Source organism: Panicum virgatum, chromosome 9N (assembly GCF_016808335.1).
Source record: "Panicum virgatum strain AP13 chromosome 9N, P.virgatum_v5, whole genome shotgun sequence".
Classification (NCBI taxonomy): domain Eukaryota; kingdom Viridiplantae; phylum Streptophyta; class Magnoliopsida; order Poales; family Poaceae; genus Panicum; species Panicum virgatum.
This window is the reverse complement of record NC_053153.1, coordinates 20,253,178-20,387,224: the sequence shown is the minus strand read 5'-3', so window position 1 is coordinate 20,387,224 and position 134,047 is coordinate 20,253,178. Positions and strand designations below refer to the sequence as shown.

Genomic DNA, 134,047 nt, shown 5'->3' with positions numbered 1-134,047 from the left:
CTTGACGTCCAGTTCCGCAATCTCGTCCAAGGTGATCTATCCATCTCGGATTTTTGTAGGCACCTCAAGAGCATGGCACAGCAGCTTGCGGACCTTGGGGAACCCGTCACCGATCGCACGTTGACCCTCAACCTCATCCAAGGCCTCAACGAGCACTTCCGCGACGCCAGCCGCCACATCCGTCGCGGCAACCCCTTCCCCAAGTTCAAGGACGCCGTCAACGAGCTGATTCTAGAGGAGCTCACCATGGCGCATTAGCCCTCGGCTCCCTCTACAGCTCTCCTCGCCGTTGGAAAGGGTGCCCTATCCGGGGCGCTGCCGTCGTCCTCGTCCGGTGCTCGCCCCCCCCAGCAGCCCTCCCGCAACGGGGGCTCCAACTCCGAGGGTGGGAATCCCGGCAGCAAGTCCAAGGATCGGCGCCGACGGGGCGGGAAGTCTCGCTCCGGCGAGACACCGCCGTCCTCCAGCAGTGGGCAGTCCGAGGGCGCCAAGCCGGCCTCTACGCCCAGCACAGGTGGTGCTGGCGGCGCCCCCTGGCCGTCCTTCCTCCACCCGTGGGCCGGGGCCATCCAGATGTGGCCTGGCCCGCGGCCCCAACGGCGCAACAGCAGCAGCAAGTGCTACTGGTCCAGCAGGCCTAGGCGCAAGCCCTGCTGGCCCAGCAGGCACAAGCCCACGCCATCCAGGCTGCTCAAGCCCAGGCGATGCAGCAGGCGCAGGCCGCCCAGGCGCAAGCTGCACAGGGACAGATGGCATACCTTCCCTGGGCACTCGGCATCCAGACTTCAGCCGTCTCCCCGACCGGCTGGGATCAGCAGTCCCTGGCCTTCGCTTTCAGCACCGTCTCCCTGAATCAGCCCGCTACCAATGACTAGTTCTTCGACTCTTGTGCTACCTCCCACATGACCTCCGATTCCTCCACTCTTACTCATAATTTTCTCTCGCGGTATCCCTTGTCCATTGTTGTCGGTAACGGTTCCTTGCTTCCCGTCACCTCCACTGGCATAGTAACCCTCCCAGGTTCCTTTTCTCTTAATAATGTTCTAGTTTCGCCTAGTCTTATTAAGAACTTGATTTCTGTGCGCCAGTTTACTTCTGACAACAATTGTTCTGTCGAGTTTGATCCCGCTGGTTGTTCTGTGAAGTATCTGGAGTCTCGGAGAGTTCTCGCCAGGTGCAATAATGCTGGTCCACTATATCCCCTGCGCCTGCCCCCTGCCGCCGCCCTCGTCGCTGGCTCCTCTTCGCCCTGGCACCGTCGCCTTGGTCACCCCGGTCATGAAGTCATGACCAAGTTAGCATCTGTCATACCTTCATGTAATAAAGAACTTGGCACATCTTTATGTCATGCGTGTCAACTCGGTCGCCATGTTCGGTTACCGTTCACTACATCCACTTCGCGTGCGTCCAATAATTTCGACCTTATTCATTGTGACCTCTGGACATCACCAATTGTTAGTGTCTCGGGCTACAAGTATTATTTGGTCATTCTCGATGATTGTTCACACCACTTGTGGACTTTTCCTTTGCGCCTAAAGTCCGACACGTTCTCTACTTTGGCTAACTTCTTTGTTCATGTGACCACTCAGTACGGCGCCACCATTAAGGCAGTCCAGTGCGACAATGGCCGCGAGTTTGATAACTCCAGCGTCTGCACGTTCTTCCTGACTCATGGCGCTCATCTTCGGATGTCGTGCACCTACACCTCCTCCTAGAACGCTAAAGCTAAGCGCATCATTTGTTCCACTAACGATATTATCCGCTCACTTCTATTCCATGCTAGCATGCCGCCGTCTTACTGGGTTGAGGCTCTCGGCGTGGCCACCTACCTGCTCAACATCCTCCCAACCAAAACCCTAGGGTTCGCTACACCGCACTTCGCCCTTTACAGGGTTCCGCCTACGTACGATCACCTTCGGGTCTTTGGTTGTGCATGCTACCCAAACCTCGCTACCATAGCCGTTCGCAAGCTTACGCCGCGTTCTACACTCTGTGTTATTCTCGGCTACTCTGCTCACCACAAGGGATACTGCTGCCTTGACCGTTCCACCAATCGAGTCATCATCTATCGCCATGTGTCCTTTGACGAGGCCTCAATTCCCTTTGCTGAGCCATCTCGTCCTCCCCGCGAGGCAAACTTCGAGTTCCTGGATGATATTACTACTAACGTGTCGCCCCCCATTGGACCGTCACATCTTGTTTCCTATACAGGATCTCCCCCCGGCGCCCCCGCGTTACCACACGCGGTCCCCGGCGTCCCCGCGTTGCCACACGCAGCCTCAGGTGCTTCGATGACGCCACCAGCAGGCGCCCCGGCTCTCTCCAGCCGAGCTGGGCTGCCTCCTGGCTTCCCACCCCTCCCGGTGGAGACTCCGGCACCGGCCGTCGGCCACGGCCGGTCCCCTGCGTCGCCGGCCGCCCTGACTGGCTCACCGCCGCTTGGCCTGACTGGCTCACCGCCGGCCCCTGGCCGGTCATAGCCAGCGGCTCCGCCGTCCAGTCGGTTTTCGCAGCTGCTCTTCACCGACCGCTGTCCACCTTCCAGCAGGTCTACGTTCGATGACAGCACCCCCCTGCTAGTCCGCCTCCTCCCTTGCCCAAGGGAGCCGTGCCCACTACCCCCGTGGTGAACCGGCACGGCATGACCACCAGGGCGAAAGCTGGTTTCCACCAGCCGGTGCTCTACCACGCCACGCCCCTGTCGCCGATTCCGAAGACCTTCCGCAGCGCCCTTGCCGATCCAAATTGGCGGGCTGCTATGGAAGCTGAGCACAACGCCCTGCTGGCGAACAAGACTTGGGATCTTGTTCCTCGGCCGCCCCGCGCCAACGTCGTCACCGGCAAGAGAATCTTCAAGCACAAGTTCCATGCTGATGGTACCCTGGAGCGGTACAAGGTGTGCTGGGTCCTTCGCGGCTTCACCCAGCGCCCTAGCATGGACTTCGACGAGACTTTCAGTCTAGTTGTCAAGCCAGCTACAATCCGCACTGTGCTCTCCTTGGCACTCTCTCGCGGCTGGACTATTCATCAATTGGACGTGAAGAATGCCTTCCTTCACGGGACTCTCTCTGCGACAGTTTACTGTGCTCAGCCTGCTGGCTTCGAGGATACAACTCATCCTGACCACGTCTGCCGCCTGAATAAGTCTCTCTATGGACTTAAACAGGCGCCCCGTGCCTGGTACAGTCGATTTGCTGCATACCCCTTGTCCCTGGGATTTACGGAGGCCAAGTCGGACACCTCTCTGTTCATCTTCCGGCGCGGCGATGATATGATCTACCTGCTACTTTATGTCGATGACATAGTGCTCACAGCCTCTTCTACTGGACTCCTTCAGCGTACCATCACTTCACTGCAGTCTGAGTCCGCTATGAAGGATCTCGGTGAGCTCCATCGCTTTCTGGGGATGCATGTTCAGCGGCGTGGCACTGGTTTGTTCCTTTCCCAGCGTCAGTATATGGTGGAGCTTCTGGAGCGCGCAGGTATGGCTGAGTGCAAGCCGTGCACCACTCCTATTGATATCAATCTGAAGTTACCTACAGATGGGCCGCCCATCCAGAATCCTTCTGATTATCGCAGTCTTGCAGGAGCTCTTCAGTGGCTGACCTTCACCCGCCCGGATATCTCATATGCCATTCAGCAGGTCTGCCTCTTCATGCATGATCCTCGGGAGCCGCAACTTACTGCCCTCAAGCGCATCCTGCGCTATGTACGTGGCATGTTGCACATGGGTCTTCTGCTTCAGCCATTTCGGAGTTCTGACATGACGGTGTACTCTGACGTTGATTGGGCCAGCTGCCCCGACACCAGGCGTTCCACCTCTGGCTATGCGGTATTCCTCGGCGACAACCTGGTTTCTTGGCCATCCAAGCGTCAGAACACAGTCTCCCGCTCCAGTGCCGAAGCCGAGTACTGTGCTATGGCCAACGGCATGGCCGAGGCCACCTGGTTGCGCCAACTCCTGCAAGAGCTTCATGTGCCTTCACGCCGAGCCTCCCTGGTATATTGTGATAATATCAGCGCTGTCTACATGTCCTCCAACCTCGTTCTGCATCAGTGCACCAAGTACATCGAGATCGATCTCCACTTTGTTCGAGAGCGCGTTGCTATTGGTGCCGTCCACGTGATGCACGTCCCGACGTCTGCTCAGTACGCCGACATCTTCACCAAGGGGTTACTGTTGACACCTTTTTTTGGTACGTGTCAAAAGATTGGTGAAGGGAAGGAATACCAGGTTGGGAGATAGCAATATGCGTGGAAGGATCGGTCATGATTTGGTACCATTCCGGTGTGTTGGCGTTTATACACGAATTTGGTACAAGAAGGTCTCGGTTTGGAAGGTGTCATTTTGTTTATTAGGATAGTTTCTTGTTTCTTAAGATAGAATATGTTTTGCCGTAATCGGCTAGGATTGTGTTAGCGTGGGGTATAAATATGAGCCCCCCGGCTATTGTAAAGATTGATACGCATTCAACAAACACAAATTTACTCTATTCGCAATTTACTTTCTCGTCGGCGGCTTCGCCATCTTTTCCTTTTCCACAAGTTCTTTCAAACTGATCAAGTACGCCTCACATTCGAGCGATTTAATTTGCTGATAAATCTTCGTTTACCGAGTAAATCTGAGCCTTAGCTTTCGGGCACATTGTTGTGGCTTCGTTCAGATCTATTCAAAATTTATCGAATTTACCTAAGCTTTGATCTCGGGTGCATCGCTGTTTTCTCGTTTAGATTCATTCACAAACTACCCGGCTTAGTGATCTATTTAATCGGCTGTAAGCTCCTTGTTTATCATGATAAACCTTGTAAAGCCGATTAGATTTGATCATAAGCTTAGTTTTGTCCAGATCCATACATTCGTGGGTTTGTACACTGTTACCTGGCACGTGTCGGCTTTAGATCTAGCCGTCTAGTTGCTTATCGGCATCGACAGCTCATTGCCGATCCCTTGTAGATTGCTTTTATTACACGTTTATTATACCCGATCTATTGTCGTCTTCTGTATCGGCAGGGCCTTGCCGATACCCCGCGAAAGAGTGATTCAGAAATCCAGCCGATACACTCTTTAATTTGACGGTTTGCTGTTTCCTTATCAATTTACAGGTCAAATTGACTGGCACGCCTTAGTTCAAATCAAGTGCAGTCCGGGCTTGGCGTACGGGGCTCCTGGGCTTGGTGTGTGATCATCTCGTGTTAACACATCTTTTGGCACGCCCAGTGGGACAAAAAACATCAAGATGTCAACTGAAGAAAAAGCAGAGGTTTCCGAGCGGAACCAGATCCCGATCGACAAGGATAAGCTGAAGGAAGAATAAAAAGCAGAACTCCAGGCAGTTGTGGAAGGTTTTGAGCGACATTGCCTCTTATCCTACAGCACCAACAGGAGTGGGGAGGTAATTAAAAAGTATGATTTTCCTACAATGAGTCACAGAAGGAGGACAAGATGATACATCAGATGATTCAGGCGATCAAACACATTTTTGTGAATCATGCTCCGATCATGGCTAACTATGTCCACAATACTGTGCTCAAGACGCTGCAAGATAGGGGAACACCAGGCTTTGTAGGACTGGCCTACCAACAGGCCAGTCAGATGGTCTTTTCTCCTACCGGATCGGCTATTGGGACATCACAGATTCATCCTTAAGCTCAGGCAGATGAGGGTGTCATAGATGCACAGCCGATTAGTACTGTGGCGTCGACTCAGTTTCCTCCTGTGTACACCAATTCCACGCTAATGGCTACATATGCACAGGGAAGATTTATGTCAGGATACCCAGCTGGATGGGATCCTACTACTGGACTTGGTATGCCTCCAGAATACATGATTCCGTCTCCAATAGGGCAATCAAGTACATCGGCTTCTCAACCGATGAATCAGCAAGTCAATACGTCGGCTCCACAGCCGACCCAGCCTCAAGATACCGCACCAGCTTCACAACCAGCGGTTACACCTACGTCAGTACCTTCGCCAGCAAGCCCTAGCAACGTGTCGGCCCCATGGCCGACGCCACAGCAACAGAATCTGGCAATAACACTGCAGCCCAAGTCTCCTACGGAAGTCCTGGCAAATAGGATTCCCCGTGCCAACGGAGTCACCTGGGTTTTCCATGATCTTGCGACTGGTTTTGTGCGTCATGTGAATGTGCCTCCTATAGCACAATAATAGTCTAGTCAGAGGACAACGCAGAGTAGTCATGATAATGAGATGGTGCTCTATCAATCGCCATCCTGTCAATCCCCTCAGCAAGTCACACGGACCGCATCGGCTGCTCAGCCGATGACCACCCCGAATGTCCAGCCAACATCGGCAACTTTACCGATGACTCCACCAACACCACAGGAAGCATCAGCTGGTGGTCAACAGATTGACTGGGCATCCAAGATTGCTAAGGTGATGAGAGATCAGTTTGGTTTGAAGCCAAAGCAGTAGAAAATTATGTACAGAACTCCATATCCGGCTGCTTATGATCAACTACCATTGCCCCACAAGTACAAGCTTTCAGATTTCACCAAGTTTTCTAGACAGGGGAAGGTCTCCGCAGTTGAACACATCAACAGATTCATCATACAGTGTGGATAAGCGGCTCAGCAAGATGCATTAAAAGTGTGTTTGTTTTCTATGTCTTTGTCTGAATCGGCCTTCACATAGTTCACGACGTTACCAGCCAACTCCATTATATACTGGGCCGATCTGGAGAAACAGTTCCAACAGTTCTTCTACTCTGGTGTAGAAGAAATGAAACTGACCGATTTGACCAACTTAAGGCAAAGGAATGACGAATCGGTCGCTGCCTTCATTTAGAGGTTCAGAGATGTTAAGAACCAGTACTTTAGTCTGGTTCTATCTGATCAGCAGCTTGCAGAGGTTGCCTTCCAAGGACTCCTGCCACACATCAAGAAGAAGTATGCTTCCCAGGAGTTCTATAGCATCAGTCAGATGGCCAATAGGATGACAAGATAGGCAAGACCGTATGAGCAGAAGAGAAGCAACTTTCAGAAGAAAGTCAATTTCGTTGACTGCTCAGAAACTTCTAATTCAGATGATGACCAGATGGTGGGAACTGTTGAATGGGTTCAGAACAACAAAAAGCCGATCTCATGTCCTTTTGGTAACAAAGAACCCGAGAAGTATGGGTTTGATATTACCAAAGCTGACAAGATCTTCGACCTGTTGCTGTCAGAGGGGCAGATTAAGCTAAAGCCATATCACAAGATCCCGACAGATCAAGAGTTGAAGAATATTAAGTATTGCAAGTGGCACAATGCAACATCTCATGACACAAATGAGTGCAAAGTGTTTCGTCAGCAGATACAATCGGCTATAGAGTAAGGTAGGCTCAAGTTTGAGACACCCAAAAAGCCGATGAAGATTGATGGACATCCGTTTCCAGCAAACATGGTAGATGTTGGAAAGAAGGGAAACGCATTACAAACAAAGATGCTCACATCGCAATCGGCCAAGGAATCTGGGGCTGTTGATCCCAAAGCATAGATAACGGTCGATGAAGCCAAGGGTAAGGAGCCGCAACAGAAAGAAGATTCAGCGGCGCCAAAGGAGAAGGTAACGTCTCAGATGTTGCTAAACAAGTTCCAACGTGATCAAGAAAGGAGACAGTACAGAGAAGAGTCTGCACGACGACATGAAGGGCACTGGAGATGTCCTTTCTTTGTATACTGTTGGGAAGAAGGGTTGACTCTGCCGATAGTGGATAATTGTCCAGAGTGCAATGGTTTCTACCGTGAAGACCGATCGCACAAGAAGCCATGTTTCGACCAGAGGCCTCGAGGGCTGATCATCAGAGGGAGAGATGATCGCAGACGCATCTCTGTGCATGATTAGCTGGGGGGCAGGGTTTCAGTACATGATCGGCTGGGGGGCAGGACCATGCTACGTGATCCTGCAGGAGGGAGGATTTCTGACGATGAGCGAGTTGAGCGGGCTGCTGCTACTCAAGTTCCAGATGAATAACCACACCGTAGAGATCCGGAAAGAGAGCCAGTTCATGATAACATTGATCGGCCTCGATGGTGCCCGAGAGGTTTGACTAGATCGCAGAAGAGACGAGTTTCGAGGCTGCGTCAAACAGAGGCACTGGAGGAAGAGGAAAGAAGAAAGGCTCCCAGGAGAGGAGTCAGATATGAAGTTTGGCGTGTCAAGCTAAAGGCCGATGAAGGGCAACAATCAGGATCATCGGCTGCGCCTATCAACATGGTTTTCATGCTACCTAGTGAGTTCATGGCACCAGATGATGATGAGGAGGAGCAAGATTTGGAAGAGGCCATGGCTCAGCTAAATTTGGAACCTATACCGGCTACTTTTGAGAAACCAGAGGATGAAAAATGTAAACATCTCAAAGCTCTGTTCTTGAAAGGATTTGTTGATGGTAAGTCTGTTACAAAGATGCTAGTAGATGGAGGAGCAGCAGTGAACATAGTGCCATATGCCATGCTACGCAAGCTTGGAAAGGGTAGTGAAGACCTGACCAAAACGGATATGATACTCGAGGATTTTGAAGAAGTCATATTTCCGGTAGTTGGAGCATTGTGTGTTGATTTGACCATCGGCAGTAAGACACTCCCTACTACTTTCTTTGTCATTAATGGGAAGGGATCATATAGTTTGCTGTTGGGGAGAGATTGGATTCATGCCAATTGTTGCATATCATCTACTATGCATCAATGCCTTATACAATGGATCGGCGATGTTGTTGAAGTTGTTGCTACCGATTCATCGTTCAGTATTGCATCGGCAGAAGCCAGTGAGGAAAGCTATGAAAAAATGAAATGTTTTTCTGGTCAAGCATGGGAGACAGAGTTCTTGAAGGTCGCCGATTATGAGATGTCATCGAGCTCAGCAATTGGATTTGCAGATGAATCTTAAGTGGCATTGTAAAAGGTGATGATCTGAGCATCGGCTGAGTTTGGTCTAGCCGACATGATAGATGTCGCCTTTAGAGCAAAAAATATAAGAAAAAGCCAATAGTGTTTTGATAACATTGGCTACTGATGGCCAATATAATTTTGTATCGACCTTAGGGCAATAAAATCCGAAAGAAAAAAATGTATTGGCTAGACAAGGGTTGTAAGTTAAACATTGTTTACAATACATCAGATTGAAGTTTTTCTACCACGACAAGAACAAGTAGTAGTTTACAAGGATCCATGGGCATTCTGGATCACGGAAATCGCATGGAGGCGAATGTCATTAGCGTCTTGGATCTCTTTAACGTCAGCCTCGGTAGAACCTGGTACTATTTTGATGCTTTTGTGGAGTTGATAGGTGTGGCGAGCTTGTTCTTGTTTCTCTGCCTCAAGTTGCTGAAGAGCCGTTGGAAGCTGGAATAGTTTGTTGTCCACATCGGCGATTTCTTGATTTACTTGTTCTAGTTCTTTGATGAGGCGCTCCCGTTTGGCTTCCAAGTCTCTTAGATTGTTCCATATCTGCCTTGGACTGAGTCAGAGAGACAATCTTCCTGCGGGTTGTTTCCACAAGATTCTTTAGGTCATCTCTTTGTTTGATCGTTTGCTCTTGGTGAAGCCGATCAGAGAGACGCTTCTGGGCTTTGAGAACAGAGATCTGATGGCTCTCAATATAAGCAGCAGGATGTAGCGCTTCTTCAAGAGATTCAGAGAGAGTGCCCTTTAGAGACTTCAGGATAATGCGAATCGGCTCAGCATCTTGGACCAGTTGGCCAATATCTTGGTTCAACAACTGCAAAATTTCTTGAAGTTTGGCCTTGGTTTCTTCATATAATGGAGCCGATTTTGCTGACGATACGACCTCATCTTCTGCACCAATGGTCCCAAGTTGAAAAGAGAATAGACTGTTTGTCTGGACTGTCTTGTGCCTGGTTAAGAAGGAAGGGAATGTTAATTAAGTATTGTTCTTCTGGATTTCTGGGAAAAGTAAAAATGTCCTACTTGTATCGGAGAGACTTCATTAGTGAGTGGTGCATAGGAGGATGCAAGCAATAATGCTGAGACGCTAGAGTCAGGAAGGGCATCTTGTGGGATGATTGATGGCTCTTGCACAATGCTTGGTGTTTGCTGGATAAAGAAGTCAATGTCAGATGCAAAGATGAACCAGAAAGGGGAAGATGGTTGTGTTACCTGAATTGGTGAGTCAGTTGTTCTGGCCCTTTTGGAAGGCAGACGTTGAATCTAGTGTGGAAATACGAATGTCAGATGCATATCAGAAGGTGATGAGTGGACAAGTGAAATACCTGGACTATCGGAGATGTATGAGAGGCAATCTCTTTGGCGTCCTCTTCATCTGCATCTTCGGCGGCTATGTTTTGAAATGCCGAACGATATGGTTAGTAAAAAGTGTGCATTATAGTCAGGAAAAGGAATTGAAAGTTATCTTTTACCTTCTAACGGAGAAAAGACGACATCTGTTGGAGCATCGGTATTTGGTGCCGATGCAATGGTCAAGACTTGACTAGAAGAGCCTTGGGTCTTCTGAGCTGTTCTTTTAGTGCTGGTCATCTTACATTTTTTGCCAGCAGCAACGTCAGCAAGTGTTGGTGCATAATAGCCGATGAGAGGATAGTTTGTTGGTGGGGAATATTTGATCGGCTACCCGCTTCTGCTGACCGTTGGAGGTGGGGTACTGTCAACTTGTTGCGTGTATTTGTCAGAATATAAAGGGAGATGCAACGAAAGGAATTTTTATGTGTACCTCATCATCAGCACCTTGGTAATTTTCGTACAAGGCAATGCAATAGACATTTAGTGATCTACAGAAGAGGTGTTCTAGCCACTCTGACCACCATTGTGTGAAGGGTATGGTGGTAAGCGGTGCTACTTGCCAATCGGCTAGTTGTGTCGTATCTATGACAAGTTCCAAGCTTTTCAGCCGATTGTATGCAAGAGCTTTGCCGATTGGGTTCCTTCCTTGAACTTTATCGGCAAAGTAAGGGAGAGGCGGTATCTGGACAAATCCCAGTTGCCTGGCTACAACTGATGGGTAGCAGAACTCGTAACCGATCGCACTCTTTCCAGAAGTGAAGTTAGCAGGCAGAAATTCTTGGAGATATGACCTCTCTCATGATGTTTGTGGCTTCTTCATCATCCCTCCAGGAATCAAGATTGAACTTGAAGGGGTTTTCGTATTCCTTGTTATCATCATGATATGCAAACCAGATGGTGGAATTTTCGGTGAAGCCATTGTAGAAGCATTTGAAGAAGTCAGTTTTGCCAAAGACATTGGGATCATTGGCAATCATGATAGCAGCTTCGCCGAAAGAAGTGCAACGATGAGTAATAGGGTTTTCCTCTTCACCAAAGTCTTCTGATGGGAAGGACATTTCTGACAGTCTGATACCCATGATTTTATGCATATACATGTTCAGCCACAATTGTATGAACCACCATGGGCCCCCCAGATTAGAGATTGGTTGGTCGGCCCTAAGTTTGGCCGATACTTGGTGAAGCAGATGATAACCTGATCCAAGAAGATGTTTACCAAGCGGTACTGGGTTTCCACTAGCTAGAGTTTCAGCCATCTTCAAGGTGTTGTTTGTTGGACCCATTGTTTTGCCACAAAAGATGAATTTTTCTAGCCACATGTTGAGGAAAGCGGTGTGTTCTCTTAGGGATACAGAACCAGTTTTCATGTTTTTGGTAATGTATGCTTTCCACCCACCGATGGTCCTGGTCTCTATTTTGAAAGAAGCATTGTCATGGAAGTTAAAAGACTGGTCGGAAGCAGTGATATTTAGACCGGTCAGCATCATAACATCTAGCAAGGTTGGGGTCATTGGACTATGACCAAATAAGAAGGCATTGATGGCATCAGACCAAAAGAAGGAAGCCGATATGAGCATCGGCTCGTTCCTAACCATTTCAGACAAAGACAAATTGAGACATTGGGTAATATCATATTGCTCCCAAGTGGCTTGGTGACTGCCTGCTACTCTGCGAAACCAGTTTCTCCACCCTAGAGTGACGCTTGGCCAAGATCTGAAGGCGAGAGATCAGTCTGATGTCATATTTGAGGCCTTGAGGGGGATTCTGCCTGTCTCCAGATTAATTATGCTAGTCGGATCTGAGTTACCTATGGGACCTAGACAGACCATGCTAGGTTGCTCGGACAGAGGGATGAAGATTGAGTTCCTAAGGGCCTAGAAATAATGGCATAAAAGGGGGAAACCAAGAATAGTCGCGAATCACAGAATGAAATGGCAGCGCAAAAAAGAATGGGAGTTATTGTACCTGGGGAATCTCGGAGATGGAAGCCATTTGCAGAATTTGGAGGAGCCTCTTGTGATCGGAGAAGATGTGCTGAAGTTCGGAGGCGGCGGAGCGGATGAGTTCTTGAACAGAGAGAAGGATGGCCTGGATGCGAGGAGTTGTGGAGAAGAAAAGGGGAAAGTACACTGACGTATTTATAGGATGACCCACCTTAGGAGTCGGGATTCCGGATTGATGAGCCGTATGCATTACAACGGCATGGAGCGCTTTTGAGGCAACCGTTTGCAGGAAATAATTATGATTGAGAAATAATTTCGGAGCAAAAGGGTATTTCACTCCGAAACTGGGGGGCATGTGTTGACACCGTTTTTTGGTACGTGTTAAAAGATTGGTGAAGGGAAGGAATACCAGGTTGGGAGATAGCAATATGCGTGAAAGGATCGGTCATGATTTGGTACCGTTCCGGTGTGTTGGCGTTTATACACGAATTTGGTACGAGAAGGTCTCGGTTTGGAAGGTGTCATTTTGTTTATTAGGATAGTTTCTTGTTTCTTAAGATAGAATATGTTTTGCCGTAATCGGCTAGGATTGTGTTAGCGTGGGGTATAAATATGAGCCCCCGGCTATTGTAAAGATTGATTCACATCCAACAAACACAAATTTACTCTACTTGCAATTTACTTTCTCGTCGCCGGCTTCGCCATCTTTTTCTTTTTCGCGAGTTCTTTCAAGTTGATCAAGGACGCCTCACATTCGAGCGACTTGGTTTGCTGGTAAGTCTTCGTTTACCGAGTAAATCTGAGCCTTAGCTTCCGGGCGCATCGCTGTGGTTTCGTTCAGATCTATTCAAAATTTACCGAAATTATCTAAGTTTTGATCTCGGGCGCATCGCTGTTTTCTCGTTTAGATTCATTCACAAACTACTCGGCTTAGTGATCTGTTTAATCGGCTATAAGCTCCTTGTTTATCATGATAAACCTTATAAAGCCGATTAGATTTGATCATAAGTTTAGATTTGTCCAGATCCATACATTCGTGGGTTTGTACACTGTTACCTGGCACGTGTCGGCTTTAGATCTAGCCGTCTAGTTGCTTATCGACATCGGCAGCTCATTGCCGATCCCTTGTAGATCGCTTTTATTACATATTTATTATACCCGATCTATTGTCGTCTTCTGTATCGGCAGGGCCTTGCCGATACCCCGCGCAAGAGTGATTCGGAAATCCAACCGATACACTATTGAATTTGACGGTTTGTTGTTTTCTTATCAATTTATAGGTCAAATTGACTGGCACGCCTTGGTTCAAATCAAGTGCAGTCCGGGCTTGGCGTACGGGGCTCCTGGGCTTGGTGTGTGATCATCTCGCGTCAACAGTTACCTAATTCTTTGTTTCAGGAGTTCAGGTCCAGTCTTAACGTTCGCGGCTTCGGCGATCAGACTGTGGGGGCATATTAGCAAGGCGATTAGAGTTATGGTTAGCAGGTCCTGTTGGGCCTTGGGTGGCCGGCGCCCAGCCTTCCTGGCTAGGGACGCCGCCCACTCCTCTGGTTGGTAGATAGCGGCAGGGTCCCCTGGTGGTGGTGTTTTTAAAAATCATCTAGGGTTCTCTGCCTATATGTACACACATTGATACATCCTATCAATCAATCCAATCATTTCCTGTAATTCATATTGCTTACACAAAAATTTAGGTGGAGAACTTACTCGCTTTAGAAATATGTATATAGATATAGATAGGACCGAACATGTCGTCCGTACTCTGTTAGTTCAAGAATTTTAGCGCCGTTTAAACGATTTCATGCATTGTCCAATATTCTCCAAGAATCAACGCAAGGTAATGCTTGATGCTTTTCTTCATGTGTTTTGCTTCATTGTTTCAAGCCTTGAGGTATATTATATTTATAGGAAAATACATGTATCGGATTTGCTGGAATGGTGTTTATAGTAACTGTCCAATTGCGCGACTGTACTGTAGTAACAGGAGGCGTGGTGCTGTTGTTCGATGGTACTCCTCTCCGCCTTTACGTGCACCTCGGCAAGCACAGGTACCGTGGGTACGTGATTTTTTTTTCTTCTTCGACGAACATGAACACACGCAGACTCTCGCATGCATACACGTACGCTATTTGTATGAACAAGTCTATCAATCCGTCCTTCCGCAGGAACTAATTAGAACTAATCGGCCGCACTTGAATAACTAGCTGGAGGTACTGCAGCTATAGTAATTGTAGCTACAGTAACCGCGTATTATGACGTGCCGTGGGTCGTTGAGCGTTTTTACAGTAAGGCCAGTCACAGTGGAAATTTCATAAAGGGTTTCATAACATTAAATATTATCAATTTTGTTGACATTGTAAAAAGAGATAATAATAGAGTTTTATGGAATGTATGGAGAATTTCATCATCATGAAACTCATCTGGCACAACTGTGCCCATGAAACTTCCACTGAGACTGGTCTAAGCAGCCGCTATAATAACCATCTGCTACAGTATTAGCCGCTACAATATGGGTCATCTCTCAAAATCAGTCGCTATAGTGAATGAGCCAGCCAAAACCAGCCATCTGAACAGGATGAATGTAAGAATAAAGTCAATAATTATAATTATCTATCTCATGCTCTTTTTTATCTATTAAATATTTTAACACATATTTAATATATATGTTTATCATTATCTAATAATAATATATTTCATTTTGCATAACAACTCCATATGTATTCAATATATATTTAGTTGAACTATTTGTTTGTGAATTGATATTCTTATCTCTTCCATCATACAAAAATATATGGTGACATATATCATGAGTAGTATTTTATATAAATAATAATATAAAAAATATATTAATAATGATAGAAATAGTAATTTAAAATTTTATATTGGTGCACCGGTGGGTAATAATGATAGATTCAGATTTTTAATATATTAATAATGATATAATATATTATATTAATTATATAATTTAAATTCAAATTTAGAAGTAATTTAACTTGTAATAGTAATGACATAATTGGATAATTTATATGCAAATTTATGAGATTATTTGTATTATTTTTATAATGGCATAAATGGGTAATTTACACAAAGATTAGAGGGTTACTTTAGATTTTTTTATAATGGCAGAGGTGGGTATTTTAGATACATGTTTAGGAGGTTACTTTAGTTTATTTTCATAATGACCGAGATGAGTAATTTATTAGAAAAGATAACAGATCCGATGATTATTATAATTAGAGTTGTTGGATTGATGGCCGGATGTTTTTAATTTTTGTGAGAATTTATAGAATTTATCTATTTTTTCAGAGTGTCCACCTAGAACTTAACGTGGAGGCTCCAAAAAAGTCTCCAATTTGTAATAGTAAGATACATGCACATTTATTCTATCCCGATGAGCGCATTCAAACGTCGGCACATCTTGAGATGGACAAAATCACTACAAAAATCTCGTTCGTCAAGGTCGTCCATGTAGCACAATCGAATAATGTCTTGAGTTTAAAAATTAATTAATTAATGACAATATTATTTTAGTGGTAGATGATATTTTCGTCAACAACGAAACTTAAGTGGTGACTTAGTAAATTTTGAAATTTGCCGAGCCAGTCTCCACGAGGTATTCAGAGGAGATAATTGGGGGTGTATTATATTATTTATAAAGTTGAGCCTACGCGTGTATTGGCTGCCGAATTCGCCGAGCATGGCGAATAGGTTTGGCTAGCTTCAAATAGCTAGAGGTTTGGCAAAATTATCTCACACATCGGTACCGTGTGGCTGTAAACCATGATGCCCGCCGCGCCCTGCGTTCTCCTACCCGTGCCTTGTTTAGTTGCGTAAAAATTTAGGTGTAAAATATTGTAGCACTTTCGTTTTTATTTGATAATTATTGTCCCGTCATGGGTTAACTAGGCTCAAAAGATTCGTCTCGCAAATTACAATCTAACTATGTAATTAGTTATTTTATTTAACTACATTTAATACTTCATGCATGCATTGAAACATTCGATGTGATAGGAAATCTTGTAAAATTTTGGAATTTTGAAGCGAAACAGGGCCTTAGGCTACCCCACGTACGGCAGGAGCAGCAGCAGGCCGCAGGCGGAACGGACGGGCGCTCTGTTCCGTGCCTGGCGCTGCCGTCCTCGGTCGTCCTTGGCAGGGGCTGTGCTAGGCCGCTTGTCGATCGCTGTCGCGTCGGCGGCGGCGACTCCTCCCTCCGTGCGTAAACAAAGCGATCGACGACGCGTCACGGCGGGTTTGGGTTCGCGACGGAATGGCACGGTTTCGGACGCTGGTTTGCGTGCCAAGTTTTGCGCTGTGGGCGGGCAGTTAGTTTTACTTGTGCGCTTTTGGAGGGATTACGTGGCCTTGTTGGCTTCACTTCCTCCTCCTCCTCCGCGCACGGAGAACAAAACCTGCTTTCGCTTTCCACTACGAGCTGATAAAAGGGACCGTAAGAGCATCTCCAAGAGTTCCCTATTTATTCTTCCTAAATTTTGTTGTTTGTCAACTCCCCAAATAGGTTTGGGGAGATAAAAAGAAGATCATCTCCAATAGTACTCTATTTTAACTTGCTAAATATGAAAAATTGTGGCCCATAAATTCCAAACCAAACTTTTCTTCCTCCCGTGATTCTTCGACGCCGCCGTCTCACGGTCGCCCCTCTCCCCTCCAGCTCGATCATCGGCCAAGTAGCTCAATTCGTTCTTGTCTGAACTATGACGACGAACCAGCTTCGATTAATTGTATCCATCCAGACTCTGTACTACAACGGCGCCAAGAACTTCTGGGTCCATGGCACCGGGCCCCTAGCTAGGCTGCCTGCCCCAGAAGCTCGTCGCGCCCAGGCCCGACGACGGTGACCTCGACTACAGCGGCGGCCTCAAGACCCTCAACGACGGCGCCTACGAGTTCAACACCCAGCTCTGCGGCTAAGGCGGGCCGCCCTACAACTACAACGCGAACGTGAGCTGCCTCGACCTGGGCTTCCGGGTGTGCGAGGACGGCGCCAAGTTCGTCAGCTGGGACGCTCGCCGAGGCGGCCGACCTCGCCGGCCGGTGCCGGAGGCTGCCACCGGACGGGAAGCTGCGGACGCAGAGTGCCTGTGCCATCGACGCGCTCTCTGGGAAGCTGGACCTTAACCTCCGGTACTGCGTGCTGCTCGTGAGGACCAGCATGCTGTCCGAGTCCTCCGGCCCGTCGCCGCCGGCGCATGCGGATGTCCGAGAGATGCTCTCGAGGCTGCAGATCGGGCACAAGGCCGGCCAATTTGCTGCACGAACGAGACCTCTCCGCGGGAAGAAAACGCGCGACGAAGAAAGCGCGGGGAGTCGCGATGGGGAGCTACGGAGTAGCGCGCATATTTACGCACAAGCCAACCCAATTTACCAATTGTTAGGAGATGGGAAATCAAAATAGAGAACTATTGGAGAGTGTTTTTTTTCCTTTTTCCAAAAAATCAAAGATGGGAAAGAGAGATGAGGAACTGTTGGAGATGCCCTAAGCCCCCTCCAATAAGGAAAAGATAAAGTCTATTTTTACCTATCCAACTCTTGTCTCGATTTAGTTTTGGCCATTGAACTCTAAAACCAGGTATCTTCAACCACTCAACTATTAAAACCGTTCACATTTGGTCATTCGACGGTTTTGCAGGGCGGTTTCGCTGACGTGGACGCCACGTGGCAGTGGGGCCCACCTGTCAGCATTACCTCTCTATCTCCTCTCTATATCTCCCTCTTTCTCTCTCCTATTTTAGGGGATCCCGTCGGCGACCCACGGCGCGGTGGCAGCGCCCCAGCCGAGCGGTACGAGCCCGGAGCCCGAAGTCCGCGAAGTGAGGCTTGCCCTTGACCTCGACGGCGCGTACGGACGGGAACCGGTCGACGGCGTCCTGCGGGGATGCAGCGTAGCAGTTGGCCACGGCGAGGCGGCGGCGCGAGCTGTGCTCGGCGCGAAGCCAGGAGCGGCAGGCGGCCGCGGCGGCGCCCCGGTCCGAGTCCACGAGGAGGAAGGAGAAGGCATGCTCCGGCGGCGGGGACGGGCCAGGGGAGGAGCGCTGCGGGTGGCGGCGGTAGGGCTCTCACGGGGGAGCGCATCTAGTTGCCGGTCTCGCCGCCGCCGGTTCCTGCCATCGGTCAACGAGCCAGGATGACTGGCGGGGAAGCAATGCGGGGTCGTGCCGGAGCCTCCACCAAAGGAATCGATAGACAACGGCATCGTGGTGGCGAATTTGGCCGGAAGGCGACGCGTGACGGCGGAAGCAGAGTGGTGGCGTGGCTTTGTCTGGAGCAGAGCAGAAGGATCCCGGCCGGCGGGTAGCTGCAGCGCGTAGGCGGGCGCAAGGCTACGGCGGTGCGGTGCAAGCCGACGAGGGCAGCGGCGGCGCGGTTTCGCGGGCACTCGAGGGCACGCGGTGGCGCAGGGGCTTGCTGGGGGTAGGCGGCGGCGCGACGTGCTTGGGCGGCGAGGAACCCAAACCAATCCGGCTCCCACCCATCGACTCAGCCCGGTGTTGGGGGCAGAGGCCGCGGCGGCGCACGGGCCAGCGGTGTGCTGCACGAGGCGGAGGTCATGGCGGAGCGAGCGACGGCGACGACGGAAAGCATCGCGAGCGCGAGCCGCGTGGAGCCATGGCGAGATGAGACAGGAGAGAGAAAGAGGGAGATATAGAGAGGAGAGAGAGGGAGGTAACGCTGACAGGTGGGCCCCACTGCCACGTGGCGTCCACGTCAGCGAAACCGTCCTGCAAAACCGCCGGATGGCCAAATATGAACGGTTTTAATAGTTGAGTGGTCGAAGATACCCGGTTTTGGAGTTTAATGGTCAAAATCAAACCGATGCAAGAGTTGGATTGCCAAAAATAGACTTTATCCATAAGAAAATGGGGAGCACGCCGTATTGTTTAAGCGGATCCTAACGTTCATAGACAGAAACAATAGTGCCATTAATTGCCCCACGCACCACAACATGTATCTCTGTTGGAACTTGGGACGAGCCGGAAGAGGTCACACCGACCGAGCGATGCGAAACCTACGGCATGTGTGCAGAAAAAAGTTAGGCTGGGCGACACTACACACGACACGATCGACGGCGAAACATGATTGTTGGGGGAGAGTGTCCCCGGAACAGACGGACACTACAACAGTAATGAGCAAGCACACAATTCAAGTAGTGAATATTCTCTCTCTATTCAATGTCCCCCCTCAATGAATATTACATGGGGTATTTATAGGTGGCGTTATACCTCCCATATACAATTACTCTTCTACATCCTTACAATGGTCAGATTTCTGAAATATTCCAAGACGTACACGTAATTTCCCTAATACAAGTTGAGTGCGCCACAGCTCAGACGGGCCCACAACTCCAGATAGTCCTCTTCGGCCTTCTCGACGAGGACCACGTGGCCTGTCGCTTACTCCTCGCCGATTCTCGAATTGCCCGGTCTTCGCTCGTCTTCGGCTTTCGACCCGAAGACGAGCGAGGGCTACGTGGCTCGTTGCTTACTCCGCCGTGACACTCCCGTCGACCGGCCCTCGCGAGTCTTCGGGTTACGACCCGAAGACCAGTGAAGATGGCTTCATACGCCGTCTGGTCTTCGTGAACCTTCGGCGTCCAATCCGAAGGTGGTGTCCCCAACTGTAGCCCCTCAGAGCCTTGGCCCGATCTTCGGGAGGGGTGCGACTTCGACCCCGTGGGCGCCTTCAGCGCCACCCTTCGGGCTGGGCGCCGCGATGGTGTCCGGCGAAGCACAGTCCGTGTTCCCCTGTAAAAAATGTTATACTTTCGCCGAGGGAGCAAGATTTCAGAATTAAACCGTTAGTTTGCGCTCAAATTATCGAATTAAAAATGTTATGCTTTGAAAAGACAAAACTGCCCCTTGGTTCTCTAATCTTAGACGCGTAGCGCGGGGCGCTGCCGTCTTTCCACTTCGCGGTGCCGCGCGTGCTGGGTCTCGCGCTCGCCCCCCCTTTAAATAGCGGCGTCGCAACTGCGCAATGCTACTTCGGGTTGCCTTTGCTTTCCAGCCTCCTCGTTTGTCATCTCGCGGAGGTTCTATTGGAGCTCATTTTTGTTCGAACTCTTTTGGTAATACACTTCAAGAGTGGCAGCCTCGGAACAATCTGGATCTTCGGAGATGGGTCCGAAGAAGAATCAATCGGGAGGTCCGACAACCACCGTACTCGGCTTGTCGAAAATGACTCCGTCCCTCCTTGATGACTTGGCTCGTCGAGGCTTCGTCTCTGCTGACGATGTCCGCGCTCCTCCGACGGGTGAGACTGTTGCTCATCCCCGCACCGACGAAGTTATTGTCTTCCGTGACTTGTTCACCGCCGGCCTTCGGATGCCCTTGGACCCCGTGGTGGTGGACATCTTTCGTCTGTTCAAGGTGTACTTGCATCAGATGACACCTACTTCGATCGTGCGGCTGAATCTGTATATGTGGCTGGCGAAGACCTGCCGCCTTTCTCCAAGCGCATTATCAATCGAAGAAGATTTCTGTGCAATCAACCGGAGGTGCGGAGATATCAGCCATTCCCCAATATGGCTGTTATACCTTCGCCTTTCACAAGAACCTTCCGAGTCCAGTCCCCGCGAGCAAGAACAAGTGGGCCAATGATTGGTCATCCTACTGGTTCTATCACAAGGTGATATTGGACCCCGTCACGAAGACCCATCCCCTCATCGTCGACCGCATTGCTGCTCTTGGCGATGTGCCGAAAGCCGCCTGTCATGTCCAAGCCGAAGATGAGGCTCTTCTCACCCTGCTGCGGAAACTATCGAAGACCTTCAACACACGCGACATCATCAAAGAGTTCGTCGCGTGCGGCTGCTTTCCCGTCAAGGTCGGCTGGGACATCTCCAGCTGGTTGGCCGAGGACCGCTGGATCGAAGGTATTCCGGTACCTGATTTCTCGACCGTCTTCAGCCTTCAGACCGACCGTGAGTTTTCGTGCTTAAGCTCTTGTTATGGAGGTGTACGCTTCGCTATTTTGCTTACACTTTGTGCGTCTTCGGCGATGCAGGGGTGGACCCTGTTGTTATCGAGAGCCGGGCCGACGAGATGGTCGGGTCAGTCTCGAGGGATGAGTACAAAGCCCTTGTCGGGCATCTTAGCGGGGCTCGACGGAACCGGGTGTTCCACGCATTGGGCCTCTCCGCTCCTCAGCGGGCGGCCGAGTTGAAGCTTGCTGAGGGCCAGGGCGGCCCGGAGAAGGCGAAGGCTCTGGAAAAGGCAAAACGGAAACGGGCATCTTCATCCGCAGAGCCGAAGAAGAGAAGCCGGCTCATCGACGCCATCTTGCATCAGTCTCCCCTGTAAAGCAATGGGGACTCCGAAGATGATGGGAGCGAAGACAGCAATAGCGCGGCTGACGAGGCGCCACCCTTCGTTGTTCCTAAAGAGGCGCCACCCTTGAGGGCGGTCCCTCCGAACCTGGACCTTGAGTTCAGCACTGCTCCGGAGAGAGATGACGAGGAAGGCGACGAGGAGGTGAACATCGTCGTCGACTCCCCCCGTCGCTCGTCTGCGCCGCCCCAAGTCTCTGCCTCCGGTAAAGATGCCGAGAAGTTGCCTGAGCAGAATGCTGCGTCAAGCTCTGGGACGAAAGGGAGTGTTGGCGAAGAGTCAAGCAGCACGTCGGACAGCAACAGCTTCTTCGTCCGCAATGCTGACCCCGAAGCTGTTGCCACAGAGCTCGGAGCGAAGCCCACGGCCGTGCGACTTGGCGGCAAGATCGTCAAATCCCTTCGTTTTGAGAGCCGGGACTGTGAGCGTGAACTAATGGCGGAGGCGGGTGGCTCATTTTGCTTCCCTTTAATGGAAAAAGAATTGATGGCGAGTGGACTGACGAACATGCTGGAGAGTGTTCAAGATTTATTGCTGAAGGCCTTCGTGGCTGCGCGCTGTGCCGCTCGACAGTTGGTGGCCGAAGAGAGCTCAAGGGCTGCCGTCACAGATCTAGAGGCGAAGGTGGTTGCTCTGGAGGAAGAAAAAGAAGCACTGCAACGGCGCCTCGACAAATCTTCCGAAGAGAAGGCGACCCTCACCACGGAGCTGCTGGCGGCAGCTGACCGGGTGGTGAAGGCGGAGGATTCAGCGAAGGCCGCGAAGTTGCTCGCCGACGATGCCAAAAAACAGCGGGCTCTTATGCACAAATGTTTCCATTCCTTCAAGGAGTCGGTGAGGGCTGGGGCGACCAAGCTTCAGAAAGAGCTTCCGGACATCCTGAAGAAGTATGGGCTTGATGCTCCTGATGTATCTTCGGGGGACACCGTCGGGGTGGACGACTTCTTCAAGTGGCTTCGAGCATGCGTTGCTATGCTGGACGCTGGGGCTCATTTCAACGAGGATATAAGTGCTGTTGTCACCGTTCGCATGCTAAGTGCTGCGGTGTACAGCTTGTTCCCTTCCGAAGCTGCCAGCGCCAGCACTGTGACGAAAGCTCAGCTCCGTTGCCTCCGCGACGAAGGTTTTTCCTGGCCCGGAGAAGATGCAGTTCGCCCGGAGGCGCTGCCCGCTCTTGCGAAGAACATTGCCAAAAATTTGATGGACCACTTCTTCAGGGGCGAAGGCCGCGCGATCGTGCATTGCGAAGTTGAACGAATGAAGGCCCAGGTAATTTCGTCTTCTTTTTTATGCGCCTTTTCATCGCCCTGAAATGCATCTTAACATCTGTGAGAATTCGTGTTTTTTAGCTTCAAGCCAAAGCCGACGCTGTTGCGGAGCCCATCCTTGCTGAAGCTCCAATTGCTGATGCTGAAGGTGGTGGCGACCATGCCGGCGGAGGCGCTACGCCGCCTTCTGGCGATGATGGCGGCGAGGGAGCGGGCGGCGAGGGAGGAAATGCCGGTGGCGGTCGTGGGGCCACCGATCGAGCCCCGGCGGCTGAAGACCAAACCCCGGGGGGCTCTTCTCATCCTGCAGCTGGCAAGGTGTGAGGGCCGTGGTCGAGTGACAGTCCACTTTTGTGTTGTAATTATGATTTTTTGGAAACTAACACCTTCGGTGCCTGCGCAGGACCCTGCGTTGGCCCCTGCGCAGGTGACTGAAGGTGTGCTGCCTCGCCAGCTAAAGCGAGGGAATTTCTATGTCGCTGGTGCGTCCTGGGCGAAGTTCCATATTCGTTACCCTTCGGTTTCATTTGAAGAATTTTGGGCAGATAGGGTGCGCGTTTACGAGCTTCAGAACGCCGATACGAAGCATTTTTTTTTTGCTGAATTTCAGCGTGATCCAGAAAAACACGCGAAGATCCTTGCTGACCGCACGCTTCGTCGCGAAATAAAACGGATTCTCGATACCGATAGGCCGTATAGCGCTCCCGCCGGTCTCCGTGAACCGAAACCGGAGCCGGTGGATGAAGAGCCCCTGTCGCCACATGAATTCATGTATCGTCGCAAAGGCATCTTCGACGAGAGTTCTAGTTAATTTGCGTTGCCCTTGGTTTTAGGCGATGATTTCGAGGCGTTTCTTCGACGGACAGCCGAAGAAATAATGGATGCTGCGGTCCGCGAAGTTATATCTGAGGTGGACCGCATGGTCTTCGAGGAAGAAAACTCGGATGTAACAATGTAACTTATTGGTCTTCTCGCTTTTTCGTGAGGTGCCTTATTGTAACAATGTAACAGATGTAATCGAAGTTTCTTGTTTGTAATGGATGTATGCCGGTTTCCCGTTTGTCCTTCGGCTTTGCATGGATGTACTGTTGCGAAGCGCCACCCCCCCCTTTGCGCGGGCGAGGTCGCAAATGCGTTTTGGTTCGTTCATCGTCACTGGCGTCGTGTGTGTATCTGTTTTGCGAAGCGCCACCCCCCCTTCGCTCGACTGGCGGGGAGGATGACTGTGAGGGGGGTTTTAGCCCCTCCGGCCTCTTGTTTTAACTATGCACGCCTTGCCTGCGGCGTTGCTCGTAAGGACGTCCACAATGTTCTTCGACTCTTTAGTTGTAGAGGTCGCGCCGTGCCTTCAGCTTTCGCGCGACAGGACTTTCCGCCTTAGGTTTTCGCATGTAAGGACTTTGTTAGGGGACCTTCGGCTCTTTAGCCGGAGAGGTCACGCCCAGCCTTCAGCTTTCGCGCGACAGGACTTTCCGCTTTAGGCTTTCGCACGTAAGGACTTTGTTAGGGGACCTTCGGCTCTTTAGCCGGAGAGGTCGCGCCTAGCCTTCGGCTTTCGCGCGATAGGACTTTCCACCCTTCGCTTTCATGCGACGAGATTTTTGTTAATTTCTTTGGAAGCGAAGCCCCTGATCGGGATTGCGCCTCGTGCTTACTTCTTTCAAGCGTTATGGCTTGTACTTCGCGTCGATGACTCCCCTCTTCGCCTTGACGAAGAGGGATAGACGCTTCGGCGCCTTTGCAGCGTGCCTGTTCCTTCGAGACTCTTTTGTGGGGGCCTTGTTTATATTTCACAAGGGGTTACATTGGGTTCCGCCTTGTTAAAAACCTCACACCTTCGGCGCCCGAGTGGACACTCGAAAGCTTCCCCCCGTGAGGAAAAGAGTACGGGCCCTTCGGTACATTGTGCGGATTTACACATGAGAAAAAGGAAAGATGCAAAAAGAAAAAAATTGCCCTACAAGCCCCTTCGGTTATTTCCCTCCTGTGGCTTTTACACACTTTCTACACGTAGTACTTCTGTAGCATGTCCTTGTTCCATGAATAAGGGTCTTTGGTGCCTTCTAGCGTGCGGAGCCTGCAGGCCTCTGGCATTGCCATAGATGCGACGATAAATGGGCCTTCCCACTTGCTGTGCATCTTGCTCTTTTGCTTGGCCTTCGGTATTCTTCGAAGCACCAAGTCCCCCTCTTTGATGTCTCTGGGCTTCACTTTCTTATTCTTCCACCTTCGCATTTCTTCTTGGTATTTTCCCAAGTTGATTGCTGCTTGAATCTTGCCAGCTTCGATTGTGTCGATTGAGGGCTTGATGTCTTCTTCGGCGTTTTCTGCCCCTTCGGCTGTTCTCCATGATTTGAGTTTGATTTCCTCGGGTGTTACGGCTTCTTCGCCATATAGTAGCTTGAACGGGGTGAACTTCGTGGTCCTGGACTCTGTTGTGTTATGAGAACATATGACCCTCGGCAGCTCAGCCACCCATTTCCCCTTCGGCAGCTCAGTGATGTTTTTCTTGATGCCTGCGAAGATGATATTGTTGGCCCTTTCCACCGCGCCGTTGGACTGCGAGTGGTAGACCGACGCGAAGCATAAGTTGGTGCCAAGTTGAGTGGTGAACTCCCGGAAAGTTGCGCAGTCAAACTGCTTGTCATTGTCCACTATAACCTCCTTTGGGACCCTGAAGCGACAGACGATGTTCTGCCAAAAGAATTTTTGTAGGGCTCCTGCTGTGATGTCCCTGAGTGCTTTGGCCTCGACCCATTTGGAGAAGTACTCTACCGCCACAGTAGCGTACTTGTAGTTTCCTGGAGCTGTAGGCAATGGTCCAACAATATCAATGCCCCACCGTGCGAGGGGCCATACCGGAGGAAGTAGCTTCACCTCGTCGGGTGGGAATTTGCTGTATGGGGCATTCCTTTAGCAATTTGGACATGTGCGAACCACATCGTGAGCGTCCGCCAACGCCGAGGGCCAATAAAATCCTTCACGGAAAGCTTTGCCGACCAGGGCCCTCGTTGCGATGTGCGAAGAACACATCCCTGCATGTATCTTTTCAAGTAGCTATTTGCCTTCTTCTCATGAGATGCACTTTAGGAGTGGTGCGCAGACTCCCCCTCGGTATAACTCTTCGCCTATAATTCTGTAATTCCTGGCCCGGAGCGCCATTCTCTTTTCTTCCTTCTCATCCTCCGGGACGAAGTGTCCGCGAAGGTAGGCCATTATGGCGGCCCTCAAGTCTTCCCTGGTTATGGCGTTGACGAATTTGGCTGGTTCTTCGGCACAATTGACGGAGGCCTGCTTTAAAGTTTCGAAGAACACATCTGGCGGTAATGGATCGAACTGTGCTACTGCCTTCGCCAGTTGATCGGCTTGCTTATTCTTCGTTCTGGAGAAACTGTGGATACTAAACCCGAGGAAGTATTTCTCAATGCTTTGCACTGCTGCCAGGTACTTCGCCAATTCTGGCTTGAGAGCCCTGTTTGACTTGTTTATTTGGCCTGTGATCAACTCTGAATCAGACCTGATCGTTAATCTTCGCGCGCCCAGCGCTCTTGCTTTGCGAAGACCCAAGAGAAGGCCTTCGTACTCTGCGACATTGTTTGTGCACCCACTGAAATCAAGTCTTACTGCGTACTTCAGTTGTGTGCCCGAGGGTGCTGTCAATACAGCCGAAGCTCCTGCTCCATCTCTCTGGTAAGCCCCATCGCACTCAAGTTGCCATATTGCTTCTATCTTCGGCTGTTCTTGCGAAGGTGTGGCTGGAGTCCAATCTGCGATGAAATCTGCCAAGACCTGTGACTTGATAGCTGATCTGGAGACGAAGTCAATAGTGTGCTCGGCTAACTGCGTAGCCCATTTGCCTATCCTGCCGGAGGCTTCTCTGTTTTCAAACATGTCCCGGAGTGGGAAAGAGGTTGGAACCTTGATTTTTGTGGCTCTGGAAGTAGTAACGAAGTTTGCGAGCTCCATGACTACCGCGTATGCCATTTTCTCCATCTCTGAGTACAGCAATTTCGATTCGTTCAAGGCTTCGGAGACGAAGTATATGGGCACCTGGGTTAATGCCCCTTTGACCATGCGCTCTTCGACGAGAGCGGCACTGACGGCTGCGCCTGATGTGGAGATGTATAACATCAACTCCGCCTTCTCCGAAGGGCTGGACATGACTGCCAATTTCTCAATGTACTGCTTGAGGTCTTCGAAGGCCTTCGCCTGCTCTTCGCCCCATTCTAAGTTGCCTGAGCCTTTCAGCGCCTTGAAGAATGGAAGGCACTTCTCCGCAGATTTTGATATGAATCGGTTAAGCGAAGCCAACCTGCTTGTTAACTTTTGCACCCCCTTTCTTGTAGTTGACGGCTTCATCCGCCTGATGGCTTCTATCTTCTCCGGATTTGCCTCAATTCCCCTTTCGGTTATTATGCATCCCAATAATTTGTCTCTTCGGACTCCGAAGACGCATTTCTCCGAGTTCAGCTTCAAACCATGATGGCGAAGGTTCGCGAATGTTTTGCGAAGGTCTTGGATATGATCCTCCTTCCTCTTGCTTCGGACAACGACATTGTCGACATATGCGGAGATGTTCCTCCCCAGTTGATCTCCCAGTACCTTCTTGATCATTCTGTTAAAAGTGCATCCGGCATTGCGGAGACCCTACGGCATTCTCACGTAGCAATATGTCCCGAAGGTGGTGGTGAAACTGGTCTTCTCTTCTTCTGCCTTGTTCATGAATATCTGGTGATAACCTGAGAAACAATCCAACATACTGAGCATCTCCGAGCAATCTGCTGCATCGACCAGGGTGTCAATTTGTGGTAGTGGGTATTCGTCCTTTGGGCACGCCTTGTTCAAAATTGTGAAGTCAATGCACATTCGCCACTTCCCGTTCTTCTTTGGTACCATGACAACATTTGCTAGCCACTCCGGGTACTGGACCTCGCGGATGACGCCCGCGTCCAGCAATTTTTGTACCTCGGTCTGAGCCGCTTTCTGCCTTTCTTCAGACATTGTCCTTTGGCCCTGCTTTACTGGTTTTGCCTTCGGGTTCACCCTGAGCTCATGCTCGATGACCTCTCGACTGACCCCTCGCAGATCCGAAGAGCACCAAGCAAAAACATCTTGATTGTTGCGGAGAAACTGTATAAGCCTGGCCTCTTCGGCTTCTTCAAGCCCTTTTCCGATGATCACCATTCGGTCGGGCACATCTTCGCACAATGGCACCTTCTTCGTGTGTTCCGCCGGGGATACCCCCCTAACTTCTCTGGCTCTTCGCTGTTTGCAGCCTCATTGTCCTCATTTGGTGTTTCAATGACATGGACATTCTTGTTTGCAGTTGATGCGTTGTCTTCGCACCTTCTTCCTTCTTCCTGGTTGCCGAAGACTGTGACAATTCCTCCGGCCGTAGGCAGCTTCATGCATAGGTACGACTGATGGATTACTGCTGCGAATTTGACCAAGGTGTTGCGGCCTAAGATGGCGTTGTATGGGTAGTTAATGTCGACCACATCGAAGGTTATTGTTTCGGTTCTCTGCGCTGCACCTTCGCCGAACGTGACATTGAGCTCTATCTTTCCAAGAGCTTCGATTCTCTTGCCTCCGAATCCAATAAGCGGATACTGTGACTTCTTCAGTGCTGTTTCTGTGAACCCCATTTTGACGAAGCACTGCCACACGAGGATATCTGCAGAGCTCCCATTGTCCACCAAGATTCTCCCTACATCATTCCCTGTGAAGTGCACTGAATTCTTGCCGATGTTTGCCCTTATGACGAGGGGGTCATTATGTGGGTAGTGTTGCAGCCGAAGGTCTGCCTGTGTGAAAGATATTGGGACATGCGACCAAGTTGTTCGGAAGCATCTGCCCTCACTGACGTGGGAGACGGTTCTGAAGTATTCTTTGCGTTGCTTCTTCGTCTCATGTACTGGTTCGTTGGATTCTCCGGAGATGGCATTGATGATGTTAACCCTGCTGCCGGAGGGTCCCTCGCTTGCCCTTTCTGGTATCTGCCCCGGTTCGAGTTTCGGAGGTGGGGGTAAAGTTGTCGGGTTGTAAGACTGTTGCGTGGAGCTCCTCGACCATGTCTGACTATACTGCAGAGGTGGTAGCATAGGTACTGATTGTTGCGAAGGTGGCGCATATGGTAGCAGATTGTAGTTGAAGACCGGGTATGACACCGGCCAATTTGGCGTAGGAGCCCAAGTGGTTGCCGTCGTCGAAGACTGAAGTGGCAACTGTGAGGCATGATTGACTGGCTTCGCTGGCTGGGAATTCTGCCGATCAAACTCTTCTTTCCTTTCAATGGCGAAAGGGCATTCATTTGTCCAATGGCCTTTGTCCTTACCGTGGAAGAAACAGAATGGAATTTTCTCTCTTCGACCGCCGCTGTCTCTTCGGCCTTTGTTGTATCGTTCTTTGCGATGGTGATGATCATCGTGGTTGGATCTTTCTTCGTGGCGGTCCCTCTCGCCTTTGCCCCTGTGATAGTGTCTGTGCTCTCGGGGCTCCTCTTCGGACACGTTGTTCACTGTTCTTCTCTGCTTCAGCTCGTCAGCGTGCCACGATTTTGAATGGGACCTCTCGCTGCTTCGCGACTTCTTCTGCTCGTTCTTCTCCTCGAGTTTTCTCCTCTTCGCACGGTCGGATATGCAATATTCTTGCATTATCTCGAACAGCTTCGTGACTGTCTTCGGCTTGCGCCGTGATATGTATTCTCCGCATGGTCCCAGGTTGATCCCCTTCAACACCGAATCGATGATGCTCTAGTCGGCAACATTTGGTGCTCTTGCGCGAAGCTTCATGACACTCTTCATGACACTCTGAAGATATTCTTGCAAGGTCATGCTTCCTTGCCTTAGATCGTGAAAATCGCAAGATGTGACTTCGTCGGGCCTCACGGCGCAGAAACTTGCACATAACTCAAGGCGAAGCTGCTTCCAAGAGAGAATGGTTCCTGGTGGGATGTTTGCATACCAACGCTGCGCCAAGCCCTTCAATGCGAGGACGAGCGCCTTCGCTTTACACGCGGTGCCTCCTCCTGATGCTTCAATGGTGGCTTCGTATTTGAGGAGGAACTCTTTGGGGTCTGACTCCCCATCGAACTGCGGCAATATTGCTGGGTTGAGGCGATGAGGCCACTGCACCTCCTCCAGCTCTCCGGACAATGGTGATATTCTTTGATGCCTTCTTCGGTAGCGCTCTTCGCCGTCTGACTCAGAATGGTCAGAAATCTCTTCGACTGGCACGAACTTTGGGCGGAACCTTGGTGGTTCTTGTTGCCGCGGGTTGACCCCGATCATCTCCTTCTGCGGTGGTGGTTGTGGTGGTGCCTGCAATTTCTCGAGCTGCAGCCGCTGGGCACGGAGCTTCTCCTGCATCGCCTTGCAGCGAAGCTCTTCCTTCCTCAACTTGTTGTACTGCTCTTGACGCTCTGCTTCGGTGAGCATGGTCTGCTTCCCCTTCGCTCTTGTCGTCATCTGTGGCTCCGAAGGTTCTGCTTCCAAGGCCTACTGCTGAGCCCTTCGTGCCTCTTCGATGAGAGCGTCGATACGACGCATCGCTGCGATGTCTTCGGCTGAGACGCCGAGGTCCAGAAGGTTGACTTCAAGCTGGCCATCTGCAAGGGTGTCGACGGAGACGCCGTCGCTGCTAGTCCCGTTCACCTGTGTTGCTGCCACTTCGCCCTACGAGGGTGTCGTTGTCGTCGTCGTCGTGTCCACCGAAGTGGCTCCGGTGGTTCCTCTCTTCTTCGTCGCCGCCATGTTGTGTATCGAACCGACGGGTGGGCGCCAAACTGTTGGTGGAGAGTGTCTCCGGAACGGACGGACACTACAACAATAATGAGCAAGCACACAATTCAAGTAGTGAATATTCTCTCTCTACTCAATGTCCCCCCTCAATGAACATTACAGGGGGTATTTATAGGTGGCGTTACACCTCCCATGTACAATTACTCTTCTACACCCTTACAACGGTCATATTCCTAGAATATTCCTGGACGTACACGTAATTTCCCTAATACAAGTTGAGTGCGCCACAACTCAGACGGGCCCACAACTCCAGATAGTCCTCTTCGGCCTTCTCGACGAGGACCACGTGGCCTGTCGCTTACTCCTCGCCGATTCTCGCATCGCCCGGTCTTCGCTCGTCTTCGACTTTCGACCCGAAGACGAGCGTGGGCTACGTGGCTCGTTGCTTACTCCGCCGTGACGCTCCCGTCGACCGGCCCTCGCGAGTCTTCGGGTTACGACCCGAAGACCAGTGAAGATGGCTTCGTACGCCGTCTGGTCTTCACGAACCTTCGGCGTCCAATCCGAAGGTTGTGTCCCAACAATGATGTCGTGGCTGCAAGCCTGCAACGAAGGAGAAGGACCAGCAAAGAGGGTGGGCTGGACCGGAGCTCTCTGCCTGCCCGTCATGTGCGGAAGCGGAACACAAGACCGGACCCCACATCGCCCGCCGTGTTAGGTGTACTAACTGTGTAAGCACGGGCCCGCCCTCACCGCCACGTACCGCACGCGACGCGACGCGACGCAACTGCTCCGGCGTATCTCCGGCAACCGGCGGCGCTCCACTCCTTGGCCCGCCGCCGCGGCCCGGGCGCATGCGCACGCCCCCCACCCCACGCACGAGCCGACGCCCACGGCATCCATCGCCGCCCGCCCGCGTCCCGCAGGAACCGGAAACGGCCGCGGGAGCACGCCGGGAACCACGGTATAGTAACGCCGAGAAACCCGAGAAACCGCCCTGCCCTGTCCCGCACCACGCGCACAACACAGGGGTCAAAAAGTTGGCGCGCGCCCACGCCGCACACGGCCACCGCCTCGGACTCGCGCCCACCGCCCGCCCACCAATAACTGCAGCGACCAACCACGGCCGCCCGCCCGTCTTACGGCCACACGTCTCCCCGCCCCGCCCGATCGCCGCCGCGCCGGGGAGGGGGGACCGGCGCCGCGGCGGAAAAGGGCGCGGCCCCAGCCTTTTCCCTCTCACCGTCCGTGCGCCTGCCTCGCTCTTGCTCGCTCCTGTCGCGTCGCGTCGCCGGCGCCGCTGGCACGCACCGCGCCGCACCGACCCGGCGGAGCCAAAAACCCAAAAGGCCCCCACGCCGAAAACCACCCCACCCGGATCGCGGCCGATTTTTTTCACCGGGTGGGAAAACGGGAAAGCCCTCCACGTTTTTACGCCAGCGCGCCTGCCCACCCCCCGCCTTCCCGTTTCGAGCTTCCGCCGCGCCCCGTGTCCCTCTCTCTCTCGCTGGGCTCCTCACGCGCTCGCAGTCGTACACCAACCCGAGAGCCTCTCGCGCCTCACGGTCACGGGGGCGCCGCGGCGACGGCGAGGGCGGAGGCCGGGCTAGGGTTAGGGTTCCCAGTCTAGCGAGCCGCCCCGGCCCGATCCATGGACGGGGGCGCGGGCCCCGGCGCCGAGGTGCTCTCGCCCGGCGAGGCCGAGTGGCCCCCCGAGCTCCGCCTCCCGCCGCCACCGCCACCCGTGCCGGCCTCGCTGCGCGGCTACGCGGCTCCCGCTCCCCACCTGCACCTGCAGCCCCCGGCCGCGGCGGCGCCCAGGGAGGAGGAGGTTCGGCCGCCGCCTCGCCACGCGGAGGGGGGTTTTGACGACCAGCAGTTCCTCGGATCGATCATGGGGGACGTGGCCCCGCACCAGCAGCAGCATCAGCAACCGCAGCCCGCGGCCGCCGCCGCGCCGGTGAAGAGGAAGAGGGGGAGGCCGCCGAAGAACAGGGACGGCGCGCCGCCAACAGCCGCTCCCGCGCCGGTGAAGCCGGTGAAGAAGAAGGACGAGGAGGTCGTCTGCTTCATCTGTTTCGACGGGGGCGACCTCGTGGTCTGCGACCGGAGGTATGTGTCATGGTGGCCATTTGCTGCTGTATATCCCGGAACGGTAATGCAGGTTGAAGTTTGATTGCTCGTGCTGATAGGCGTCACTTGTGCCTTTAGGGGTTGCCCGAAGGTGTACCATCCTGCGTGCATCAAGCGTGACGAGTCCTTCTTCCGGGCTCGGGGCAAATGGGATTGTGGTGAGCTTATTCTCTTCGACCCTGTGGCTTCTCTCTTTTCAATGTTGACTCATTTCTAGTAGAATAGATAAACGACTAGTAGTACATAATTAATGCTCAAGTAGATGTTATTACTACTTTGTCATGCCATGACTTTTGAGATAATGCAAGCCAAGATTGCTGTTGGAAAAGTAGGAAATGTTTGCAAGAAATAAATGTACTTACATTCAAGCAAACGAATGGTAATTAATGTATATACTACCAAATTAAATAAATCAGCCAGTTATGGTAATCTTGCCACCTCAGTCACCTCCAGCATGCAAATGGAAGATGATTTTATGTTACTATGTAGATGGGTAGAAGAGGGAAAAATTAGCAGTATAGAATATTCCGGAATGATTCTTTGTTGGGGATTTTTAATAATCCGCTAAAGACCGGATTCAAATGGGATTTATTGTACTTAGATTGACAGAGGAGAGAAGAATGTGTTCTTTTGGCACTATATTTTATCTGGGTAGGAGCTCAGCTACAAAAGCATCTTGTTTTGATGATTTATCACATTTATGAATTGTGATTGTGTGAATCATTATAATTCATGAGGGATCAGTTTCATATGCACTTATATCTTGATGTCACACATGTCAGGGTGGCACATATGCAGCAGCTGTGAAAAGGCAGTACACTACATGTGCTATACCTGCACGTACTCCGTCTGCAAAGGGTGCATCAAACAAGGAAAATTCTTTGGTGTTAGAGGGAACAAGGGCTTCTGTGATACATGTTATGGCACAATATTGTTGATAGAATCCAAAGATGATGGTGCAAAGGTACCCTACTTTTTGTCCTATACTTTCCATTTCTTCAATAACGGTACGTTTTGTACACAAAGATATGTATAGGAAGAAAGTTATTCCTGCTCTCAGTGAAAAAGTAAATACAATCGAGTAATACCATTATTGGTCCCAACTTTATTTTATGCTTCATTTGGGTCCGTGTACTTTTAAGTTTTGGCGATTGAGCGTTCAAACTTAAACGCATGATTAATAGATACTTACAGCTAGCAAGCTGACATGGCATGCAAAAGTCATAAATTGGCACTGCAAGTGACTAAGACAGCCTGTCCATAAGTTGACATCACCTTCGAAGCTCAAAATGTCGTAATATATTGATTTTTTTAACCTGGGTGAACTAGATACTAAGTAATTTTTAGGAACTCATTCCTTAACTGAATGGACACTGATCCAGATAAATTCACTGCATTGCTAGTAAACTTGGTAAGTATTCTTCTGCTTTCAGCAGAGACCTTGCTTGAAACAAGCAGTACTACCTTTTTGACACTTTGGTCAATAATTTCATCCTAGGTTTAGTTGTGCACATCTTGAAATGATCTGTTGGTCATCCTCTGATGCCCTTTTCAGGTTGGAGTTGATTTTGATGATAAAAATAGCTGGGAGTATCTTTTCAAGTTATATTGGTTGGATCTGAAAGGGAAGCATTTATTGACATTGGAAGAGCTAGTCAGTGCCAAGAGCCATTGGAGTGTCCCTACTACTGCTGTTAGGAGAGAGAAAGAGGAGTCATCTGATGATTTATATGATGCAAATGATGACCAAGATGCTAGTTTTGACATCTCTTCGAGGAAGCGAAGACGGAATAATTTTTCAGGAAAAAGAGGACAAAAACGCAAAAAGGACAGTAGTATTACTGCTAGGCAGTGTGGAATCTCAATCAACAGTGCTGGAAGCTTACCAAATGGATCGAAAAGTGAAGGTATGTCCTTGCCAGGTGTTACAGAATGGGCTTCATCTGAGCTATTGGAGTTCATTGGACACATGAGAAATGGTGATAGTTCCTATATTTCCCAGTCTGATGTCCAGGTTCTTTTGCTTGAATATATAAAGCAAAATAACCTCCGTGATCCTCGCAGAAAAAGTCAAGTGATCTGTGATTCAAGGCTTAGCAATTTGTTTAGAAAACCACGTGTTAGTCATATTGAAATGTTGAAGCTTTTGGAGATGCATTATCTTGTGAAACAGACTCCAATATTAAATGCAGATAGTCAACAAGCAGTTGATTCAGATTCTGCTGAAGCAGATGCTGGAGGATATAATGAGTTGATGGCTAAATTAGGTTCTGATAAGAGGAGGAAGGCTCATAAGAAGATTGAAAGAGAACTGACAACTAATCTAGATGATTATGCAGCCATTGACATGCACAATATCAATTTAATTTACTTGCGTCGCAGCTTGCTGGAGGATCTTATTGACAATGATGCTGCATTCTCTGACAAAATTGCTGGTTCTTTTGTGAGGATAAGGATTTCTGGTCTTGGCAACAAGCAAGATATGTACCGTCTAGTGAAAGTTGTTGGTAAGAATACTGCTTCTACATAGTACAGATCTGAGCTACTAAGTTCTTACGTAACCAGCGTTTTATTATATATGCAGGTACACCTAAGGTTGCAGAACGATACACTATTGGTAAAAAGACAACGGATTATGCTCTCGAGATATCAAATTTAGATAAAAAAGAGGTTATCACAATGGATACGATCTCAAATCAGTATTTTACAGAGGTAAGAGTAAGAAGAATAATAAAACAAATCTGTGCTGATGCATGCAAGGAGATGCAATGAGGCATTTATTTTTCAATACCTGGCTAGTATTGTGAAATGAACCTAACTGATTTGAAAATTGTTATATATTAATATCTTTTTGTAGGCTAATTAATATATACTTTTAGCAAAAATAAATATTATTAGTTTATTACAAGAAGTATTATTGATAGCCCGCAGTTTGTTTGTTTAGGTACCGAAAATATCATAAATGGCTTTGCAATTTGTAATGGTTTTTAGCATAATCCGTATATTTAAAGTTTACTTGAGCCATGGAAATCATTACTTCAACCTAGAAATATATTGTTTATTTTTTTGGCTAGAATTGCTGGTGGAGCTGATTTGGATCTTAATTTAATAGCATAAAATAAAATTACCAGCGTTTGTTGTTGAGTATCATTGTAGTACTAAGTTCTTTTTTTTTTTGAACAGTCGTACAGTATCTTAACTCAGTTGTTCCATTCAATCTGATGAAGTACACACTACACAATGATGCTCATTTTCTTGAAGATTTAATCTGTTCTTGTTTTTGCTAAATGCCCTTATGATGTGGTATACTGTATTACTGTTTGCATTCCTTAGAAGTTGCTGGCAATTTAGAATTGCCCCATAATGAATCCATTGCTCTTTTATTATACACATGCTGGACTATTTTTTAAATTTTTTTTTTGCAAGTTGTAATTTTTCTAGCTATTAAAATGCAATATCTCTGATTCTCCTTATCTCTATAGCAGTGGAATATTTTCCTTGTGCTTTCTTCTCTCTAAACTGTAGGTTTGCATGTGCTTATGTAGGAGGAATGCAAGCGCTTACGTCAGAGTATGAAATTTGGTCTGACCACCCGGTTAAAAGTGGTACTGCTGTGATTCAATATATGATGGCGCATCTGATTCCCAAGTATATCAAATTTGCATAGTCTGATATATCCTTTCCTTTTTATCGATTCAGGGAGACGTCTATGAGAAAGCTAAAATCTTCCAATCTCTGCGATTTAAAGATGTAAGCAAAATCTATCAATGGACATTGGCTGCATGCTGAACCTTCAATATTTTAGAATAACCTGATGTTCTTTGTTAAATTATTTTCCAGTGGTTGGAAAATGAGAAACAGAGGCTGAGCCATCTTCGTGATCGTGCTAGTGAAACTGGACGTCGAAAGCAATATCCTTTTCTTGTAGTAATGTGCTACTGTTCCTTTTTTTTAAATTTTTTTTCTGCCCCTTTGTTCCTGGGGACCATTTGTTTTGGATATATCATCTAGCATGTTGAAGTGTAAGTGAATTGCCCACCTCTTCCCATCAGCTTAAGCTCTTGGGTTAAATTGGTTGGTGCATGCAACTCAATATGGTATCAGGGCCAGATGTCTCGAGTTCGAATTCTGGCAGGCGCGAAAATAAAAGAATTGCAGCCGACTCCTATTTCCACGTTTGAGGCCTGGCGTAGCCTGCATGTGGGGGGAGTGTTGAAGTATAAGTGAACTGCCCACCTCTTCCCATCAGCTTAAGCTTTTGGGTTGAATTGGTTGGTGCATGCAACTCAATCTAGCCTACCCCAACTTGCTTGGGAAAAAAGGCTATGTTGTTGTTGTTGTTGTATGCTGAGTTGCATATGCTTGATGGAGGAAACTGTTATTTGGCATTGGTATTTTGGTAAAAATATAGAAATTCAGTTTTCTTTATTGAAGTTTCAGCAAAACCTCTGAGAATATGCTTTTATGGATATGCTAAATTTTCAGAAAAGAATTTCTTGAAAATACGCTTTTATGGGTTTGCTAAGTACCTTGGGTTTCATACTAATCTGGAGATGTTCAGCTATAATTTTTCAGAAAAAGTTTTCTTGTGTCCATTAGGATATTCCTGAATTGGTCTGGTAGCTTTGTGTCTTGTCATTCTCTTTGAATTCTGACTGCTGAGATATTTGTAAAAGATCTGCTATCACTACAGCTTTTGACAAATACGATTAAAATTTTATTGCACTGAGATGATACATCTGATAAAAGCTCAAAGATTTTATGCTATGACGTTCTTTGATTATCATGGTTTTGATGTCAGAACCTTGTTAAAAGAATGTCTTAGAATTTATTTCGTAGCCTTAAGTGTCTTAAGGCTCCATCTTGCCTATGCCAATTATGATTGGCATAAAAAATGCTCTTAGTGATCATCATTTATGATCCTTAACTGTATCATACATTGAGAGAGTGTGTAGAAAAGTTGCAGCTTCTTGACACTCCTGAAGAAAAAGCCCGCATGATTAACGAAGTGCCAGAAGTACATGTTGATCCCCACATGGCTCCAAATTATGAATCTGCTGAAGAACAGGATTATAAGAAAGCCGGTACTAAATCTACCTGAACTGTTCCTATTCTAGAATGATGTGCTCTGGTTATATTGAACTTTTGCAAATTTGCTTGTTGATTTTGTATGCAGTTGATTGGACAATAAATAGGAATGGACCAGATCTAGGAAGAAAAGGAGAACAATCAAATTCTGGGGAGAATCATATGCAGAAGTGGCTGGATGGAAGCAGCTTCACGAGTAGTGCACCAACAGAGGATGTAGGCCATAAATCAGGAGCAGGAAGTAACATTAATTTAAACAAGACAGCAGAGCCTGCATTGCTTGGGGCTGTATCAAATAACACTGAGCCAGAACAAGTTTGGCACTACAAGGACCCTAAGGGAACTGTTCAGGGCCCGTTTACTCTTTCGCAGTTATCCAATTGGGTAAGTTACTTCCCACGCGACCTGAGAATATGGCTGACATTTGAGAGTGAAGAGAACTCGCTTCTGTTGACTGAAGTGCTCAAGAAACAGCAGACAGATTTCGTTCAGCCTTCAGCACTCTCTACCAGTGATAAATCAATATGGGCAGGCACTGGGCAAGATAGAATCAACTCAAATTTAGTTGCAAATAACTCTTCCTACCCTATTGGTTATAATGCCGTGTATTCTTATGCGCCATCTAGGCAGTTTGCTGAGGGTTCTCATACTACAAAAGAAGATCCAAAGCCTCTGGGTGCAACTTTACCATGGAGGTCACTGAATGATGCTCACACTTTGCATGGCCAGGTCCAGCATCAGGTTAGCTATTCATCAACCATTCTATCTTCAGCAGGTTCATCTGCACCACCTAGCTCTCATGATGAGAGGGTCCCAAGTGAACGGGTTGGTGAATGGAGCAGTTGTCAGGACAATGGTGGTATGTGGAATTCAACCATAGCGCCCATGAATGATAGTCGCAAGAGTAATGTGGAGCAGCATCCTGACAGTTGCTCTATGGAGGACCAATTACAAACTTCCTCTATGAGTAATCGGCATAAAGTCTCAGTTCTTACTGCAGAACAATCTGAGAGGGACCCTGCTACTTCTCATAGTACTACAAGTCTGCCAGAGTTCAAAGCCATGTGCCAGCAGGAACGCTGTTACTGGAGTTCAGCAACAAATGGTGGCACTCATGACCTGCAGTTATCTATTGCTTTAGCAAAGCCTGAGAGCTGTTCTCCAACAAATCCTGTCGAAGACAGAGATTCAAGTTCTGCTTCTGTTGTGTCTATTCAGTCAGGAGCTCCTGCCTGCCTTCCCCAACCAGGTCCATCTGCATCTACCGCAAATTCTAGTAAGAGTGAGGCAACCATGAATCAGCATAAAGCATGCCGACCTGACGCATCGAATGCACCATTTGATCACCTTCCTGGACCTAAAAGTGGCCCAGTGTTTTCCTCAAAAACTCAAGATGTTGAGTGTGAGTACCCTAGTCCAACCCCAAAACTGGAGAGGAAGAAGCCTTCGATGAACCAGTTAGGATCAACATCAGTAGCACCTGAAGATTTAGCTACAAAGACATGCGTCTACTCTTCAACATCTTTTGTATCAGAACCGTTGGACCGACCTGCTAGTAAAATTGATAGCTTGCATTCACTCAAGGAAAGATCATGTCTAGAAGAAAGACATTTAAGAGATAGGGAAACTATCACTCAAATGAAGCATCTATTTGAAGAGACTACAGTAAAGAGAAATAACAAACTGGTTAATCCTGTATCTGATGCTGAAGGGATTGCTGTATCAGATGTGTTGGAATCGTTAACGGAACAAAGCTGTGAAAAATATAGTATGCATGAGGCCGCGCCTTCAGAAAATTTTGTGCCAGCTTCAGCTGAGGAAGAACAACCACAATGCTCTAGTCCTATTGCATTGTCGCCTTGGGGTGAACAAAGTTACTATCAGGGTGAAGCTGTTGATTCTGCTCTGTGGGGTGTACAAGATGACCCTGGAAATGACATGTGGTCAATGCCTTCACCAACACCTGCTCTCCAACCTTCCTCAGGTTAAGTGCCTACCATTTTCTATTTTTTGCTTCCTTGACAACTTTTAATCTTACAAAATCTTCTACAGGTCTTGGAGCTGATGGAAAAGATGCTTCATGCATCATAGAGGAGGTAATAGCAGACCAAAGACATAATATTTTTGTTGAAACTTTACCGACACAAGTGGAGAAAAAGATGCAACATGGAAACTCAAGTGCCTCCACTGGTCCTGGACAAACAGAGGTAATGCTATTCAAATATCTAACTGGGAGTAGGCTTCCCACTGATTTATCTTTTGACTAGAGAAAAATCTTAATTTGTTTTAACTAAAGAACATAGTGCTTCTGATTCTTTCAGGTAAAACCAAAACCAACTGCTGCATCAGGTCCATCCCTAGATGGTGGCACAAAAGCTTCAGGTTGGCAATCCTCAGGCTCATCTCTGGAGGGGAGTGCAAAAGCTTCAGGTTGGAGACCACCACCTTTATCGCTTGAAGGGGTTACTAATGATTCAGGTTCGCAACCATCATGTCCCTCTACACAAGGGAGCACAAAAGCTTCAGGTTGGCAGCGATCAAGTTCATCTCCAGATTGGAGCAGAAAAGCCTCAGGTTGGCAAGCACCAGCTTCTTCTATAGAGGGGAGTGCAAAATCTGCATGGCGCCGATCAAGTACATCACCAGATGAGAGCAGAAAAGCTTCAGGTTGGCAAAGGTCAGGTTCTTTCACCCAGGGAAGCGCAAAAGCTTCTGGCTGGCAACCCTCGGGTTCTTCTGCAGATGGGAGCACAAAAGTTGATGTCTGGCAACGAACAAGTTCATCTCCAGAGGGAACCAGAAAATCTTCAGGTTTGAATTGGTCAGGTCGTGAGAGCTCAAAGGTTAATTCGGCGTCTGGTGCCAGCAAAAACCGTAAATCGGCTAGTCACCAAGCGACTACACCAACAGGCAGGCACTCTGTGGAAGCCCCAAAGAGACAGGGAAACGGTGACAAGAGTACTGTCTGGGACGAGGCTCTCGAAAACTCTCGGGAAGGGTCAAAGAGACAGGGAAATGGTGACAAGAATGGAGGTTGGGGAGAGGCTCTGGGAAGCAACAGGAGCTGGCATTCATCCTCTGGCAATGCCAGTCGGGGCAGCCAGGGGAGTCACCACCATGACAGGGAGGGGAGTCACCACCATGACAGGCACTCTCATGGCACCGAATTCCGGCAGGGCAGCTCAAACCACCCTCGGAGGTACGACCACCGTCATGATCATGGCAGTGGTGGGTCATCCAGGTCGTCGTCGAGAGGGCAGCCCCAAAGAGGGGTCTGCAAATACTACGAGAATGGCCACTGCTGGAAGGGTTTGAAGTGCCAGTACCTGCACCGTTGATCTCCGCGGTTGCAAAACGATGCGCCATGTCTCGTCGGCTTCACATTTTTGTATAGGTTCATATGGTCACCTAGCCCTAATCAACTCGTAGTCAGTATAGGAGCAAAGCTTATTAACCGTGTTGGCACCTCCAGGTTGTTAGTAGTGTATATCCATCACAGCAGGAATATGATTAAACTAGCATTTGAATGTTATAGGGCCCACTAATTTGTGGCTGTGGAGGTTGGTAGGTACTCCACTTTTGAAGGGTGAATGCAAATCGTTCTGTTCGGTTAAACGGAGCAGCTTCTGGTGGGCGTCGGATTGCTGACGATCGACGTGTGAACCTAGCTGCCGCGACAGGATCTAAAGATGCCGTGACAACTAACCGCCGGGCGCAACCCGTGTCCTCGGGACGCGATGTCGTCTGGCTTGCGGTTTCACCGTGGCACCGCGCGTGGCGACATGGCCAGGCTCAAGACGCTGCCCGCCCGGCGGCCACCATGGCACCATCTCACCGGCCACCGAAGCACCCGTCCTGCAACCGATGCTAAGGTAGAGGCAGACCCTGTCCCAAGTCCGGCAAGTTGTCACTACGAAAAAGCGAGTATCATTTGTTTCTTTTTTACAAGTCGTAAAGGCACATTAGCACAGCGGTTTCAGGCGTATTCCTCTCACAAATCATCCCTTTATTTACTACAATCCGTCGCTGAATTCCGCCGGCGACTGTGCAAACGGCGAACCGGGCATGGATCCCTGCAGCTATTTTGCCCTGGGCGTGCAGGGATGGAACACTGGGAAGTAGCTGTTGAGCTCAAGATGGCCCAGAATTTCCTGGACAAGCGACCGGTAGGAGGAGTGCCCAAAGACGAGCTCGGTGACATCAACCTGTCCATCCAGCAGCAAATCCAGGTAAATGGATGCACAGAGAGTACGTTTTACTGATCAGTTGGATACCAGGTGAGGCTTACGTTTTCTACACCGGGGACCTGGACGGCCTGGATGCCGGCCAGTCCTTGCGTGAGCAGGCTGCAAGGAAGCAGCTCATCAGTCACTGCCGGCACAGACCAGAAGTATGAGCTCCGAAAGGCTAGCACGGGTGGGATTTTACCTGGCGCGAAAAGTGATGCCGAGAATCCAGTCGTTTGTGGAGTACACGTTTACGAATCTGCCAGCAACCATCTGCGAGAAGAGACAAGGCCATTGGGAGAAACGGTGTTTTTCTTCAGGGAGGAAGCTTTCGTTCACTGCGTTGTTTGGAGCAACATAACAGAATTTGCAGAGGAGGAAACACGCTCAGATTCATCGTACCTTCCTGGCAGACTCCCACATCTCACCTTGAACTGAAACTGGTGCGCCTATGAGCACAGCTCTCTCAACGATTCCCTCTGTCCGATCCATCACAAACATGTTAGCAGAGTAATCTACAGATTTGACTTGAAATGTTCCTCGCAGAAAAAGAAAAAGAAAAGGCTTGCAGTGTGTAGCAGGCATTTACAGGTACCGTTATTTCCCACTTGCGCCAACTCCTGCAAGCATTTGAACACAACACGAGCTCCTAGCGAAAACCCGACCAGAGTGACAGGCCTGGAATGGTTTTGGTAGTGGTGCGGGTATTAGTTCCATGATGACAGCGAAGTTGATTTACTGAAGAAAGTACACTGCAGGAGCAAGAACCTGCTTCCTTGCAATCCGTTGAGCAGGACATCAGCAAGCATTTTCCCAGCTTTATCTGACCTGGATGAACATACCAGATTGAGTTGTAAACATAACAGCTATTCCATTAGACGACTCTAAATTTAGGAAACAATACAAAATTTCATCGTTCTCTTAGGTTACAATATAGTGACATTCAGTTTCACACAGCTCAACAATTTACATCGTATATTAAAAGACGACGAGAACTAAAATGATAATCAGAAAATGCTGGCCAGTTAGAGTTCAAAATGACACCTGTCAATAGCGACAGTCCATTTGCTGTCGATGAAGTCTGCAGCAGATACCAAGGTAGCAGGCCATGCAAATGCCGAAACGATACCACTTAACACAGTCTGCATTGCACCTTCCCTCATCAGCTCCAATGCAACTCCTACAGTGATAACCAGATTGTTTCAATATGATGGTTACGTGCAACGGAAATTATGTGATCAAGTGAAATTACTTGAGGCTAGCCAATCCTGTATTGCCGTGCTGACGGCAATTACATGCTTGGACTCCCACTGCAGAATGTACCTGCCAATATCAGCAAGAATTCATCTACCCTCTAGTTATGCAAGACAATCTTATAATTATTATGAATTGCCAGCTATTTTTCACACATATAATAGCCATGCGACACTCATCTCTATCCATGCTATCTGAACTCAATGTTTATTCAGAATGCATTGTGTTTAGTCATGGCTTTTTACTTCTGTGATATGAAACTACATAAGAAATAGGTACCTCTCTAAGTTAGTTTTCCATCCTTCCCATGGCTTCGAATAATCTTCCTCCGTGAAAGCAAATCCAGAAATACATATGCCAACTGCTAAGCGCTGGAAGACAAAAACATTCATGAATAGGTAATCTGATCAATAAACTTCATTCTCATATTTTGTCCTAAAAGATAACATAGAATAGCATGCTGTGTGCCGCCTTAGGCCATTTGAGCATCAAAGTCACAATTTGAGCATCAAAGTCACACTGCACATAGAAGCAGAACAAAAACTCACACCCCGGCTATGGTTCGCGCCGATGGTCTTGAACTCAAATTCTTTAACATTCCCAATTCTTGTGGCCATTTTGGTCCCAGTCAACCCAGCTCCAGCAGCTGAAATCAGAATTAAGATGATGATTAATTGCTACTTATTAATTTACGCATGTATGAACTGGCATTAATCTAGAGGTAAAAAACAAGAAAAAAATAATGTGAAATTAGCACAGTATCGCCACGAAAACTCTGGACAACATTCAGGCTCACCTCCAAACGATGCTGCAACCGCTACAGAGCCAGCAGTGTGCCCAGCAGCAGTAGCTATAGCAGCAAAACCACTTGCTCCGATTATAGGGACAAGGGTATGCAACGTTGGAACTAGAGAAGTGAACCCTGCAGCAATTGCTGGAGCTGCTAAACCTGTCGGATTAGCAGAAAAGTTCAGCAGACTTGAGCATATAGAGTACACAACCAATCAATATCTGACATTTCAAATGGTTCTAAGGACTTCACGTGGATTCAGTTCATACCCCCAGATATAGCCATCAATGTTCCTCCGGTCAGCGCGGCTGCGCCGATGATCCCGCCGCGCTTCCAGTTCTCCCATCTGCTTCTCGGCGACGAATTCTCGCGTGACTGTTCCTCCTCCTTCGCTGCAGCCATAGCAGAGCAAGCAACCATTATCTCGACAGCTTCCTACAATGCCAAGATGTCCAATCACAAAGCTGCACACGACGGGGTGCGATCGACAATGCTGTCTCTTGGCAGCAATGGAGAATGAATGGCGGCATGGCGCAACAAAGGACTGACCATCTTGCTCCACTTGACGTCGAGCCATGTCGCGAGCAGCCGCAGCGCGACGCGGTGGCGGGCGTCGTAGCCCTTGGTGACGCGCGGGGAGCCCATGCCCTCCTCGGCCATGTTCACGTCGGCGACGCACGCCGAGAGGAGCATGTACAGCACCGCCATCTTCCGGTAGTCCTTGCAGCGCGCCGACGACGACCCCGGGTCGTCGTCGGAGCTGCAGCTCGCTGATTTGAGTGCCTCGGCCGCCGTCTCGATGATGCCGCACTCCAGGCCCATCGCCATCGCGTCGACGGCCTTGGCGAGCGCCAGCTCCTGGTCGGATCTCTCGGACCGGGCCTTCTCGTCGTCGTCTTCGTCCTCCAAGATTTTTCGAAGAAACTGCATCAGGACGCGCATGGGTCAAGACGAGTTACCACTAGAACGATGTGAATTCAGAACGAAATCTTTTTATTTCGCATGCATTTCGTTGGGTGCGTACGGCGCCAATGTGGTGCTTGGGATCAGAGGACGCGGCCGTCTTCTCCACCCCGGCCCAGGCCTTGGGGTCGATCTCAAGAAACCTACAAGAAACGCGCGAGAACTGCTCACGGATCATGCATTTTCGGATGGAGAATGCCAGCGTTCGAGCATGCACTGGGGAATGGGACATGGCCGATCCTGACCTGAGGACGGGGCGGAGGAGGCCGCGGGACTCGTGGGTCCAGAGGTCACGGGCGTCGGGTTCGACGGCGGTGGCCTCGTCGGGGTGGGGCTCGTCGTCGAGGCCGTGGGAGCCGAGGAGGACGGTCTGGTGAGTCTGCGCCTGGCGGAGCGCGAGCGCCAGGAGCGCCCCCGCCGCGTACCGCTGCGTCTGGCCCAGCGTCGACGAGGCCATGGGCACTGCCTGGTGGGGACCCGATCGCCGGCGAATGCGCGGCCGGCGGCCGGGGGATGGCTGCCTGCTCGGGTCGGCAGGAGACGTGGCGCGCGCGGGTGGTCGATCCCTGGTGGGGTGGGGTGGCCGTGTCGCGCCTGGCGCGGCGTGGTCGACACGGGCGCCGCGGTTTTGGTCGGCATGGGACGTGCCGTGCCCGTGACCCGTGGGCTGCCTGCGGGGAAGCCCAAAACTGCAGCCCAGCGATATGTTGGGCTGCACTCAAGGACGCCACGATCCGGCCGTTTTTTCTTTTTTATATTTTTTTTAAAAATAAAAATTTCAAAAATATATGTCCGTTTTGAAATATTTCAAAAATACCCCCGGTCGCCCCCATAGGGCGACAGGCTTTAAGTGTAAATTTTTTTTTCAAATTCGCAATGAGGTCCCTGGAAAAAAAGGCCCTGTCGCCCAGCCCACGGGCGACCGCCGCTGGGCCCAGCCCACGGGCGACCGCCGCTGGGCCCAGCCCACGGGCGCGGCAGGGCGGCCTGTCGCCCCCCCCGGGTGACCGGGTATCACCCCTATAAAAGCTCCAGCACTCCCCTTCCCTCCTCATTTGAGCCCGAAAATTCCACCAAAAATCCAGAAAAAAAGAGAGGAGTGAGGAGAAGGAAAGCGGCGAAGCCCTGTCAGATTCAGCACTTGTGATCTGCAGGTTAGTTCATTTAGTTTATATATTTTTCCATTTAAGTACTATGTATTTAAATATGAGTAATTTAAGTAGGGGTAAGTAATTTAATTTAATTAGTGCTATAGTAGAACCATTTAAGTAGGAGTTCAATGATACTTTAGTTTGTAGTTACGTAGTAGTAAATTAGTTTAGAAAATTAGTTCTACGCATTTATTATTACAATTGCAGTACTATTAGAGACGTGTTTATAAATTAATTATGATTTAGAATAGAATTTGACATATGCAGTATAGAATTTGAGTGTCATCACGTAGTTATGAATACTTATACGTTGTAGTTGAATTTCATACTTAGTTTTTACGGATTATTGAATAAGGTAGTGAAGTAAAGAGTATAACTCGATAAGTATTATGTGATATACAGATATGTCGAGCAAGATGCAGTTTCAAGTATTTTATGGTGAATACAATGTTATGTATGGGCCAAATGAAGGACAAGTTAGGTGCGGTAGGAGTTAGCGGCCGAGATTCCGCCGACGATGAGGACGACTACACGTTCGAATAGCTCAAAATAAGAACTATAGTGTATCTAGCTGCGAGTACGAGATCACAAGTTGCCACTGCTCAACACGGCGATCACGGAATTCCCAAATATCGCATTCTTTGCCCAGACATATGTGACCCAATAGCAGTGCACTTCCACCATTTCAAAAAGATGTGAAAACACGGCAACCACTCCAGTTTTTTTTTCATAATGGCGGCTAGGGCTGGCTTTTTTTCTGAATTTTTAGGCTCAAATCACAAAGGGAATGGTGGCATACGGCGGGGGAGGGGCCCCTGTCGCCCATTGGGGGGGCGACAGGCCCCCCTTTTTTTTCTCCAGGGACTTCGTTGCAAATTTGAAGAAAAAAATTACACTTTGGGCCTGTCGCCCTATGGGAGGGCGACCGGGGTATATTTTTGAAATTTTCCAAAACAGACATATATTTTTGAAATTCTAATTTTTTTTAAATATAAAAAAGAAAAAACCGCCACGATCCGGCCATTGACACTCCTTTGTTCAGCCCAATTCTTCAGTTCAGTGTGTCCTCCTGCTGTGGAATTTTCTTCTCGTCGAAACGAAATTCAAATTTTGATTGGTTCCTAATGCCTGATGCGCTTGTGTCAATCATCGTACGCTATCAGATGTTACTCACTCATACCATCCAAAGATGCTTGGAGGTTCAAGCAGACAAATATGCAATAACGCCGTTGTTGTTCATCATGACCAGCAATCATATGCTGCTACTTTCAGTGACGCATGGCTAGACCGGTTGTTTGTATTTGCCACTGACACTGCAATCTAAAACCCCAAACGAAAAGGGGAAAAAATGTCTTGCCGACCATCGGTGGCGGAGCCAGAAATCACGACAGGAGGGGCTGCTTCCCCTTCTTCCTCCTCTAGCCCCTCCCCTCCTTCTTCTTCCTTCTCAAATTTGTAGGAGGGTCTTAGGGGGGTTTCATGGAGATTACAGCGGTAGGGGGGCTTGAGCCCCTCCCGCCCCACCGTTGCCTCCGCCGCTGCCGACCATGGTGGCCGTGCCCAAGATCGCCATGGGTACGCGCGCGAGGTGCTGCGGGCGCAGGACGGGCGCGTTCTCGAACCGCCCCGCCACCATCGCCATCGCGCACCTGACCGAGACATGGCGTTCGCGCACTACGGGCACTTCTGGCGGCAGATGCGCAAGCTCCCGCGGAGACGTGGGTGGCCGTGCGCGACGAGTCCGCGGCGCCGGTCCGCGCCGTGGCGTCCAGCGGCGGCGAGGCCGTGGACCTTGGCGAGCTCATCTTCAACCTGACCAAGAACGTCAACTTCCACGCCGATCGACTCGATCATAACGGCTGCTAATTAGGACAACGATGAACGTCGGATTCCAGAGGCAGAGCGCTCAAGTTGGTTTAACCGCTCCTGGCGGCCGTCCTGTTCGTTGGACGCCGCTGTCACGAGGTGCTTGCGCATTTCGCGTGCGAGAGAGAAGGAAAGCCGGTGGGCGAGAAGGTCCCAGCCAATAAGCCTCCTTCATAGGGATGGATCACGGCCGCTCTCATGGATATGGATGTTTCCATCAACTTTTTTTTGTTCTCCGAGCCTTTCCGACAGCTCCAGATCTCGTGGCGCGGAGCAGAGCCTGTACTCGGCCGGCAGGATCAGCAAGAAAGAGAGGGTGCTTGCTGCTTGGCCATCTGACATCTGTTATCCGATGCCGATTCCTGCCCCCACCGAACGAGAAAAAAGGCGATCGAGTGCTCCCCGGCCGCGTCGGCTGTTAAATCAGGGTTGGTGGTAGGATGACGGATGACCGACCGGATCAAATGTTCAGACGACACAATATTCAGAAGATCGTTGGAGCGATTGAGCGAGAAACAGATGCTGATAGAGGCGTGTAGTAGTAGTACAGATGATCGTTGGGGGTAGAGTCCTTCGGAGAGAGACGTCGCCGCACTGACTTCCGAGCAGCCTCCGATCGACAAATCACACTCCCATCTAGCGGTGCAAACCGGTGATGTTTAGATGCATCTCCAACATTTTTTAATTTAAATATTTATGCTACTTTTAAATTAGAATTTTATTTTAAAGAAGCAGTACAAATATTTGAACAAAATAGAATTGGAAGTACATCTAAGATCACCGGTCACCGATTTACACCTGTAATCCGATCCTATCAGAGTCTACGACTCTATCTACATTGTGCATCTAATTACTGATTGGAGGCTTCTTGAAATCTCCACGTGAAACTACATAGGATCCTAGACGGACACTCTAAATAATAGACAAATCCTACAAATTCTTACAAAAATTTGAAACATACAACTATCAATTCGACAACTATAATAATAATAGTCATTAGATCTATTACCTTTCCCAATAAATTACCAACCTATGCTATTATGAAAATATACTAAAGTAACCTGTAAACATGTATCTAAATTATCCACCCATGCTATTATAAAAAATATAAAGTAACACCTTGATCTTCATGTAAATTACCACCTATACTATTATAAAAATAAAACAAATAACTTACTAAATTTGCATATAAATTATCCAATTATTTTATCATTAAAAGTTATAGTAATCCCTAAATCTAAATTATGTAACTGTAATAAATATTGAAGTGCACTAATATAAAATTCTAAATACTATTTCTATCATTATTAATATATTACTTGTATAAAAATATTACGTGTCACCATGTATTTGTGTATGATGAAAGAGATAAGAATATCAATTCACAAACAAACGATTCAATTAAATATATATTAAATACATATAGAGGTGTGATCAAAATGAAATTTATTGCAACTAGATAATAATAATTATGTATTTTAGAGTATGTGTTACAATGTTTAATAGATGAAAGAACGTGTGAAACAGATAATTATAATTAGGGAAAAGTCCAATTTTCACCCTCGAACTATCGTAAAAGTCTGATTTTCAACCTTCAACTACGAAACCAGACAACATAGGCCATCCAGTTGTCAAAACCGAACAAATTTGGCCCTTGGGGTGGTTTTGTATTTTCTAAAAAAATTAAATAAATCTAATTAGATTTAAAAAATCAAAACTAATTCACTTTAAATCATAAAAATTTGAAACTAGTACCAAATTTTTTCTAAAAATGTAACCTATCTATTATTGCTCCATTTGAATCTTAGTTATTAAAAATAATAGACATAACTGCAAGTAGCCAAATATTATGAACATAAAAAAATTAGATCTGAATAGCTCACAAGTCATGTGACAGTAGATAGGTTACATTTTTAGAAAACTTTTGATACCCATTTCATAATTTTTTGACTTAAAATGAATTACTTATAAAAATTTTAGTGTAAAATTGAATATTTTTAATTCTCACAAAATAGAAAACCACCTTCAAAACCACCCCTGGGGCCAAATTTGTCCGGTTTTGACAGTTAGATGGCCTATGTTGTCCGGTTTCCTAGTTGAAGGTTAAAAATCGGACTTTTGTGATAGTTGGAGGGTCTAAATCGGACTTTTCCCTTATAACTATCAGCTATAAACTTATTTTTTATATTAATTCTAGTTAGCTCCTGAGAGAGCACGGTTTAATAGGGTAGTGATAGGTAATTTTCATTGAAACGTGAAATATAATTTAAAAGTACAATCCACATTATTGTTTTATCGTACAATCAAGCTTATCTTCGGAAACTTCGGGCGCAAGTCAAAAATGGGAGGCAGCAGCTTCCGGAGACAATCGATCGAAAGAGCCAGCAACACTGGCAGAACAGTGTCTCTGCTCCTCCACATTCAGCTCAGCCCAGCAGATCCGGCGAGTGACGTCGCGCGCGCGGCAGCCACACGAACGGGCCGCGCACGACGCAAACAGATGGCGACGGCGACCTCTTGACTTCTTAAGGCCGGGGCGGCCTCCACCGTGTGCGGCCTGCCGGTGACTGAACCAAACGATATCCGTTATAGCAGACGACGAATTAGCTAGCTATAAGCTAAGCTACCTTTCCGCGCATCCCTGAATAATTTACCTTCGCTTTCGGCATACATGACGTCTCATCCGTCCACTCCATTGATCAATATCCATCCAACCAGTGACCATTTCTTTTCTTTTTTTATGAGAAGGTTGCATTTTTTTTAACTCATGCCAGCAGAAGGGCAAATTTAAGAGGAGAGGAACGAGTGCAGAATAAGAGAGAACTTACCTGCAGTACGTGCCACAGAATGAACTCTGAAGTTTGTTTAAATCTATTATCTTAATACAATATGTTAAAACAAGCCACCACATTCGTCGAGAGAGTCTAGAAATTTTCACATTAATCCAAAAAAGAAAAATACACCATTGAATTTTATGAAGATCTAACGGTCTAGATTAATCTAAAGAGTCCATGCCAAATAAAACTAATAAATATATAGACTAACCTAAGGAGTCTTACTAAATAATAAAAGAAGCCACCACGTTCGCCGAGAGGGTCTAGAAATTCCCACGTTAATCCAAAAAAGAAAAAGATATACACCATTAGATTTTATGAAAATCTAACGGTCTAGATTAATTTAAAGAGTCCATGTCAAATAAAACTAATAAATATATAGACTAACCTAAGGAGTCTTACTAAATAATAAAAGGTACATGTCCGCTACAATAATAGGAGAGAGACTAGAAATTATGTACATATCATTTCCTAATTCGATTACATTCCACATTGATGACGAGAGAGGAGACATGCAATTATATAAACTTATTTTCTAATCAGATTAATTTTCATATTGAGAAGAGATAGGACTAGATATTACCTACCATTATTTTTCTTTATCAGTATCACCCGCTACTATATCATAGCATGCATAGGAGAAAAGCTAGAAAATTATATATCGAACCATGCAACTTGGAAAAAAAACCAAGAACCACAAGCTCAGGAGGGACCCTGTCGGAGCTAATGGAGCTAAGATTGCTCTGAGGTCAGCAGGCCACTCAGAACGCAATCGAACGCCGTAGAAATGAGCGAAGAACAGCAGATGGGGTTGGAAAAGCTAGGGTTTAGAGGTAAAAAGTAAAGGATAAATGTGTGAATTGATTGGGATTACCCTCAATCGGCTGTGACACTTCATATATATAGAGTTTAGAGGTAAAAAGTAAAGGATAAATGTGTGAATCGATTGGAATTATCCCTAATCGGCCATGGCTCTTCATATATATATATATATATATACACACACACACACATATATATATATATATGTGTGTGTATATATATATGTGTATATATATATATGTATATATATGTGTATGTATATATATGTGTGTATATATGTGTTTGTATATATATGTGTGTATATATGTGTATATATATATGTGTGTGTATATATATGTGTATATATGTATATGTATATGTATATGTATATGTATGTATATGTATATGTGTATATATATATATGTGTGTGTGTATATATATATATATATATGGTGGGGAGGTCTCTACACATTAGGAGTCGAAATCCTAACAAATTCTGTGTCAAAAATATAACTCCTAACTCGGATTTGGCTTTTCGGACCAGTCTTCGAACCGGTCTGACCGCCCTGGACCGGCCTGACCGGTCAAACTGGGGTGCAGATCTTCCGGGAGGCATAACTTCCTCATTCGGACTCCAAATTAAATGTTCTATATATGCATTTTGAGATGTCGCATCCAATTATTATTAATGTTTCGATTCAAATTCAAAACTAAATTCTAATTATTATATACAGTAGACACTCGTCTAGATCTTTTTAAAGACCAAGGATAAGTTATCACTATAATTAAAGAAATAAAAAATTACATAACTGGCCAACAATTAAAAATTATATTTATATTAAAAATATAAAATATTTATTTTAAAATAAAAAAAATTCAAATATCAACATAAAAGATGCTAGGTACCCGTGCTATTTGCACGGACCTCCTTCTAGTTTAACTGATACTGATGCGTTTCCGACGACGCATGCATCCAGCAGCCCGTGGACGAGCGGAGCCTGTCGTGGTACGTCGTTGGCCAGAAAGATCGCCGGAAATTTAAAAGGGATCGCAAAGAACGCAAGACGACGAACGCTTCTGAATATTTCCTGGTGCAAGCGGTTGTCCTATTTGTCTGGTGCTGACCTGCCCGCGCACTGCATTAATTAGAGGGAAAAGACGAGCGGTGCATCATGCATGGTTGGTGGCGAAGATGACCAGCCCGGCCGGGTCACATTGTTTAGACGACACACTATCAGACGACGAGCATTGGAACAAGGCCAATCTGGGAACTCGACGACGTACGTTCTGAAAGTCACAATCCAATCCAGCTGCACACTTGACGTGGATGACAGTTGCTCCGCACTAGAACCATTTAGTTTTTAACTTCAGTCATAAGTAAAACGCGAAGTGAAAGAAAAAGTCTATGCTACTTTCAGAGATCAGCTAGAGAAGACAACAAAACAGTGGCACGGTGGCACATTGGCACCTCAGTGTGTATCTCAGCTCGGGAAATCCCGCGTGTAACGTCGCGCGTGCGGCAGCCACACGTATGGGTCACGCGCGCACTGCACGTCTGGGTAGGCGGGGCCGCGGGGCAACACCTTTCCGCCAATTAATATACATCTATCGGCCTGGCCAAACAGTGGATCAGCATCTACAACATCTCTATCACTCCATTGAGTTATCTATTACTACCTCATCCTAAACAAGTCATTTTGTTTGGCAGTTCAGTTCACCTAGCAGTGGTGTTTATTTTATGCTTTAAAAAAGACGTTTTAGTCGTACTTAAGCACAACTTGAAAGCTTAACCAATCTCGTTCCCTTTAATTTTACTCCTGATTCTAACACAACTAAATTATCACCTACAATTATGTATCTGGATATATGCTATAAAAATTATGTATCTAGATTTGTTAAAACGATCTACAATTTGAAACGGAAGGAGTAGTCACTTTTTATGTTGATGATTGATTATGACAAAATTATCACCTCACACACTGTAAGGGTACGGTGCTCGTATCCTAAGAGAGGGAGGGGGTAAATTAGATAACTAAAAACCTCAACCTATGGCTCCAACTAAATTGCACAAAACATAAACTAGAACATGATATCTAGATGTGCAACTACAGTTTATCTAGTGTGAAATCCTCATCCAAAACAAGTTTTGCAACCTATAACCAATCCTAACAAGATACTACTCTAAGAATGTAAAGTCACATAAGTTGCAATTAAGATTTGCAAAAATGTAAAGAGTTGATGAAGGGAAGCTAAATCTTGACGTGAGGATGTATTCTGTGTAAGGGTAGGCACTAAGCCACCCTTAGTCCGTGTTATTGAAGCACTCACTAAGAGTATCCCTTCTCGACCACCAAGTCTCTTCGGGTACTCTTAACTTGCCACTAAGGCTAGGCCACCAAGACTCACGCCAAGTTCCCGATCACCTTGATCTCCCTTTCCACTAAGGAGCTTCTCGATGAAGGATGAGGGTCTCCACATCCCCCGCACAAGATGTCGGTGTCACTCCACACCAAGCCGGAGGGTCGAAGACTTACCGGCGAGTCACCAAGACTCCAAGGGACCAGCTCACCGAGATACAAGTTTGGTTCACACTAGAACCAACACACAAAGCACAACACCTTGCTCTCTTTCACTCTCTCACGAGCTAACGTAGCACTAACACTCTCAAAGATGTGCTAAGACCTAAGGATGTGGTCACTAAGCTCAATGATGGCTTGGAGGTGTTCTCTGGTGTGTATAGGGTTCATCGCGACTCCAGCAACCTCAAATGACCCCTGGTGAGGCCTTATATAGGATAGAGATCCGCTCATAGCCATTACTAGCGTGTTGTGCAGAAACTGCACAAAGCGTCTGTTAAATCGGTCACAGCCGTCGGTTTAACCGGTCACACTGACCCCATAGCTAGCCGTTGAGCTGACCGTTGAACTCTTTGCTAACATCATTTCACTGACGCCTTGCACCGATCCACCATTGGTTCAACCAATCCTGAAAACTTGGTTTCTTGCTGCACAACATGCTCTCTGGACAATATCTTCACCAATGCACCGACGCCACTGATTACATCGTCGGTTCAACTAGTGTCTCTGTGATTTCTTCACTTGATCGCCGTGCCCACTCAACAATACACTGACGCATAGGGTCGGTTCAACCGGTGCTACTGGGTTTCTCTCCACTTGATCTACCAATGCACTGACCCATTATTTTTTCATGGTGTCAGTTTAAGCGTCCGCCTGTTTCCAATAGACACTTGTATCCAACTCGTCTCTGCTGTTATTTTGACACCTTGACATCGATTTGGACTCCATCCATGGGACCTAGAAATCCTACAATCTTGAGCTCACAAACTCGTTAGTTCGATTGATTATGTTGTCACACAATCACCAAAATCACAAACTATGGCCTAATGGGACTATGTCACACACCATAATCTGCTTTCAGTTTGCAACAAATGGGACAGAACATCCTCATCTTCAATTATTCACCCTCAATTTGGAAGTCATGTGTGTTGCTGATGATCCTCGCTTCAATCCCCATCACCCACTTTCTTGGAATCATTGAGGGGCCGGGTATGCATGAGCATCGCCTTGCTTTCATCATCATGGTCGGATCACCTATTCATCTTTATGGTCACCTAGCTTACCTCATATATCAGTCATGCTAGCTATGTTCTTTCACTGTTTCCACTTTTTTTTTGGCATCGTTCCATGCATGGTAAATGAGGATGATAATGAGCCGCAATTCCTGTCGAAAAAAAATGAGCCGCAATAGTCTAAAGTTACATATAGTTACAATTAGCCTAGCCAAGCTTTTTTCAGAAAACTAACCACTAGCTAACGGCATGATTCATGAAAAAGACTATGATAGCTATTGCTGCGCAACCTACTAGTTCAAGCCTTGTATAGTTGTATATATCTCTATAGAGGCCAGAATTATATATGCGTGTTGACAGTGATATTCCCTACACGTCTTTGTAAACCAAGACTTGATTTATGGTTGTGGACCAGAGAGGATAACTATTAGGATTGTCATATCTGTTTCGTAAACGATAATGTTAGTTGAATCAACGATCTGTATTTTGGTTCACCTATTAAGAAAACTAGTGGAGATGCACGTACCACAGGCACGTGTTTTAAAAAATTAAACCCTAAAGAGATTTTATATTTATAAAGACCCAAATCGAGCGATGGATCAAATGGAGAAAAGATTGGGAGCCGACAAACCTAGACCGAAATCGAGCACCGCCGCTAGCCGTGTTCACTGACCTCGATGGATTATGCAATTGGATAAACCAAGGCGAGTCACCAGAACAAACTACGGACAAAAAAAGAAAGAACAAGAGATGAAATCATAACAATAATCAAAACGAATCAGTAATAGAAGAAGAAATTCAATGAAAAAACCTTGAATTCGTGGGCCAGCATACTGGTCCCGCTGCTCTCGCCGCCGCCGAGTCTGGACTCCAAGTCGTGGTCTTGATGCTGCTTCTACAGAGGCGTCGGTGGAGACGGCGTCACGTCGCTGCAGCCCAGCAACCGGCCTAGGGCGGCTACCCTTGCCACGTCCACGGCGGCCACGACTCCGGCAATGGGCCCTGGAATAGCTACGGCGCCTTCACCGGCACCACGGCCTCCACGCCACGCGCGCCTCCCACGGCCGTGAGCAGAGGAGGGAGGCCGCGGCACTCTTTCCCGGAGCGGGGCCCTCCGCGTGTTTGAGGACGCGGAGCAGGAGGCGTTGCGTGGCGTGGCGTGGCGGGCGTCTACTTCTGCGACGGCGTGGAGGACCCCGAGGACGGCTCCGATCGCCTTCTCCCATGCACCGGCGAGATGCGGAAAGAATTGGAAGGAAGGGGTAGGGGAGTGGCGGGGGATGGGGACAGGAGCAGGAGTGGGAGGGGCGAGCCGCGCGGCGGCGGGCGAGCGGGTGGGGTGGAGGAGGAGGCGGTGAAGGGTGCGGAGGATGATTGATTGATTGACGGGGGCATGGTTCGCACGTGCGAGAGCACTCGGCTTCGGTCGAGGCCGCGTCAGGGCCTTGGCGCGCGCGCCGTGCTTCGGCGAGCAGAATCGCGACGGCTCCTGGCTGTGGTAGGGCTAGGCGGGATGTAGGTTACGACGGAGCATCGGCGTTGGGCTCCAGCAAACGAGATGGGCGGTAGAAAGGAGATAGATGGGAGTCTGGGCGTGACCTACTGGTGAGCTTGATGGATGATAGCGGCGGCGCAGTGGAGAGGCGGGGATGTCTCGTGCAGCGCGGGGTCGCTGGTGTAGAAGATCGCGGCGTTGGCACGGTGAAGAAGTTCCGGCAACGCCGGCGTTCTCCTCCTCCTAGTGCTCGGCTCCAGATACAGCAGTGTTGTCATCCTCAGCTTCCTCTTCCCCAGCTCCTGTTCCTCTTTTCTCCTTCTATACTGACTCTCGATCGGAAGCAAATGGAATGAGGGGGCCTCGGTGGATCTGGTGCATGGTTAATAGGAAGGTTTTGATACTAATTACTAAATAATAAGAGCAGCAATTTAGCAACAAATTAGGTTTGGGGTGCAACAAAAGGCAAGGCTGATAGTTTGTTCCACGAGTCATGCATTTTTTATTTCACATCCATGCCACATATATAATCATAGAATATTTATTTCCTTTGATCAGAGAATACACGATTGATTTCCATCTATAATAATATCCATAATGTAAATATCTTTAATGGAAAGCTATAATTTGATTCGATATATAGTGATTTATATGATCTTCTTCTATAGGAAAGCATCATGTGATTACATCCCTACCGTGCAAAGTTATGTGTATATTTAGAGAGATGCAAAGTTCTTCCCTCTCCAGAAAGTCATTAGCTTTTCCGACTCATCATGTCTTCTTCTAAGTCGACTACAAGCTCCACTGTCCAATGGTGTGATTTACTTGTGGATCCAAGCAGCATCATCACCGGCCATATTGATGTGCTGGACGTACTCAACTTCTCATCGATGTGCAGGCCCTGGGCATCGATCTGCAAGGAAAGTAATATGCATGCTAAGGTTACACAAGGAAAATAATTAATCAATTCTAAGTAAATAAGAAAAGTAAATAGAGAAATTTTAGGAAAAAAATAATATACATGCTAAGGTTACACAAGAAAAGTAATTAATCAATTCTAAGTGAACAAGGAAAGTAAATAGATAAATTTTAGAAAAACTTAAAATGCATGCTAAGGTTACACAAGGAAAGTAATAAGGGGTACAAAGGTGGGTAAATAAACGTGCTTGGTGTATAAAGTATTAATATTTTGGCAGAACATTTTAGAAATGTCAAAACCATGGGTCTCCACATCTTCTGTCAAACCTCTCGCTCTGACAAGTGGGGCCTCTGTGAGAAGTAAGGTGGGCCTAATCTTGGTGAGAAAGGGTTTCAATTCTTTCATCCTTTATATAGTAAGTATAGATAGATAGATAGGTTATAGCCTTATAGGTGTATACTATGTGTATATGAAAATAGGGACTTTAATTTCCATGTGTATATGTACTGTGTTTCGCAAAAGAAGAAAAAATAAAAACGCCACAGATGATGTCAAATACATGTAAGAATGGGATCACAATCTTGTATGTGGAGGAAGGGGCCAACGCAAACAATGCATTAAATTATACATGAAAATAAATCCACGAACCAGTGATCGACCAGCATCCATTTTATACAACTTGAGTTCTTACACTAGGCATATATATATATATGAGCAACAATTTTTACCTTATTGCCCGGCCCTATAGCATCGACATGATTTAAGCCACCAAGCCAAGGGAAAACACAGTTACACGCACAAATAGAAGAGAAATAACAGTTTGCCGCGCGCGTCCGATCCATCCGCTGCTACCTTGATAGATCGTCAGTGCACGGGGCAGTTGAGCCGGGGCGTGGGCACGGCGTAGAGCCGCGTGGCGCGCGGCGCGGTGAGCCCGAAGATGTCGCCCATGTCGAGCTCCGAGGGCTTCATGCCGTCGGGCAGCGACCAGCTGAAGCCATGCGCGAGCTGCGCGACGGCGAGCTCCAGCGCGTAGAGGCCCAGCGCCATCCCGGGGCAGGAGCGGCGGCCGGAGCCGAAGGGCAGGAACTCGAAGCAGCCGCCCTTGAAGTCGAGCCCCACGGCGTCCCCGTCCGGCGCGAACCGCGACGGCCGGAACGCGTCGGCGTCCTTCCAGGAGCCGCGGTCGCGGCCGATGGCCCAGACGTTGACCATGACGCGGGAGCCCCGGGGCACGGAGTAGCCGCCCACGACGCAGTCCTCGGCGGTCTCGTGGAGGAGCACCGGGATGGGCGGGTGCAGGCGGAGCGTCTCCTTGACGACGCACCGGAGGAAGGGGAGCTTGTCCAGGTCCGACTCGTTCACGTTCCGGTCGTACCCGACCACGTCGGCGAGCTCCTGCTGCAGGCGCCGCAGCTCGTCGGGGCGGTGCATCATCTCCGCCATCGCCCACTCGATCGCCGACGCCACCGTCTCCGTCCCGCCAAACATCACGTCCTGCATCCGTCGCCCATGCATGAACAGCCATATTAGTTTAGCTCTAGGCAAAATAATAATAAAGCAGGTAAAGAGAAAAAAATGGGAGGAATTCAAAATAACATTATTGATGATCAAACGGCATTTACTACAATGTTTAGCACAAGCTAATTAGATTGTCCAAAACGTCAGAAGTACGTACTACTCTATTACCATCCATTTGGGATTTCGCTACAGTTTTTGTAATCATAATGACGATAGACTACCTTTTACTCCCTCTGTTTTTATTTTCATGTCGTATTAGATTTATTCTGAGTCATATTTGGTCAAATTTAACTGAATTTATAGAGAAAAATAATAACATCTACAATTCCAAATTTATTTTATTGAATCCATTATAAATATATGGTGATATATAGTGCATATGTTAGGTAGTATATTTGTTGCTACATTTTTCTACAGCTTTGGTCAAAGTTGGCTAACTTTGACTTAGGACAAATCTAACGGTACACATGTAAATAAAAATAGAGGCAGTATGATGTTATTTCTATCACAATGATGGAAAAGCTTTCAGCTGGATCACGCAAGTGCATACCGCGGCGGTGCAAAAGTTACAGCCGTGATGGTTTTCAACTCTCATCTCATAGGTGGTATAAGTTGGCCCCTGTTATTTCACCTTGGAACTCTCATCTCATAGGTGGTATAAGTTACAGCCGTGATGGTTTTCAACTCTCATCTCATAGGTGGTATAAGTTACAGCCGTGATGGTTTTCAACTATCATCTCTTAAGAAAACAAAGCCGTTGGTGGTGGCAAGATAGGGGAGCGGTAGCAGTCAGGCCATGATGTCTTTTTACATGACAAGGTGGCACGCACCAAGCTAAGGTGAGACAAGCTTATCTGACACAACAAAGGTTAAAAGGATGCATCCAAAAGTGACATGGATAGCCTTCCCGAATGCATGGTTGGATGAATCTTTGGAAGCATTCAGGCTATTTATTTTCAACAGAGGAAGAGAAATCATAGTACAGGTTGAAGAGTGATGCAGGGGCAGTAAGTGCAAAATTAAGTATCACCATCTTTTGTATATATAAAAAAGGCACTAAGAACGCATATGGTACCCATGCTACAACTAGATTAAACTTGATTTGAGTGCTGTTTTCGAAGTATGCAGTAAAAGAATATATACAAACGCTATGTAATTGAATTTTATTCATGCTAAATGAACACAAACAAACACCTCACTACATATCGTCCGTTAGTTTTTTTCTAAAAAAATAATTAGATTATATATATAGCTTGTGCAAATAAGCCAATGATGTACATTAAATGTGACAAAAGAAAACGTATGAGTCATCAATCATTTGTACCAACCGGCAACCACACCGCACCCAACTAGCTCGTGGCTACGTCGTCTATCTTGACCTCAGGCGTCTCCGGAGACCGTGGAGGATATATCAAAACAGGTAGAAAGGGAAGTCATCGCTATTAGGTGCGGTAACGCATAATGGTTCTAATGCTATTCTTATAATCCAACTTAACTCTTATATGTTTTACCTCAAAATTGTATAGATTGGTTCCTAAATTATTTAGGTTAAATTTAAAATTTGAGGCACCTTACCAACTCTATATGCCGTATAGAGTTGGTAAGGTGCCATGCATATAGAAAGGAGTGGATGACGTCGAATGCAAACTAGTATAGAAAGGAGTAGTAGTCCATGCGTCGATCACGAGCAATTCAAAGTGGTCAAGCCGTAGATGTAGCTATCGTTTGCAAAAAAAAAAAAATACAGGTATACGTCGACCGTGACAGTGGCTTAGCTATTGGTGCCGGTCCAGCTACGTATTTGCGTCAAGGAACGACCCCACAGCACGAAATAAAGAGGATGATCTGAAAGAATTTCGGAATCGCGAGGCATGCCCCCCACCCCATCCTTGCATAAAAGAACGCCCTTCTCCGTTTCCCGAAAAGTCAAATAATTTTAAATTTAATTAAATTTATATAAAATATTATTAATATTTAAATTACAAAATAAATACCATTAGATTAGTCATGTAATATATTTTCATACTAAGTCTATTTAGAGATAGAAATGTTAGTAATTTTTTTATATCAATTTGGTCAAACTTAAAATTGTTTGACTTCTCTAGAAATTAGAGTTGCATTTTTTATGGACGGAGGAAGTACATGTTCAAGATAAACGAGAAATCTTACTACTATTAGGTACTAGTAGGAGGAGCACGTCACAGTTTTTTTCTCGGGCAGGTGAGGCACAGTTATGACTTCCATGTTTTTGTCACATATCTAGACTTTATATACCTCTGCCAAACATTGCCCAAGAAACATGTGACAAAAGAATGCTTAGTAGTGACCCTAAAGTCCAGACATGTCCAAAGAATCATATAAAAAAAGAACATCTCCTATGAAAAAAAATGCTTTTCTCTGAAGTAGTAATAGAGTTTCTATGGTAGTATTCAGCTACCTACGCCTGGTAGATTGATTGAATCATTGCTGCAATTCGGTATGCATGGTTTGGCAATCCATCAACACCTACTATTCAGAGTTCAGAGCTACTACAATTCACTACCAAAAATCTAGCCCTGAATCCAGCTAGCACGTGCACCCTCTATGTGTATGGTAGCATATTTAGACCGAATCACAGTTACTATAAATATGTAGGTCCCACTGACGCCATTTATGGACATTTTTTCTTTGGAAATATTTCATTAACACTGCCCGTTTTCAGGTCAGCACGAGCTGTAGTCCGTCCTCCAGGGCAGGCTACACATGGTTTTGTCTTGTGTGCTAGCTAGGTGCCGTGAAACATGTTGCTACTGTTCGTCCTAATCGCCTCAGGATTCAGGATCTTGATCACGTTAAAAACCGATTAAATTGATGACGGCAAAGCCGCCGTGATCAGTGTGACAGCAGGTCAGAGGACGCGTATACTACGTACCATGATGATGGCCTTGATGTTGTCCCGGGTGAGGCGGAGCGTGTTCTGCAGGTCGTCGACGTCGCCGGCGGCGGACTTGCCGCCGTCCTTGTTGGGCTTGGCCTCGGCGAGGTAGGCGAGCATGTCGTCGACCATGTCGGCGTCGGCGTCGTCGGGGTTCTTCCCCCGCCTGATGTGCTCGTCGATGATCCTGTCGATGAACCGGTCCAGCGCGGCGCGGGCGTCGCGGGTGCGGCGGTTGATGCCCTGCGGGTCCATCCAGCTCAGCCAGGGGATGAAGTCGCCGACGTTGAAGGCGCCGAAGAGCTTGGAGAACTCCTGGAGGATGGCGATGAACTCCTCCTGGTCCTCGCCGTCGCGGGTGCCGAACGCGGCGCGGAAGGTGACGTTCATGGTCAGGTTGAAGATGAGATCGCCCAGGTTCACGGCCTCGCCGGCGCTGGACGCCACGGCGCGGACCAGCGCCGCGGACTCGTCGCGCACCGCCACCCACGTCTCCGCGCGCCGCCGGCTGAAGAGCTTCATCACGCACAGCTTGCGCATCTGCCGCCAGAAGGGCCCGTAGTGCGCGAACGCCATGTCGGCGCGATCATAGGTCAGGTACGAGACGGCGATGGTGGCGGGGCGGTTCGAGAAGGCGGCGTCCTGCGCCTGCAGCACCTCGCGCGCGAACTCGGGCGTCGACACCGCGAACACGTGCAGCTGGCCCAGGCGGAGGTGCAGCAGCCCGCCGTACTGCTCGGCCAGCGCCGCCAGCCCGCGGTGGGTCAGCTGGTCCATCATCGTCATGTTCCCGATGATCGGCAGCGGCTTCGGGCCCGGCGGCAGCGGCGCCTTGCCCCACCGCCGCAGCTGCAGGAGGAATAAGGCCAGAGACGCCAGCAACACCCAGCTCAGAGGGTCTTGGAGCCACTCCATCGCGACCTTGGGCACGGCCACCATGATCGGCAACACCTTTTTGTTTTGTTTTTTCCTTTCCGTTTGAGGTTTTAGATTGTAGCTAGTGTGGTGGTAGAGTGCTCTTGGAGTAGAGCTGAGGAGAAATGAGGGAGGTGATGGGTTTATATAGGTGGAGGAGTAGGTGAAGAGGAAGACTTATTAGAGATTAGGTTGAGAGATTGAGACTGATGGGTATATATGAACTCATTTTTTTCTCGTAATTATTGTTTTAATATTTTTATTGAAATGCATTGTCGTATGCCTTCCTGATCATGATCCAGAAGGCGATGGAGTAGCAACCCATGGTGCAGTTGATTATTTTTTTTGAAATAAAGGTACAGTTAGTTGAAAATGAGAACAAAGGATATTAGTACGTAGTTGCAGTATAAAAGATTGGCTCCTCCAGAAATGACCATGTTCGTTCGACACTGTTGGATTCAAAACGCGTAGCTCAGCTCGGATGGAATCCAATCCACTAGCCACATATAGAAATGCTCAATCTAAGGAAAATTTGATTGCAAGGAATCCTACTCCCTCTTGGCATAAATAACCAAACCATGAATATAATTTTACAAAATGTGTTTAAAATACTGTAGAATTTACACATTTTGAAATTATTGTTGGCCATACTATTTTAAAAGGTTCATCCGAAATATTCACACAACAGATACTGCTGGTCAAAGTTGAAACGTGTTGGAGTACATGCATGTATTTCAAAACGACAGTTACTTCTGACTGGAGGGCTACTGTATTAAAACTAGCCAACTGTATATTAGCGTATATCTTGGTTTTTTTCCTTGCTATATTTATTTCCCACCAGCAAGATTGATGAACATTAACCGAGTAAATATCTTTTTGGATATTATTCATAGTTACAATGTCGCATGCGAGTTGGGTCCAAGGTTGAGTTGGCAGATGCAACAACACTTGAATATAGAGATGCCGCCGCGAATCTTTCTGTCAATTGATCGCTTTTGTAATGTTTTTTTTTGCTATAGTTTATGGGCGGCTGTGTTCCATCACGTACGTACTCTATCAGCAAGTTTATGGGCGGCTGCTATGAACTCGAAATAAAGTACCTCGTTAGCTAGTGGCGAAGACTGCTGGATCAAACGATTAGGAAGACATCAAGCTGACTCTGAGTATAGTAAGCGCATGCATGCCCTCGGGCCGGCAGCTCGTTCAACGTTCAACACGAGAACTCCAATCCAATCGTTCAAAAGGTACATGCTGCGGTTGAACTAAACTCGTTCGTGCTCAGCTAATCTAATCCATGATGGTGAAAAGCTACCGATCGATTAAGTGGACCGAGTGTAGGCACTAGCACACCAATGCATACTTAGGGCGTGATTGGTTCTTGTCCGAGCGGAGCCTGTCTCGCACCAGGGGAGCTAGGTTCAACGGAGCCAGGCCCAAGGCATGCGACCCGACGGTGATTGGTTGCTCGTTTGCATGCTGGTAGGATGTGCAGGGAAATTGATTGGGTGGTCCACTGGTTGCACCGCTCGTCTCTGTTTTGGTGCAGCAACACACACGTCTAGGCATGCAGCGAGCTAGACCCGCTAGAAACGTTCATTTTGCCTCCATTCACGTAGCCTGGCTCGAAGGTACACTTTGCATCGTGAGAACCAGACTCTGGCGTTGCTTTTTTTTTGAGGGGGGCTACGGCCAGCAAAACGCCAGCCTGAACACATTTGTATTAATATGCGAGGTTGTACACAGAGGCGGAGCTGCCCATAGCGCACGGTGGGGCAGCTGCCCCAGCTACCGCTGTGGTTGCTCCACTACACCCCTGTCTTCTCCGGTAATCCTCCAGAGCTCCGGCTGCCCCTCGCCTCGCCGGTCGGCGGTTACCCACCGCTCGTTCTCTCGCGTCCAGCATAGAAGGCAGGCAACGGCCCAAGCTCAAACAAAGTCTAATAGCTAAGCCAACCAGGTGAGAGGCCCACGGCCCACCACTCCAAGGCTCCAGACTCCAATCGATCCCCTCGGCCCTCCCTCCTCTCAGACCTAGTGCTCGCCGCTCGGCATCGGCAACGCGGGCACGCCGCGGCGGCGGCGGCGCAGCCTTCATGGTGGGAGAGCAGGATCGGCAAGGGCTCGCCCCTGCGCCGTACTGGTCCAAGGCGGCGGCAGCACCGCTACTCGTGCCCAGCTCCAGCCACGACAGCTGGGCAGCTGGCTGGCGCTGTAGCTCTCCTGCGTGGACAGCTCGAACGACCCGTTACCGCCGCTATTGTGGCTGTTGTTGGCGGCGGGGCTTAGGCCAGCCGTCGAGTTCAGCGTGCTGGAGCTCGACACCGATGGGAGAACCACCAGCGGCGCTACGGCGGGCCACCAGAGGGGCCACCCTGCTGCAGCGCGTCCGGGTCCTGCAGGCTGCAGGTAGCCCGCGGCGAAGTCCCCGTTGTACCTGCCCCAGCTACATTTTTCTCCTGGCTCCGCCGTTGTACATACAGAATTTACAGCAAAAAAGAGTATTGGGGGGGAGCTATGTACAAACTAATTTACATTGAGAGCAGAACACCACGCGTGGAGGTAAGCTTTGTCCAATGGCGATCGCATCTTGGAGGATAGCCAAACAAGTACTAGCAACTGTGGGGAACAAGGAATTGAAACACAACAGAATTGCGCGCCTTCCAGACATTCCAGAGCACAGCAGTGATAATGGTGGAGCGAGTTCGCGGGGAGACCTCATCAGAGAAATACGGCAGGTCCCAAAGTTCTCTGAAAGAGGTCAAGTGAGGAGCAATGTTCCAACCAATACCATTGAGTAACCCACGGGCAAGAGGACATCGCAGCAGCAGATGATCTTGATCCTCATAAGCGCTGCAGTACTGACACAGAGCAGATTCAACGATGCAGTGGTGGTGGAGCAAGGCAGCAGAGGGCAGCCGGTTGTGATGCACCAGCCAGAGGAAGTGCTTACATCTCGGGATGGCAGCGTTGGACCAGATGCAATCAGAAAAGCTATCGATCGGTCGCTGCTCCATATGCCATAAGTAGAAGCCACGGGAGGAGAAAGGCTGAAGATCATTGCCGATGCCGCGACGATCCGGGATGTGTGGTAGGAGTGCAACATCAGCCAGGGCAAGCTGGATTGCACCCAGCTGCGAGGAGGCCACCGAGGTCAGACGCAGATGCAGAGGGATTAGCCACTTCTCTTGAAGATAGGCATGAGCAACAGTGATGTTGGGTCTTGGGCAGAAGGAAAGCAGAGCAGGGAACAAGTCGGCGAGCGGCTGTGGTCCAATCCAATGATCGAACCAGAAGCTAGTAAACTGACCACTGCCAAGGTGAACTTTGGTGCAGCTTCGGAAGGTAGGTAGCAGTTGACGGAGAGTAGTCCAAATCGCAGTGTCCAGGTGATGTGCGTCTCCAAGGTCCCTGCCAGCACCATCACCATACATAAGGTGAAACCATTTCTGCCAGTTGGTGGTCGGAACCTGCAAGAGCTTGTCGACAAACTTGGACAGGAGGCCCTTGTTCTGAAGATCAAGGCGCTTAATGCCCAGCCCACCACGAGTTCTATCCCAGCAAACCAGCTCCCAAGCAGCCTTGCATTGCTCCCCCCCCCCCCCCCCCGTGCAGGTGGTGTCCCCCGTCCAGATGAAAGCACGCCTCTTGGCATCAATTGCTTCAATAGTGCCTTTGTGAAGTAGAGTAGAACACATGGCATAGACAGCGCGGGCGCCCAGAACAGCATTGGCAAGAACAGTCCGGCCACTAGGTGAGAGCAGCTTACTCTGGCGTTGCTCCAGCTAACTAATCACGAAGACGTCGCATTCGGGAAGCCAGGTGGTAAGCCGGTAAAAGCAACCAACCAATCAGACCCTTATTAAGAACTGGACAACAACGGCAATCGTGAAGAAATAATGATCATTGATTAGCCGGGCATTGTATCATTGACCAAGTTCTTGGATGGGTTAGCATCAGCAATGTAGCAGGTCCACTTGTTGCAAATAAACCCTGGAATTAATACTTGACATGATGCCCGTGCCTGTGCCGTTTACAGGTGGGCCCAGTTTTCACAAACAAGTTGGATACTTGTGTTGGACAAAAGGAGAAGGTACATACAAGGGGAAAAAACGAATGAGACCATTGAACCTTTGCCACACTTTACCTCGTCCTTTTAAAAGGTATATAAGAAAAGGGGAGACAATGAGAGTACACGGGGACGTCGCTAGAACGAACGGTGACCTAACAGGTATAGTGGTGTTGGATGAGCGGCCTTGATAGCCGATGCCCTTCCAACCAGTGGCAGAATGGGACTGTCTGGTGTCTGCTTGGAGAGGTCGTTAATGGTGGTGTGCCGTTGCAGCCATGTGCCTTAGATTTTTCGTTCTCCCCTAAAAAGTAAAAACCGAATTGAGATGCACGAGTTGACGAGTACTTTCTACTGCTATCATGGTGGTTCGGTCGACCAAACATGTATACATGCACAACACATACCAGCAGCTGATACAACATGAAAAGCAGCAAGCTAAGATGCATGTATCTTCAAGTACATCCAAACCCAATTGAGATGCACGAGTTGACGAGTACTTTCTACTGCTATCATGGTGGTTCGGTCGACCAAACATGTATACATGCACAACACATACCAGCAGCTGATACAACATGAAAAGCAGCAAGCTAAGATGCATGTATCTTCAAGTACATCCAAACCCCGCGGAAGATGGAGGAGCCACCAAACCCTGAAATCCACTGTTATCAAAAAAAAAAACCCTGAAATCCACGGGTGACTGGCCGGCGTCCAGCGATGCCGAGATGCCCAAGCCCGTGACGTCGTGGCGGGCCCAGGTAGTTACGGGATATCCGACGGCTGACGCTGCTACAGGCCAGCGAAATTAATCAAACCCGGCCCATCGGCTACCAGAAACTGACGTGATGGACTGCGCGGCTAGAACGACCGCGACAATTGTTTGCTTTGTTCAGAGTTTGGGCATTTAAGAGCGGGAGAAAAATGCGTGCGAGCCATGGCCATTTCGTGATGCTGCTCCTGATGACTTTCTGGATTGATGGCCTGGTCCTGGTTGAATCGTCGGCTGTTCCATTGTTCGTTATTTTCCTCACATCATGATCCCAAAACTGACTTTCGATCCGTAATCTCTCTGAAAATACAGTTTGATGCATGACAAGTTGACAACAGATAAAATAATCCCTAGCTAGATCGAAATGCACGCTAGGCATTTTTCTCAACCTCTGATGCCAACTGAAAACGAAGAGTACGTGCCATTATATTGGAGAGAACAAGAGGTTATCGTCCGCACACTATGAGCATACTAGTATACACTTCGTCCAGTAGAACAAAATGCGAGGCTAGATACGACCCGAACGATCTCGACAGCTACGGCGTCACCTACCGCGCCAAGCGTCGCTGATGCCATCCACTTGTTCTTCCAGCTGCGGCCTTCTGGTCAAGGAATGCACCCCCCGGCGCTGGGAAAAGACGACCATCCCCGTCGCTTGTACGCCATGTCCAACGGCTCAGTGTGTGACCGTGCTGGGCGCGGACATGGTTGCTCCGATCCGTCGGGCTCGGCAGAGCCGTCCGCGCTCTAGCTACCAACCGAGCCTGTGCGCGCGCGGTGTGCGTGTGTACGCTAGGCGCCAGTGTCCGCCCGCACGCGCGACAAGCGAGCGCGCGCTGGGCGCGCCGCGCCGGGCCGGGAGTTCGCTGTCGCGGCGTGGTCGTCTCGACGAGGCTCAAGCGGCGGCGCAAGACTACTCACGGCGTCGCCGGCCATGGTGTCAACGGCGGAACAGTGCCGCATCAAGCCAGTGATATTGCCGACGGATTCTTCAGGAAAATAAATGAAATATTGGGTTGGTGGAGCTGCCGCAGCTCTACTGGTAGCTGGTGAGCTAGAGGGGTGGTGCTAGTGGATAAGCTACATGGGCCTACTACTACTAATAAACTCCTAAAAATAGATGCTTCATTACCTCCTTAATGAACATAGATCATCCCTAATAATGGGAAAAGGTTTTTTTTTTCAAAATAAAGCTAAACAAGGGCCGGCTTGACGTAGGGAAATGATGGAGGGACGACGACCACGCAGCAGCTTTGGCATCGTCATCGCCACGTAATCGTGGCATCAACGTTCAAAGAACTCGACACTTTGAAGTTTTCGTTCTATGTGAAGACAGTTAAGCACAGAAAGAAAGTGATTGCGCAATTACCTTTAATTTGACTTGATCCCTAAAAGTGCCCTGCTTTTTTTCACACTACAAATACTCGTGTAGCATTGTACTCCCTCTATATCTTAATAGATGACATTTCAGACCAAACAATTGCACTAAAATAAACTAAAATTTCTTGTCTTAACGACAAGTAAAAAGATACGGAGGGAGTAACTTACAGCTCGTATAAAGCACACGCACGAACTGATAGGTCTCGGTCTCACACGCTGCCACTTTTGACAAAAGCATCCTTGAAGGAACAAAATGCTACTAAAGGGGCTTGCGTCAACTGGGTTACCGGATATTACCTTGTCACATCAAGAGCAGCTGTCGCGCCGCGATCTTTCACCAAATGAGCAGAGATGACGGTATGGCTTATATTGTAGAAATCCTGAAGAATAAGAACGCTAGTGGGTGAGCTCATCATAGGCACATAAAACCGGGGCAAGGAAACTGCTTTGAACAAGCATACCACATCAGCATCAGCATCAGCAATCCAGCATACAGAGAATATGCATGGGGCCCTGAAGTGCGTTTGCCAGAAAGCAGCTCCTCACCTTTTCATCGGCTAATTTTATCAGCCAGTGCAGAAGAATGATGATCTGCCTCGGTTCACCGATTCATCATTCGCATTCACAATCACAGATCAACTCCAATGGGGGTAGCTTCTTTTTGGTAATTTTTTATGTTTTTTTGGAGCACTAGCTGTGTGATTGCGTGGCTCTGTTTTAAGCATGACGCACAAAATGAAAACAAGTTCTGCATCGCTCTAAGAAGTGTAAGTCAGCGATGCAGAATAGGGACAGTTTACCGGACAACCCTCTTCATATTGTACACCGTTTCTCCCACTTGTGCTTGCCTCCTATAGGCAATGAGGGTTCCTCTCCCACTCCACGTATACTTGAAACTTTCAACAACTTAATAGGAGTATATTGTTCAGCTGCACCGTACCTGTTTGGATCCAAGTTAAAGAAATATAACCAACATACCAACTCGTAACCGATCAAATGGTGCAAACCACTAGCTCGCTTGATCTCTTCTTCCCCATTTTAGCTCACCAGATCCACTCCAAGAGGAAGGGCATACATATAGGTCTAGGCTTATTAAGAAGTAACTGGGCTAAATTAACCCTTTTCCAGCTATCATGGTGACCCTGGAGCTTAACCGAAGGTGGCAGCCGACCCGCCTGAAAGATGCACTGGACTGGACACTAGAGTCTGGAAACAGCTGGGTGCGGCTAAAGGCAGTGCAGCATAGCTCTTCAGGCATACTTCCCATTCACGATTCAACATGGAAGGCCAAACCAGATATCACCGTCAGCCCTCAGTTCATCACTGTCATCTGCTTTCATCTTTGATCCCGTAAACGTCTCCAATTTGTGTTATGCTTGCAGGTAGAAAGCACGGGAGACGTGTCGCGGCGGAAGCATGCATGTCTGGTCATGAGTTCTTTCTCACGGGAAAGCAGTTGTTGACGTTTTTGTGAAGAGAATAGGAAGGTGCAGCAACAATTGGGGTTGCATCTTCTCTAGGGCCAGCGAGTAGCCAGATCTTGAGCTATCCACATTATTCCGATCTGCAAAGAGGAAAAACTGCGGAACTGTGTTGTCAATAGGGTCTGTTAGTGAGCAGAGCACAAAGGGTTGTGTTGGAAGTGATGTGAATGTCTACAGAACCTTACAGTACACTAATCAGTAGCTGCTGAATGCGGTGGAGGAAAGCAAAGGTGGTTTAGTCTCAAATGTAAAAGTTGAATGTGAAATGAGATCCCACAAAATCAGATGCTGATGGCCATATTGAAGATTTCTTTTAACATCAGTAACCCTTGTCCTTGTTTCACATAAGTCTTCATTGTTACGGTTTCCGTCCCAAAAACGACAAACCCCACCAACCAATGGGAACTAATAGACATGTCCGAGATGTTGAAACTTTCAGGCAGCCATTGACCCTATGGTACCAGTAATTCAAGTACATCAAAAAAAAAGTCAGAGATAACAGGACTCTCCATGGCAACCACGAATTAGAGAAACAATATCTGGAACCTTTACCAAGAATTAGGTACAATTGACCTCATGGTTGCAGTAATTCAAGTACAGACCGAAAAGAAGTCAATGATAACAGAACTCTCACCAACAACCATCAATTGGAGCGAGCAACCATACGTGTTAAGAAATCAAGAAGAGGGGAAACCCAAAAGGCAGAAGAACCGGACAGAGCAAACTGATGATGCAAGTATGCAACCAAATATCTAGGATTTTATATAACGGTCTACCATGAGTGGGGTTCATGACATCGATCTGTTGATTTGCCAAACCACAAAGCCCCAATGTTCCTCGGTGGTAGGTCTGGTCAATTAGAAATAGAATTGGGCACATGTGGGACCCATGAGGCTTGACTGCTGAAGAGTTAGCTAATGCACATGATCTTAAGAAATTAAAAGTTTATCTTTCTATATTTTTTTAAAATGTTTACTTTGTGTCTTTAAAGTTCGATAACTCTAGCAGGGTTCACGACTTCCCTGGCATCCTAGAAATGTTGCTAAAACAGTTCTTGGACCCATGGTGATGACTCAGGAGTCATGAAAAGGGCAATATGGATGTCAAGCACTGAACTGACACTGCACCACTTAGGTCCAGTGAAACATAACAGACACAACAACTAACAAAGTCACAAAATCTGTATGAAATAAGTATACATTCAAATATGGAGAAAAATCATGTTCCTGTGCTCAGATTTGAAGGATACATCCAGGAGACAGATGGAAGAGAAATATGATGACACACCAATTTTGTCCGAGTAGGTCAGATATGTAGATCAATTAGGTTATCTCATGTTTTTAGTCTGGGCATAAAGTAGCTTGTCCCTATTTTGTTGTGGTTGATGAATGAGACATGGAAGTTGGAACCGTAGCTTACTGGCAAAGACTAGAATTAGCACTAGCATCCATATACCAGCTAGTTTGTCTAAAATTTACATGGTCTCTCCAGAGTCCAGACAACAAGAAAACAAGCCATATACCTTTTTATGCTGCTGCTACCCTCGGCTGTATGACGATCCCTTGGATGCCATTGGTCTCCTCTTCTGCTGAGAGCTAAATGTGGATCCAGATTTAACAAATCTTCTGCCTGGGCTGTTTCTAGGACGTTCTTCAAATGATTCTTCAGATTTTACAAATCGCCTAGCATTTTCTTCTTTAGCTCTCGCAAATCTCCTAGCATTTTCAGCAACCTCTTGCCTCTTTTTCATCTTGCTAGTGCTAGGCCTATACAGAATAATTGAGCGGCCGATTTGGTCAACAGCAATAGATCCTGTTGACTCCTCAAGTTGCAGTATCACAGAGGTTAGTTCCGCAGGGCAGTTCCCGTGAATCTTTAGCTGTTATAGCATAGAAATGTTGGTGAGAAGAACGTGACTGATGTGAGAGGAATGCTGAAGGAAATGGAAAACCAAGCAAAAGCCTAATATACACTGAATCTTGCATCCTTATTTCATTCTTGCACATGAATTGGATCAAAGAAAATTTCATGAGAAAATTATCACAACTGTCAGGCATCAAATGCACAGAGCCACCCAATTCCAGCATCATGTCCTCCCAACTTGGGCAAGTTGAACACATGATTTCCTGAGTTTATATTATGATGGTTTCAGTTTCATGAAAAACTTGAATACATATAACTACAAGATGAGATTTCTTCACTTAGGTCTTATTGAAAGTGTTGGAATAAAAAATATTCTGTTAGCAGGAAGTATGAACAATAAACTTTGATGTCCATACCAACATTGATAATCTGTTGGAACCTCCTAAGTCCAAATGCAAACAGAAATTAGCCCATTGGAGCCTCTGTTGAGTGTTGATCATCAAAAATCAGCCCAAACCAACCTTATCATAACAATCTCCACAGCACAGTTTCAACCTGTCACCCATTCCATCCACTTAAGAGTTAAGACCCAAGTGAGCCAGTATTCCAGCTTTGGACAGTTGGCTGTCCTATTTAATAATTCAGGGTTAGCACTTAGCAAAACCAACTTCTAAACCTACTTCTGATGAATAATATATGGAGTCAATTATCATTGGGCAGGAGAATCTTCTAGGTTTTAGCATCAACAATTGAGTGAACATGGGGGCATGTGTGCTCCGCGAGCATCAACTCGTATTCTCAGATCTAACTGCGCCTAACGGCTAACGCTATTGCATAGATTTCTTCTCATTCCCATTAAGCCAGGAACTTAATAGAGCTATAGATATTTATTTCAGGTAAATGTAACAAGACCCAACTAAATACAGTAACAGGTCCTGTTACTAGTTTGATTCAGCCCTCTTGTAATCAACTCAGACCATTATCAAACACCACTACACCAGCCTATATGGAGTCAACACCGCTCCCACCCATGTGCAATCAAATACCAATCTATCGCATATAAGAAAAATACCAATCTATTACGTATAAGAAAAATACCAATCTATCGCGTATAAGAAAAATACCAATCTATCGTAGTCTTAGCCCAACACTGCGGCTCAGTCTTTGCCAGCTTGCCAGCGGGAGGAACTCCATCCATCCGGCGGCAACCAGCTTGCCACTTCCACTCTGGTGAATCTGGTCTTTTGGCTGCTTCCTCACTGATCTCTAAGCATACCAGCTTCCACGTATCCCTGTGTCGTGGTGCTGCAAACCACGGCCGGGTGGCGGAAGGCACCCGCCCTAGCCCAGAGGGTGTGTACTCGGGGGTTAGCTAGTCTTAGTTCGATCTCACTCAAGAACACGAGGAACACAGCAGGATTTAGAGTGGTTCGGGCCGCCGGAGCGTAATACCCTACGTCCACTGTGTGTTGTATTGCCTTCCCACGAGAGTGAGAAGTTTGCTAGAGCTTGAGTCTGGATTGTGGAGATCGTGTGTGAACCTGTGTTCTAGCGGGCGTGCTCTCCCTTTTATATGTCCAAGGGGAGCACGTACACTGAGCGGGGCCCCGACATGTGGACCCGGCGATGTATTATAAACTACACTTTGGCCTTCAATGGCTCAGATCCGGAGATCTTGTCGTCGGCTTCTGTGCGTAGCTTCTGACCAGGGATGGTCTTGAGTTGTCCTGTCAGAGTAGAGTCTAGCCTTTGCAGTCGCGCGTCGAGGTCACGATGAAGCGCCGAACTACTGACTCAGTCCACTGTAGCAGCGTGCACTGTTGCTTCAGTCAGTAGCTGGTCATCATGACTCGTCGCTCATGCGCGCAGCGCTGAGTCTTTAATGCTTGTCTCGGTATCTGGCGATCCACAGTGTGGACTGACAAAAACTGCCCCGTGCCCAGAGGCAGCAGATCCCGCCTCAACCACTCGCACTTAATGCGGGTGGGTGAGGGAGCTTCCAGCGGAAGGCTGGCGCCCGCGCCCGCGTCTGCGTGACACGTGGCGGCTCCGGACCCCACCCGAGCAGCTTGCTGAGCCGAGAGCTCACGGGGGTCCGGATAGGCACGTGGAGGTCCCGGACCTGCCTGCGGGAGTCCGGATGGCACGTGGAGGTCCCGGACCCGCCTGCGGGGGTCCGGGTCCGCGGCCACAGGTGTTGAGCATTTCCACCTCTGGGACACGTGGTGACACCGGACCCGTCTCCAAACGGGAAGCGGGTCCGGGACCGTTGGTCCGGTGAGATGGAGCCGGAACCCAGGAGTCCGGCTGCTCAGCTCCTTAGGGCGTAGTTACGGATAACTACGCGAGTCTTGGCACAGTAGGAGTGGGTACCCCAGCTGTAGGGTACCGACAGTGGCCCCCGGGCCCGCCTCGGGAGAGGCAACGAACCCGCAGGTGGGGCCACTACTGTGAGCAACTTGGCTGCTTCTGGCACCCAGCGGTGCGCGCCGCAAGGGTCTTGCCCTGCATCGTCCATCCTTTGGGTCACCTGCTGCATCATCACGTTTGGACCTGCACATGACTCAAGGTAGATGCTTAGTAGCGTGCCCACGGGTCCCAAATCCTGTTGGCTGTAATCCTTTGAGATGGATAGCTAGGTTCAGTGAACGAAGCTCAAGGGGCCGGCCTTTAGGTTAAGAGGAAGTCCGGACCTCCAGGTTCCCAGTCCTAGGTACTACGGCACTCATTCACAGGAGGTGGTGCGTGCAGGCTTAGGGTACGGAACCAGGCTAAGCGGCTACACGGCTCCGGACCTCCCCGGAGAATGAGTGCGCTTCCCTGAACCTGCAGGTTCCCAGGGGTCCGAACCCCTCTCTTCCATGAGGGGTCTCGAGCTAAGTCACTAACTAGCCAACTCAATTCGGACCACAATCACCGCACAAGAGTAAGAAGCCACGTGGGGGTTAGCGCAAACAGAATGCGTAAATTGAAATTGGAATGTAACATCCTTAGAGGCGAACTGAGGATAAACTTTTCCTTTATAACTAGATGTACATGAGATGTGCGATGTAAGCCAGAACACGGGTTTATGAGGCCGGAGCTGTCCGGACCTCCGGGCCCCCAGTCTTAGGTACTACGGTACTCGCCCTAGGGAGGTAGAGCATGCAGGCTTAGGGTACGGAACCAGGCTAAGCGGCTACACGGCACCGGACCTCCCCGGAGGGTGAGTACGCTTCCCTGAACCTGGTTCGCAGAGGTCCAGACCCCTCCACGGGGGAGGCTCACCGGACTGGACCACACGGAAGTACTACCTAGTTACAAAGGAAAATGTTTTATTCCCTGCTGGGCCTCTAAGGGTAGGACTTACAGAGATGTAGAGTCGGGGGTGCGACCGGAGTCGGCTTTCCGCCGGAGAGAGCCACCAGAGTCGGCTTAGTGCGACCGGAGTGGGCTTGGTGCGACCGGAGTCGGCTTTCCGCCGGAGCGGGCTTGGTGCGACCGGAGTCGGCTTTCCGCCGGAGCGGGCTTGGTGCGACCGGAGTCAGCTTTCCGCCGGAGAGAGCCACCAGAGTCGGCTTCCTCTCATGAGTGAGGTATGCTGTGAGCTGGGATTTGTCGCTCCGCCGCTCGCAGCTTGTGAGGGGGCCCTTGACGGGTGCCCTGACTCTTGCCGGCGGGCGGCGCGCGCCGCCGCCAACGGTGGCTGCTCCACAGGCACAGTTGCCCCTGGAGCAGGAACGCGAGAGGCATGTGGCGTGGAGGACGCCACCCCCTCCGTCATCTCCACGTCGTCCACGCGAACCATGGGGACGAAGAAGATGATGAAATGCGACCAGCTAGCCCCCCTACCTGGCGCGCCAAATGTCGTGGTGCTGCAAACCACGGCCGGGTGGCGGAAGGCACCCGCCCTAGCCCAGAGGGTGTGTACTCGGGGGTTAGCTAGTCTTAGTTCGATCTCACTCAAGAACACGAGGAACACAGCAGGATTTAGAGTGGTTCGGGCCGCCGGAGCGTAATACCCTACGTCCACTGTGTGTTGTATTGCCTTCCCACGAGAGTGAGAAGTTTGCTAGAGCTTGAGTCTGGATTGTGGAGATCGTGTGTGAACCTGTGTTCTAGCGGGCGTGCTCTCCCTTTTATATGTCCAAGGGGAGCACGTACACTGAGCGGGGCCCCGACATGTGGACCCGGCGATGTATTATAAACTACACTTTGGCCTTCAATGGCTCAGATCCGGAGATCTTGTCGTCGGCTTCTGTGCGTAGCTTCTGACCAGGGATGGTCTTGAGTTGTCCTGTCAGAGTAGAGTCTAGCCTTTGCAGTCGCGCGTCGAGGTCACGATGAAGCGCCGAACTACTGACTCAGTCCACTGTAGCAGCGTGCACTGTTGCTTCAGTCAGTAGCTGGTCATCATGACTCGTCGCTCATGCGCGCAGCGCTGAGTCTTTAATGCTTGTCTCGGTATCTGGCGATCCACAGTGTGACTGACAAAAACTGCCCCGTGCCCAGAGGCAGCAGATCCCGCCTCAACCACTCGCACTTAATGCGGGTGGGTGAGGGAGCTTCCAGCGGAAGGCTGGCGCCCGCGCCCGCGTCTGCGTGACACGTGGCGGCTCCGGACCCCACCCGAGCAGCTTGCTGAGCCGAGAGCTCACGGGGGTCCGGATAGGCACGTGGAGGTCCCGGACCTGCCTGCGGGAGTCCGGATGGCACGTGGAGGTCCCGGACCCGCCTGCGGGGGTCCGGGTCCGCGGCCACAGGTGTTGAGCATTTCCACCTCTGGGACACGTGGTGACACCGGACCCGTCTCCAAACGGGAAGCGGGTCCGGGACCGTTGGTCCGGTGAGATGGAGCCGGAACCCAGGAGTCCGGCTGCTCAGCTCCTTAGGGCGTAGTTACGGATAACTACGCGAGTCTTGGCACAGTAGGAGTGGGTACCCCAGTTGTAGGGTACCGACACCCTGGATATGAGGAGGATGTGAAACAAGATGAAGAAAATGATGGTGCAGGTGCCATGCAAGGCACAAGGCAGATGCAAGATGTTTTTGGTCGGCGCAATGACTCCCCTCATCTTCTCTAGCTCTGGATGTATCCAGGCTCCTTGACCTTGCTCTTGATGGATGCAGCTGGGATGTAAAGATTTTCTCTTTTTTTTTTTGCATTTCCTCGGAATGCAGCCAATTACGAGTGGATGTCCCTTGGAATTGGATCGGTATTTCCTTTCAAATCAGGATCCTTCAGTGTGGTTCATGGTTGGCCGGCGCATCCATGCTGGTGAAGTAGGTGAAGGCATGGAGCTCTCCAGCATCCTGCTAACCACCATGGCAGTCTCAACTGCACACCAGTAACCGATAACGCGATAACGCTACCCAATGCAACAAAACAAAGGGTGAAATCACTGTTATGCCACCAAATTTGTCGCAACCCCATTATATTTTCATTCATTTACGATTTTACGTAATGGGGAGAGACAGCATCGGCTAAGATGGTTTGGACATGTCCAACGAAGGCCTCCTGAGGCGCCGGTGCGTAATGGGGTTCTTGAGCGGATCGATAATGTAAAGAGGGGTAGAGGTAGACCTAAACTGACGTGGGATGAGTCGGTTAAGAGAGACCTTAAGGATTGGAATATCTCTAAAGAGATAGCTTTGGATAGGAGCGCTTGGAGACTAGCTATCAATGTGCCTGAACTTTGAACTTATTTCTTTCGGGTTTCATCTCTAGCCTACCCCAACTTGCTTGGGAAAAAAGGCTATGTTGTTGTTGTTGTTGTTACGATTTTACGTGACAATTCTATGAACCAAACATTGTCATAGTGTTGATGGTGCTCTATAGTAATAAAATGGAAGGGTATATAAAAAAAGAAGGGCTATAGAATATGGATAGTGGATATAGACAGGAAGATATAAAGGCATAAAGGATTGATGCTTACTGAAGCATCAGTCTCGCAGGTTTATGTACAAGAGTGGACTCCAAGCCAGCTTCTTGCTCAAGTTAATTGTAGAGGAGGATAAACTGGAGCCAGGAAAGAAAAGAGGCAAGTAAAATGGAATGTGATTGGTGATTGCCATGGTCTCCTAGAACTATAGGGTTGGAGTTGATACTTTTTTCAACTCAAGTGGATAAAAGTTTCATAATTTTTTCTTTCCCAATTTAGCTTCTAACTTTTTTGCATCTGCATTACCCAATTACAAGGACAGCAATGAAGGGTGGCAAAGAGCCACCACCGAGGTGGATAAAACTCAACCGTCACAACTAAGTTTCATAGACCTTCGTCCTTCAGCTAATTCCAAGTCAAGTTCAACTTTCCAGTTCTAGCTGGAATCGGCAGCACAGTGACAACTCCACACTATGTTCCGAATTCGTGATTGAACTATGAACTGATGAAGAAACCCTATAATGGAATCCCTTCCTAGTTTTATCCAAGGCGTATTTCAGGAAGTGGTTTACTGATTTATTTTGGTACTGAACCAACACGCAATTTCCTCGTAGGAAAAACTAAATGCACCATGGATTTGACAATTAGGGGCGAACGAGGAATACCTTGAGGAGCTCGTTCGACTCGAGGTTGTCACTGAAGGCGGAGACGAGGTTGGGTGTGACGCCGCCCTTGCCCACCTGCTGCGACTTGAGCTTCTTCCCGAGGCCGTGCGCGTACGAGGCCAGCTCCTTGCGCTCCTTAACGCTCAGCTTCAGCCGCGGCAGCAGCGGGAGCACGAACGACCGGGGCGCCTCCGCCTCCGCCTCGGCCGTAGACTCCTCCTTGTGACTCTCTTCCTCTGCATCGACCAGGTCCCCCTCCGCGTCCGGCGCGGCTACCGCCTCGGCCACGGCCGCGGAGGCGGAGCCGTGGCCCAGGGAGGAGAGGAAGCGGTAGGAGGTGGAGATGCGGAGGCGTGGGGGCGGGACACCAGGGGTAGGTACGGAGCGGAGGTGGTGGTTGAGACGGGCGAGAGGGAGGCGGAGGAGGGTCGCCGCCGCCGCCGCTGCCGCCGCCATGATGGGAGGCGAGTTCGCGGAGGGATAAGCAGGGGATTTTTTCTATTTTTTCTAAATATGAAAGCCCCGAAGCTCGGCGGCCGACCAGGCCGTCCACGTCGTGTAAAAAATTTTCACCGTGCGTTCAATCATTTACGGCGTGTATTGCCTCATGCTGGCTTGCTGCGGTAAAAAAAAAATCCCCCATTCGATCTCTAAGGAAGGATCCTGTTCACGGCTGAGTCCTCATACTCCTGTGCCGCATGACTGCCTCTACCTGCCGCCGCCGTCCTCCTTCGGGCTGGCTCTCCACCGCCGCTCCCCGCCGTCTGAGCCGTGGGTGAGCCTCGCCGCCCTACAGGCTTCCTTGCGCGCTGGCCCTGCCCCCGCTTGCCTCCCTCGCCGTCCTGCCAGTCGGCGTCGCCGGCCCGACGCGGCCTCGCCGCCTTGCCTCTTCCCGCACAGGTCGCCGCCGCCGCCCGTCAACCCCGCCACTGGCCGCCGAAGCGCGTCTCCCTGCCCGGGCACTGCTTCTCCTTGCCCTTCCCCGCCCGGACAGCTGCCGCTCATCCCCGCCGGCCGTCCTCGCGCGGCGGTCGCCATCCATCCCCGCCGATGTGGCCCCACGCCATGCGCTGCCGCCAAAGGAGGCGCGCCGGCCGCCCCTCCCCGTTCGCGGACACGTACGCGACGCGCCCCTCCCAGCGGGCGGCGCGGCCGGCCCGGCGCTCCGAGCCGCCCTCAAGGCGCACGGCCGTGCAGGGTCGGCGGCGCTCCCCACGCGGCGCCGGCGGAGCTCCGCACATGCGCACACCGGCGCTCCCCGCGCGGCGGCTGCGGAGCTCTGTCCGCAGCTCGCGGCCCGCGTTACCTCCGTGCTCCCGGCTGCCACCGCTCGCCTCGCCTCCATCTGCGGCTCACGGGACACGTCACCTCCGCGCGCTCAGGCCGGCCGCCGCTCCCCAGTTGCGCCGCCTTCGCCCGCGGCTCATGGGCCGGCGTCGCCTCTGCACGCGCACCGGACGCCAGTCGTCTCGCGTACGCCCGCAGCGGCCGCCGAGGCCATTGCCGCCATGCCGCACCTCGACGGGGAAACGGACTAATCCATCCGTAGAAGCCCCATCCACGGCGAGGCAGCACACCATGCATTTGACGGTTTGCTTGTGTACCCTCTGCTTCGGCCATGGAAGATGCCCGCTGTGGGTTTGATGGTTTGCGTCTGCAGCACTGACCAATTGACCATGCCCTGATTTAGATGATAGGTAGCCATGTTTAATAAAAAGAAGACACATTTAAGCTACTTGCCTTATCTAAGGTAAATGTTTCTAACTCGAATGTGAATTTTATTTTTCAAGCAATAATTTAAACAAGTTAGATACCTTGGATATGATGCTCCTATGTCAGTCTCACATATATTTGCATTTACAAAAGAACAATCATTCTTCATCCTTTGCGATTAAGCTCAACCATATGGTTTCATGACATGGTCTAATCTGATGTAATCGTACTTCATTTCATACAAATAAAGATTTTCTGGCCAAGATTTGTATCACCAATTCTAGCTAAGGAAGTTCGTCGCATCCTTGCAACTTCACAGGTGAAATCAACAAGACTGTCATTGCGCTTTTTGCCCCCTCTTCTCAGAACAATAAACAGCTAGACATTTTCCCTGTTGTATATCAACAAAACTTACATAACCGTATAAAGAATTCGGATGACATGTTTGATTTGTGGAATTTAACTTAGCTATCATTGACTTACTCCTCAATTGATTGCAGGGTGGTTTGATATAAAGCTCTACACAAGATCCTCTCCCAGTGACGATTTAACATTTGTGATAGCTGTGCCAATCGAGCTGTTATGCTTTCTATGCAATGCAACACCACCGTGCTGAAGGCCAAAAGCTCTTCTATAATTGGTCCTGCCCATTTCTTTTCTTTTCTTCTTTTTTTCCCCCACTTCATTCCTATTTACTTCAATAGGTCTGATTTATATAGCCTCCCTACAGCAATACAATATGAATTGTGTTATCCGATGTGTATAATATACCTCAGAAAAAAAAAAAGTAGTCGCTTACAAACTATATAAATAAAAAAACCATCTCCTATTTCCATCTTCATATACATTCATATGTATGTACCATCTTTACCCATTTTTTTCACTAGGCAAGGCCACAGAGGGGACAGCCGGTGCCACAAGAGGCGGCCTGGGAACGCGCCACAGAGGGGCCGCGCCCCAGCGTGCAGGCGCCCGGGCTCGAACCTGGGCGGGTGCGCTCCCCAGCTGGGAGTCGCACCAACCGAGCTGTTGTGCTTTCTATGCAATGCAACACCACCGTGCTGAAGGCCAAAAGCTCTTCTATAATTGGTCCTGCCCATTTCTTTTCTTTTCTTTTCTTCTTTTTTTTCCCCACTTCATTCCTATTTACTTCAATAGATCTAATTTATATAGCGTCCCTACTGCAATACAATATGAACTGTGTTATCCGATGTGTATAATATACCTCAGAAAAAAAAGTAGTCGCTTACAAACTATATAAATAAAAAACCATCTCCTCCTATTTCCATCTTCATGTACATTAATATGTATGTACCATCTTTACCCATTTTTTTCACTAGGCAAGGCCACAGAGGGGCCAGCCGGTGCCACAAGAGGCGGCCTGGGAACGCGCCACAGAAGGGCCGCGCCCCAGCGTGCAGGCGCCCGGGCTCGAACATGGGCGGGTGCGCTCCCCAGCTGGGAGTCGCACCAACCGAGCTACGCATGGTCTGCCTATATATACTATACTTTTTAAATACCTTTGCTCTACCTGAATTTATATAAATACAAACTAAAATATATTGCCAAATAGAATCAAAGAAAAATTTTACGCCGCGCGCAATGCACTCGTAGCAAAGCAAAGCTGCAAGCCTGCAACCGCAGAGGAAGAGGAAGATAAGAAATTTAGGACCCTGTCCCCACGTGTCAGTGACCAATAGTATCTGGAAAACTGACATGAGGAAATACGTATGGAGAGAGCTTGCATTTCAACTGCTGCCAAGAATTCCAATTTCCAAAGTTTCTATTCCTTGTCCTCCTAGTACTGATAAATTTGTCCTGACAAATTTTGGCCATTTCAGGGCAACCAATTGCATGTCCAATTGAACATACTTCTACACGTAATGAAACACCTCTCTTTTTTTTTAAATAACAGAACGCACCTCTTGGACGAGAAGCAAATGAGCCCTCGCATACCAAATTGCGTGCCAAAGATACGATTTAAACAAACATGTGAAATGATAAAGAACAGTTGATGCTTAATTACTGATTTTGTTGCATGTTCAAAACAAAAAAGGTATGGTTATATATTGACGGGATAGTTGAAGAATGAAGATAAGCATTAGTGTTCGGTTCCTGCCGTACGGATTTAAACAATGCTGACGGCCAGGCAGGAAGCCATCCAACAGGGAGTTTTCAGCAAAATTACAGATCTTCTCTGACGATAACGGACATAATACAGTGTACAAACACGGGGGTATGTATGGCTCGGTGAGCGTCTCAGAAAACTTGGCCAACTTTACTTGCAAGCACACGTTCCCGTTTCTCGATGTAGTCGTAAGGGAACCAGCCAGCTTTACCCCTGCATTCACCTTCAGCCCATCCATTGTTCGACACCTGATTAGGAAAGTTTTCGACACAAGTTCAGTGACCAAATTTGCATTTGCTGGGGTCGAGTACAAAGCAATCAACATGAAGCTGGTTGCGGCGGAGATGTAGCATGGGCAATCATTTAAGCTGCTGACTGGTCGGTGCATTTGGCTAAGCTAAGGAGCAAGTACTGTTACTCTATGAGAAAGCACTACCTTTCGGACCACTATGTAGTCACCAGCTGCAAGGTTGAGCTCGGTATCGCTCTCAGCTCGATATGACTGGATGGCCTGTCAAAGAAAATTGACCAAATGCGGTAAGATTATCAATTTATCATGATATGGCTATGCTAGCAGCTAAAAAACTTGTGCAATGTGATGAAGCAAGTTACCTCAGCCAAGAAGTACTCCACGGTCTCGACCAATTCTGCAACAGTGTTCCTCATGAATATACCGTTGACTTCTTCATATGCAGGTGGAGGTGGCATGGAACTTTCAACAACCGGAGGAGGTGCTCCTTCAATTCTTTGGCGCTCGGATACCATCTAGAAAAATAAGAGTGTTTCATCAAGATACCAGAAACAAACGGATTTTTGTTGAAGATGTGATGTTTCTTTAATACAAGCAAGGTAAGGAAGTAATGTGAAACTATCAGTACCTCTCTTTCAAGCTGATCAAGATTTTGTAGGACCCTTTGGTGGTAATTTCTTTCAGACTCAACCTTCAGTTAAGTCAACGAATGTAATGAGACACAATAGCAAAGCCCAAGACTTACAAGAAAACAGTAAACGACCACCAAAAAAACAAAGGCAATGTATGCTATGCAAACCACCTTTATATGCAAACTATGGAAACTCCAATCTGGACCATCGGATCAACATCCAAGGGAAGGGGCGCAGGGGGGTGGGAGGGGGATTTGCAAAAGTGTGATTACCCAATCTAAGGGCGGGTCCAGATTGTAAAATTATCCCATCCTCCATGCCCCTTGGATGTTGATCTGATGGTCCAGATTAGAGTTTCTATAATTTGCATACGAAGGTGGTTTGCATAGCATACGTTGCCAAAAACAAAACAGTACAAAGAATGTACCAATGCAATAAGTCGCTGCAATGTCAGCCTTTGCTGTTGAGCTTCAACAGCAGTCATTGCTGCAACAGCTTCTTTGCCCAAAACCCCCATATTTGATTTCAACTCCTGCAGCTTTGTCTCAGCTGCCTCTAGCCTTGAAATCATATCACCATTTCCAGATGCCTCTCTTAATTTCATTTGGCGCTTCGAAACTTCAATAGCCTACAGAAATCCAACGAAAATTTTCTCATTTTTCAGGAACAACAAAAGGAAGGAAGATTCTGAAAATTCCCCAAAAAGGAACAGTATAGTTACAGTGCAATATTAGAAAGTGTTGTGAGCAAAATGGGTAGTGTGACTGACTAAGCGATGTGGAAAAGGAATAAAAAGAAAACAAAGAAGATTCTGAACAATGCAATTCTTTTATAAGATGGTTTGTCTAGCTCAGTTGTCACTGCACAAAGATATCAAAATATAAACATATTATTTGACTAATAAGTTATCAATATACCTACTTGCTACAATTAATATAATTACTCTAAGTTCTCAACTATTTCCTCTGGTCTCAGTGCAACATGGCCTTACAGCTCAACTGAAAAAGGAATGCTCACATTTGAATTCTAGCACAAGTACAGAAGAAACAGAACCTGAGCTTAAGTTGCGCAAAGTACATTCCTCATATAAAAACACAAATGTCAAAATCCTAAAATTGCATGTCTTGATTCAATACCAAAAGCAAAGATGACAGTGGATGTGGTTTCTTGTTAATAGCGAGATACAAAGACTAAAGTCAAACGTAAATCACACATAGTGAAGTAACCTGCGCTTCAGCTTCTTGACGCATTCTGTCGTATCTTTGGGCAAGGTGGCGAGCATCCTCCAAAGGAGCTCCCATAACCATAGCCCTCAGTGGTTCTGCAACCTGATGGTAGTTCACGTTACTTACACAAAGCTTTGTCTAAGTTTGATTTCAAGACAAATGTACAAAATATGTAAGAGCATTATGGCACTCATGTCAAACAAGGAACTTAATAGTTTGCAAGAGGGAATTACCCATTTAGACAAAGACAGGTAACAGATGAGAAGTTCAAAAAAGGAAAGAACATCAATAGAAAACACAAGTTAAAAACGCAACTTCACAAGCCACTATTCTCATACTATCAACCAGCTACAGTTAATTGCTTAGGGTAAATCAACTTACCCAGACCCATGCACAGCCAATTTCCACTTTTTCCTATCTTCTATTATGTTGGACTTACATTTAACATAAGAATAAGAAATTAAGAAAAGGTTATGAACTGGGAGTTTCAGTACACTTAATACTTGACTGTTGCTTGTTCTAGTTACATATAAGATGAATAATAGCGATTTAATTATCAAGAACTACCCTAACATGCATTATATACTATCAGTACAACACAAAGACAAAAATAAGAGGTAAGCCAGCAGAAATGATAGTGTTCTATTCTGTGCTAACTGACAATTAGTCCAACAGAAACTGCCGTGCATCAAATACTTGTGCCAATTCCCAGGTCTAATAATTCAATAAATTTAGAACTATTGCAAGCATAACGCACAACACACCAGTTGCTCATATTCCATACGTATTCAGACTCATATGTTACCAGTATAAAAGCAAACAATGGTACATACCTGCGTGCCCAGGGCTTTCAGCAGGTTAACTCTTTCCTTTTCCATCAAGGACCGTGCCTTAGCGAAACTCAATGCCGCCTTCGACAGCGTGCTTCCACTGGTACACGTGTTCTCAGTGCCATACTTCTTACCGTCCTCACACAACTTGTTCCCTACACGCCACAAAGTACATTACTTTCCCCGTTCCAAAATTCAAATTCCGGGTTCCCTGAGCTGCTTACCGATTTCGACTTGTTTCGACCCCGTGACTATGTAGCCCTCGACGCCGCGGACTATATCCCTTTGGAAGTGCTGGGAGGAAAACGAAAATGCGACGCATTATGCGAGCAGAGCCTCGACGGAGCTACGGAAGTATGAATGAAACCAAGCGAGGACCGTGACGAGGGAATCGTCCACCATTTACCTTGGCGGCGCGCGTGGAGATGTAGAGCTTCTCGAGCTTGGAGTGCTGCTGCGCCTCGGCCTCGTCCGCGAAGGCGCCGTCCGCGCCGTACCCGCCGCCGAACTGCTTCATCACCGCCTGCAAAACAGGACGCGGCCGCGAAGCGCGGAGGGGGCGTCATCATCAGTCACCGACAACAACCCCGACCGGCGACGGCGACCGGATCTCGTGGGCGTGCGGGCGGTGCGAGCCCGCGGCCGGGGAGGATAGCGGAGATCTTGGGAAGAGGGGCGGCGGCACGCTCACCTGCTGCTGCCGGGCGACCTGCTCCCGGAGCTTGGAGGCCTGCTTCCGGATGGCTTCCATTGGGCGCCGCCCTCTCCGGCGCCGCGGCCGATCGAGAGGGGGACGGAGGCGAGCCGAGGAGAGATCTGAATCGGGGAGGAGGGAGGGAGGGAGTACGGAGGAGGTGGCGTCAGGCTCCCGCTCCGGCGTTCTTCTGTTCCCTTTCTCTTTCTCCTTTTCCTGTTTGGCCTTGTTTGATTCATCTTAAAAATCCTAGCGCACATAAGTCTAGAAAAAAAATTTATATACATGGAATATTAAATGAAATTTATTTATAAATTTTTTTCAGAAATGTGTATAATTTTTCGCGACGAATCTAATGACGGTAATTAATTGATGATTGACTACAGTGATGCTATAGTAACCATCCTCTAATTACACGGTCAAAAATCTCATTAGATTCTTAATAGTTCTTAGCGCGGAGATTCTAAAATTAATTTTGTAAACTGATTTAATTTGACACCATAATAATTAACTGTCAAAATATTGATTTCTTTTGTAGGAAACCAGTTGGTCGGCGGATGGCAACGCTCGGACAGCTGAGATGACGGGGGAGTCCGCAACGGGAAGGAGTCGGCTCGCGGTGAGTCTGACGTAGGTGTGGGTACTGTGCCAAATGCTGCCCGTTTACCAGAGCTTCCATGTACCATCGGTACTGCTCGTTCTCAACTCCGGCTGTTTCTGCAACTGCACACGGACACACGGTACGGTGTACGGTGTACACCTTGCTTGTATCGTATGATCATTCCTGGGCCATTTGAGATGGATACCCAATAATTATCACGGTTTACCGAGAGGTGTTTAGCTTATTTGGTTGCCTTCGAACTTCCAAAACTTTATAAGATTTCCTACCACATCGTATCTATGAACGCATGTATGAAGTATTAAATATAGCTAAACAAAATAACTAATTACATAATTTATTTATAATTTGCGAGACGAATCTTTTAAGCATATTTAACCCATGATCAGATAATAATTACCAAATACAAACGAAAATACTACAGTACTTTACACCAAAAACTTAATGCATCTAAACAAAAGCTTAGTTGGTGAAAAATTTAGATGAAATTTTTTTGCAAAAAAATCTTACCATTTAGTAGTGGTAAATGTAGACTAATTATAAAACTGATTACACATCTAGTTTAGAAATTGCGATACGAATCTAATGAAGGTAATTACATGGTAGTTAATCCATGATTATCAAATGATTACTGTAGCATCACTGTTGCAAATCATGAATTGAGTAGGCTCATTATATTTGTCTCGCAATTTACAGCACATCCGTGTCATAAATTATTTTTTCATCTGCATTTAATACTTCGTGCATGTAAGATTCTCTTTAATGCGATGGGTGAAAAAAATTTGGTGGGGAACTAAACAGGTTTACTGATCCGCTTTGAAAGTCCAGATTAGTCGGATCAGAAAAGTTTTAGATCAATATAAATCACAAACTTATATCTAAGAGTGCAAGTGGGTACTCAGTAGTATTTTTTGTCAGCTAATTAATTACGATGATATGCCGCTCCATTTATTTTTTTTCTCCAAAATTATTTACAAAGAATATTATTCTAATTTATTTTATTAATTTTTTGATCAACCCAATAACCCAAAATACATACAACTTGCATCCCTACTTCCCTAGCGGTTGGCTTTCCAGGTAAACATATCATAGCATTCATGTGCTACCATAATAAAGATCACATGGTGTCTTGATCTTTAATTCTTTATCCAAGGCAAAGAGCATATCAGAAATTAATGGGTGTTTAGTTTGAGAAATCATCTTGGCCCGTCATGAGTTTAGCCCGTGTTTTTCGCGGGATGAATCCATCACATGTGTTTATACTCCATCCTTTTTCTTTTTATAGGGATGTGGTTTGACCGCTGGGGTCTCCAACACCATATTTTGACGGTTTATATCTAATATAATATTCATGATTATGAATTGATAATCATATGATAGTATTTTTCATATTGGGACCATTAAAACAAATAGAAATTTGAGTAAGATGATGATGTATCGTCGTACTCTTCTAACCAAACACCACATTGATTGGTTTATTTCGTTAAGTTTTGTGTTTAAGTCATTGTCGTGGTGTGCAAACCCACAGCCGGGTGGTGTAGTGCACCCGACTAAACCCAGAGGGTGAGTACTCGGGGTTAGCTAGGGTTAGCCCAATCTCGGTGGAAGAACGCGACGAACACAGTAGGTTTAGAGTGGTTCGGGCCGCTGGAGCGTAATACCTACGTCCACTGTGTGTTGTACTGCTTGCGCTCTCAAGAGGTTGAGAGCAGGGTTGTTCGGAGTGAAACCGAGCTTGTGTTGTGAGAGCCTTGGCCTTAGCTAAGTCTCGAGTGTGCAGCGAGCGCCTCCCTTTTATATCTCAAGGGAGGTGCGTATATGGCCGTTGAGTCCCCGACAGGTGGGCCCAACGATGTAGCATAAAATAACATACTGTACCGACATCATGGCGTTGCAGGCGACGGAGATCTCATTCTTGGATTTCCTTGCTCTGTCCGTGGGAATCTCCCGTCCGGCATAGCCATGCCCTGTCTTGTCGAAACGGCACCAGGGTGTAGCTGCGGCGTTGCCTGCAGCGTAGCTGAATAGGCCGTGTAGCTTGCGGCGTAGGTGGGATGATGAGAAGGTGTCGTGCCGTCGTATCCATTTAATGCGGCAGACGGACTCTACGCGGATGCGGCGCATGCGGCTGCACTGTGTACCTCGGTGATATGCGGAATACAGTGAGGCCTGACAAAGGCTGCCCCACGTGCCGCGGCGGCAGAGCACGCCTCAACCACCCCTATTGAATGCGGTGGGTGGGCGAGTCTTCCAGCTGAAGTCTCGCACCCGCGCCTGCGCCTGCGGGACACGTGGCGCCCCCGGACCCCGCCCCGGCGGTATGTTAGTTCTACGCGCGTGGGAGGTCCGGACGGACGCAGGGAGGTCTCGGACCCCCCCATAGGGGTCCGAGCCCTCAGCTGTTGGCGCGGAGCTTCCCCTCCTCAGGGACACGTGGCGTCACCGGACCCGTCCCAGAGCGGGGAGCGGGTTCGGGGCCGTTGGCCCAGTGAGGAAGAGCCTGACCCGTGGGGACCGGCTGCTCCGCCCCTTATGGCGTAGTTACAGATGACTACGCGAGTCCTGCCTTGCTGCAGTAGGAGTAGGTATTCCTGCTACAGGGTACTGACAGTGGCCCCCGGGCCCATCTCGGGAGAGGCGACGAACCCGAAGGTGGGGCCACTACTGCGATTTGGCTCTGCATAACTTGAAGCCTCTAGCGTTAGACTATGCACACTGCAGGAGTCTTGTCCGGTTTTGACCATCCATCGGGTTTTTCGCTGCCTCGTCACATCGCAACGGCTTACTGACTCGTGGCCCCCCACATACAGTGGTACACCTAGTCACGCGAGCGACGCTCGGCAGTGTTGCGGCCGGGGTAAATGGAATTTTTACCACCAGCGCAGTTCCCGAAAAGCCTGGTCATGCCAGCGCTTTGTGCGCGCACGTCAGCTCAGCTTCCGCCTCGCTTCGCACGCGGGCGACGGTTCAGATCCCGCCTTTTCACACCTTTTTTTGTTACCCGCCCTCCCTGACAGGCGGGCCAGGGCCCCCTTGTCATGGACTGGGCGGCTAACACCAGGCGTGAGCGTCACTTGGCTTCCAGCGACGGTTCCGGGGCGCGCCGGATGGGTCAGGCTTCATAAAGGGCCGAACCGCATACCGCGGTTACTTTTCCGCATTCGCTTTCTTCCTTCCAAATCTTTGCGCCCCTTTGCCTTCGAGCCTCCTCGCCCCTTGCTCTTCTGCGCAGATTGTTCCTCGCCTCCATAGCAAGATGGCGTCCCTCGTTCGTCTCCGTCGTTTCCAACCCGAGGAGGAACTGAACACGGTGCGCCGCCTGCTTGGGTGGAGTCCACAGGAGACTGCCTGGGGGATTCGAGCAGGCTCGGTTCCCCTCGGCGATCTGCACGCTGGGGAATTTGTGCTATTTATTTCGCATATTTCCACCGGCTTGGGGCTGTCGATCTCTTCATTCTTCCTGCTGCTGCTGGAGGATTTCGACCTCCAGTTCCAACATCTCACACCCCACTCCATCCTCCTGACGTCAATCTTCGTCCACTTATGCGAGATGTTCGTGGGGGTGCGGCCCTGCGTCATTCTCTTCCGCCACTTCTTCATCCTGGTGAAGTCCGGGAAGGCCAAGGATGAAGTGGGGGCGTACTACTTCCAGACGAGGAGCGATTTGCGGACGCCCTACATCCCCGGGCTTACTGGTGGGAAGTGGGTGATCACCACCACCGAAGCCAACGAGCGCCTCGTCATGCCGATCAAGGGACCCGCCTCCGACCATCAGTCTTGGAGGGCCAAGCCATCCCTGCCGTCGGAGTTTGACCCCGTGCAGACCAAGATCAGGGCGCTGGCGGAGAGCGGCCACACCTCGCTGCACGTGCTCGGGGACTTCCTGAAGCGCCGGATCACCCCTCTGAAGCAGCGGCCGCGTCCTGCCTGGAGCTTCACCGGGCCCCATGACTGCAGCAGGACCCACCGCGGGGAGGACAGCGATCTGACCCAGGAAGGCCTGGAGGTCTTGGTGCGGGCAGTGACGGGGGAGATCTTCACCCCGGAGCACCTGATCCTTCCTCAGGGTGTCGTTCCTCTCTGCGAGGACTCACGCCTGAGGACTGCGGTGCTGGCCACTCTGCCGACCCTCGACGACGGTGGGCTAGCAGCGCGCCAAACTGGGGGCGACCCGGACCGTGGGATCCGGATCCCTGGTGCGTCCGGGGAACAGGCCGTGCCGAGCGCCGCGGGGTCTGGCCCTTCTGCCAAGGGCAAGCAGGCCATGGCTAGTAGCTCCGCCGCGAGCGGTCCCAGCCTGGCCCGAAGTAGCTCCGGCGCATCGCCGGAGGAAGCGAGCCGGCGCCGGTTGCACCGCAGCGACAGGACCCCAGTTATGGAGCCCGCCGCAAAGCGTCAGAGGACCGCTGAAGACGCGGGCCATGGTAGCTCCCGGGCCCCCGGCTCACGCAGGACCCCTGGAGTAGACACGCCGCCACCTCCACCGCCGGTAGGTGCCTCCCCCCGGCAGCAACAGCAGCAGTAGCAGCCACGAGGTGCGCCTCCTCCGCCGCCACGGCAGCCACCACCACCGCCGGGAGGTGCCTCTCCCCGGCAGCAGCAGCAGCAACAACAACAACAGACACAAGGTGCGCCTCCGTCGCCGCCACGGCAGCAGCAGCCTCCTCCACCACTACCGCCACCACCAGGGCAGCAGCAGCCACGAGGTGCTCCTCCGCCGCCGCCACGGCAGCAGCTGTCGCCCATCCTCCGTGGACGCTGGAGACCCGGCGCTTCGGGGTAAGTGTTCTTCCATTCACCCCCTTTATTCTCGGTGCTTCACTTTTTGCTGAAGGGCTTCTTCTCTTTGTCCAGGCAGCTCTTCCACCGCCGCTGGCTCGTCAGTGGGGGTCCAGGCGACCGGCGCCTCGGCGGCAACGGCGGAAGCGACGGCGGAAGTGGGGAGCTTGGGTGCGGCGACCTCCGCTAACCCGATGGCGCCCAACGCGGCGGTGGTGGATGCGCTAGTGCCAGACGCAGCAATGCCCGACGCGGAGGCCCCCGAGGCCCCGGCTACGGTGGCAGTTGCGCCGACACCGGGCTTGGCGACGGCGAGCACAGTAGCAGCGGGCGCGGCAACGGCGAGCACCTCGGTACCCGAGGTCCCGACGTCTGTGCCGGATATCCCCTCCCCCATCTCCCAACCTGCAGCAGAGGAAGAGTTGGAGGTGGTCTCTGGTAGGCGGCTCTTGTAGGGTCCCCCAGAGGAGGATGTGGTTCCCCTCCCCCGGGTGCTGGTCCGGGTCCGGCGGACGATAGAAGAGGCGACCTCTACCACCGAGGCGGCATTCCGGCGGGAGTGGGCAGCTCTAGAGAGCGAGCGTCAGCGCCTCGGTGACTGGCATATCTGCCTGGAGGAGCGCACGAAGGCCGAAGCCTCCCGTGTCGCTGCCGCCCGGTCCGAGCTTGAGGCCGACCTTGAGTCCTACAAAAAAGGGCTCCGGAAGGTATTCGACCGGGAGCTCGCGGCGTAGGGACGGGAGAAAGCGCAGGCGCTGCGGGAGGAGGCTATTGCCAAGGAGGAGGCCAGCCTCACGACCCAGCGATCCGAGTTCGAGTCTCGCAGCTATGGACTCGAGGTCCGCAAGCTAGAGCTCGACAAACTCTCCGAGTCCCTGCATCAATGGCGCCAGGAGCTGCAGGATACCGCCAGCCAGCAAGCTGTTGCCGAGATAGAGCTCGAGGGGGAGAGGAAGTCCCTTGCCCATCGGGAATCCCTCACCACCAGCATGGAGCAGGCCCTTGCGCGCCAGCGCGAGAGTCTTAAGACCCAGAAGGAGTCAGCGGCGCGAAAAGAGGCCTCACTCCAGGAGAAGGCCCGCCAGCTGGAGGCGGCTCAGGCTGCACTAGATGTCCAGGTGCAGGAGGCGGTCCAAGAGGCAGTCCGGAAGCTGTAGGAGGACCAGCGCATGGGGGCCCAACGAATCATCGACTGGGCGAGCGAAGCAAGCTCAGCTCTGGTGCCACTTGGAATGAGTCCAGTCCAAGTGGCGGAGCCGCCAGCTTCAATTGCTGACGCCCTCCCAGTGCTGAACTCTGCTTCAGATAGACTCCGGCGCCTGGAGCCGATCCTTGCTGGACACCTTGAAGCCGAGGGCCGCGAGCTGTGCCGGATGGTGACGGAGTACATTTTGAACTGCCTCCGGAGCCACGACCCTGCCATCTCGCTAGCCCTCGTCGTCGATGGTCCAGTGGCGGAGACGGAGGCCTCTGCTCGGGAAAGCGTGCGGGATGTCGTCGACTTCGTAGCTGCTTATTTCAAGCGGGAGCCTGCAGATTCCTGAGCTGGACCATCACAGCAGGCGAACTTTTATTTTTTGTGTTATGTAAAAATATTGTACTTGTTGAAATTTTAATAGAAGAAAATTTCAATTTAGTTGTTTGTCAGTTGCTCTGGTTTGCGGTATGCAGCACCCCGGCGCCCTGGCCCCCTGGTAGATAGGTTCAGTTGTTAGAACCTATCTGCCATCCGAGCCGAGAAGACGCTCCGGACCCCCGTATGAGGTTGAGCAAGTGTCCTTGGGCATAGGTGCAGCATAGATTGCAAGTCAAATGAGCGACTTATTCCCTGTATAGCAGAAAAAACTACAGAGAGGAAAATCAAACTCGCTGGGATGGTAGTAATGATACTGCAACTTAGCTGTTTGACGCATGCAGAATCGATCCTTGGTGTCTGGCTCAAAGAGAACACTCCGGGCCCCCTGGGAGACAGGCTCAGTTGTTTTGAGTCTGTCTACCACTGAGACTGGACCTCGATCTGCATGAAGCCTTAAAGCGGATGCCGGGGCCCCCCAGTAGGTAGGCTCACTGGTTTGAGGCTAGCTACCACCAGTCAAGACCTAACCTGCATACCACTGTAGCAGCACCGTCCAAATTAAACCGGCTTAAATGCACTAACCATCATCTTAATACTTAATCAAGTTACTGTGCACTTAAAACGGTGTAACCTGACAGGCTGTCGGGTAAAATCCCGATTAAACTACTATACTCCAGGATTACAATTGCACTTAGACCCGTACGAAGACGAGCACAGGTGTTACCAGCATACAGAAATCTTCAAAATTAATTTACAACACAGGTTTTACATAAAAGTCTTAATACAAGCGACAGAGTTTAAAACACAGCGGAAGTTTAAAACTGAGTTCGAAATACAATACGATAACTACGACGACGATAAAAGGTGAGCTCCACATACTGCCCACCGATGTGACGCCAACCTGCCCAATCTTCACGGGGAAGACGGGGCCCACTCGACGGTCCAACCCGGAGGAAGCGGCTGTCCAATCCAGGTCGCACAGACCTTCTCGAAGTCAGCGGAAACGCAACCTGCTAAAAGGTTTACAACCACAACCCTGAGTATACTAATACTCAGCAAGGCTTACCCGACTTTGGGTATACATAGCCCATTACCTAGACATGCAAAGCTTTTTGGCTCTGAAATTCTTTTGCTGAAAGGCTGCTAGAAGTGAATCCTTACTTTCAATATTTTAGCTCCATTTAGTATACCAAGTATTAACTAAATTCACCTAATCATCTAGAGCACACATGGTAGATCAGATTAAAGTCTTCAAAACAACAGGTACAACATTCCATCGCTACCTTCAATACTTATTCCACTTCTTACTACGATGTGACGCAGTGACCAAGGTTCTCTTAACCGAGAGAGACGGCGAATCGATCCGATTTAACCTTGCAAGGTGGACCTAACTCACACGACGCATGTAAACCCCGTCGGGTCACGCACGTCAACTGTTTCCATCATTACCACGGCATCTGAACTACGCCTGCTAAAACCCAGGTGATGGGCCCCTCGTGGTGAACTCCCGGAGAACCCGGAGGCAGCATCCTATCCAACACCCGCCAACTCCCACGCCCAGCGTAGCATGACGGAATTCAAATCACCGCTGTAAAGTGGTACACAGCTCACCGGTTTCGACTACCTCCTACTTCCGGTATGTGGTTAGTACTGTTCAAACTCGGTCATCAGGGCCAACAACGGTACGGTCCTCAATCGACACAGGCGGAAGTTCATTTTCTCATCTATTCCAACTCATTTCCGCCCTGTCTCCATTTCTCTTTACTCAACAATTCATTTCAAAGCCAAAGCTAAGGGATCAAGATCCTAAACTCGCGAGTGACAGTAATCACTCGTCTTCTACCGAAATCCTATTTAGCAAAGCATTTCTATCGACACCTGCATACTAGTATAGGCTCACGGTACCTAGGGAAAACATGCATACTATGGTTCCATTCAACTCCTAGAACATAAATGCACAATACTTAATTAAACATTGAATAATTTAAAATATGGTTATGCTCCGGGGCTTGCCTTGCAGGTCAGCGGGGTTAACGAGATCTTTTGCAGCGGGGTCAACAGCGACCTTCTGCGGCTCTTCTGCTCGTGGCTCCTGGACCGGCTCAGCGATCAACTCGTGGGCGACTTCGTTCGCGGCGTCTACACGAATAAAAATATGCCATGCACAATTAGAACACAGTGCAATGCATGAGCACCTAATGCGATGAAAAGATTAACTCAAATTAGCCTGAAGTGTTTCCTTCGAAAACAACTACTAACAACCTTTCTATAAAGAAAAGAGCATGGCTAGAGGCAAACTATAAGTAAAACCCTAACCTGCACACAGGACCTAGCAACACAATTTAACCAGATCAACGCGAAAGCAGTAAGCATGCCTCACAAAATTTTCCAACAAAAGCTACTGCTAACAAAGCAATTAACTAACCCTAGCAAGGAAAAGGAACATAAATAGATCTACCCAAAAGTGCATAGCAACTGGCCATGAAACTTTTACAGTGAGCTACACATGAGATGAGTAAGCCACTGCGAATTTTCCATAATTTTTAGAGCCATGGAACTTCCTACAATAATTAAACTAGGTTTAACGCAAACTGAATTTTCATCACAGCAAAAGTGACAAAACATAGGCACAAGTATTTTTCCTCAGAAGCTTGTGATTTTAGAACCCTAACAAAAATTTTTTGGCATTTTTCGCATTTTTCTGTGATTTTCTACGCAATTACGAAGTTTTCAGCCGAGATAAGGGAAATAAACACAAAAGATTAAAAGGGGGGGCGCTGACAGCCGGGGCCCACTGGTCACGGAGCCCGACCCAGCTCCCAGCGCACCCCCTCCCCTGCTTTTGCCCGCACAGGGCCAGGCCGCGGCACGGCGGCGGCGGAGGCGGCGCTACCGCCGGCGGAGCCCGGCCGGCGGAGCGGCGCGGCCCGGTCTAGCCAGGGCGGGGCGGGGCGGTGAGGCAGGCGCAGGGCGGGGCGCGCAGAGGGAAGGCGCAGAGGGGAGGGCATGCGCGCGCGCGGCGGCCCGCGGCGGCGCGAGGCAGAGCGCTCGGCGGCGGCGGCGTTCTAGCCCGGCCAGGGCCGGTCGGCGGCGGAGGCAGGCGGCGGCGCAGCCAGGGGTCCTAGGCGGCCCTAGGGCGCACGGAGTCGGCGCACGGGGAGGCGCAGGGAGAGCCGGCGGCGTGCGCGGGTGGCAGGCGGCGCGTTCCGCGGCGGCGATTCGACGGCGGCGGCCGCGGATTCCGGCGGGGAAAAGCTCGGGGAGCGAGAGGAGGTTGCTGTGGAGCTCACCGAGGGTTCGTTTTGGGCGAAGGAAGGCCGGAAGGGGGTCGTCGACGGGAGGGGCGAAGCTCGGGGCGGAGCTTGACGAAGACAGCAATGGCGGACGGCGTTTGGGGCTTGACTTCGGCCGGGGTAGGGGCTCGGCCGAGCACGTGGAGGGTCAGAGTGGGTGGACGGCGAGTCTGCGCGGCTCCGGGCGCGACGAATCGAGGCGGGGTGGCGAGCAGTGGCCGGCGCGTTGGACGGCGGCGACTCTGCTCGACCTAGCTCCGCTCGAGCTCGAGGATGGGAATGGAAGGGAAGGACGGGAAGGTTCGAGGCGTCCGCGTGGCTAAGAGCGGCGCTCAGACGCCGAGGTCGAGCGCGATTGCCGACGCGTGGACGGGCTCGCCGGCGACCAGCGGCGGTATGGGCGTCGGGAGCTTCACAGTAGAAGCACTGGAGACTACTGTTTACTCACTGAACGATTTTGACTCTAGTTTGACCCGCTAAAACTCCAAATTTCATATAACAACTTGAAATTTGGCCAAAATAAAAGTTGTAGAGGATTAAAAGATCTACAACTTTCATTTTGGGCGGAAGTTGATTCGGAGCTCAGATCAAGGACAAAAACGGGATCGAAAACGGCTAAGACAAAGATTAAATCGCGGACTCGGTTAACGCTAATGACGGTGATTAGCCTTAGCTAGCGATCAAGCACAATGTTAGTGTCAAAATTAACACCGGGGTGTTACAACCACTCAAAGTCAAAGCTTAGTAGCAGGCCCGCCGAACTTATTCTGGACCGTCCCCCAAGCTAGTACGAGGTCCGGGGCTCCGGATACACAGGTCCAGGCGGCTCAATGCTTGTTACAGAGTGGTGGAGTGTGTAGGCCTAGGGTACGGAACCAGGCTAAGGCACTACACAGGGCTCCGGACCACTCCAGGAAACAAACACGACTTTACCAGACTTGGCTCCAACGTTCCGGACCCCTCCCTAGCAGTGGGTGGGGCCATTCTGTCGTACTTGATCCTTTGAAATATGGAGCTGGAACTGCCGTATAGGACTTAGGAAGCTAACCCTTGAGCTAGAACGAGGTCCGGGCCCCTAATTACCCAGCTCCGGGTACTAGAGCACTCATTACAGGATGGTGGAGCGTGTAGGTTTTGGGTACGGAACCGACTAAGCGGCTACACAGGACTCTGGACCACCCCAGGAAACAAGCACCCCCTCTCCAGAGCAGGTCCCTAGGGGTCCAGACCCCTCTCCCAGCAGCAAAGGGGGTCCGGACCTGTACGGCAGTCCGGCAACTCAATACAGATCTTAGCTGTAGCAACAAGAGTGGAAGTCCGCGCGGGGGTTAGAAAGGTAAAAACTCCGGAATCGAAATGCGAAATAAACTTTTGACACAAAGACAGAAACGGGGGCAAATCTTTCCTTTGCAACTTGATATACATGGCTTGCGTGATGGATGCCAGAAGCCGGGTTTATGAGGGCGGACCTTTACCGCTCTGGGCTGCGTGTTAATGCTAGCCGATGGTGTGATGGATGCCAGAGGCCGGGTTTACGAGGACGGACCCCCACCGCTCTGGACAGCATGCTAATTCTATCTTATTATAAAGGAAAAATTCATTTTCCTGCTCTATCTAAGTGTAAAAATTCATTTTCCTGCTCTGTCTAAGTGTAAAACTTACGCATCCGGGCCGGCATACATCTGTAACCTTGAAGTGACCCTCCCAGCTGGGGGAGAGTTTGTGGAGCCCTGCTCGGTTCAGAATCCGCCTTAGGACGAGGTCCCCAGCCCGGAGCTCCCTACTGTGCACGAACCGTTGATGATAGTGCCTGAGCGCCTGGTTGTAGCGTGCATTTCGGATTGCTGCTCGCCACCTTCGTTCGTCAACGAAGTCCACATCGTCATGCCGCAGTTGTTCCTGCTTGGATTCGACAAAAGCCTGGACATGTGGTGAGCCCAGGTGAATTTCCGGGGGAAGGCATGCTTCAGCCCCGTAGAGCAGGAAGAATGTGATCTCCCCGGTGGCTCGCCTAGGTGTAGTCCGGTTGCCCCATAGCACGCACGGAAGCTCATCAACCCATTTTGCATCATGCTTCTTCAAGCAGTTATAGGTGCGGGTCTTGAGTCCCCTAAGGACCTCTGCATTCGCTCTCTCGACCTGTCCATTGCTGCGGGGATGTGCCACGGACGCAAAGCATAGCTGGATGCCGATGTCCTCGCAGTACTCTTGGAAGAGTCTGCTTTTGAATTGGGTCCCGTTGTCCGCGATGGTGCGGTTTGGGACGCCAAATCTGCACACAATGGACTTGAGGAATGCGACTGCTGATTTTTTGGTGATGTTCACCTCAGGGGTAACCTCTGGCCATTTTGTGAATTTGTCAATGGCGACGTAGAGGAACCGGTACCCACCGACGGCCCGGGGGAACGGCCCCAGGATATCCACGCCCCATACGGCGAATGGCCATGAGGGCAGGATCATTTGCAGAGTTTGAGCCGGTGTGTGTATTTGCTTTGCATGGAACTAGCATGCTTTGCAGGACCTTACCAACTCAGCTGGATCCTGGAGTGTTGTCGGCCAGTAAAAGCCATGCCGAAATGCCTTACCAACAAGCGTGCGAGATGAGGAATGACTTCCACACTCGCCTCCATGGATCTCCGCGAGCAACTCGCGGCCCTCTCCCTAGAAAATGCACCGCATGAGGATACCAATGGCGCCACGGCGGTAGAGATCCCTTTCTACCACCGCGTAGCGTTTAGCCAATCGTACTATGCGCTCAGCGGACGCATCGTCATCAGGAAGGATATTGACTTTCAGGTAGTCCCGGATCTCGGAGATCCATGCATCGGGACCTCCCTGAGCAGGTGGGAGTGGCTCTATGAGGTCTCCAGGGTCCTCAACAGAGCACACAACCCAGGGCGGGTACCACAGATGGAATGCCGCCGGGACCATTAGCTTCGAGGTGCTAGCTTGATCCCCTTCACCCAGTTCGGCAGGCTGGGCGGTAGGTCTCAGCAACCGTCTTTCGAAGACGCCCTCGGGCACGGATGCCCAGGCAGATTCTCTCGCGGAGAGATCATCTGCTGTTGAGTTGAATTCGCGGAGAACATGTTGCAGTTCTAAGGCGTCGAAGTCCTTCTCGAGCTTCCTCACGTGAATGAGGTATGCCACGAGCTGGGGATTGTTGCAGCTGCAATCCCCCCGGACCTGCTTGATGATTAGATGAGAATCTCCCTTCACCAGGAGCTGCCGGACCCCCAGAGACAGGGCTTGTGTTAGGCCAAAGATCAAAGCTTCGTACTCCGCCATGTTGTTGGTGGCCTTGAACTCAAGGTGCACCATGTACTTCAGTTGATCTCTGTTTAGGTCGATGAGGACCACACCAGCTCCAGCCCACTATTTGCGGATGGACCCATCGAAGAAAAGTGTCTAGTGGGGCTCGGTGAAGACTAGTGTCCTGACTTCCGGCTCCGGGGGTCCGGCTTTGAGGTCCGGACCCCCATAATTGCTTGGGGAAGGAGTTCATTCTGCTATGAAATCAGCCAGGATTTGGCTTTTGACTGCATGGCGGGGCTAGAAGTCTAGCTGGAACTCGGCCAACTCTGCTGCCCACTTGGCGATGTTGCTCGTGGCGTTGGAGTTGTGTATGATCGCTCTCAACGGATAAGAGGTCACTACGACAACTCTGTATGCCTGAAAATAGTGACGCAGTTTACTGGACTTCGCTGACGTAGTAGACTAGCTTCTGGATGGTCCGGACCTTGGCCACCGGGTCCGGCTCGCCCTTGTCCACCACGTCAGGTCCTTGGGCCCCCAGCGGTTCTGGGTTCCCACTGGGTCGAGGCTCCTCCGGACCCCCTTGTCCGGGGTCCGGACCTTCAGACAGAGAAGTGGCTGCCGGACCCCCATGTTCGTGGCCCGGCTCACCATCCTTGGCCGGGGAGACCCTGGTGTCCCCCTGGCGAGCTTGCTCCGTCCTCTCGGCGACCAGCACCATGCTGAGCGCCTCTGCAGACGCAACAAGATACAAAAATAACGTCTCACCTGGCTCTGGAGCCACCAATACTGGCAGTGAGGTGAGGTGCTGCTTCAGTTCCTGGAAGGCTTGTTCAGCCTCTTCAGTCCAAGTGAATGGACCGGACCTCCTCAATAGCTTGAAGAAGGGGAGGCCCCTCTCAGCAAGCCTCGAAATGAAGCAGCTAAGAGCGGCCAGAGATCCAGTAAGCTTCTGGACGTCCTTGATGCGGCCGGGAGGCCTCATCGCCTCGATCGCCTTGATCTTGGCTGGGTTTGCCTCGATGTGAGACCAGGAAACACAGCAGCTTTCCTGCCGAGATGGGGAAAATGTACTTCTCGGGATTCAGCTTCGTGCGCGTGGCGCGCAGTCGGTCGAAGACGAGGGACAGGTCCTCAACTAGTGTTGACCCTATCTTAGTCTTGACTACAATATCATCGACATACACCTCAACTATATATCTAATTAGATTACAGAAAGTTGTGTTCATAGCTCGCACAAACGTGGGTAAGGCATTCCGCAAACCATATGGCATGACAATATAGCAATAAAGTCCATCCACTGTTACAAAAGCAGTATGTTTCCTATCCTCTCTAGACATCTGAATCTGGTGGAAACCAGAGTATGCATCTAAGAAAGACAAAAGGTCACACCCAGAGGTGGAGTCCACAATCTGATCGATACGTGGAAGAGGATAGGGGTCTCTAGGACATGCCTTGTTGAGGCTGGTGTAGTCGATGCACATCCGAAGCTTCCCGTTGGCCTTTGGGACGACGACCGGGTTGGCCAACCACTCGGGGTGGTGGACCACCTCGATGAAGCCAGCGCGTAGCAGCTTGCGGACTTCTTCACGGATGAAGTTCTACCGCTCCATGGACTGCTTCTGAGGTTTCTGGCGTACCGGCGTGGCGTCGGGGTAGATATTCAGATGGTGCTCGATCACTTCCCTGGCGAAAACGTCCACATTTGCTCGGAGGAAAGTGATGAGCACGTCTTCCTATTTCTCCTCCAGGTTTCCCACGATGCGGGTGGTCCTGGAGGAGTCCGCTCCGATCTGAACGGTCTTCACGGGAACATTGTCCGGATCAGACGGCTGAACCTTAGGTGCCTTTGCGGGCGCCCTGGCTCGCGAGGTGGATGGGTCCTCCTCGGAACGTGCAGTCTCTGCCGCCAGAGCATGCAGTTTCTCAACTGCAGCGACGGCAGCGGTGCGGTCACCCCGCACGGTGAGGACACCGGCAGGGGAAGGCATCTTCAGGACCAAATACCCGTAATGGGCAATGGCCATGAAGCGGTAAAGAGTCGGTCTGCCAATGATGGCATTGAACGGGAGGTTCACCTCCGCAACATCGAACTGGACGCTCTCTGTGCGGAAATTCTCCTCGGTCCCGAACGTGACCGGCAGAGTGATGCTCCCCAAAGGGAACACCGGATGTGGGCCCACTCCGGAGAATGGGCGAGAGGGAGTCAGCTTGGACTCCGGGATCTGCAGCTGCTTGAACGCTGCATAGCTGATGACGTTGAGGCCAACCCCACCGTCAATCAACACGTGATAGAGCCTGATGTTGGCTATGACAGGGGCGGTGACTAGAGGTAGTACACTAGCCCCGGCCATGTTCTCCGGGCAGTCAGATGGCCCGAAAGAGATGGTGGTGTTCCTCCACCTGTGATGTGTCGCCGCCTTCGGGACCCCCGGCTTCGCCGAAAGGACCTCTCGGTGAAGGGTCTTCACGTCCCGCCGAGAGACAAGCTCCCAGCTTCCGCCGTACATTACGTACAGCTTCTTGCGGCAGTCCTCGTTGTCAGAGTCGGAGTTGTCGTGGCTGTAAACGCCCTACAGCTCCCGAGCGGGGGGATTGGTACCCCAGCTCCTTCTCCCCGACAGCGGTCTCGCTGTCGAAGGCTTTCTCCTTGCCAGACCGCTGGCGAGGAGGGGGTGAGCCGTCCTTGGAGGCCTGCTCACACCGCCCACTGAACCGCTTCGCGAGTTTCTGGATCTCGCGGCAGTCAGCGGCGCTGTGGCGAGCAGTGGGATGAACTGGGCATGAACCTCCATTGCCACCTTGCGGGCACGGGCGTTTGCCATGCACATTCTAGCCCCCAGCCGCTGCCGCTGCAGCTGGCGCCGTTGCTGCAGCGACTGGACCGCCGGGATGTGGCTCCCCGCGACCCCGGTTCTTGTTCTTCTTTTTCTTGCCACCGATTTGGACGGTAGCTCCGGAGCCACCAGCCCTGGCGTCTCCGTCTAGGGGGGCTGAGTGCCATGCGCGGCCCTCAACGGCCCTGGCACACTTGTCAGCCATGGAGAAAAGCGTGGTAACGCTTTCCACCTCGTGCGTCACCAGTTTCTCGAGCATCTTCTCATCACGTACCCTCTGACGAAAAGCAGTAATAATAGATGCGTCCGAGATATGAGGAATGGTACCCCGTACCTTGGTGAAGCGCGAGATGAATGCCCGGAGCGTCTCTCCGGGTTTCTGCCTCACGGCGTGGAGGTGAGCCTCCACACCATGCTGCTGGTACGCACTGGCGAAGTTCGCAGTGAACCTCACACAGGGCTCCTCCCAGGACTGAATCGTTCCAGGAGTGAGGTTCATGAGCCAAGTCCGGGCTGGCCCAATCAAGACTACATGAAAGTAGCTCGCCATGACAGCGTCGTTACCACCAGCTGCTGTGATGGCGGTAACGTACACCTGCAGGAATTCCGACGGATTAGTGGTACCGTCATACTTCTCCGGCAGGTGCGGGCGGAACTTGGACGGTCATGCCACCGCGCGGAGGTGATCCCCCAGCGCAGCGCAACCCACCCCAGCCATCGGGGTGCCCGCCTATATCCGGGCATTTCCCGGAGGCTTGGGTGCCGCTGCGTCCAAGTCGGCGTTGGGGTTGCGGCCCTCAATGTTGAGGCGGCGTTCTCGCGCCCTTTCCACAGAGATGCGGGCGTCCTCAACCGCGCATCTGCGGTTGAGCTCTGCCCGCAAGTCTTCTATTCGTGCACCCCTCACCGTGGGGGAGTGCACGGACGCCGACGCACCGCCCTGGCGCCGGTGGTAGGGCACCACCGTATTGCCATGCGGAGGTCGTTGCCCAGTCCTTGCAGAACTGGGGGAGGCTTGAGCCAGATGGAGGAGACGGTCAATGTCGTCCCGCCACCGCCTCAGAGCGTCTGGTGAAGCTGCAGGAGCCGGAGGGTTGCGAAGCAACTCCCTAGCTGCCGTCAGCGCTCCGCCGCTCGCAGCTTGTGAGGGGGCCCTTGACGGGCGCCCTGACTCTTGCCGACGTGCAGCGCGCGCCGCCACCGACGGTGGCTGCTCCACGGGCACGGTTGCCCCTGGCGCAGGAAGGCGAGAGGCGTGTGGCGCATATGACGTTACACCCTCCGTCATCTCCATGTCGTCGTCGTGGTGGGAGTGCTCAACCACCCGAACCATGGAGATGAGCAAGAGATGAACTAAGACTAGCTAAACTACCCTACCTGGCGCATGATACTTCGAGCGCTAAACACGTATCCAATTGACATGAGATTGAGCCTCCTTCAATCTTACCTTCATACTTCGGCTGGTTGGAAGTTGGAACACAAGCGCGAGCGCGTCTCGCCAGCTTCACCAATGCAGCTCCGTTTTATTTGGTTGCCTGTACATCCCTTTGGCCAGGCTTACGACGTTGTCACAGCTGGTTCATTACGTAGAAATATTGTAGGTGCAACCAACGATCTAGACAGCACAATCACATGGCACTATGGCAGTGATTGCACACCGGCTGGAGGGACTTTTTTTTTTATAAAAACTGGAGGGGACCTTTTTTTTTTTTGATAAAGACTGGAGGGGGCTTGCCACCATAGCGGGCTGGACACAACAATTCGTGTTGATCAGCATGAGCTGAAATATCAGCCCACCAACATCGCCAAATTTTCCTTCAAAAAAAAACATCAGCAAATTTCATAACTCCCAGTCCACGGATTTGGCACAATCCGAAAAAGTCCTCTTCCTCCATCAACTTTGGATCGAATATATTTTTCCTCCCTAGACAACAAAATCGTCCGTCCAACCTCCTCAGACTCACAAAACCGTTCACATAACCTCCCTGAGTGGTTTGAGGGTGAAGTGGCAGCGGTTTTTCTCCTTTTTTATTTTGACTAAATCTTTAAAAAATATAGTAAATCATAAAAAATCATAAAATGGAAAATCCAATTTTGTTGAACTTCATATAAGTGGATCTACGCATTGAACATATTATATGATATACTTTAGTACAATTTTTTTCTAGAGTTCTAGATATATGTTTTTTGTAATTATTTTATATCTACAGTTTCTGTTGTCCCATTATGGTGAAATTTTTATGGTGGCTTAATCATTATATGATTGAGCAATAGTACAAATTTTATAATTATTAGATCATGTTTGACTGAGCTATAGATTTATCTATATAAACCTAGATAAATATAGACCAATCTATAGATAAACATAGATAAATCAATAACTCAGTCATACATGATCTGATAATCATAAAAATTTTATTACATCTCAATCATATAATGATTAGACTACTATAAAATTTCATCGTAATTGGACGACGACAGAGACTATAACTATAAATTAATTACAGAAAAATATATATCTAAATCTACAGCAAAATATTTATACTAAATTATACCATATAATATGTTCAATGCGTAGATTTGCTTATGTGGAGTTCAACAAAATTAGATTTTCCCTTTTATGATTTTTTTGTGATTAGCTATGATTTTTCAAAAATTTAGTCAAAATAAAAAATAAAAGAAAATAAGAAAAACCGCTGCCAGCTCACCCTCAAACCGCTCAGGGCGGCTATGTGAACGGTTTTGTGAGTCTGAGGAGGTTGGACAGACGATTTTGTTATCCAGAGAGGAAAAGCATATTCGACCCAAAGTTGAGGGAGGCAAAAAGGACTTTTTCCATTCCAAAAAGGTCATCATATACATTACAGGCCGAACTGTGCAGCCCAATCAAAAAAGACAAGAAGCAGTATATCAGCATATACACACACATGACATCAATCATCAGGTTGTTGACTACTTTTCTTGATGGAGCAGAAACAAAAATCAACATCTGTTACAATGTCGATTCGCATATTCTATACATATTTGCAGAGCGAGAAGTCATCATTTTGTAACTCCTCGGTACAACAAAGAACGAAAGCTAAAGCTATAGGGTAATCGAAAGAATGGCGATACAACAAAGAAGGAACATAGAAAGGTACCTTCTTTGCTACAAGGAAAATGAGAAACATATACCCTGAGGATTTTACAAGAGAACGGGTGCTTCAGAACCACCTGCCAGAGAGACAAAATTTATTGTTAGGGAAACACAGTCTAGTATGAGAACCAACGTGCAGGTAGTGAAGTCTTTGGTACCTGAAGCTAGCACGAGATTCATGTGAAGGTGATTATCCTGTCTGCGATTCTAGTGCGGCACAGAGGGCACTCTGAACAAGCAAGCGAGCAGGGCTTGCACACTGAAAAAAGGAGGAAACACATGCGTTTAGTCAGAATGAAATGTCACCAACTTCAATGCATGAAAGCAATTCGCCAATGGAGGCAGTTGCTTACAGCAAAAATGACGGCAAGGAAGCAATACTGCAGCGGTTTCAGATTCAAAGCATACTTTGCAGACATGTGAATTTCCATCTTTGTCATTTAAGGGGTCAGAGTCCTTTTCCTTCATCTCCTGAATTTTAGCCTGCGCGCAGAAGAATTTATTAGGTTCGCAAGTGGCACTTATCACTCAGCATTATTGACAATCCAGCAGCAACAGTCACTTGATTTAATGAGTTTACTAATTGAACCACCAATATCAATGATGGAGCAAATTCAAATAGTGGTTCAGATACAAGTATATAACCACTAGATCTGAAAGTAGATAGCTATAATTCAACACCAGTTCAGATCTAGAAATCTAGTATATAGCCCCCAATCTACTATCATTTGTTATAATTTATTGTTGTGCTTTACATGACAAGTTAAAGTTACAGCAAGTTGATAGCACACCCTACTCTAAAAACTAATGAATATGTATAATCAAAAGAATGTATATACCTTCAGACGAACAAGAAGTGGTTCAAACTCCGGGCTTCTATGTTCTTCTGCGGTCAGTGACTTCATAGTATCATCTGAAATTTGTTTCTCAACTAGACCGAAATTCTTGTCAACTTTGTTTTCCTTTGTGCCATTAGTTATATCAGCTAGGTTAACTGACCGATCATCAACATTCAAATCGGATATGCCTAAAGCCCCTCTCTTCAACTTAGCAACGAGAACCCACATGCCTGCTAGATCATTTTCCAAAGATAATTCCTTTTTCTTTGCCTCGTCAAACTTTTTCTTGTACTCCTCTTCAAGAAGCTCCTTCTCTGCCAAAGCAGCTTCCAGAGCAGCCTCCCTTTGTCTTCTGGCATGTAGCTCCATCTTCATGTCCTCTAAATCTAGGCTCCATGTCCCAACCTCGTCCCTGCCCCTACTAGTTGTACGACCCTTTCTAGCATGAACCCTTGAATGTGCCATCTCCTGAGCAATTAATAACTCCTTTGCCTGCTTCGCATTTAGTACAGATAGCTTTGTAACTTCTTCAGCCAAATTCTTAAGTTCAACAGCAGCTGAAGATGCCAATTCCTTTGCATACGCAGCTTCCTCGCTTAACTTATGGTTTTGATTGATCAAGTCATGATGTTCCTCAGTAATTTTCAGGTGCTCGTATTTCAACTTTTCGATCTCAGCTTCCTGTTAAAGTACATAGGCAAAGTTGGTTAACTTGATTACTTGAATTTAAGATAAACCAAGCATAAACAGTATGCAGTTGCAGAGTTGCCTACAGTCATCTAAGAAAAAAAACTCGGCCGGCAAGGGAATGACCGCCCCCGCGGTATTGTATGATAGAGAAGACCGTCTCACACCGGCCAAGAAAATCCCCGAACCTCGGCCCCACCCTTACACAGCGGCACCGTAGCCCATGTGAGACGACCACGACCGGGGCTGGGCCTTAGACCTGTGCTTTGGCACTATGGGACAGACGAGGGGATTTTTTTAACCTCAGCCTGAAATTCGCTCCCACGGGGAGTCGTACCCAGGACCTGAGGAGTGCCGTTGGGTTCCTCTAACCAACTCAGCTAGAGGCCCTTTGGCCTACAGTCATCTAAGGAACATGCGTAGAATTTCTATCTACTAGAACCACAGGAAGGGTGAAGCAGGAAATTTGGTGAAAGATGAGCGATGATCTATACTGGTCAGCAAACCTAATCATGGCTATTCTATATTGAAGACTGCCACAAATTATACAGGTAGGTATACTGTGCTCTGTGCAAGATGCCAAAATTCAGAATGAAAGAAACTACAAGAGTGTTAACTAAAATGCATGGAAAGAAATTCAGTTGAAAGAAAACAGACAATGCAAGGATCAGTAAGAGAACCTTGGACTGAAGTTTAGATTTCAAATCAATAGTCTCCTGCTGTGTGTAATTATTCTCCTGCTGTATGTAATTTGTCTCCTGCTCAGGGGGTCTGTCAGCCTTTACTGAGAGTTGTTGCTCAAGTTGAAGAACTTTTTCTTGTAAATCATTGATTTCCGTATTCTGCAATTAGCAAAGTTTTTGGATCAAACTTTTGCCAACCTGAAGATTTTAAAGTGAAATAATACTATTGAGAGAGAAAGAGAGAGAGAACCTTCTGCTGTAGCTGCTCCTGAAGGACACGATTATCGGCTGATTTTAACTGTCTCAAAAAAACACAAGACAATTGTTAAAAAGCCATTCCGGGTAATTGAGTTTGATAGAAATCACGGTAGAAGTTCAAAAGATCACCTCTAACTCAAAAGCCTTCTCACTGCATTGAGCTGTCAGTTTTGAAATAGTCTGTTTTCACAAAAGAAAACATGTTACTACAGAAGGCAAAAAAATGAAACAATTAAGAGGGAATACCAGATGCTGGACGTATTACCTGCTGCATATCCACCATGGAAGCATTAGCAACTGATGCCTCACCACTTTCCATGATTTGTTGTTCCAGGGATCGCATGTGCCTTCTCTTTTGCTGAATTTCACGTTCTAAATTTTCTATCTGTTATAAAGATGTATGTCAATATTATGAGCAACTATACAATGTATATAAAAATAGATTGCAGAACCCAGCTACGGGGAATGTTATTTGGCATGTCATGCATGTGAACAGTAAACAGTTAATTCTCATGCTTTATGTCTGCTTGCTGCTTCCAAGTTTCATGTGCTTTGCTATTTGTCCAGCTATTGATTTCTTTCCAGAAGTAACATATACTGTACAGATAATCACTGCTACGTCCTCAAATGGAACAAGATTGGTACTGATGAAAAGGTAAAAACAAAAAAAAATGATTCAGTCAGGGGAATACCTGGTCCTTTGTCCCTTCAGGGTCATCTATTGATTGTTCGATTAATCTTTTCAGCGAACTGGTACCAAATGCAACCTCCCCAGCGAGCATCTTAATTTGCTCAATTAGTAGATCCATTTGATCTGATGCCGTGAAACCCGCCTGATATGCCAAGCACAATAAATTATAACCAATAATAAGGCAAAAAAAGCCTGCTCAATGTAGAATAAAGTCTAATTTAGCATGGAAATGTTCTGTCCATTGATTGTCTTTCATGAACAGCCAAATTTTACAGATGCCACTGAATATTGACCAGATGGTCCAGCCGATGGTAATGGAAGAATTGCATCAGGAACAGATATTCTTTCATACCTATAAATAATCAGCCACATATTGTATATTACAAGTTAAAGAATCAGAGTTGAAAAAAAAACTCATTCACATAGAAATTGCTTCTGAGTTGAGTCAAGGTGGTCTGTCCGCCTCTGTAAAAGGGATTCTTAATTGTTTCACCTGGAAGCTGTTTCTCACTTGACTAATAATTGTTAATTTAGCAAGAATAAATTATGTATCTACCAAAAGTTCTCTTTAACTCAATTTAGAGTACTTTCTCCCCCTTTCACAATTCCAATTTCCAATACCCTTCAAACCATGTCATCTTACCCCCATTGCACAGTGGTGATCCCGTGCATTATCAACTACTAACATCCACAATAACAATAGAAAACACCTTACAAATAAGTTTTTTTTATCAAAAACATTGGCAGAATGGGCAGCTGACCTACCTGCATTGAATCTGGTGCAGAACCAGTAATTGAAGAATGCTCCCCACTGGCAGATCTTAATTGATTGATTTCATCCAATGAGTCTGGCAAAGCAGATGATATGGGGTCTTTTGTGGTGCCTTCATTTTGAACAGGCGTCGAACTATCTTGTGAAGTGCTTAACTTCTGAAATACAGAGACAATTCATATTTCCAGAAGAAGAAAAAAGTACAGCAAAACTATATACGCAAATGTACAATAGTTTAGCAATTAGTACTTACATCTTGCTCACTGGCAGAATTTTGTCGCTGATGACTATCTGTTAACGCAGGAATATTGTTTTTTGTGGAAACAAGTATTAATTTGGTCAAGCGTTGTATCCTGCTCATTAGAGCAGCTTTCGCTTCCTCTTCCTCCTCCAGACGGGACTGCATCTTTACCTGACCCTCCTCCAACTAAAAGGGAAAGAAAGAAAAGTACTTTCAAGCATTTATCAACTTACCAACACAATGATTATTCTACAGGGTAAATTTTCAAGGAGCACAGAACAATGTAAAAGTGCAGTTCTATCAAGGAAACAGGACATACCTGCTGACGTAAACTCATAATTTCTTCCTGACTAGCACCGCCAATCATTCCTCTCCTTAGCTGATCGAGTTCTTGCTTTAGAGAGGATATTTCTCTCTGATACTTCTTGATCAAAGACTTCTCATCAATTATCTGGGCAGTCAAAATCATTATATATGTTAATTCATTTCCAGAATGGTGGCATAGGAAATCAGTTTTGTATGCCTAAATATTTACCCGGTTGCGAGAGGCGTAAATTTCAACGCGTTTTGCTCTGCTTGCAAATTTCAATGTATTATGTGTTTCTTCCATGTTACTGGATGCTGGGGTGATTGTACAAATTAGCTGCATGAAAAAAAAGTGTATCAGCTGACCACTTCGGAAGGAGGTTTTAATGGTCTACTTCAATGCCTCCTCCAGAATAATGGAGCGAGTACCAAAAGGAATGGTTCCCTGAGAGGCAGAAAAGGTAAGTACTTACTGAGACATGACCATGGCCACTTAATGATGACTGTAGCAGACGGGTCAACTTAGAATCACGATAGGGTATATGTGTTGCCCTCCCTTCACTGAGCTTGCCAATGACCTTTGAATAGAAAAACGTTCAAGTCAACAGAACTTAAGATTGAAAATGTTTTGATAGAAATAGTTACACAACGGTCAAATTCTTAAGAAGCTGAGTTGGTGTCTAAGTTGCTGATAGTATACCAGCAATCCTGAGTTGTCACATATGATTGGCAAGGAGAACTTACAGTTCCAAGAGTTAAAAGACTCTTGTTAATATATGCGCCTTCCCTTCTTCGTAACCCTGTAGTCTCTGTCTTAGAGCTCTCAGATCCAGCTAGATCAATCAAATTCTAAAAAATGACAAAAGCACAAAATATGAGATAGAAATCCATGGGCAACTGGAAAGTGTAAACAGAATGATTATTAGGAGCAGAACAACATACGAGCTGTGAATACATGACCCCTTCATACTCATCGCCACGGGCACTGCTTTCAATCATCTGAAGAGAGTAGATATGCTATGGGTCAAATTAAGAAATACAGCATATCACACATGTGGTTAACAAATATCATACAGGTGATCCAGGAACTGAGGAGTATTTAGGGTATAAGAAAGAACCCGAACTGCATTAGTCATTAAAATACTGAAGGAAATTATAAACTCACCAAAGTGAAAATCGTATGACTTCGGCTGCTAAATAAGTTGAAGTTATTAGAGCCAACATGCCGATGTTCTGTCATGTTACATAGTATTAGGTTAGATGTAATAAAAAAAAGAACCCACGCTGCTTTATTACACAACTGAAATCATGACACATTTCAGAAAAGTGAAAACAGATTTCCACTTCCAGTAGTTAACATCATTAAAAAAACGATCAGTGGGGAATTGGAAAGACACACCAACCCCCAACCCCGCAGTCGCGCGCGCGCTTTGCCCTAAGAAGAACATCTACATAACCAGGTGAACAACAAATATGGAAAAGGATAATTCATGACTGATCGATTCCATACAGTGGTATTTGAGAATCTTAGAAGCAGAACCCAATCCAATTAGTGGACAGGTTGATTGAAATGTAGGTAGAAGCCATTAAAATATGAATCTGAAAGTAATACCATAATATGAGATTGTACCCCAAGAAATAGTCACATCTAACGTCCAGAACAAGAAAACTATCTTCAGTAAAAGTGACAGTAAAACATGCCACCAGAAATCATGATGCTAGTAACATACTAATAACTGGGAAAGATAATGTAATCACCTTCACCAGCTGCAATAAAAGAAAGAGCGTGTCCGGGAGATAAAACTACTTCTTCTTTTATTCCTTCTACATAGGTTCCCTAGAGAGAGGGAAAAAGGAAGCAATTAGAGAAGCTCATAAACACAACAGTAACTGCAATGGATGAAACTATAAGGTACATTTGCATATACCGAAGAAAACATTGTGAGTAAAAAACAGCCTAGGAGGGTTAGATATGAAAATAATGTTGTATGCTATGATTAAGATAAATAAGATCATATAATGTTAATCACTCTAAGAAAAAAATGGCACTCGACAAAAACAATATACACCTGACTTCAAAATTCACCAATTGAAGGCAACAAACTGCGTCCAGATAACAATTTTGAGTAAACACTAAGATAATTCTACCTAAGTAAGAAGTAATGACAAAAATAAGATTTCTTTTTTGTTTTCATAACTTAAAATATTAAGCCATTCAGTTAAAATTATTTGTCAAAAGGTTCTAGAGATTTAAACCTGTGCATCCTCCCGCACACGCAAATTTTGGCCAGTAGGATCAAGTAGATCATTGATCACCTGCAATGAGATATACTGATTAAATCTATCCATATAATACAGGAATATGGATAACCTTAGCATAGAAAAGGACATCAAATTTTGCTTAGACCTCCAAGAAAGGAAAATTAGACTCAATAGTCTAATATGCCCATAAAACAAACAGGTATAAATGGGAGCAACTACTTCAGGAAAGTATAAATTCTGCATAACTAAAAAAATTGTAGCCAGCAAAAATTTTAAAAAATGTATATGAGTAGATAAAGTGCAAGTGCATTCCAAGTAGAATTATCAAACAAGAACCCTTTTGTGAAGGGCCAAGCCAGTCAAGATAAAACCATAGAGTGAATCAAACAAGAGCCCTGTTGAGTAATCAAATAAAGTAAGACCAAATGCATGCATTGAAGAAATTTATGAAAATGGTACAACATTCAAACTTGTTCAGGTAGTATACCTCATTATAGATTTCAAGATACGATACACGGAGCAAAAATTCCCTTCCAGGACTCTGTTGATCAAGACAGGAAAAAAACAAGTATTGCAGTTTAGGACATACTGACATATAAGAGCTAGAAAAATAATCATAAAAACAGGATTGCTTGATATTGTGTATCTCAAGTTTTTACGGCCATACTTCTTGGATCATGCTGAAGACATCCTTAATGGCTAGTGGAATTATTCCAGGACAATTCTGGTCACCCTACAAAAAATCAGAAAAGACAAATGGATCAGTATAAGCATACATGCTGACTTCGTTCAAGAAAAAAAGCATTCATGCTGACTTAAATTATCATGCATGCGAACGGGTGCCTAGCCGGATTGATTAGGTGGCCTCAGTAGCACTCCTCAGGTCCTGGGTTCGACTCCCGGTGGGAGCGAATTTCAGGCTAGGGTTAAAAAATCACCTCGTCTGCCGCCACGCCAAAGCACGAAAGGAAGGTCCCGGCCCGCACTCACACGGGTAACGGCGCCCCCGTGTAAGGGTGGGGCAGGGGTTCGGGGGTTTTCTCAGCCTGCGTGAGAGGTCTTCTCTTATTCAATGCTCGGGGGTTTCTTCCCCCCGCAGGCCAAGTTTTTTAAAAATATCATGCATGCAGGAGCATATGTTTAACATGTAAAAGCCATATTCATATGCTATAGTTACTATCACTTGCAGTAGCAGTTGTAAAAAATATCTTGAAAGTATAACTGCATTGGAAGTAATGTACTAGAGGGAGAATCTAAGAGTATGACCTCAGAAGGGGCCACATATAAACAAACTGTATGCCGGCATAATTACGGCTTTCCTAGGAAATTAGCTTGGTATTTTGTACCAACAGATTTTGGATATGAGAACTTACATGCATTGTGTGAGTCTTCCCACTACTTGTGACACCATAGGCAAAAACTGTCCCTACAAATCAGTATAAAGTTGCGTTTAGAAATTATGCAAGTGCATTGACAGGTAGGAAACTCACTGTACATGGAAAAACATTAATTGTGTAACAAATAAATGGTGCTGCAATTAAAGGTAGAAAATGAATAGTTAAGACAACTGTGCCCCATTAGCTCATCACAAAGAGAGTAAGATTATATGTGGACACAGAATTCCCTCATTATGTGATACGGTATCAGTAAAACCAAAATCACCATAAAAGTATGTGCAGATTAGCTTAATAAGAAAAAATGGCATATGGTAAAAAATGCTCAAGATGATCTAAATAAGCCAAAATTGGCATACCATTTATGCCCTCCATGGCACCTTTCACAACAGGGCGAGCTGCCACATCATATACAGCCTCAGTGGTTGTCGATGGCCCAAAAACTCTATCTGAAATATTAAGCGGAGGTAGACATAGCCATTAATAATTAATTATTAAGTAGACATAAAGTTGGTATAGCAGATGAGTAGGACATAAACTGTGTGATGTCTTAATCTACACATCAAAATTTTGTGACAGATTAGGTCAGATTGATTGTCTGCGGTTAAGAATGAGAACAACAGTGAGCTGAAAACATCAGTGCAAATGTTTAGTAACAGTTATATGAAGTAGAATTTGAACTTATCAAAAAAAACTGCTTCTGCCAAGTTTTTTCTCCTTTTATTCCATTCATGCATTAACTTTCCATTTGTGACTATTGCATCCCCGGGCCTCAGGCCCATCCCGTCTCCCTTGTTCGTGTTATGGGAGAATCAAAGATCCAGTGGAACCCAAATAAAGTCTTATCAATTCTACCAATTTTATATGCATCGTGCCAGCAGATCCCTTTTTTTCGAAATGGAACATCCATGGCAGCTTCTGGCTCAGTGTTGAATGCTTTGACAGCCCAACAGGCAACCATAGCTAAAGACTAATTAGACGCAAATATTTATGTAGAGTTCCTCAAAGCAATATTTCCATACTTGCAAATTAAGGGTAACTTGAAAGTTTGAACAGCAATGATGACTCAGTGTCTCGGAATTTGGAGAAGCTACCAGGATGTGCAGTACCCACATTGGTGCAGCCACATCTCAGGGTTATGGGTTCATACTTCATACTAACACACTCCAGTAACCAAAACTGCAACAGAAGGATCTGACCAACCGTATGCTTCCTAAGCTATGTGTAACTGTGAAGAATGTTGTCTTCCGGAAAACCAACAGTCATTAATCCTTATTTTCTGGTTGTCGCAATGACTTGTTTCATGCTGAGTTGCTGACGTTGTTCAGAAAGCAGACTCCAGAGTCCAAACTATTCACTGAATCACTGTACTCAAGACCAGTTGAATTAAGTGCACATCCAACAAAGATAAGATCAAGTGTTGATATACATGATGTTCCTTTGGACAACAAAATTGGAACTGTCCTAGTATATCATGATAATAGCATGCATGCATCGCAGCTGTGAAAACAAATTTTGACATGGCTGGCGTAACTTTCAAACATATAAGGATCCGGAACAAATTTGGCAGCTGCAGATGAACTAGTGCTGCCAGAATGAAGTTTGTTTCATCAGCCCATGGTGTCCGAGTAACAAAAACTCACATGATACTGTAAATTAACCAATCAGGATTTAACAACCAGCAGCAAGCAGTCCTCTATCATCAGCTTGAAAAAGGCATAAAACGGTGCAGGCCTCGTGATAGTGGTAGATATCAACAACACACTTCCACAGCAACAACACATGGCTTCCAAAACTGCAGACCATGACCTAAATTTTGGTTTTATCGTGAAGCTACATCCAAGCTCATATGCATGTGTCTATCTCTAAAAGAGTAATAGAATGCTATATAAGAACTAAGTTCAGAAGTTCATCAAGTGTCTGAATCCATAATTTATTTCCGGAATCCCCAAATCAGAAAATGGCTCGAGACTGTAATTCCATTGCCTAAAATTGCCCACATCCCCAATTCCACTACCTGCATTGCCAAGTTGGACGAAGGAGGAGCTGAAGGCTACTCACCATAAGCATAAGCCGTCGCCGGGTTGTACTCGCACCGCACAAGCCGATCCCCATCCGGGTACCACGAGATCTCGTCGCCGCGCTGGAACTCCCGCTCGCTGCAAGCACACCAAATCCAGCTCAAAACCACTTCGAGCGCTCCCTCAACCCTACTCACAGCCTCGTGCAAACAGATCCGCGCGACTCCCTCCGAGATCCCCCACCTGAGCGGGCGGAAGCGGATGGTGACGGAGATACTGTCGCCGGATCGGGACGTGTCCTCGATGACGAGCTCGTCCGCGCTGGGGAACGGCACCGGCGCGAGCGCAGGCGCCGGCTCCGGCGCCGGTGCTACGGATGAGCGGCGGCGGCCGGGGGTGGTGGACCTCGAGCTGCCCCCGCCCCCGCCGCCGTAGAAGCTGGAGCTGACGGAGGACGGGGACGAGCGCGGAATGAGGCGGCCGGAGCTGAAGTACGAGGTCGAGGAGGAGGACGCGGTGGGCGGGCGGCGGTGCCCCGCGGAGAACGGCGAGCTGCTCCGCCGCGACGACGACGACGACGGCCGCGACGACATCGCGCGCGGATCTCGCGGAAGCTTCTCCCCCGTGAGGCGACTCTGGCGCGGTGCCTGTCCCTGCACTCCTGCTGCTGCTGCTGCCTGCAGCACGGGAAGGGTGGGGAGGGGGCCGAGCGGGAGGGGAAGGTATCGGGAGGTCAGAGGCTCCACATGGCCTGCTCCAAAAGAGGTGAGCGGCCACGGCGTCGCGGGATTTTAAAGCGAGACGGCAGGAGGTGGGAGGCGACACTGTGCTATCCCTCTCCCCTGCTCCTCCTACTGCCGCCGCGGTTGCCGTAGGGCGGCAGCGGCCAGCGGGTGCGTTGCGCGGAGGGTGGGGACCGCAGCTTCCACGCGGCTGGATCGGCGACGCTGACACCTGAGCCCCGCTCCTCCGCGGGGCCCGCGCGCCTGGCATGGCCGGTGGGGCTCGGTTTGAACTGGAGGGGACGGGTGGGGTGGTGCGCCTGGTGGGCGGGAATAACTGCGGCGTGTCCTGCTTCCTGCGGAAGATTTTAAATTTTTGTTGGGAAAGGCGATGCGTGAGGCCCGTGGGTCAGAGAGACGGCGTGGGGGCGGCGGTGAAAAAACCGAAAAAGCGGAGGGGTGAACACGCGCGCTGGCACCGGGCACGGCGGGGGTGTCTATTCCCCGCATATGCGAGGGGAAGAAACACATCGCAAAAGGCTTATTCCATCGCTCCCCCGCCATCCGCCGCCTCCGCCGCTGCCTTCCGCCGCCGCCAACCCTAACCAAGCTCGTCGCCACCGCGCCGCCGGCTTCTTCTCGCCCCCGCCGCCGGCCGCCGGCCACCGGGGGTCCTACCCCGGCCGGCCGGCAGAGCGCCGCCTCGCCCTCCGCCGGCCGAACCATCGCCGCCGCCCATCCTCCGCCGCCCGGGGCCCTCCTCTTCTATCGCCGGCGGCCATGGAGCTCCCCGAACCCAGGTAACCCGGAACCCTAAAGCTCCGCCGCCGCCCTCCACCACCCCGGCCGCCGGCGACCTCGCCGGCGGCCGCCCCCCCCCCCCACCTACCACCCCTCCCCGAGCACCCCCTCCCCCTCCCCAAGCTCCGGCCGCTGCTTACCTCAACGGAGAAGATGAACAGGTGCGGCGGCGGCTCTTTCTGCGATGTGGTGACGAGAAATCGCATATGCGATAAATAGATTTCCCCGGCACGGCGGCACACCGCGGCTTTTCTGGGGACGCAAGCGATCTGCCGCTGCGGGCGCGGGGTGGCACCACTAGCCGCTGCTGCTCCCGGAGTGAGGGGGGTTTCTGGTTGTGGTTGGTGCCGGTTGTACAGCAGCTTTCCCTCGGTTGGTGCCGGTTGTTTTATTTGGTCCATGCCTTGTTGTTTCTCACGCGAATAGAAATCTGAATTTGAATTCGAGATTGTAACGAGGCATGTCGTTATGTAACTCCCTATATTCCAAATTGTACTCGATGTCATATATATATATATAGAGATATATATATATATATATATATGTGATATCTAGAATTCTAGATACATAACAAAACAACTTACAATTTGGAACGAATAGAGTATCACACTAATTTTTTTTAGAAAATGAAGGACAGAAAATGATTGCTTTTAGGTACTCACGAGTGGTACATCAAACAAACGGAGTATGTGCATTTGCTCTCTAGTTTTATCTAACTAGATTATTTTGCGTACTTAATCAATGCTCAAAGTTAACATCAAGAAGCCACTATTAAACAAACACATCTCCAGTTAATCCTAAGTAATCAAATAATATGTTCCACTGGCAAAAAGATAGGACAAAGAATCGATCATTTAAGTTGGATTGCTAAACGGAATATTGCTACTTTCTAAAATTGAGAAAAATATAGACTAACAATGCACATGACAATATTTCACAAGTTTGATATTGACTTCAGGTGGTAAGGGTTCCCTTTCCCCTGGTGAAATTAAGTACCTTTAGTTTAACAAAGCTTTATACCCAATTTAAAAGCTCAACCACTTTGCCAAATCATATGGTGACATAAAAAGAGGCCCATGTTGCTCCATTTGCGGAATGTTTCGTGCAACTATCACGTTTAATAACGGTCTGTCAAATCAATTCAACAAAATGTATCAGGCTATTTTAGATTATTTTTAATGTTGTACCCCACAATGTGATCCCTAAAAAGAGTTAAAGCTTCATATTATCATCAAATTAGATCTGATCATGGGTTGGTTCGAGTTCAGGTCGAATTAAAAAATTCAATGTTTTTTTTTATCTTTGGCCCGAAATCGGCCCGACCCAACCATTGTGGCCCGTCATGTTGGGTTCAGATTGGTTGGGTTAAACCCGATTTTTTGTGCACATTTTTCAATCCGTACCCGATCCAATTTTTGTTGCCAGTCATAAATTTCAACCCACATATTGGTTGGGCCAGGTTTCCTCAGACGGGTTAGGTCGGGTTTGTTGGATTGGATAACCCATGATCAGGTATACATCAAATCAATTGTAAAATCCTGAGTGGATTTCAGTGCAAGCGTACACGTGGAAGGGAGAGAAATGGGGCATTAAATCAGGGCGCATAACATGGTTGTTGGCGAGTCGTCCTAATGCCAAGACTCAAGCTCTGTCTTTAACCATAATGCTCGGAACCCGACATTGACACATGCTACTGATATGTGGGCACCAGGCTATGATGGCATTATGCCAATCAAAAGTGTGGTCATATTCTCCAAGCCTTTGTTATCACCTCACATTGTCACCCAACAAGAGCTGTGTGTGTGCCATGGGTCATGTGTGTGCCCACCAAATCCATTGTTAAGTTGTTGCTGTCAAGTAGAACATCTGACACTGAAACAAGACAAGTGCCCTGTTTGTTTCAGTTTTATGGCTGATTTTGAAGGCTCGATCTTGAGAAATCCAAAAGTCAGATGACTCACATAATCTAGAATCGAGAATCCATAATCGGTTGAATTCTCAATTCACAAAGTCATCTGACGTTTTGAATTTCTAAAATGGAGACTTCAATATCGGCCAAAAGCTGAAACAAATAGGCCAAGTGCACATATATGAAGCTGAATTATGATATAATGTAATTCTTGTTCAATATAATTTCCACACTTGTGACGAAAAAAATGGGGCACGGAATAATGGATCTCACGCACATGTGCCAACCACTGGTTGGTCAAACTCTTCAATCCTCCCCTACAAAACTGCTGCAGCATATGCGTCTGATGGAGGGTTTTTCCTTCCATATTATGGCTGTGTTCACTTCCTCAAACTCCTCCAAACTTTCCATCACATCGAAATATTAAATATAGCAAATGACCCATGCATTGAGTACTAAATATAGGTAAATAAAAAAATTAATTGCACAGTTTTGATGCACGTTGCGAGACGAATCTTTTGAGCCTAGTTAGCCTATAATATGACAATATTTACCACAAACAAACGAAAAGTGCTACAGTATACTGCAGTGTCCGATGTGCCCTTTTCTACCAGATTTTCGCGCATCTAAACACACCCTAAAAGTCAAGAGTATCACTGCCATTTAAGTAATTAAACCTCCAGTAGAACCCTAATCTAACCTGGTAGCATGTTAGGTAAGCACCCATATGCATTATAAAATTCAGCAGTAGATCAGTACAACTGCACGCGACCAATCACATGAGGCTTCTAAGCTCACTGCCAATGCAACTAGCCCAACACTAACATCCATTTTCTTTTTTTCAAGCTGACACAGGGACAAACCAATAGAGTACTGACAGCAAAAGTTTTCTTTAACCCTGCAATGGAGCGAGCATGCACAATTTTGTCTCGGCACCCACTGCAAATCCCCTGCCCCTGATAGAGGCATGTTTGTAGGGCGTAGACTTGCAAGCCGCATGTGTCCATCATGCCATAAAAATATTTTGTGCTGCAGATCAGAGAATCAGCCAATGTGTGCCATCTTCTGTAAAACTTCAAAGTTAAACAGAGACAACCGTCAAAGGGGGTTAAACAAAGGAATGGGTTGGTGTGGTAAGGAACATTATCTCAAGAAACGCCGCTCCAATAGGAGTAGGATTCTTCCTGGTGTGTTTAGTTGGTGAAAAAGTTTGAGTTTTAGTATTGTGACACATTTTGTTATTACTTGATAAATAATGTCCAATTATAGACTAATTAGACTTAAAAGATTCAGCTCATGCTAATCAGTTAGACTGTGTAATTAGTTATTTTTTTTAAGTATATTTAATGCTCCATGCATGTGTTCGAAAAAATTTGATATAACGGGTATTGTGCAAAAGTTTTTGGGAACTGAACAAGGCCTTATTCTTCTTTAGTTTTTGTTTTGCCCTGGGCTTCAGGATATACTTGTCCCTTTCAGAGCAAAATTTATTGAGCGCAGCGCAAGAGACGTGGTAGCCCCGTGGGACATTGACGTGGAGCCGGGAAGAAAAGATGAAGATGGGGTAGGTAGTGTATCGTGCATGGGCTGGCCGGATCCCAGGGGCCCTGTAGGACCACGAGTGCAGACTGCAGGAGGGCGGCACACGGGAACACCGAACACAGAGAGACGAGAGCTGCGGAAAAGAAAAGAAAAGCATGCACCATGCACGGGCTTTACAGCGTGCAAGTACAACGTTAATTGGAGCATAAATGTGGCGTACCATACTACCACAGTCTGACAGTCATAATGCATATGTATGCTTGCTTGATTGGTAACTTGTTCTTCAGTAGTATGTGGTTGGAGTATTAATTTCCCGTTGTTGCAGTAAAATCCTGGGTGGCTGGGTGTGAGACTATTGCACATTTTTATCCAAATCATGGTCTAGATAGCGGGTTAAGAGATTTAACGGCAGGACTATAAAATAAATTAATAGCGGGCTAAATTACACATAAAAAGTGGTGGAGTACCAGCATGGCAAGATATGACCATTGCCATACCTTTCTTTTGTAAATACACTACATATTTATCTATCTACCTTATTTTTTATACTCTAATGGAATACGTGCTCAAATTTGTTGCCCTCATACCTGATTCGTCCTCCGCTACTGCATATAAGGCCCTGTTTAGTTCCCAAAATTTTTCACACGCTACAACAACTTCGAACGTTTGACCATTACTTAGAAGTATTAAACATGAATAATTGACAAAATCCATTCCATAACCCCAGGGTGTAATCGCGAGACGAATCTAATGAATCTAATTATGCAATTATCAGACAATGTCGTTCTACAGTAAACAACATCTAATGACCCATGAGCCTCATCCCCTTTCCGACCCTTCCCCTTGCTATAGGAGAGAGAGGCGACAGAAGGGCGAACCCGTGTCCGGGCCAATTCCGCCGCCTCCCCTCCTTCTCCGGCGGCCTCGCCGGCGCCGGAGAACGAGGGGAGCGGCAAATCGACGGCCGGTGTGCATACTAGCCTAGGTAGATCTAGCTCTAGGTGTAGGTAGGTTTGCTCACCGGGAATGTCCTTGGCGGAGCTAGGGTTTCCACTGGCGGCGGCGGCGACAATGCTGCTTCGTCGGCGAATAAGTTTCTTCTCCGGCTGGGATCTTGTCTTCACCGGTGAAGGTTTTGTTCCTCATCGTTTCTTCGCTGGCGATGGTGGCAGTGTCGCCTCCGGCGTTCAGTTGAGGACTGTTCTGGTCGATCTTTTTGCGAAAGGGTCGGACCTTTTGTGCTCCCCCGTGAGTGTGTTCCGCGTTGGTGGTCCATTCACCGGCGTCGGAGTTGTTGCTGGGCTGGTGCTTCCTTGTCGGAGTGCTAGCGCTAGCGGGTCTCTTTTTCTGTTGTCGGAGAAATCGCCGAGGTTCTTTCAGCGGCTCAAATCCATCTTGGTTGGATTTCCGGGGTGGTGGCTTCTGCGGCTTCATCGATGTTCGAGGTCTTCCGGCGGTGGAGAAGGAGCCCCGGGATTTGCACTCGAACGGCTTGTTCAGTCGGCCGGACCGGAGCAGAGGAGGAAGACGAACAGGGCTTCTAGGGTCCTTTTTGTAATTTTCTTCTTTGCTGGGGTCTTGGTTGTAAAAGGGGGATGTACTGTGATCCAATCTAATATATCTTCCCTTTCGCAAAAAAAAACATCTAATGACCGATTAATTATGCTTGATAGATTCGTCTCATGATTTTCCGTCCATCCGTGAATTAGTTTTATAGTTAATCTAATAATCATAATTAGTGTTGGAAAAGGTGCCAAAAACTTTTTGCCCAGAAAATTTTGGTTATTAAACGTGCCCTATAGCGGGAGATTTAAACCTCGATCCCCCGAGCTTTGAACTCCGTTCGTGGCCAGTGGCCTTGTCATTTCTCACCCGTCGCGCTAGCGATACCATGCGTGTGTAGTACTGGCGTGGATCGAGCAGGATGGCACATGCCAGCGGCCCGCGTACGGGAATCTGAAGCTAGGAGATGCCAAGTCACAATAAATGAACGCAAACAGACAGGGACGTGGGGGAAAGGCGAGGCCCGGCCACTCCACTGCGGCCCGGGAGCATCAAGGCCAAAAGATCCCGAGAGGGGCAAGCACGTGGTCGCGGACTGTTCCATCGAAGACGACATCGTGCTCCTGTTACGTGCCGTGGCAAGTCACTTTCCCAGCCTCTGGCTAGGCTACGGATCCTTCTCATGCTCCAAGCCAGGAGCTCGTCATCTGGCCGGGTTCCCTTGTTTCGATACGGCGATCCCCGGGCGCTCTTCATCTGTTGCACAGTAGTGGTATGATACGATTCCTGTGGAAAAAAAAAATTCAGTGTCACAATTCACAAACAGGTCCTCGCCGTTTCTCAGGGTCGCGCGTACGTCCTTGGGAAGTCATCGCCGCGCCGGGAGGTGTGCCGAAGATCAGCCAGACATGCCACGGCCCTGGGTCCGTCCTCAGCTCAAGTACTTCGAGCCTTGCACGTTACTCTACGAACGAGAGAAAGGACATCGAGCATTCGAGCTGCTGGCCGGAGGGGACGGCGGCTCAAGATGGCCCAGTCCAGCTCCAGCAGGGTGCGTACATAGTACAATTCTACAAGCGGCTGCATGATTCGTTCATTCATTCTACGTACGTCAGCAAAGGCGGACAAGTCGGTGACAGGGCGGCGTCCGACGTTCGGGTTGGCTGTGCGCCACTGTCGCCAGCAAGCGGCTGGGGCGGATTTTTGCGGGCAATCGTGACCGAGGCATGCCGCGCAGGCCTGCAGGGGCACGTACGATCATCGGTACGAGCTGGCAAACGCAAACGCGAGGCTGCCCGTGCTTGTCGTGTCTCTGTCAGCCAGGTGAGATGATACCTGATTAGTTTCCCTGGTAACTGGCAGCTGCCCTATCGGAGTCTCGGCGCTCAGCGGAAAAGCTTCACCACCCCTTCCTTCAAAAAAAAGAAAAAGAAAAAAAACCTTCACCACCAGGCGGGGGGGGGGGGGGGGTGGGCTGGGAGGCTGGTGACCGGCAAAATCCGACGAGCTAGTTTAAGTTGCATCGTATCGCGGATGGGCTGATTTCGTTGAAGCTGCCGGTGTTTTGATACCAATCTGACACAAAATTGTTGTGTGGCAACAAACAAACAAACGGGAGGCCCGCGAAGTGGCCCATATGCGCTGTGCATCGTGGATTCCGGCCCATTTAAAACTTGGTTCTAGCTTCTTCCGCGGCCCGCGGGGACGCATTTCTGTGGAGGGAGGGATATACAGATACTTAATCGTATGGCTGTCTGCTTGCAAGCATTCCGTGCACATGCGTCTCAACTTTAATGCGAGGCGTTTTTTGACATGGTGTGCTTCATTAGGTGGATGCAAATATATATCACTACTCCAACACGCGAATGACACCCCCTATCATTGGCAGACCATGACCTATAACATGGTTTCGGAGCACATATACATAGCATACTTAATTTTCTACGGAGTACTTTATTTCGAAAGTAACAATAGAAGCCACTTTCAGATGCAATAATAATGGGATGACGAGATTTTGGAAGGTCCTTTTGCTTCGGATAAACCTCATTTTCCGTTGGCTTATAGTCCTTCCCTTCTCCTTTTGACGGGAAAGTGAAGTGAGGGCATCACTTGTAGAACAGTAAATCCAAGTTCAATTTCTCTCTACCTTCCATCGCTGAACACAAATAGTTTGAGGCCTAAGACCTGAAAGACAAATAAGGAGCTGTCCCAAACAGCAAGGAGGATGCCACGGGAAGCAAACAAAACAAAAACATGCATCAATTTTTGTCGCTCCTCAGCAAGTCTTCGCACAAATTTATCACACGTCCAGATGCCCGTCAGCCGGCGCACCCGTCGTGGCTTTTATTCTGACACGATCATCGACCGCGCCCAACCAAACCAAACCCGAGAGGTTGTTCCAAACACACGACTCAGAATAATCCACGACACACGGACCACACACATGACGTGCACCGGCCGTCCTGGACGAAGCAAAAACGGCCGGGGCTTATTGTTGCACACGGTACACGTACCAACCTCACACTGACACGGAACGAAGGACCCGGCGGCGCGCGTGGCCGCAACAAGTACGGGGGGATCGGCGGGGAACCACCGGGACACCGCACGGCCGGCCGGCCGGACGATGTCCGCGCGCGCGCGCGTCTCGCTCGTCAGCGGCGGAAGCTGCGCTGCGCGCGCGGGGTCTCGCCGTTCTCGTCGCGGAGCTTCACCGCCGTGTACACGCCGGCGCCCGCCAGCGCGCCGAGCGTCGGCGCCAGCAGGTAGATCCACAGCTGCCGGTAGTTCCCCGCCGCCACCGCCGGTCCCAGCGTCCTCACCGGGTTCATCGACCCGCCCGTCGTCGGCCTGCGTGCACGCGCGCGCGTCAATTCTTTTTTTCAGCTCAACCATGAACGGCACGTCACTTGCTATGGCCTTGTTTGGCATTTTACAAAAATAGCACCCACTTTTCCAAAAAAAAAATCTCGCAGGTATGAAGTACTAAATGAAGTCTATTTGTAAATTTTTTTTAGGAATGAGTGTAATTTTTCGTGACGAATCTAATGGCGGTAATTAATCGGTGATTGGCTACAGTGATGCTACAGTAATCATCCTCTAATCGCACGGTTAAAGGTCTTATTAGATTCTCCAAGGTCAATAGCGCGGGAGTTCTGGAGTTGATTTTGTAAACTGCCTTTATTTGACATCGTAATTAATAATTAAAATATTACTTTTCATTAGCCCGCTAAAATCCTAGCGCGAATCAAACGAGGCCTATCTACTGCGACACGATCGACTTACCCGGCCACGAGGATGTTCAGCGTCACGGCCGCTCCGACCGCGATCCCGGCGAGCTCGCCCACCTGCAACAACAACAACGGAGGGAAACCATCCATCAGGGCCGATGAATCGATCGATCAGCACCAAGCATCTGCTCCATCGATTGTGTGAGCAGCTAAACGCACGGCGCGGGTGTCGGTGGCGACGGCGGTGACGACGAAGAGGAGGTTGAAGGTGATGATGAACTCGGTGAAGAAGGCCTGGGCGGTGGAGATGGTGACGTCGGGCACGGTGACCCCGCCGGAGAGGAAGGGGTGGAAGACGCCCTTGAGCGCGAAGCTGGCGCAGATGGAGCCCAGCACCTGGACGGACACGTAGGCGGGCACCTGGAGCCAGGGGAAGTGGCGCAGCGCGGCGAAGGCGATGGTGAGGGACGGGTTGAGGTGCGCGCCGGAGATGTGCCCCGTCGACAGGATGATGATGGTCACGGCCAGCCCCGCGCACGCCGCGTTCCCGAACGGGCTGATCGCGCCGCCGTACTTCTGGTTCACGATCGGCGCCGCCGTCGCGAAGAAGATGAGGATGAACGTGCCCACGAACTCCGCGCCCAGCTGCACACACACACGCGCGCGCGCACCGCCATTGCTGTCAGCTACAGGAGCTCCACATTGTTGCTTCCATTTTCTTTTCTTTGAAAAAAAAGGAAACTTTGTTTGCAAACAACAGCAATGCAGAACCGCAAATGATTGCAAACGAGACGACGAAATCAACACCGGCATTCAGAGTTTTGAAGCGACAGCACGTCGTTGTTTTCCATCGTCCAATAATAATAATTGCACGCCAAAATCCAATTGAAGTGAACACCGCAGTCTGCAGCGCGATCATGCATCCAGCCGCGCTTTTTTCGGAAACTGCCTGCGCCGCCGTGGGGCAATAATTCAGTGATGGTGTCAACCCAACGACAGATTGGCGACGGACGTGACCGGCGAGAGAGCCAAGAACCAGGCAACCACTCTCGTCACGGACGCCTAGAGCGGCCGTCGTCAGGTCAACTTGAGGTTTTGTGAAAGGAATGATAGGCCTTTCTGTTGGGTCACATCGTCCAAGCAACCTTATCACGAAATGATTGTACTTGGCCACCTTTCCCTATTGGTCGTGGTTGAGATCACGAAATTTTTTTCACAAAAAGACGAATGCATGTATGGAGTACAAAACGAAATTTATTTGCGAAACTTTTTCACGGATGGTTGTAACTTTTCGAGACGAATCTAATGACAGTAATTAATCTATGATTTATACAGTAATGCTACAGTAACTATCCTCTAATCGTGCGGTTAAAGCCCTCATTAGATTGGTCTCGCGAATTTAAAGGGGTCCTATATGTGGTTTTGTAATTAGACTTTATTTAATACTCTAAATTATTGGTTAAAGATGCAAAAAGTTTTCGCGAAATTTTTTTCAGCCCAAACCAAACGATGTCACGATGCAATTGGGCTCGTGTGTTTTCAAACTAAAGACGTCGTTGGACACAACGGGCTGCCGTAGGGATCGGGTGTGGTTAGGTTTCGGTGCCCCGCGGGTGCGCTAACAACACAATAATTACTATTTTTTATGCATCAAGTATCAATATTATAACATACAAATTGTCAATTAAGCATGAAATACAAACATATATAAGTCTTAGAAATAAAAGATCATAGTATACAAATGGGATGGCAACGGATTGGGTACGGTACGGGTGGAGTAAAAATCCACCCTAAAAAAGACCCGTGTTATTTGTTCATGCTCGCCCTCAACTAGACCCGTAGGTGAATATCGCATCCGCACCCGCACTCGCGGATCACCCGTCACGTTTCGGTAACCCGTGGGTGCGCTAACACCAAAACAATTACTATTTTTATGGTGATTATAAAATTTATTTAATTTTGTTGGTTGTAAATCTCTAGACCTAAACTTAATTTATAGAAAAGTCCTATACAAACCTTTTTATTACGGGTGAAAATAAAAGACCCTCACTTGACCCGCAAATATCGCAGGCGCCCGTCAGCCCGTGGGTGAATTTTGGCACCGAATCCGCACCCTGATGGCTGCGGCGGCCGCCGACTGCTATCCATAGCAGCGGTCTAGTACAATTTCTTGCTCATACGGAGCTTTAGTTTCAAGTACGAGAACTAGACCTCACTTTTGTTAAGGCTCATGACACGTCACTTCTAGACTACAGACTAATGTTATTGCTCTTAGGAAAAAGGGACCTGACGACACCTGACAACCATCACTTATATTAAGAAGAAAGAGAAAAAAAGTTTTGCAACAGACATTGCCAAAAAACAGATAAAAAACGCGTTGCGTCATTAAATTATTGCAAGAACTCGCATGAAGAAACAAACATAGATCGATTTGACATCCGAATCCCTTCTCAGTTATCGCAAATATCTGATTGAGTACTTCCAAAAAAACAAACCGGCATGTCCTTGTGTTTATCTGCGATAGACTTCAACACACGCTTCTCCTAAAAATATAATTGTCCAAGTCACTAGAAACTTCAAACAAGTATATCATCTCCTGGGAGTGGTTTACCGGAGAATTCGTATGCATGAAACGAGCGGAGTGGTGGTTGGTTAGGGGACAGCGTGACATGATACGGTGGTGGGCTCGCACGCATCTCCCCCGAGAACGCGCCGTCGCCGCCGCGGCAGGGTGGGCGCCGCCGAGCCGAGCCGAGCCAAAAAAAAAAAAAAAACTCCACCAACTTGGTGTACTTCTAGTTCTAGCTAGGCTCAGGACAGCGAGCAGGTGATGCAGGCTGCAGGCGCTCATGCATACCCATGAGCGAACACTACGCTACACTACCTTTTTTAGCTGCAAATTATGTTACTTTTCGATTGCAAAGCAAGAGTTTCAGACGCCAGTCGAAGTAAAGATTCCTAGATGCTTGAACACATTTCATCCTGACACACAGCCAGCTGCCTCTGCATGACTGCATCTGGCCATAGAGATCGGGGTGTCGGTCTGCTGGCAAGCCTGCACCGGATCCAACGTTCTGATCCCACTTCACCCTTGTGCGATCCTAGTAGTAGCTAGCTTGCTAGTGCACTAGTTCCAAACAAAACACCGACTGGTTTGCAAAGTTTTATCCTACTAGTACACCGGTTCAGATGTAATGCAAGCACGTGGTAGTACTCTAATACTACTGCACAATTTGGAAGCAGCGCCACCACTTCACCGATGGAACTGAAACCACCATGCACGTTAGCGCCGTGATTGTGCTCTTTGTCTGGTTGCTAGGTTGATCAATTTTTAAGTTTAGGAGCTAGCTAGGTAGATGCGCCTAAACAAAAAAAAAACTCCCTGCTGATTCCCAAAAGGAATCTGGATTGTTGGCACCGTTGATCCTTCCTCTAGATTGAAATTCTTGAAACAGCAGTTAATAAGCATCGTTGTGCAAGATCGCACAGGAACTGAAACACACGGGCACCCAACAAAATGCAGGAAAAACCCAGCAGTCAACCGCTGATAGCCGACAATTTTTTTTCAACTACTGTCAGACGCATGATTTTTGTAACGTAGCTTTGACCTAATAATACAGTATAAAATATGAGGAAGCATGTCTGTACCTCGGCCACTAATAATACAGTATAACCAGCTTAGAAATAAACGCAGCAGAACCATCGTCGAGCAAAAACTTCAACGATCAGACGCTCAGAAACAAAATAAACCGCGCGCACACCAAAAAGAAAAGTAGTATCGCGAAGAGAAATGCGACGGCCATAGTGGCCCTCCCAGTCCCAAGGAGGAAGACGAGAAGGAGGAGAAAAACGAGCATTGCAAGAAGGAATGGGGCACGTGCGTGGGCACGCGCATGCTGGGTGTGGGTGGCGTACCTTGCGGGTGAGCGAGACGTCCGGCGCGGGGATCTCGACGACGCAGGTGTGCGTCGCCAGCCCCCACCCCTCCACCGCCGGCAGGCACCTGCACCGGGGCATCGACTTGCGCTCGTACGACAGCGAGTCCACCCGCTCCCCGCCGGAGAACAGCGGCGCCGGCGTCCCGGGCGTCGCCGGCGCCGACCCATTCGGCGGCGTCGACCCCACCTGCTCCATCACTGATGATCTCGAGCTCTACCTGCTTCCTCTCTCTCTCTCTCTCTCTCTCTCTCTCTATCTCCCTTTCTCACCCTCTCACTCTTAAACACTGTCTCTTTTTTTTTTGGTTTTTTAGACCACTGGCGCAGCAGCAGAAATAGGAGATGATGGGCTACTAATTACATGATTTGACGGTTTTTGCAGGGGTAATGCTACGACAGCGGCCGGACGGGCTCCAGCAGGATCGCCGGACCGCGACTACCGATGGATGGCTGCTGCTAGAGATGCATGCTGGATTCTCTTCCTACTACTACTACTCTTTTTTTGTTGTTTTTTTCAGCGGCGTGCCAAGCAAAGATAGTGGCGAAACTTACATGATCCGAAGGCTTTTGTTGATTTCGTGCTAAGGGATCAGTGGGATTGTATCCAGCCTACCAACTTACGCCGTCTCGCTTCGCAACGCCGGCGTGCTTTTGGAGATTGGACGAAGTGGCTTCTTTTTTTGTGATTTTTTTCTGGGTGGGTTTGGATTTCGGACAGGGACGGGATTACATGCTTCGCAGGTTTTTCTCGAGGTTCGGCTACGGCGTAATGGGTGCGGAAGTGGTGCTGCCCGGTGTGTCTCTCACAAGAGCAAGACCAACGCTCTCTCTTTCTCTGAAGATTGCTATTAGAAATGGATGGGAGGAGAGGGATGCATGCCAAGAACAGCAAGAACCGTGTGAGCCGGATGGGATGCAATGGAAATGGATGGGAGGAGAGGGACGCATGCCAAGAACAGCAAGAACCGTGTGAGCCGGATGGGATGCAATGGAGATGCAAGGGTGGTGGCGAGGAGAGGAGGAAGGAGCAGGTGGGTGGCGATGGGCTGGTGGGTTTGGAGGGGGGGGGGGGGGGGAGACTGTGTGGGTGTGTGGGGCTGTGTATATAGTAGGCTGCAGGCGCGCATGAGGGGGATGGATCGAGGTCAATGGCCTCCCCTCCACTTGAGATGGCAGCGCAGCATCTCCCAACTGCACTCGAATCGTGCAAAACGAAAAAGATTGGGCTCGGAGGCATCGCGTCATCGTAACTAAGGGAGCTGGACCTCTTCGAAGTGGCTTGTTTAAACCAAGCTCAGGACAAAGCAGACCCTGGAGTAACTAGCTGCCGGGGGAGTGCACAGTAGCATGCTCTGTTTATTGGACCAGTAACCCTGAAAGGCTGAACGAACTATACTACTGAGCCGTGTAAAGTGCCGGTGAAATTTTTTCATGCCGATTCTGCAAATTGCACTAACAAGGTTCCTCACCTCATCAGAGATTGTTATCCTCTTTAAAAGAAAATTGGGTTCAAAAACAAAAAGAATACCCCCAAAAAAAGTTATTGTTGTACATATATAGTATCGAAGCTATGCTAGCTTCACGCTTTTTTTAGTAAAATATATGGATGGTCCTTGAACTTATCTCAAGGTATTATCTAGATCCCTAAACTCTCAAAATGTATTTTTAGATCCCTAATTTTTTTCACTCATTTGGGTCCCTAAACTTTCAATATGCATTTTACATCCTCAAATTTGGCTCAGTGTGTCATTTCGATCCATAAATTCTCAAGAGAAATTTTCATATCCTGGAAAATTACTATTAATTAATTGTATTGAAAATGAACTGTTTATTAAACTATATTTTTAATAAATTTATTTAGGAATCTTACCACTAAGACTATTTTAATTTTAAATTAGCTGCTTATTAATCATAAATCATGAGTTAATCTAGATTATTTGATATCAATAGTGGATTATAATTTTCTTGTTTAACATGGAGATATCAATGCTAATCTTGAATATTTCCTACTGACTATTTATATTTTGCATGTGCTTTTTATAAATTTATTAAAAATTATTGTTCCCATTCCCAATAAAATCAAAATACCAATTTTATTAAATTTAAAGCAGCAGAAGATTTTTTTATTAACTTAAAGTAGCAAAACAACAATTTATATCAAATAAAAAATAACACCTTATGAGTTTAGGGACCTACACGACACCGCAGTCCAAGTTTATGGACTTAAAAATGCATTTTGAGATATTAGAGGCTTATCTGCCTAGGTAACACCTTCAAACAAGTTCAGAGATTTGAAAATGTATTTTAAAAGTTTAGAAACCTAGATGACACACCGGAATAAATTTAGTGGTCGCTGGTATACTTTACTCTTTTTCTGAAGTCTTGTTCTCCCATGCAAGCATGACACCCTCCTCTACCTAGCTAGCGTAGGCCGAGGAGTCAATAATCACACCATATCGTCTCATCACCGATTCACTATTCTATTAGTTCAGGGACTCAATCATCATTACAGCCTGATTGAGGTCTGGACTTTGGGGCACGGCGCGGCGCGGTGAACTGAAGCCCGCGCTAAAATATTAAGCGCATGTGCAATCTGAATCTGATCGGTGTGCTGCTGCAACGGAAGGTGCGTGACATCTATTCCCCGGAAAGGAAAAACTGAAGATGATCTCATACAAAGTAGAGAGGAAGTAGGAAGCGATAAACAAGCCCATCCGAAGGTTCCGAGCATAGCGGGCACGTAAAAATTGTTGCGCCTGTCAGGCTGTCGATCAGCAGACCACCTGATCTACTCCTAGCATGCAGAGAGATACCGCCCCCTCTGTTCTGAAGCGGCTGACCGCTGACACTACCCTCGGTGAAACATAGGGCCCGCATGTCGGCGACCGTTCGCGTCAGCAGATTATTCGCGGGATCTTCGGAGGTCGGATGGAATGGAACATGCCATATAGATTGAGCTCCCTATTGCTATACACACGCTCTGGTCTTGACCAGACGATCATGGCTGTGAAGTCTCGACTTGTCTGATGCGTCCCCCTCTGCAGTGAGCCCGAGCGGTAGCAGCACACAGCAAAACGCTACCGTTTTGGTCAGAGCTGCTACGTCCCGGCCGTCCGGCTCCGACGCCAAGTTGCCCGGAGATCTTCAGCCCTGTACGTGCTCCACTCGATCCTGTCCTTTTTTGCTCTTCCGCACCGTTCTCTGTCAAGTGCGGTATTGGTAGAGGACTGTACGTGCACCGATCCAGTGGTACTTGCTACTACTAGCTGCTAGTGGTGTTCTGATTTCTGAACATGTGGACATTGAGGCCGGGTCAAATCTTCTGTGCGCGCGCGCGCACCGCCCACATAATCAATTCAACTTCACACTCGAGGCCGGCGCCGATATGGTTTTCCCTGTCCCGTCTGAATTAAACTCTGTTCGTTTGGTTGTAACCGGTGTCTGTTGCTGATTTGTTATAAGAGAAAAATACTACTTTTTGATTGGTGGCTAATGCTAATTTGATGTGAAACAAAAGCACTGCTAACTGGTTGGCTGACAAGCCGAACGAACATAGAATATGCTGACAGCTATTTGAGCCGAAACCAGACCAGACCGGACTAAACCAGGGCGTGTTTAGTTCGAGAAATTTTTTTGGTTTGGCTACTGTAGCACTTTTTGTTTTTATTTGATAATTAGTGCCCAATCATGTACTAATTAGGCTCAAAAAATACATCTCATCATTTCTAGCTAAACTGTACAATTAGTTATTTTTTAAAACTAAATTTAATATTTTATATATGTGTCAAAATTTGATGTGACAGGAAATCTTAAAATTTTTTAGGAACTAAACAGGGCCAAAACCAACGCCACCGTCTGATCCGGTGCCGTACCCGCGCCAATCATCCATCCACCAGTGGCTAATCTCAAAAGCCTCCCGCTAGCTAAAGGGTACTGTACGACGCCGCCGGAGCAGGAGAACCATCGGCGCGTAAAGCGGCGGAGAATCGCTCGCCGGCGCCGGCCTTTTCATGCCTCGAGCCAGGCGCCCGGGGTGGTTCCAGCACTAACCTAGGTTGTTAGCCGCTAACACGGATGCTAAAAGGGGTTTATGCCTACAGCGTGGACGAGCAGTTTGCCCCACCGACCCGCGCTTTACACTCCACGCCGGGCGACTGAGCGCCTCCATCCGCATCCGGCCCCGGA

At 48.6% G+C, this 134,047-nt stretch overlaps 7 protein-coding genes and 1 long non-coding RNA gene across 10 annotated transcripts; 2 read left to right on the top strand and 6 right to left on the bottom strand.

Moving 5' to 3' along the window:
* Positions 1 to 32,014: 32,014 nt before the first annotated feature.
* LOC120688436 (zinc finger CCCH domain-containing protein 44-like) lies at positions 32,015 to 41,387 on the top strand. Of its 2 annotated transcripts, XM_039970758.1 has the most exons (13): positions 32,015 to 32,663; positions 32,763 to 32,842; positions 33,467 to 33,648; positions 34,240 to 35,191; positions 35,269 to 35,396; positions 36,230 to 36,289; positions 36,384 to 36,434; positions 36,525 to 36,595; positions 37,623 to 37,768; positions 37,861 to 38,375; positions 38,502 to 39,756; positions 39,825 to 39,979; positions 40,094 to 41,387. In XM_039970758.1, exons 1-13 carry the CDS (start codon positions 32,203 to 32,205, stop codon positions 41,108 to 41,110), a joined length of 5,073 nt encoding a protein of 1,690 aa, XP_039826692.1. In that variant the 5' UTR covers positions 32,015 to 32,202; the 3' UTR covers positions 41,111 to 41,387. The 2 variants fall into 2 exon arrangements, with proteins under 2 accessions (XP_039826692.1, XP_039826691.1); XM_039970757.1 differs by having other exon boundaries at positions 37,861 to 39,756.
* A 178-nt stretch (positions 41,388 to 41,565) lies between these two features.
* Positions 41,566 to 45,462, bottom strand: LOC120688437 (transmembrane and coiled-coil domain-containing protein 4-like). Its single transcript, XM_039970759.1, has 15 exons — positions 45,251 to 45,462; positions 45,067 to 45,148; positions 44,592 to 44,966; positions 44,312 to 44,477; positions 44,049 to 44,201; positions 43,801 to 43,898; positions 43,532 to 43,623; positions 43,251 to 43,321; positions 43,043 to 43,178; positions 42,767 to 42,826; positions 42,594 to 42,676; positions 42,401 to 42,477; positions 42,201 to 42,271; positions 42,061 to 42,118; positions 41,566 to 41,977 (listed from the first exon to the last, which is right to left on the bottom strand). Exons 1-15 carry the CDS (start codon positions 45,460 to 45,462, stop codon positions 41,852 to 41,854), a joined length of 1,860 nt encoding a protein of 619 aa, XP_039826693.1. The 3' UTR covers positions 41,566 to 41,851.
* Positions 45,463 to 58,248: 12,786 nt separating this feature from the next.
* LOC120688435 (cytochrome P450 84A1-like) lies at positions 58,249 to 63,144 on the bottom strand. The gene is made up of 2 exons (XM_039970756.1): positions 62,093 to 63,144; positions 58,249 to 59,157 (listed from the first exon to the last, which is right to left on the bottom strand). The coding sequence occupies exons 1-2, from the start codon at positions 63,032 to 63,034 to the stop codon at positions 58,525 to 58,527; spliced, it is 1,575 nt and encodes a 524-aa protein (XP_039826690.1). The 5' UTR covers positions 63,035 to 63,144; the 3' UTR covers positions 58,249 to 58,524.
* An 8,746-nt stretch (positions 63,145 to 71,890) lies between these two features.
* On the bottom strand, positions 71,891 to 79,601 carry LOC120688434. The gene is made up of 2 exons (XM_039970755.1): positions 79,099 to 79,601; positions 71,891 to 72,588 (listed from the first exon to the last, which is right to left on the bottom strand). The coding sequence occupies exons 1-2, from the start codon at positions 79,552 to 79,554 to the stop codon at positions 72,247 to 72,249; spliced, it is 798 nt and encodes a 265-aa protein (XP_039826689.1). The 5' UTR covers positions 79,555 to 79,601; the 3' UTR covers positions 71,891 to 72,246.
* A 1,710-nt stretch (positions 79,602 to 81,311) lies between these two features.
* Positions 81,312 to 82,093, top strand: LOC120688433. Its single transcript, XR_005681088.1, has 2 exons — positions 81,312 to 81,451; positions 81,699 to 82,093. It is a non-coding gene; the product is annotated as an uncharacterized LOC120688433 (long non-coding RNA).
* A 716-nt stretch (positions 82,094 to 82,809) lies between these two features.
* On the bottom strand, positions 82,810 to 86,772 carry LOC120688432 (SH3 domain-containing protein 2-like). Its single transcript, XM_039970754.1, has 10 exons — positions 86,569 to 86,772; positions 86,284 to 86,400; positions 86,102 to 86,171; positions 85,881 to 86,032; positions 85,048 to 85,149; positions 84,249 to 84,449; positions 83,818 to 83,880; positions 83,552 to 83,704; positions 83,376 to 83,450; positions 82,810 to 83,187 (listed from the first exon to the last, which is right to left on the bottom strand). Exons 1-10 carry the CDS (start codon positions 86,626 to 86,628, stop codon positions 83,071 to 83,073), a joined length of 1,110 nt encoding a protein of 369 aa, XP_039826688.1. The 5' UTR covers positions 86,629 to 86,772; the 3' UTR covers positions 82,810 to 83,070.
* Positions 86,773 to 105,848: 19,076 nt separating this feature from the next.
* On the bottom strand, positions 105,849 to 117,101 carry LOC120688431 (kinesin-like protein KIN-7K, chloroplastic). Of its 2 annotated transcripts, none has more exons than XM_039970753.1 (25): positions 116,464 to 117,101; positions 116,261 to 116,358; positions 114,559 to 114,648; positions 114,179 to 114,231; positions 113,473 to 113,538; positions 113,293 to 113,346; positions 112,800 to 112,859; positions 112,302 to 112,380; positions 111,709 to 111,776; positions 111,486 to 111,542; positions 111,288 to 111,392; positions 111,017 to 111,121; positions 110,773 to 110,880; positions 110,557 to 110,688; positions 110,250 to 110,423; positions 109,990 to 110,154; positions 109,226 to 109,366; positions 108,799 to 108,918; positions 108,663 to 108,713; positions 108,526 to 108,573; positions 108,273 to 108,434; positions 106,906 to 107,586; positions 106,475 to 106,549; positions 106,225 to 106,325; positions 105,849 to 106,143 (listed from the first exon to the last, which is right to left on the bottom strand). In XM_039970753.1, exons 1-24 carry the CDS (start codon positions 116,811 to 116,813, stop codon positions 106,257 to 106,259), a joined length of 3,111 nt encoding a protein of 1,036 aa, XP_039826687.1. In that variant the 5' UTR covers positions 116,814 to 117,101; the 3' UTR covers positions 105,849 to 106,143; positions 106,225 to 106,256. The 2 variants fall into 2 exon arrangements, with proteins under 2 accessions (XP_039826687.1, XP_039826685.1); XM_039970751.1 differs by having other exon boundaries at positions 105,859 to 106,143; positions 106,420 to 106,549; positions 116,464 to 117,096.
* Positions 117,102 to 124,932: 7,831 nt separating this feature from the next.
* On the bottom strand, positions 124,933 to 130,944 carry LOC120688430 (aquaporin NIP3-1-like). Its single transcript, XM_039970750.1, has 4 exons — positions 129,840 to 130,944; positions 126,144 to 126,569; positions 125,980 to 126,041; positions 124,933 to 125,544 (listed from the first exon to the last, which is right to left on the bottom strand). Exons 1-4 carry the CDS (start codon positions 130,056 to 130,058, stop codon positions 125,349 to 125,351), a joined length of 903 nt encoding a protein of 300 aa, XP_039826684.1. The 5' UTR covers positions 130,059 to 130,944; the 3' UTR covers positions 124,933 to 125,348.
* Between the last annotated feature and the right edge of the window lie 3,103 nt (positions 130,945 to 134,047).

Coding starts and splice junctions, on each gene's coding strand:
- LOC120688436 (XM_039970757.1), top strand. CDS start 32,203: ATGGACGGGGGCGCGGGCCCCGGCGCCGAGGTGCTCTCGCCCGGCGAG. Junction 32,664..32,762: donor CTCGTGGTCTGCGACCGGAG/GTATGTGTCATG, acceptor TTGTGCCTTTAG/GGGTTGCCCGAAGGTGTACC. Junction 36,596..37,622: donor GAAACTGGACGTCGAAAGCA/ATATCCTTTTCT, acceptor ACTGTATCATAC/ATTGAGAGAGTGTGTAGAAA.
- LOC120688437 (XM_039970759.1), bottom strand. CDS start 45,462: ATGGCCTCGTCGACGCTGGGCCAGACGCAGCGGTACGCGGCGGGGGCG. Junction 45,149..45,250: donor CTCCTCCGCCCCGTCCTCAG/GTCAGGATCGGC, acceptor CGTTTCTTGTAG/GTTTCTTGAGATCGACCCCA. Junction 43,322..43,531: donor TGGAAAACTAACTTAGAGAG/GTACCTATTTCT, acceptor TGATATTGGCAG/GTACATTCTGCAGTGGGAGT.
- LOC120688435 (XM_039970756.1), bottom strand. CDS start 63,034: ATGGTGGCCGTGCCCAAGGTCGCGATGGAGTGGCTCCAAGACCCTCTG. Junction 59,158..62,092: donor ACATCAAGGCCATCATCATG/GTACGTAGTATA, acceptor CGACGGATGCAG/GACGTGATGTTTGGCGGGAC.
- LOC120688434 (XM_039970755.1), bottom strand. CDS start 79,554: ATGGCGGCGGCAGCGGCGGCGGCGGCGACCCTCCTCCGCCTCCCTCTC. Junction 72,589..79,098: donor AGTCGAACGAGCTCCTCAAG/GTATTCCTCGTT, acceptor ATGCTATAACAG/CTAAAGATTCACGGGAACTG.
- LOC120688432 (XM_039970754.1), bottom strand. CDS start 86,628: ATGGAAGCCATCCGGAAGCAGGCCTCCAAGCTCCGGGAGCAGGTCGCC. Junction 83,451..83,551: donor TGGAGTACTTCTTGGCTGAG/GTAACTTGCTTC, acceptor TTTCTTTGACAG/GCCATCCAGTCATATCGAGC. Junction 83,188..83,375: donor ACTACATAGTGGTCCGAAAG/GTAGTGCTTTCT, acceptor TTTCCTAATCAG/GTGTCGAACAATGGATGGGC.
- LOC120688431 (XM_039970751.1), bottom strand. CDS start 116,813: ATGTCGTCGCGGCCGTCGTCGTCGTCGTCGCGGCGGAGCAGCTCGCCG. Junction 110,689..110,772: donor TTTACGCCTCTCGCAACCGG/GTAAATATTTAG, acceptor TTGACTGCCCAG/ATAATTGATGAGAAGTCTTT. Junction 107,587..108,272: donor AATCTAAACTTCAGTCCAAG/GTTCTCTTACTG, acceptor GTACTTTAACAG/GAAGCTGAGATCGAAAAGTT.
- LOC120688430 (XM_039970750.1), bottom strand. CDS start 130,058: ATGGAGCAGGTGGGGTCGACGCCGCCGAATGGGTCGGCGCCGGCGACG. Junction 126,042..126,143: donor TCGCCACCGACACCCGCGCC/GTGCGTTTAGCT, acceptor TTGTTGTTGCAG/GTGGGCGAGCTCGCCGGGAT. Junction 125,545..125,979: donor CTGAACATCCTCGTGGCCGG/GTAAGTCGATCG, acceptor GCGTGCACGCAG/GCCGACGACGGGCGGGTCGA.